Here is a 132,477-nt window from a genome sequence, read left to right as displayed (position 1 = left end):
CCTCAGAGGTTTCTGCAATCCATGCACCACAAATGACTCTTCAGCTAATTGAGGGGAAGCATAACGATCCTCTCCCGGGGAACTCATTCCAAGGATTAATTTTTTTTTTTTCTTACTTGCTTCTGAGGCTTCTCTACCTAGCTCAGTGGCCTTTCCTGGTTTTCTTTTGTATTCTAAATTTAGGTCAGTACAAATTATTCTCCCCCTATCTTCCCTTCTAGTTTTAAAAAATGTTGATACAAAGACCTTAAAATAAGATATGTTGATCTTCTTCATCATGACTTCTGTTATAATATCTACGAGATAATTCACTTCATTTTCACTTCAGTGTAAGGTGTGTGATAAACGTGTACAACTTAGTTCTAATGTATTTCCGAGGTGTGCTTAGTGTTTGAAGGATTCTAATCAGAAATTGACACTCTGGGGGTGGTTACTTAGCCCTTCAAATATCATTATCAAAATCCACATCGGAACTACATTCACCATCCTATGATAAACCGTAATGGAAAAGAATATTTAAAAAGAATGTAGGGCTTCCCTGGTGGCGCAGTGGTTGAGAATCCGCCTGCCGATGCAGGGGACACGGGTTCGTGCCCCGGTCCGGGAAGATCCCACATGCCGCGGAGCAGCTGGGCCCGTGAGCCATGGCCGCTGAGCCCGCGCGTCCGGAGCCTGTGCTCCGCAACGGGAGAGGCCACAACAGTGAAAGGCCCGTGTACCACAAAAATAAAATAAAATAAAAAGAATGTATACATATCTATGACTCAATCACTTTGCTGTACAGCAGTAATTAACACAACACTGTGACTCAAGTATACTTCAATTATAAAATATATTTTAAAAAATCCACATCGGAAGATTTGCTAACTAGCATAAGGGATAGAAGTTTGTTAATTGGCGAAATGAGTGGTTTTGAGACTGGCGATCGTTGAGGCATTGGGTACACCCCCCCCCAACATGCAGATCCATGAATGAGGCATGAAAATATGGGGGTCCCAAGAGTCGGATGGCTCCACTGAAGCACTGGAGTCTCACCAGTCCTGTGTCCTTCCACTCCCAGGAGATTCCTGCCATCTGGCCAACCATAATGCTGTCTCGTCCTGTCATCTGAACACGATTCCATCTACCTTTCATCAACTGCTAGTCAGAAGGGACTAGGGCAGAGTAGAAATGCCGTGAGTTACAAAATCAAGTTGTATGACTTTCTTGACCTGTCTGCTAATAAATATTTTTACATTTTGTAGACTTAGTTTAATGTTTGTTTTGTAATAAACCATTGGTACAGCCCCCTTACTATCTCCAACTAGCAGAAATTATCAATATTTTAAATCTTAAGAAGTTGTCATTTGCTAACCAGAATGTCCACTTAATTTATTTTCTTAGAAGATGTACTGCCTGGGTTCAACCCCTTCTTTCTGTCACTCCAATTTTCTCACTTTTAAAGTGTTATTTTACCAAAACGTTTTCTTGTATTATGGGTACTTTGTTGGGGGAAAAAAAGGCAAAACGCAGATTAAAGAAGAAAAAGAAACTATTTTGTGTATATTAATCTTGTGGGTTTTTCTTTTTTTTTGCAGTACACGGGCCTCTCACTGTCACGGCCTCTCCCGTTGCGGAGCACAGGCTCCGGACGCGCAGGCTCAGCGGCCACGGCTCACAGGCCCAGCCGCTCTGCGGCGTGTGGGATCTTCCCAGACCAGGGCACGAACCCGTGTCCCCTGCATCGGCAGGCGGATTCTCAACCACTGCGCCACCAGGGAAGCCCTAATCTTGTTTCTAATCCCCAACCTCACTAGGAATCGAGATCACTGAAGGCAGGAATCTGTCTGCTCATGATACCCTCAAACAGGACAATTGTGAATTTTGAAAATCCAACAAAATTTTCAAAGTAGATTTACTAAACCTACGCGTGATCTATGATGTGTCTCATCTGTCCATCCTTCATTTAACTTGCAACCTCCAACTTGCTGCATCCCAAGCCCAAGTTTGTTCTCATTGTAAAGTCTTATCAATCAACTCTGAGAATATAAAGAGAACTAGGAAGGTTTTAGTGCAGAATGGGAATTATTTGCAATGACTCAACATATGTGTTTATTTCAGAGTTCCTGTCTATATTCTGGTTGCTTAGATTGTCAAGACATTCTACTCACTGTATTAAAGACTTGTTTTATTGTTCTGTCCTTTTACTCAAGGCTGACATTGGGATGGAACCCAGATGTCCTACTTTCCCTCATCTACTGCTCACAGCTTCTTCCAGCGGAAAGTTTGGTTTCACAACACTGTTGAGTTGGACCCTGCAGGAGTAATCTCGAGCTTTGTCATTCCCAACCCCTCTAAGGACCACGCATCGCCCCAGTTTTACACGGGCTCTTTATCAGAGGAAAAATGCTGGGGTGAGGAGGGAGAAACAGCCCTTGGAGTACTACTATGAAAAAAAGAAGAAAACGCACAAAATACAAACATCATAATTGCTTCTAAATATACTCTTGGTAGATGAAGCCCAAGCTGAGTTGGCTTAGCAGTGAATTATGTGTACTTTCACCTAGCAGTAATTCACATGATTCTCCATTTGGAGATCCTCTAGACCACAGAAATAGATGTAATAACACATTAGCACAATGACCTAAGCAAGTACATGCTCAAAAACCACTGCCACGTACCATTGGAGTTAGTGAGTGTTATATGTATTGTGGCCACAAGATGGCACTATGCATTCAGCAAAGGAATCAAAGTCAATCAGTATCAAAACTACGAGGGAAAAAATTAAGCAATTTAATAAATTCATTAGCAATGCAAACTCACAAAGGCCAATACCTGCCTTTGCTAACTGTGCTCCTCCCAGATAAAGTGTGATCTGTTTCAGGATTACCTGGGAAACGAGGTCCAGATTATGGAAGTCTGATGAAACCCGTAGGCTCCTTTGGTGGCGAAATACGCAGTCTTTTCCAAAGATAAGTCAGGAGGCTTCGGTCCTATTAAAAATGCTGCACTGGGCTTCCCTGGTGGCGCAGTGGTTGAGAGTTCGCCTGCCGATGCAGGGGACGCGGGTTCCTGCCCCGGTCCGGGAAGATCTCACATGCCGCGGAGCGGCTGGGCCCGTGAGCCATGGCCGCTGGGCCTGCGCATCCGGAGCCTGTGCTCCGCAGCGGGAGAGGCCACAACAGTGAGAGGCCAAAAATGCTTCACTTTGGAGGATGGATTGGCCTATGGATTTACAAATAATGGACTCAGCCCGATGTGGGCTAATTTTAAGAAGAGATGACTTTTTCTGCAAAACGAGATTTAATTAAACCAACATTTGTTGTCTTCTCACTGTGGGCAGAGCACTGTTTAGTGCCTTAAAGTTTATTCAAAGGTGAGTAAGACCCAGCCTTTGCCCTTCAGGGGCCCACACAGTAGTGCAGGTGGTAGTCACAAACACCTTATTCCTAAAACCAAGACGGCTTGTAATAAACGAGACATTAAAGATAGAAAACGCCGAGGCTGCTGGGCGAGATAAATTCCCCTTCGAAAGTTGTGGAGATGGGAATACCTAAGGAGACTTCTTAGAGAGCAGGGCTTTTCATGAAAAGTGAAGATTAAGTAAACAGGGATCAGCTGGATCAGAGGCTCACCTCACAGGGCTGCTGGTAGCTAGTGTTTGGGAAATGACATGCAGAGGACGTAGCAGAAGGTATGGGTGGAGGGGTACGTACAGATCGAAGGTGAAGGCCGTGGGACCACACTCTATGCAGCCGAGAGTCACGTGACATTTCTGAGCGGGACGGTCTTATGATCAGGGTTTAGAAAGAGCCCCCAGGTTGTAGTGGGGGATGGTCTGCGGGTGGGAAATACTAAAGCAAGAGGGCGGGGGGGGGGGGGGGGGGGGGCAGTTAAAAATAACTCCGGCCCATGGGAACCTTAAACAGTAACCTTTTCATCTCTGATGTTCATTGATTTTTCCATGTATTCCGGTGCCTCTTTCCTTGGGGTAAAGTAAATTTTAAATATTATGTCAACAAGGCCACTGAACCAGATGTAATTATAGAAAAAAATGTTTTCCTAAACAAAATCGGGAGATTGCACTTAACAAAAGATTTTCTTTCCTGATTTGTGAATATATTCATATACAAAGTCTTACAAAGTTAAGCAATCAAAATAACACTGAGTTATTTACTTAATGAATCCGTTAACGTTTAAAAATAATGAAAGTACTTGCAGTTAGATTCCAGAAAATCATTGACCTGTGTTTGTCCCCATGACAGTTTGGGTTTACTTTGGTCTCCCTTATGAAACTGTAAGCTTCCTGAGCCAAGTACTTTGTTTATTCTTGTATCCTTAGTACATAACACACTGCTTTATAGATTACAGGTACTCAATTATTTTTTGTTGTTGTTGCATTGACCTTAAATTAAACTGAGTAATGGAAATTAATTGAATGGCATTCCTTGCCTCACCAGGTATTTAGCCAACATTCTATCGGGAAACTTCAAACATGCAGCGAATTTGAAAGAATTTTCAGAGAATACCCATATTCCCATCACCAAATTCCACCATTAATATTTTACTAATTCTTTCTTTATCACATATCTATCTACCTACCCAGTTCTCTATCCATCCATCAATCCATCTTATTTTTTAATCAATTTCAAAGTTAATTATAGACATAAGTACACTTCCCCCTAAATTTGGCAGCATGCATATCTTTAACTAGAGTTCAAGATTTGTTTACATTTTTTTCCGAGTTAAAATTACAGACAATGTAATGTACCAATTTTAAGTGTGCATTTGCTAAGTTTTGACAAATGCCTACACCTGTGCAACTCAAACCCCTTTCAAGATGTAGAAATTATCACAACAAAAATACTAATGCCTCTCCCTACTGAGGCCCCACTCCCAACCCCAGAGGCAACAACTTTTTTTATTATTTTTAAAATTTTTTTAGTTTTGCCTCTTTATAACTTCATGTAAATGGGAGTCGTATGTTATGTACTTTGGGGGATAAGTCTTTTTTCATTCAGAATAATGTTTTGGGGATTCCCCTGTGTTGTGTGTATCAGTAATACATTTCTTTTTGTTGACAGTAGTAGTCTATCACATAATCATGTCAAAGTTGGTTATCCATTCTCATTTTGATGGACATCTGGGCTGTTTTCCAATTTTGTGTTAGGAATAAAGTTACTATGAACATTCTTGTTCAGGTGTTTGCAGCCATACGTTTTCCTTTCTCTTGGGCAAATAACTATGATTGCAATTGCCAGTCATGGGGTAAATGTTTAGATATTTTCAGGAGCTCCTTCTTACAAAATGCTTGGCAATTCTCCCCCCTGCTTTGACAACCTAAGAGAAACCTTGAGTAAGAGCACCCATAAAAGCTCACTGACTGCTATACACCTCACTCAAAACCCCAGAACATCAGAGGGGTCTTTCCACTCCATGTGATACACACCAGCTATAGACCAAATGTTTGTGCCCCCCCCAAATTCAAACTAACTCCCAATGTAATGGTTTTAGGAGGTGGGGGCTTTGGGAAGTGAATAGGTCATGAGGACGAAGCCCTCATGAATGGGATTAGTGCCCTTGAGACCCCAGAGAGCTCCCTCAACGCTTCCACCATGTGAAGACTCAGTCTGTGAACCAGGAAGGGGGCTCTCACCAGACACTGAATATGCTGGCGCCTTGATCTTGGACTTCCAAGCCTCCAGATCTGTGAGAAATTAATTTGTTCTTATAATTTGTTTATAAGCCTCCCAGTCTATGGTGTTCTGTTATAGCAGCTCAAATAGACTATCAATACACACACACACACACACACACACACACACACACACACACACACACACACACACACAGAACTGAAAGCTGATTGATGACAGAGGGATGCTTAGCCCGAGAGAAGCCATCTATAGGGTGTCTAGAAACCGAAAAGATAAGACTGATTCAAAGACCTGCTCACGGGCTTCCCTGGTGGCGCAGTGGTTGGGAGTCCGCCTGCCGATGCAGGGGACACGGGTTCGTGCCCCAGTCCGGGAGGATCCCGCGTGCCGCAGAGCGGCTGGGGCCGTGAGTCATGGCCGCTGAGCCTGTGCGTCCGGAGCCTGTGCTCCGCGGCGGGAGAGGCCACAGCAGTGAGAGGCCCGCGTACCACACACACACACACACACACACACACACACACACACACAAAAAGATCTGCTCGCAAAGCGATGATGGTGAGTAACTGGTCCAGTTAATTCCTTTCTCTGCGAATTTGAAATGGAGACACTGGAAAGGAGCATTTAGTTAAAAGTGGACACAGAAGGAAAAAGAGACAAACAAAGCAAGCACTCTTCCAATTTCTTTGAAAGCAGCTAAATCGGTGGTTAAAGAGATAAATGGGGATTCTTGCTTTTCTACGATACGAACTTTTTCATCCAGGAGTTTCCCTTGCAAATGAAGAGGAATAATCTAGAGAATTCTCAGAAAAGGTAGTATTGATATAATCCACCTCATTATTGCTAAAGCAGGATTTAAATTCTTAAAAATTAGAAAAACTGGCTTAGGGATCCACCTACCCTAGCCACAGACAATAGCTCGGTTGGGAAGGAAATAAAGGCAATGATCAAGAGGAATATTCTCTCTCTCTCACTTCTGTCTCTCTGTCTCTGTCTCTGTCTCTGTCTCTCTCTCTCTTTCTCTCTCTCTCTGTCTCCAGTAATGTTTGGTCATAAGTACAAATCAGGGGGTTAGAAAAAAGCAGCAGAGAAATATAAAAGAAGTAAAAGGAACGCAGAGGGAAACAAATTCTCCAGGTCTTCCCCCCCTCCAGCTCTGACACCCTGGTAATGGGGATGAGTAACCTCTGCTACCAGGCGCTTCCTGTGACACTGCCAGTGACCCATCAAAAGGTCATCGGATTCAGCAGCTAAGCTTCTGAGATTTCACCTCAGGAGATAATCTTACAATGAGGCCCAGAGGTGTGTAGAAGGATGTTCATCACAGTGTTGTTTATCATGCAAACATTATAAATTAAAAGTCAGCTCTGGGCTTCCCTGGTGGCGCAGTGGTTGAGAGTCCGCCTGCCGATGCAGGAGACACGGGTTCGTGCCCTGGTCCGGGAAGATCCCACAAGCCGCGGAGCAACTAAGCCCGTGAGCCATGGCCACTGGGCCTGCGCGTCCGGAGCCTGTGCTCCGCAACGGGAGAGGCCACAACAGTGAGAGGCCCGCATACCGAAAAAAAAAAAAAAAAAAAAAAGTCAGCTCTGTGCAGTGCCAATTGTAGATTAATGAGATGCTTTAAAGTTACAAAATGGTGATATTTCTAAATTACTTTCAGTAATTGCAAGAATACAAGGGAACATGGAATCAGTATTTCCAAGGCTCCATCCAAACTTCGTGACAGTGTGTGTCAGCTACAGCTGGCTTAATGGCCCACTTTTCAGATGAGTAAACCAAAGGGTGTGGCCCCGTGTACAGGCTGCTGGGCAAAGCTTTCACATGCGGTGACCTTCGCCCCTGGGTGGTCCTCAACTCTGATCAAAGCTTGTAACTGCAGTCAGTCTTTAAGAGAAGAAAATAAATGCTCATTTCACTTTGGAATTATAGTACTCTGGAGCCACGGAGAGACACTGATACATGACAATGGCGGTGGTAGTAATAACAGTATCCAGTATTTACTGGGTACTTTCTTTGGGCAGACACGATGTTAATTAAGCATTTCTCATACTAATAATCTATTTTTATCCTCTCAACAATCCTAGAGATACATCCTATTTTTTCTCCCATTTTATGGATGAGTAAGCTGATGGTTAGTGCAGTTACACAATATGTAAAGCTAGATGATCCATCTCATGCCTTCTGCATCATCAGAGGTTTAGCCCAAGCTAAAGAAATGATGACAGGAAGAAAAGAAAGTCAAGTGTAAGGGGCACTTCAGGACGGCAGAAATCTGTTTATTGCACCTTCCCATCTTCGGGTTTTTTGGGACAGAGAGGGGCTCTTTAAAAACAATTCAAGAGCCAAAGACGCAGGAAAGAGTTTTTTTCCCTCAAATACTCTATTTTTCATCATTACAAACAAAAGCACAAGGCAGAAATTTGTTGTGCACACATGCACCTGTGATCTATGAGGGTTAATCCTTGTTAGCTGTCACTTAGCAACAGGGGAACAAATGGAGGTTGGCATCCCCAGGCTGATTAACATTTTTTTTTTTTGAGTCAAAAGACCAGTTATTACAAAATATAGCCAACAACCCTGAGGCTTACAGGAGTTTTAAAGGTCAGGCAAAATTGTTGTCGGTTTGCTCTGAGTTTTTTTCCTTCACCGCAAAATAAGTCTTCATTGTTTGTTTGGCTTATAAAATGCATATAGTCTTTGAAAGAGACCAGAGTCTGGGCTGTGGGGAGGGTCCCCAGCTCGCTTGGTCTCTGAACCCCTGGGAGGTCTTGTGCCCATTACTCAGCCTCTGCAACGTCTCAGCTTTCTACATCCACAGAAATCCCCACCAGCCCATGATCGTTAAGATCAGGGGTGAAATGCTCTGAAGCCTCCAAAAAAATTGTCAAAACTAGATTTCAGCAGAGAAGAAAACAGCCATGATTTGCAATAAGTGAGGAAAACACATTCACAGTCTCAGGGCTGAAATGAACTTGGAAGGTCAGCTAGACCTAGCCTCCCATTCAGAGGCACCTCCTGACCAATGAAAGTAGGAAAGTGGGGTGTGGATGGGCTCCATTGTTCTTTGTTATCCACTCCCATTCACAGCTTCTGTATCAGGAAGTTCTTCCCTAAGTCTCACTGGAATCCCTCATGGTACTGTTTCAAGCTAATCCCTTCTTATACTCTTTATAACGGAAGCATCTATTTTTCTTATGATTTTCCTTAGTCTTTTATTAATTTGACAGGCATCATGAATTCACATGGACCTTTCTCTTCTCCAGGTTCAATTTTTCAATCATTCATTAGAAAGACACTTACCGGACCTGGCACTAGACTAAGTCCTGGACATACAAAGATCCTTACAGGGCTTCCCTGGTGGCGCAGTGGTTGAGAATCCGCCTGCCGATGCAGGGGACGCGGGTTCGTGCCCCGGTCCGGGAAGGTCCCACATGCCGCGGAGCGGCTGGGCCCGTGAGCCATGGCCGCTGAGCCTGCGCGTCCGGAGCCTGTGCTCCGCAACGGGAGAGGCCACAGCAGTGAGAGGCCAGCGTGCCACACACACACACACACACACACAAAAAAAAAAAAAAAAAAAAAAAAGAAAGAATCTACCTCGACCTTAGACCCAAGATTTAAACTCAGGAGGTTGACTTACAAAGTCCACGATTATTCCACTCTCCTGAACTTCTTTCTGCTCTCCCCCCAAATCCTGGGGCTTCCTGGCTGCTCTCCTTGAAGTGTCTCCCCAACATGAGCACGAGGTAAGTTTCCGGTGCGCTCCGTTTCAGGGTCATTTCACTGCATCCCCACTCCTGGGGAATGTCCTCGAGTCTGTCAGCTCCAGGAACCTCCATCTCGAGTCCCCGCTTTCCCAGGCATGTCTCCATTCCCACTGCACCTACTCTTCAACATTCTGGAGACTGGAAGCCTCCTCCCTGCTAGTGGATTCTCCCCAAACTTCTAGACACTCCCTAAATGGTTCTGATAGTGTCCTGATTCCCGCACAGCCTGGGCGTGGAATTCAGGAAACCAGGAGTGTCCAAATGGGGCCATGTGGACATGCTAAGAGCATGGGTGAGCCAGTGGAGAGCTGGGGTCAGGAGACAAGGACAGAGAGGCCAGGCAAATGTCAGGGGCCTTCCCTGGCCGTCCAGCGGTTAAGACTCCACGCTTCCAATGCAGGGGGGCGTGGGTTCGATCCCTGGGTGGGGAACTAGCATCCCACAGGCCGCATGTTGCAGCCAAAAAAAAAAACCACACAATGTCAGGGGCCTTGGAATCCAGCAGAAGATCCCAGCATATTGGCCCAAAGGACCATATGGAATTAGCCACACCTCAAGGGAGAGAAGTATGGGGCCTCCAGAGACAGCCTGGCTATTCCACCATGGAGATCAACATGCCGGGAGAGGGCATGTTGTTTTAAACAACATGTTTAAAACATGTAGCATGTAGTTTAAAATGTAGCATGTTAACATTGCTACGTTTAAGTAGCATCCCACATCCCCTTATCCTGGGGAGAGATGGGGGCACCAAACATGGCTTAGAGAAAAATAAATGAAGGCCAGCTTTGTGCACGTTTGAGTAGCATGTGTCTCATCCAGGCTGCGTTATGAGAGGAGAGTTGCCATGGGTGCTGTGCCTAGGGAGTGGACCTGACCCTACTGTGGGAGGAGCTCAGAAAGCAAGAAACTGGAAAGAAAAGTGAGACAATCAGAGAAAACGCCCTGTCCAGGCCTCGTGAAGCGCTGGCTGGGTGGGCTGACCAGAGCTGGCCAAGTGCTGGTCAGTCACTGAGGAGAACGGCAGTAGGGTTGCTTGTGTGGTGAGGAGGGGCACTGCAGATCCCCAGCCACGTGGCTGGTGCTAGATTATCGTTCAGCTGCAACAACAATCAGGAAAAAGAGCTGCTCACCGGAGGGATGCAGCAAGGACAGGCTGAAGCCACTGGACACCACGCATCCGGCTGCCACCATATCAGCCTGCCAAGAGCCTCAGAGCAAACCAGCCGCTACTCCCCGGCTGCCTCTCAAATCTCATGCAGGTGTCTCTGTTGGCCAACTCTCGCTCAGACCCTAGAGGGAAGGGGACGCTGGAACACATAGGGGATTCTGTCCCTCAAGCAAAAACGTGGCCATTGAACAATCCAGTACACTGTGTCTACATTTCCATCCTGCTACGGAATAGCTTGAAGCTTACTAGACACATGCACACAGAGCAGTGTCAAATGTCAAATCGGTGGAATTCAGAGAAAGCCAGGACAAAAGCTGACACTGAGGGCGGATCTGAGAACTAAAAATCATGTTGTAGATGGAATATCTGTCACGTGGTAGCTGGCGTGTGACAGATTCTCTGACGAGCAATATAGTTCATGACCCACACATGTTCCATTCCTGATACCAACACTTCCGCAAAAACCTTCACTCTTCCTTAGCAGAGAGTTCTCGACCTGGTCCTGCTGTCTCCAAGTACTCCACAAACAGCAGCAGGATATGGGAAACAAGAGGATAGGAAATACCGGCTTCCTGTTTGGCTCACATTTAAGCTTCTCAAGAATAGTTTGGGTGCATCTATAACTCCTCTCTCAACCAGGGTGGAGCACAATCAAATGGGTTGGCGGAGATGTGAATTAGCAATGCGGTTGAACTCTATACCTTCTGAACGAGACCTAAAAGACCCCAGGGCGTGCAAACGCTGCAGCCGGCACTGTCTGCAGAATTACAATTGCCACTCCTTGGACCGTCTTCTTTCCTGGCTGATAAAAGCCGAAAATGCCAGACACCAGCTTTACTGCCCTGCCTTGTGGCCAGGTCCTGAGCTTGTGGCTCCGTCCTGGCCAACAGGCTCAGCAGAGGGAAAGTCATGGGAAGGCTTTTCCTCCCAATCGGCAGAAACGCCCTTCTTCTGCTCAGGTTTCTGTTGTCTGAAGACACGACGGGGACAGCCAGTGGGTGGGTGACAGCCCTCGGGGAAAGCCAAGCAAGTGGCAGAGAGGCTGGGCCCAGAGCAGTGTTGAGACAACCTGCATTCACCTACGTCTGACCCCTTGTAGGTGAGCGGAGAAGCATGTGTGTTCCGGCCACCCTTGCTCAGGTGTCCCATTCCACACAGACTCACCCCCGAGCTTGACACCTTCTTAACATTCCCAGTTTTTCAAGGAATCCACTGCCCTTCACACACTGAACTAGGACATCCGAGCAAGCCTAGGAGGGGCCGCTCACAAAGACCCCAGTGGCCTGCTCTGGGCCTCCAGGCTTTCCTCTCATTCTTCCGGACAGATTCTGCTGACTCCTGGCTTTGCTGCTTTCTCTTGCCAAAGATTTGCTGGCCAGCTAGTCTTTTACATTGGTCATAGGCCTTATGGGTGTTAACACATGTTGACCTTTGTTCTCCTTCTGAATGTGACTTCCAGCTCTTGCCCAGAGCATCCTTGCACCCCAGGTAACCTCATGCCCTGGACCTGATACTTCCAGGCTGGGCCACCACCCCACGGCCACTGAACCTGTCCCACTCCTCCACCCACAGGCGGCAAAAGGGTAAATGGAGACCATGGGGTTTGGCCCAGAGGATTGTGTGTGGGAAAGCCTCGTGGGATTTTTCTAGATTTACAATATACTTTCCCCTATGTGATTCCTTAGAGTTGAATGTATATCCACCAGAAAAGAAGGAACTTTGAAGATAGAGTACCAAGAAGAAATCAATGCCCCGAGAGGAATAATATCAAACTCAGAGTCTTAGACTTTCTTCTGTATCAACTCTAATCAAGTATTTGTTTGCATGGCGGTCTTCTGCAGTAATTATTGCAGCAATACTAATACCTATCAGTGGATACTGCATCCAATAAATAATTCTTATCCTACTTCGTTCTAGAGGCTGTCATTATCAATATAGAGAATGTAATCAAATTTTCACTGTAGGCACAGGTGAGAATTTCACCGCCACCTATTTCAAAGCTAAACACTAATTTCAGCCATTGTTTATAAATTATAAGTAAGGCATCCGATTGGCCTTGAGTTTGTGCATACATGTACTTCACAATACAAAGTAAACAGGATCTTGAGGCATGAATTTTGTTAGTCACCCTTCTTGGTTGAGGACCTCAGTCTCGGCTTCAGCTCTGACATTAAATACATTTGGACACTCACTATTCTGACGTCCTTATCTATGCAGAGAACAGGCCGAGGCCATCAAGCATTTTCCTGTCACCTGTATTGAACCTGTTCCTGACATAGGGTGGCAGCTTAGGCAGGTAGGTTTGCCAAGGGTTATATGCGACCTCTCGGCCTCAGGAATCAGTATCAGGCTGTTCTGAGTGCTGCCCCTTCACCTAGGCCCACTTCCCACTGGCCACAACCCCATCCCCTCCCTCTAATTGGGGTCCTTTATGTATTTATTTCCAAGTGTTAAGCTGTACCTGGACACCCAGGCTTATAAATGTGGACACATATATGAGTGCACTTTCACATGTGGTTTATTAGAATATGCATGTCCCCAGGGCTCTTTCATCAGTAACACTAGAAAGAGTCTGCCTCAGCGCTGTTTACAACAGCCAAGACACGGAAGCAACCTAAATGTCCATCAACAGAGGAATGGATAAAGAAGATGTGGTACATACATACAATGGAATATTACTCAACCATGAAAAAGAATGAGATAATGCCATTTGCAGCAACAGTGATGGACCTAGACATTATCCTACTAAGTGAAGTAAGTCAGACAGAGAAAGACAAATATCATATTATATCACTTATATGTGGAATCTTTTTTTTTTTTTTCTGTAGTACGCGGGCCTCTCACTGTTGTGGCCTCTCCCGTTGCGGAGCACAGGCTCCGGACACGCAGGCTCAGCGGCCATGGCTCACAGGCCCAGCCGCTCAGCGGCATGTGGGATCTTCCCGGACCGGGGCACGAACCCGTGTCCCCTGCATCGGCAGGCGGACTCTCAACCACTGCGCCACCAGGGAAGCCCTATATGTGGACTCTTTAAAAAAATGATACAAATGAACTTATTTATGAAACAGAAACAGTCTCACAGATCTTGAAACTTTGGTAACTTACAGTTACCAAAGGAGAAACGTGGGGGAAATGATAAATTAGGAGACTGGGATTAACATATACACACTACTATACATAAAATAGATTACTAATAAGGACCTACTGTAGAGCACAGGGAATGTTACCCAATATTCTGTGATAACCTATATGGGAAAAGAATCTGAAAAAGAATGGATATATATATATATGTATAACTGATTCACTCTGCTGTACACCTGAAACTAACACAACATTGTAAGTCAACTAAACTCCAATAAAAATTTTAAAAAAGAAAAATAAAGGCATCTTTGATATGAAAAAACAGTCTACCTCATTTTATTTTTCCCTCCTTTCACCTGAATCCCTTCCTTATTTCCAATGTTAACAACTAAAGAAAGGGGTATTTTAATTCCATCACCCAAAAAATTCATTCCCAATGACTGCAGGAACATATTTTTATTTTCATTTAAAGTCTTGACTAAGGTTACCAAAAAGAATGGAAAGTAATAATAAAATGAAAAGACTAATGGCTTCCAACAAAACGTAGTGCCATCATCACTGGCATGGCTATCCAGAGGATTTTCTACAGGGTTCTTTTATATGGAAGCAAATAAAGGTGAGAGGAAAAGAAATGGGTGTGTAAAAATAGAAGCAAACAGAACATGAGAATTTTGCAAGTCTCAGTCCACAAGTAAAAGGAAGGGATGGGGCTGAGTCAGCAAGGTGATTGGGAAACGTGTGGCCGTCTCCACAGCCCCTTTGCCTAAATAGTAACAGGACAACATTAAAATTCGGGTATTTCCCCCTTGGTCTACGTGTGGTCGAATGGTTCTCACATCTGCTCTCCTAAACCTGAGTTATACTCCGGAGAGCATTAGCTGTTGAGAAACTGTCCTTTCCTGAGCCAACTTTAGAAGAAGGAACAATGGGATTGTAAGTCACGAAGAATCATGCCAGTGACCAAGGTGTCATGAATTGCCTGTAACATTCCAGAATCCTCTGTGTGAACCTTGTATTGGTTAAGACTCCATGGTTGCTGATTGATTCTGAGAGTGATAAGTTCCCCTAAGTCTAATCGAATCTGGGGGCCCTGGGGACATTGTGTGAACTTAGGGTGTGAGAGGTTCCCAGGCTTCAGAGTTCTGTTAGTTATGTGATATGGATTGTTCCCTTTAAATAAGAAAACATGTGATTGGGGAACCGAGGAATCCCTGTGTGTATTAGATGAAGTAAACCAGATTAAAATAAATAATTGTAATTGGAGAAGTTGAGATTATTCTTAAAGCTCAGCCAATCATTCTAGCTGCCAATCAAAAACCATTTTTACCACACAAAAGCCTGCACACGGATGTGTATAGCAGCTTTACTCATAATTGCCAAAATGCGGAAGCAACCAAGATGTCCTTCAGTGAACGGATAAACGAACTGTGGTACATCCAGACAAAGGAACGTCATTCAGCCATAAAGCGAAATGAACTATCAAGTCGTGAAAAGACATGGAGGAACTTTAAACACATATTACTAAGTGAAAGAAGCCAATCTGAAAGGCTATGTATCGTATGGTTCCCGCTATACGGCATTCGGGAGAAGGCAAAACTATGGAGACAGTTAAAAGATCAGGGGTCGCGCAGGACTGGGGGAAAAGGGGTAAATAGAGCTCAGAGGATTTTTAGGGCAGTGAAGCTATTCTGTGTGACACTACAGTGGTGGATACATGTCACTGCATTTGTCAAAAGCATAGAATGTACAACACAAAGAGTGACTCCTAATGTAAACAATTAGTTCATAATAATGTATCAGATTTTACCCAGCAATTGTAACAAATGTGCCCCGCTAATGCAAGATGTTATTAATAGGGGAAATTGTGGGGTGGGAAGTTTGAGGGGCATGTGTGGGATTCTCTGTACTCATTTTTTTGTAAACCTAAAACTGCTCTATTTTTAAAAAAAAAAAACATTTAAAAAACATTCCTAGGTGTTTCCCTATAGATAATTCTCTTGTGGATTTAGTTAAAAGCCTTTCTGGATCTCAGAGAACACATCGTAACTTGAGGTAGACCGTCCCATTCAGGGTGTTGGAAAGGCATCCTTGCGCAGGAAAAAGGTGGAGCCTATTTTAGTATCAGCTCTAGTTTCCTCACTAAAGATTTGTATGGCCTTGAGTGATCTGGTATAGGTCAACTGCCCCAATTTTTCTCCACTTCTCATCTATAAAATGTGGATTTAAAAAAGTAACTCTCTCACAAGGCTGTCATAAGGATTCGCTGCACATTGCCTAGCTCACCACAAGCCCTCCGTAGACGCCTGCTGGATGTTACTCTATGCACCCTGCCCCACGCATCTCACTGAACCTCCATTGTTTAATCTGTAAGGTGGGAATTTGTACTGTACTTCCTTCCAGGCCAGGAAGTCTAGGTTTCTACAATTAAGGTCTGCCTGAAGGAAGACAATACAGTGAAACTAGGTGTGACGAGAAGCCGTTCAAGAGGAAAAAAGGAAAACAACAGACATGTACTGAGAGCAGGTTCTTGGTTAAGCCAGTGCTTTCCATACCTAGTTTCCTTCGATCCTCCCCAAACCCCTTCAATCCCCTCCGCTCACCCAGAGGGTGGTAAAGGCAGGATTTGAACACAGGTCTGTCTGACCCACAGCCCGTGTTCTTTCCTCGACTGCATGCTGCCCTTATGTAAATACTTCCACGCCTCATCTTCTCCTTGGGACAGAAGGAGACATAAACATGCTGAGAACAACTTAACAATACAGTGTGATTGCCTAAGGAGATTTTCTCTGCAAGAACAGAGCATAATGACTCCTGCTAACAAATGAGAGAAATCCCAGAGGGAAGTAGAGAAATGAATATCTAAGAAGGTTCACAGCCACAATGTCTCCCCCGCAAGACAGCACTGAATGAGAGTCTGTCCTGTCTTTTTTGAGAAGAGGAGTATGTTCTGAGTGCCTCTCAGCCCTGATTTCCTGTTGATCCAGCGGCTCCAGCCCTAGAGCTGAGGAAACAGTGATGAGAAGACCAATTTTCCTGAGTTCTAATGGCGAGACATGTCTCCCTTGTGTAGACATCATTTCTCTCGTATTTACTGGCTTTCACTGGCCCAGTTTGGCCCCCGCAGCCTATGTAAGCCCTGAAATTGCAACCCTTATACATTCAAGTCCAGATTATCCTTCTTAAAGGGAATCAACCATTGTTGAAATCCCCAGGTAATCCCCCAACCTCATTTGCACCATTTTTTTTATACTGCTTTCCCAGAAAGCCCAAGCTCTAAATTGAAAGAACAAGCAAAGAGAGGTTGATGGCTTTGAATGTCAAGTCTAAGCCAAGAATCCAACCAAACATGGTACCAGGGCCCCAAGGAGTGCCCATATTCCCCAAGAGCTCCCAACTCGCAAGCCCATTCCTCTTCAGAAAGTCACAGACCTGTGCTTACAGCCCCAGAAGAAGCAAGGAGGCCCAGCTGGAGGAAGCGGGGGCAGTGCAGCCCCTCCCACGAGTCCAGGTCGGAGCACATCTGGCAGCCTCCGAGGTTTGGATCTTAATCTCTGATTTAAAAGCATCCAGTGCAATAACTATAGGGCAAAACCAGGAAGTAACTAACAAGAGCCAGAGTGGTTTCCAGAGCAATTATGCCTGAGGGTCCTAAACACTGAGCAGAGAGCCTGGGGACTTTGGGCCAGGATGGTCCCCATGTCCCTCTCCGATCCCACCTTAATCTGGCCCCCAGCTAAAGCCAGAAGCACGTGGCGGCTGACTCCATATACCCTTGTGTGGAGAGTTATCTGCCCTGACTCTCTGCTAGAGGTAGTAGCCAGCCACAAAACAGACACTGAGCTAGCAGGATGGACAAGAGGTGGGTGTGAGAGAGGAGGGGAAAGTGAGGAGGGAGAGGAAGGAAAGTTGGGACAGTGAAGATGGGGTCTAGATCGGCAAAGATTCATGGAAACGTCAGGATCTTCCCAGACCGGGGCACGAACCCGCGTCCCCTGCATCGGCAGGCGGACTCGCAACCACTGCGCCACCAGGGAAGCCCGAAAGCCTGTCTTTCTTGTCTCTCTGCCCACCCCCCCAAAAAAAACTCTCCTCCACAGTCTTTGTCACAGCCACAACCCCACAATGGCACCTGTCTTTCCCCCAAGCTTATGGCCAATTTCAGTCTGCACTGCCAGCCAAGCCCTTGATTACATGATTTCAAGCATATAAACCTGTTTTCTCTCTCTCCTAGCAAGAGGTTTCAGTTGCATGAGGACAAGATTATGCTTGAAACGTCCCTTGCAGCTAAGAGCTAGTACTGCAGGTAAAGACCCTCTCTGCAAGACGTGTGTTGGCTCACTAATTGCACTGGCTCCTGGCCAGCACCTGTCCTAGATGAAGGCTTTGGCAGGAGGATGCTCGAGAGTTCCCCCTGCAGGACCATCTGCAGATTCAGGGGCCTCATAGATAATGACACTAGATAGGGCCTGCCAGCCCAACCATTAAAGGGGATTGACGTTGATAGTTCATCCAGAAATAGATGACTATTTTTCAAACACACGCACGCGCGCACACACACACACACACACACACACTTGATTTATAAAATACAAAGTCATTTCAAGGTACTGCTGACCTCTTATTAACTTTATGTCATAGGGTTTTTTCCTTAAATAGGTAGATATTAGAAGTTCAGGTCCAAGACATTTTTTTTACCTTAGAAAAAGAATTTCTACATCATATTAGAAGGGGTTGGAACACCTGAACCACACACCGAACCCTGAGGCCTCCCCCAGTTCATTCAGGCAAAATGCTGCTCACCGGAGCCCAGGGTCCCGAGTCCCCATTTATGATCTCAACCTGCTGCAGAGTTAGTGCCTCTGAATGAATATTTTTTGAACCTGCCAAAGAAGCACTTCTGAATGCACAGAAGCCCAAAGCTCAGGACAAAATTTAAATATTACTGGTGCAACTGTCACCCTTGACCTGTTTGCCGGGAACTGCAATCATACACAATCTAGAAACGTGATTGAAACAGTTCTATTTTAGCTGACAATCAACAACAAGGTCCAGCTCTAACCCATCCCCCTCCCCAGTGCAGATTATTTAGAGCCCCATCCTGGAATACCCTGGTGGTCCAGCGGCTGGGACTCTGTGCTTCCACTGCAGAGGACACAGGTTCAATCCCTGATTGGGGAACTAAGGTCCCACATGCCGCTCGGCCAAAAAATTAAAAGTTTAAAAATTAAAAAAATATATAAAAGAACAGAGCCCCATCCTTGCATGGCCAGGAGGAGGGGACCACGATGCTTCCTCATATTTCCGAGCAACCACCAAGGCAACAAAGCTTGTCCCGCTCCTTGACCCAATTTACGACCTTGATTTTTGCAAACTATCTGGCGTGATATCCATCTCGCACAGTGAATCCCACTGAAATAAATGGACATCACTCGAATGTCCTGATTATTACTTACATTTCTACATGACTCTTAATCCAAGAGGCAACTACTAAGTTAATAAATATCCAAATTCTGACAGGACTTCCATATTTTATGATGTCAACGTTTGCACTTGGGCAAAAAGGCAACAGGTCTTCAATTGAGGTATGATATAGTGATTCCTAGCCTAAAAGCTGGGAACGGGAAACGGACAGCCGTGGACTTGCAACAAACGGAGCCAAAGTTTAAATTGCTTAAACAAGATCAAGGCAGGCCAGCCAACCCCAGACCCCATCCACCTCTACCGACTAGACCAGCATTTATGAATTACTATGTGCCAGTCACCATGCTGTGCTTCTTATCCATTATTGCATTCAACCCTCCCTAACAGGCAGATTATGCTATTCTTATCACTGTTTAGCAGATAAAGACATTAAGCCTCAAGGGTAAGAAAACCCGGGTAAATCACCTAGTATGCAGCAAAGTTGGACTCAAACCAAGATTTTCTGACTCCAAAGTTCATGCATTGTCTACTATGCTACATTGCCTCTCAAATAAAATAGTATTTATTTGCTGAGCAGCCCTCACAGCCAGGGTAGGTGTGGGCAGATTTGGAGATGGCCCCAATATAAGAAAGTGGGGGAGATGCTTAGAAGGCTTTTAAAAAGTGGTGGCACAAAAATTCAAACTGTCTCCTTCACACATGCCCCAGCCAGGTGTTTAAATCCGTATGCCCTCAACTGGCCCTGATAACAAAGAGATTTCCAAAACCAAATATGAGCAGACGTGTCCCACTTACTCATATTTGTGGCCTTCTTAAAAAACGGACAGTGAGTCCCCCGTTTGGGGTTCTAAGTGCAGGTGCCATGTCTATAGCCCTTGAGGTCTCTAGGTGGAGGCCAAGTCAGAGAAGGACTCCGGGGATGGATGGGCATGGGGCCAGGCAGGGCGCTTACCTGTCTCAGGAGCTGCCTTGAGCCCCACAGTGCCCCAAGGAATGGGGATAAGAGATTGGGAACGCTGTGAGCTGACTGCAACTGTGTGACTAGGAACACTGCTCTATACAAATCAGCCAGCAGCAGCCCTTGTCTTCAAGATGACTTTGGAGCAGTTCTCAGAACTAAGCAGTGGCTTAAGAGAAGGCTCAGTGGGGTTAAACATGACTCAAGGGCTTCCCTGGTGGCGCAGTGGTTGAGAGTCCGCCTGCCGTTGTAGGGGACACGGGTGCGTGCCCCGGTCCGGGAAGATCCCACATGCCGCGGAGCGGCTGGGCCCGTGAGCCGTGGCCGCTGAGCCTGCGCGTCCGGAGCCTGTGCTCCGCAACGGGAGAGGCCACAACAGTGAGAGGCCCGCGTACCGCAAAAAAAAAAAAAAAAAAAAGACTCAAATAAAGCTATGGATAAATTTATTTTGTCTTTTATGAGAACATTTGTCCCAACTGAAGAATTACAGTGTTGGCATGAATATGCATTAAAAGAATAGAAGCTGAGTGTGTTCCAAGGGAGGTGTATTGACTATACAGGTAGCTAATGACATGGGTTCCTTCTCTAGAAGAATCAGCTCATTTTCAGAGTGACCTTGTAGTTTAAACTCTTGAAATGGAGAACACGGTGAGCAAGCTCCTCCGCTAAATAACACACAGCAGCACTGAACCACTATCTGGGTAACCCTTTTGCCTGTCAAAATCTGGGTTGATCATTGTTCATGCATCAGCCCTCCCAAGCTACTAATAACTGCAAATAGTTCTTTTTTTACAGGTTAAAGACTCCCTAATTCAATAGTAGCCACATGTCATAGATTTGCTTAGCCACTCTCAACAGAGAACTTGGGTATGGAGGCAAGGAAGTCCTTATTTGTTTCATAGACACCTGGTCAAATGGATTTGTTTCTGAGCAAGGTTAGGGGAAGGTAGCCATGTACCTGGTCACTAGCCAGCCTAGCCCTTTTAACGTGTCTAGCCAGCCCTGAATTCTGGTTAACTGAACCCACTGAGGATTTGTATTGTCTTTGTAGGTGTTCACAGAGCCCGAGAATACTATGACTCAAATTTGTAACCAACTGACCCCCAAATTTGAATCTTATTAAAAATAAAACTAAGGATCCAGGAGGTTAAGTATTGGCCAAGGTTACCCAGCTAGGAGGTGCTGGAGCTGTTAAAGAAACCAGACTCTGGACTCCATGGCCCAACCTCTCTCCTGCACATGAGTTGATCCAAGACAATGGTTTTCAGACTTTCCAGCACATCAGAATCCCCTGGAGGCCTTGTTAAAACACAGATTGTTGGGCCCCACCCCCAGAGTTTCAGATTCAGTATTTCTGGGGTGGAACTCTAGAATTTTAACTTCCTAATAAGTTCTTAGGGAATGCTGATACTGTTGGTCTGGAGCCAACACTTTAAGAACCACTGATCTAAGATGTGTGATAAGGAAGGAGAAATTGCTCCTTGGACCCCAAAGACACAACAGATTCATTCAAAAACTCAGAATAAAGCAGTTTGTTCCAGTTTCCAAATCTGTTCTGGGCTAAGTAAGTTAGGTGAAATTGTCTTCTAGAATGCACATTTTGGGAGTAATGAAATGTCAGGGAAAAAGGTTTCTGCCCAGCCTGCTGAACCATAGTAAAGGAGTTTGGGATTTGAGTCTGGAATCAATGAATGAAGAAATGAATCCTCAGACAAATGCAGAAGACAGATAGAGGCCCGTGGAAAATAATCAGGGTGAAGACAGCAGGTGAGCACAGGTGAGTGGGCAGCAAAACAAAGGTACTGGTCAGGGGCTAAAACAAGAAGCACTGGAGCTCAGACTCAGTCTGGCTCCATCTGGCATGTGCAGTCAAGAACATGGAACAATGTTGGTGCAGCCCCTGTGGAAAACAGTATAGAGGTTTCTCCAAACACTGAAAAGAGAACTACCACATGACCCAGCAATTCCACTCCTGGGTATTTATCTGAAAAAAACCTAAAAACATTCATTCAAAAAGATACATGGGGCTTCCCTGGTGGCGCAGTGGTTGAGAATCCGCCTGCCGATGCAGGGGATACGGGTTCGTGCCCCGGTCCGGGAAGATCCCACATGCCGCGGAGCGGCTGGGCCCGTGAGCCATGGCCGCTGAGCCTGTGCGTCTGGAGCCTGTGCTCTGCAACGGGAAAGGCCACAACAGTGAGAGGCCCGCGTACCACAAAAAAAAAAAAAGATACATGCACCTCAATGTTCATAGCAGCATTATTTACAATCACCAAGTATAGAAGTAACCTAAGTGTCCATCAACAGAGGAAGAAGATGTGATACATACATACAATGGAATATTACTCAGCCTTAAAAAGGAACAAAATTTTGCCATTTGCAGCAACATGGATGGACTTGGAAGGTATTATGCTAAGTGAAATAAGTCAGACAGAGAAAGACAATTACTGTATGATATCATTTATAAGTGGAATCGAAAAAAATACAACAAACTAGTGAATATAACAAAAAAGAAGCAGACTCACAGATACAGAGAACAGACTAGTGGTTACCAATGGGGAGAGGGAAAGGGAGAGGGGTAATACAGGGGAACGGGATTAAGTGGTACAAACTATGAGGTATAAAATAGGCTACGAGGATATATTGTACAATATGGGGAATATAGCCAATGTTTTCAATAACTATAAATGGAGTCTAACCTTTAAAAATTGTGTTTTCACCTGTAACATATTATATAGCTGTAACATATAATATTGTACAGCAAGTATACTTCAATTTAAAACATGCTTTTAAAAAAGAACATAGGAAAATGACGGTTAGATTGTTGATCTGCCATCAGAAATGCCAAAAGTTGGGTGTGAAGGGCAATGCAAGTTTTGGCTCACTGAGAGAGAGAGCAAAACCTACCTGCAACTGGAGGTGACTCTTCCTTCATTTATTGAATTATTTGGTCAGCATTTTGGGGGTTTCCTGTGTACCAGGCCCTGCAGTAACTAAAGACTAGGACACATACAAAAAAAATCAGAAGGCATTGCCTCTGTTCTCAAGGCACTAACGCTCCAGGAAAGAGAAGTTGTGAATACACAGCTCTGACAAATGGCATAAATGTTTGAGGGAGTAACAGAAAGAAGAGAGGTAACTTCTCCCTAGGAAAAATCTAGCTTTCAGGCTTCTCTTGTTCTTATCATCAAAAAATGTTACTTTACCCCAGAGTTCTATCCTCAGACTTCTTACTGTTAAAGTCTATTGGTGACTTCCAAATTCTGGATCCACCCCTCAGGCTCATGACCCTGAATCTCCATCTCCAACCTGATTTCTCCCAAGCTCCATCTCCCAGGCTATCATTTCCAACTGTTATCAGGGCTTGGATGCCTGGATATCAACCCTTCAACCTCAACATGTCCAAAGCTAGATTCACTTTCTTTCATATTTCTAACTGAATAAGCCAATGACTATCTTCTAAACAGCTTCTCAAGCTCAAATACTTGAGTAGACCTTGGCTCTTCCCTCTCACCCATTTTCCATTCATGATGTCACCAGAATCTCTTATTTCTACCCCCATCACTGTTGCTCACCTGGCCTTTTCTCTCCATTACCATTATCTTCATCATCACTTCCCTGGGTTACTGAGACCACCTCCTCTCTGAAACCTCTGCCTCAAGTCTCACCCCTCCCTAGCGGGTTGCCTTTCACATACTAAGAAGCCTCTGGGCAGCTCTGCTTGCTCCTTTGGGCAGTTAACAGGATGAGAAAGGGGTGAGGGCCCAGGGGTAGTATGTCACATGATCTGTCCAAGGTCCAGCTAGTGTTTGAAGGACCATTGGTGTCAACAGAGATGGGGTAGAACCAAGTCTTGGCCATCTCTGAATGTCAGGCAAAGGACATTCGACTTTATTTAGCTGGCCATGAGGAGTGAGAGAAAGCTTTTGAAGAGAGATGTGATGTAATCAGAGGTATGCATTAAGAAGATTAATTTGGCAGTAGCTTATAGAAAAGATTATATGGAAAATAGATGAGCAGGAAGGAGACCAATTAAGACATACTTGCAAAAGACTATGTGATGAGCAATGAAGGTTTGAATTCAGTTGGCAGCTGTGGAAACAGAAAGTAAGAAATGGAGGAAATATTTTGGACATAGAAGTGCTATTACTTTTTGAAGTTTGGTGCCAAAAACAGGGAGAATTCAAAAGTAACTCCTGAGGTTTTAGCCCTGACCAAACGAGCAGAGTAATGTCACTTGGAGAGAGAGTGATGGGGGAGGGGAGAAAGAGGGAGGTGATAGGGGATATGGGGCTCACATTTAGTCATGTTGTTGGAGGCCTTATTGGGATGCCCAGAGAGGCAGGAGATCAGGGGACAGATGAGTCAGGCCAGAAAATGGAGTTGGATGTTCTGACTCAGAGGATATAGAGCAGCTGTGGAGGAAAGGAACAAGATGGAAGGCTGCTAGGATACCTCTGGGTTTAGAGATGACAAGAACCTTTGGAGTAAAAACTATCTTGTAAGAGGGAAGTGGCAGGGAAACCAGACTGTCATCACTGCCGTGCGTGATAAGAAGGGAGAAGTGACTACTCTTTAGTGGTGATGGGAATGAAAAGATGGGAGGGAGGCGTCACATTGGGTGATGTGAGTTAATTTTCAGGCATAAAGGAAGGAAAGATGTGGGGAGAAGAGTAGGTAATGGATAATCTTAGAAGAAGACAAATTGATAAGATCAAGGTCAAAGTGGGAACATTAGTCTAGAAAGGTGAAAAATGGGGGGGGGGTGATTTAGAAAAAATCATGAACTCTCTCCTGAATGGGGGGATGAAAGCAGGAGGGTCAAGGAATAGCTCATAGTAGAAATGAAGGTGAAAAGTTTAACACTAAATTTAAAAATACCTAGAAATGGCAACAAGGAATCAGTAAGATCTGGATATGGATATAAGAATAATAGAGCTGAAATGAGGGTTACACAAGAATTAAATGAATTTTTTTGAGGACATGATCAAGATAATTCTGTCACTTTTCACTGAAGCAAGCTTAGCACATTGCCACCTTCCATAGGTGTCCTCTAATCAGATGGTGAGGGGACACGCGAATGGAGAAATGGCAGAAGATTAAGGAGAAGAGGTATCTAGGGTGCCTGGTGAGAGAGACACTGAAGACTGACCACAGGACACAGGCTGGGAGGGAAGGCAACACATCCCCAATGGGAGTGATGAGGGCTCCAGGGTTTCTTGGTCAGATGGAAAATTTGGTATCACTAACGAAAGCTCAAGGGAAATGCAGTCACTGGAGAGACCAGATTTCAGTTAAGATGAAGAGGTAGACAGAGCACTTGGGACACCAGCTAAGGGGAGTTTGGGCACAGGAGGATTGAAGTTTTCTGGAGCTCAGTGGAAGGAATGGGCAGGGGTGTGACCTAAGTGGCAGTGAGCACGAGTGAACAGAAAAGCTGAAAAGGAAGAGAAGAGAGAGGAGTTTGCACCTGTGGGGATGCAGGAGAGCAAGACGATTTGTAGGTTAACCCCTTTTGCTCATGTAGTAGGTCTCGAGGTCAAGTCAACTGGAAAAATCAATCATACTTCTGCATCTTTAAGTGATGAAGCAGATGGACCTAAGAATTCCCCCATTGTTACATTCTCACGGCCCAGTGGTCCAGGATGGCCTCTTCCAGGATACTAAGGACCTTGTTTTGGGAAAACATGGCTGCTGCTAGGACATCTGACTTGTGTTAAACTTGCATTTCTCCCTGTCCTCTGCCTTTAAATATTCAAATGACTGCTCTTTCCATAAATGAGACGTTCAGTTTACTCAGCTGTTGTTTTAGTTCACTGCCTTCTGTCTTTCTGTTGAGAAGCACCTGTCTAATCTTCTCACATTCTAAATACTGGAGAATCATCTACCACTACATCTTCAACACCCTGTCCCTCTGGTCTCTACCTGCTTAGCACTGTCTGTTGTATCCGTCCCTTCCTTCTAGGCGACACCACACCAGCCTGACTACTATTGTTGACATTGTAAGAGGGGCTTTTGCTAAGATCGGTGTCTCCTAGCGGACCCCAGCTGGCCATCTCCCTAGGGGGCATTTCCTGGGTGAATTCACCAATTCACATGGGCTGACCAATGTCCAAAGTCAACTGTGCAGGCTCAGAACCACCGTTTCATCTGAAATCTCAGAGATGGACTCTCGCGACCAAGCTCACAAACACTGAAATATAAATAAGAATTCAGTGTAGTGACATCCCATAAAAAAACCTATCAGCCCCACAGGCCAGAATGACAGATAATTTCTCTACTTCTGTGGGAAGTCTTTGTGACACTCTTCCCTACACCAGGGAAAATCTTGTTTGTAAAACTATAAATCTTCATGCCAAACAATAAATATTACAAGTTCCTTTTTATTTCCTTCCACTGCTAACCAATCTCAGGGATAACTCCCATTTTCTCACTTTGTATATGCTAGTAGATTCCATTCGATTACAGCCATGCCATGCTGGCCTGGGGTCCATTCCATCTCCTCAGAGTTCTTAACCTCATTGTGTGTAAAATTAAATACAGTACAAAGGAATTCAATGACACTGAAATGACACTTTAAAATATTTTTCAAATTGTGATATAATGTGTGTGCATCTTTATTAATTACAAAATCTAGCATTGGGTCTAATAACTACCATAACTTCAAAGTAGTGATGAGCATAAATAATATTTTAAAAGATATCCACCCAGTAGATGTATATGAAAATATCTGTGATTTCTACTGGTGACAAAGTCACAGGTACTACTAATAATTACTTTTGGTTTGTTGTCTACATTTATAATTTAAGGAAATGCTGAATTTCAGTCAGGAATTTGTATAAATAAAAATGTAATTTTTTCTCATGCAATATCACAGGTTTTCCGAATTTTACCCTCAGACACCAACAGTTTGTGGACCCCAGGTTAAGAATCCCTATTAAGATGACTTGCCATGTCTCTGCTTTTTTCCATTACATGCTGATTTTATAATGTGTTTCTCACATCACAGTTTCTAAGTTCTTCAGGCAATTCATTCCAGTCTATATGTACTACCTACAGTTCTCAGATACATTCTCCATCTTTTTTTTTTTTTTTTTTTTTTTGCGGTACGTGGGCGTCTCACTGTTGTGGCCTCTCCCGTTGCGGAGCACAGGCTCCGGACGTGCAGGCTCAGTGGCCATGGCTCATGGGCCTAGCTGCTCTGCGGGCATGTGGGATCTTCCCGGACCGGGGCACGAACCCTGCAGGGGACACGGGTTCATGCCCCGGTCCGGGAAGATCCCACATGCCGCGGAGCAGCTAGGCCCATTGTTTCTTACATGTAAAAAGTATGAGATAATCATCAAAAAGTGGAAACAACTTAAGTATCCACCAAATTCTGAATGGATAATCACATTGTGGTATATCCATTCAAATGAGTACCACTCATAAATTAACAGGAAAATTAATGAAACATGCAACAACATGGATGAAGATCAAAAGAATTATATTAACACAAAGAAGGCTACAAAAGGCTAATCAAAAGGCTACATATTGTATGATTCCATTTATATGGTTGCCTGCATGGGCAATGAAAGAATGGGAAACAAAGGAAAAGGCTTTTTCCGTATTTATTCAGCCATCACCAGAGGAAAGACACACTAGATAAGACAGAACCAAGCATTCCGAGCACAAGAAAAGTGTAGTCTGTTGTGAAGTAAGGAAATTTTCTAGGCTCTCCCGTAGGCTGGATAAAATAGTCTCAAAAAATTAGTCAAGTCCCTTTGCTCTAATTCCTTGCTTACTCAGCAACCATCTGACTATTAATTAAATTGGTATTATGGTTTTAAAATGAATCTTTTATGATGATCTTACTATTAATGGAATCCCCAGTGCTTAGTCACCTCAAGGGGAGCTGACAAAATTGAATTCTTTAGCCTGCAAAGATCCAGGGCCCCAAAACACTGTCTTCCCCCACTACCTGCCCCCTCCTTCATGAGACCCAGTCCAAACTCCTGGTCAACCAACTCTCCACTCTGGCTAATCAGCTTACTCACAATAATATTAGTGGGCATTTCAGGGTCAACAGATCACTGGCTAGCAGTTGACATGCACCCTCAGAAAATAAATTAAGAAGAAAGAATTTATCTATGATATTTTTTAAAATTGATAAACTTGTCCATTAGAAGGGAGATGGCAGAGAGCAGTCCTGAGCTGTTCATTACCACATATTTCTGTAGTAAAAGGAGGAATAGCATCATCAAATTAGCTTTTTTACCTCAGCTAAACATGTAGGCTTCAGCCCCCTGATCAGAATGTGAAGAAAAACAGTACATGGCTAAGAAAAGACATACATTTATAGCAGAAATGTTTCACTACTGCACCTTTGTTTTCTGGCACTCCATCCTACTGCTGTTGACATTCGCTCTACAGAACACTGTTTCTACAGCAACCACTTAAGGCTTCAGGAATGTGGTGACCCTTGACCTTAATTCATCCCTCTTGGTGGACCCCATGTAACCATCTTTCTAAAAGAGCTTTCACAAACTCAGATAAACACGGAAAGCCAGGCCCTCTTATCTTTGGGAGTTTATGTTTATCCTTATAACCCTCTTTCATCACAAATTGCCTGTCAGGCAAGAAACATTGGACTTTTCTTGTATTTGTCATTGCCACTTGTTCCATACCAGCATTCCTTTGACCAAGAATGCATTCCCACTCTCTTCATTTCTTCCTTCCTCCTCAGCTTTGCTTTTCTCTCACCTAAAACACCATAAGCTTCTTCTCCTGAGGCTCTCTAACTTTTACTTCACATTTATCTACATTTGCTTTTTAGGTCCCTGGCAGAATTTTCTCTTCTTTATATATTAAAAATCATCTCTATCTCTGTAAGTTATTGATGATTCCATAATCAGATTCAGGATGTTCCCTGTACTCTCACTTTTCCTCTATCTCCTTATCTTGTTCAAATTCAAATTCTACTAATGATTTCCAGGTCAATGATAGTTCAGAAGGCAAGCAAGTCAAAGCGGCCAAGGGCATGAGGCTTGGAGGGTGTGCTACTGCAGTGAATAACAGAATCTACTATTCGGTGATGGAAATGGATGGAGTGGGGGTGTAACTAACATGAGGAGATAGATCAGGCATAAATATAAGTTCCTGTATTTAGGTGAAAATTCATAAATGGTAACCGCAGGAAGATATCACCTCACACCTGTTAGAATGGCTATCATAAAGAAGAAAAGAGATAATAAATGCTTGCAAGGATGTAAAGAAAAGGGAATCTTTGTGCACTGTTGCACTGCTGATGGAATGTAAATTGGTACAGCAACTATGGAAACAGTATGGAGTTTCCTCAAAAACTTTTAAAAAATAAATAAATTAAAATAGACCTAGCATACAATCCAGCAATCCCACTTCTGGCTATATATCCAAAGGACATGAAAAATGGATCTCGAAGAGATATCTGCACTCCCGTGTTCAGCATTATTCACAACAGCCTAGATATGGAAACAATCTCAGTCTCTGTGTAGGGATGAATGGATAAAGAAGCTGTGGTATGTATGTACACAATGGAATATTATTCAGCCATGAGAAAGAAAGGAATCCTGCCATTTACAACAACATGGATGGACCTCAAGGGCATGATGTTAAGTGAGATAAGCCAGACAGAGAAAGACAAATATTGTATGACCTCACTCATATGTAGAATCTAAAAAAGTTGAACTCATAGAAACAGAGAATAGAAAAGTGGTTGCCAGGGGCTGAGGGGTGGAAGAAATAGGAGAGTTTGGTAAAAGAGTACAAACTCACAGCTATAAGATAAATAAGGTCTGAAGACCTAACTTAAAACAGTTGATAACACTGTATTATGTAATTGAAATCTGCCACGAGAGTAGAACTTAAATGTTCTCACTAAAAAAAAAAAAAAAAAAGATAAATATGTGAAGTGATGGGTGTGTTCATTAACTAGATGGTGGGAATCCTTTCACAATGTATACATATATCAAATCACCACTTTAAATATCTTAAAATTTCATTTGTCAATTATATCTCAATAAAGTTGAAAATAAGATTCATAAATGAAAAAAGCAGAGATGATGGATAATACATGGTGATTTTTGATCATTGCAACCAAGAGGTCACGATGGGTAGTGTTATGTTGCGGGGAATGTGGTCACAGCTATTACAGTTACGAATGCGTTCAGGATGCATCATTTGCAGTAGAGCATCTTCCAAAGAAGATTACCGTCTCAAAGTCCTGTGTACTGGCCTGATTCTACCTGGAGCACGTATCCAGTTCAGAGCATCACATTTGAAAAGAAGCACTGACCACTGATGGGAGTGTATCAGAGGAGGAAGTTCTGGATGATAAGGATTCTGGGAAATGTGTCTGAAAAGGAATCATTCAAAGAAGTTGGAATGTCTATTTGGCAAATAGAAAATAAGCTGTCACTCACCACTCAAATGGCTGTCAGGAGACCAGCAATTTCAAACTCAAATTTCCAGGAGTCCAGGCAGGAACATAGATGAGAGAAACAGGACATGTGTAAGGAGAGAAAAAAGCTCAAGCGTGAGAGTGCCACTAGAGATGCTACCTAGCCTCAGAGTCGAAGGAGAGGCCTGGTCGTTGTAATGTCTGAGAATGACAGCCCGAAGATTATCATCACATGTGAGAATAGGCCTAATGCTACATTCTTTTCTGATTTCTCAAGAGAAGCCAGAAATCCACATTTTCATGCAATATGTCTCAATTTTTAATTTTAACAACTATTTCAAAAAATTTTTAAAGACGGATTCCTCAGGCCAAACATGACATGTCTATGGGCTGGTGGCAGCCCAGTGTTGCCCGGTCATGATGTCTATGGGACACATTTCTTGGTTTTAAAAGAAAGTGGCGCAAAGATGCATAGATGGAACATGAGAGCACATTCGAATGTTTAGAATTCACAGTCAGAAAACAGACTCTCCACCCAAGCTCTGAGCATTCGGAAATAGTCCAGAGAATATTAGATGACAATATATGAAAGATATAAGAGAAAAGATTTTCTCCTTAGCAGAGATGTTGAACTAAATTATAATTATACTTTATACCAGAATAGTGGCTTACAGGTTATCAAGTGCTTTTGTATTATCTCATGTAAAAAGTTATTAGAATAGTTCTTTGAAGTAGAAAAGTATGTATTTCTGTTTTACAAATGCATGAGCTGAGCATCTGAGATATTACATAATTCACAGGTCATCCTGGAAACTAGCCAAGAGAATTAGGACTCAGGTCATCAAACTTCAAATTCAAAACTCTTTCCAGTGCTACTTCAGAAACAGACTCTAAGGCTATGAGATTCCATTCCTAGCTATGCTCTGAACTGGATTTGCTCCTTTGTTGCTTTTCTGTGGTCAGTTTCCTCCCCTTCACATTTCCATATTCCTGGAATGCCTTCCTGTCCCTTCCCCTACTCTCTGAAAGCCCTTATCCTTCACCACCTCTGGTCCAGTTTCTTCCAAGCTGTCACCTAAAGGAATGCTCTCCCAACTCTCTGTGCTCCAAACTGGACTAACCCTTGACACGTGATGGTCCAAATTTTTTGTCTATCTTCTTTGCATCTTCTACATATACGTCTTTATCAGGACAAAATCTGTCTTAACCCATAACAAAGCCACATGCACTTATGTGCACACACATACACACAAGAGCTGGTACTTGATCAATGAATCATCAAATGATTATAATTGCTGGACTTGTAAACTGGTCAGGAGAGAGAGAATCTTTTGTCAACCATGGCTTCTAATTCTCACAGCCATTTCTACTTCCTTCCAGAAACTGATTCTGACAAAAGCCAGCTGGGTAGCCTTGTTTCTGCACATTCAGTGCAGAAGAGGCCATAAAAAATATCTGGTTCTTTGTATTTCAGGCTCGTGGATACCAGTTTGGAATGTGTCATTATTCCTCGGGTCGAGAACCTTGTCTCAGAAGAACACAAAAATCATGGAGAAATTGCTGACTAAGTTAAGCTTCCAAATGACCTAGTTTGGCTGAAACATAGGTTTTTCAAACGTAAGCACTGCCAAAGGTTTTTCCTCGTTGACTCATGGATACAACTCGAGTGCAACGATGCTTTCTGATGCACTATATTTAAGCCTGTGTAGCCAAATGTCATTCCATGTGAAATAAGTTATTACAATTTGCACTATCATTTAAAATGAGTGATAAAATGTACAGAAAATGGACAACATGCATAGAAATCATAGGTAGGGAAGAATAAAATCTCCAAGAATGTTGCTGCATCCAGCCACGCATGGAGAAGAGTATTTTTGTTTGTTTTGATTGTTTTGTTTTGGTGATCTAGCTGGTCAAATGACCTGTTAAGAATATTTCATAGAGCTAATGCTCTGACGCTCTCATCTGTCTAGGCAAGTTTCATATTTGTGTGGGTTACTTACTCTCCCTTTGTTGACTAAGTCAGTAATCAGAATCAGCAGGTTTGGAGTCAGGCTGGCAGGGCTCAGGAGGCTGGCTGCGGAGAAGTGAGTATAAAAGCCCGAAGCTGGGAGCAGCCCTTCTCGGAGACCCACCAGTCCTTGGCAGAATGGCTTCTTCCCGTCTGTTCCTCCTTTGCCTCGCCGGACTGGTATTTGTGTCTGAGGCTAGCCCTGTGGTGAGTGTTCAACTCTTTGAAATCCTTTCATATGTCTCCTTGGACGAAGTAGAAGGGACTCCTTCCTGCTTTGCCAACCAGCTTTTGTTAGTAGGGCCAGGGCACCCAGCATCTATTTTTTATTTACTTTTTTTTTTTTTTTTTTTTTTTTTTGCGGTACGCGGGCCTCTCACTGTTGTGGCCTCTCCCGTTGTGGAGCACAGGCTCCGGAGGCGCAGGCTCAGCGGCTATGGCTCACGGGCCCAGCCGCTCTGCGGCACGTCGGATCTTCCCGGACCGGGGCGCGAACCCGCGTCCCCTGCATCGGCAGGCGGACTCTCAACCACTGCGCCACCGGGGAAGCCCCCAGCATCTATTTTTAAACATCATTGATTCAAACTTCAAAAAGAATGAAATTCTGCAGAGCTCATTGAACTGGGGCTTGGATCCTGGGCGCTCTCCTCTATGGCTTTGCAATGGTGCCTCAATTTCCTCAGATAAATGGTAGAAATAAAGATCCGATATTCTAGAAGTTGTTACTATTGAGTTTTCAGAAACTTGACATTTGATAAAGTTGATTTCCCTTTAGCTAATCAAAAAGTATGTAGTGATTAACCTCTGAAAGGCTTGGCAGACAACCTTCTAGTCAGATATCTAACTCTGAAATCCTGAGAATTCCCTGGTGGTCCAGTGGTTAGGCCCCGGGCCCTTTCACTGCTGCTGGGCCCCGGTTTGACCCCTGGTTAGGGAACTAAGATCCCGCAAGCTATGCAGGACGGCCAAGAAGGAAAAAAAAAAAAAATTCTTAAATCCCCTAGGAGAATTAACTAAAACTATAAAAAGGGTCATGAAATCATCTGACATTATTTTACAGCAACTAGTAAGAGGGAATCACTACAGCAACAACTGAGTAAAATGCTCTCAGGAAAAACTATTTAGTCCTATGGCACAGTACATCTTTGCAGCAATTCCACTCAAATGAGGAGGCTTACTGAAGCAACTGTTCTCAGAGGGCCTATTTTCTCCCTTCAAGTTCATTATACACGCCCCCGCTGGAGCGCAGCATGTCCAGAGGCAGAAACCATTCCTTCTTTGGAGACAATCATGTCTGTGTTACACTGAGTGAGGGAAGCTCATTAACCATCAGCACTTCCGTAGCTAGAAATGGGACTCGCGTGTCCTTTCTGCCTCGCTCCAAATCGAAGACCACAAAGGACGCATCCTGTCACTCTGACCAACTTCGTGGACTTGTCACTTGTCTTCTCTCTGCCCAGGGCTCTGGTGAATCCAAGTGCCCTCTGATGGTCAAAGTCCTAGATGTGGTCCAGGGCAGTCCTGCTGTGAACGTGGGCGTGAAAGTGTTCAAAAAGGCTGCTGACGACACCTGGGAGCCGTTTGCCTCGGGGTGAGCTGCCCGGGGAACCCAGACAGAGGACTTGGTTATACCTTCCCGTTCCCCCACCACTTGTTAGAGAGAGGGGCTCACATTGTTACCAGAAGGGGGGCCCCTTCCAGGGCCCGAGAGTGGGCTCTCGTCTAACACTCGGAAATGAATTGTCCGAGGAGACGCACGTGCTGACAAAGCAAGAGACTTTACTGGGAAGGGGCGCCCGGGTGGAGAGCAGGAGGGTAAGAGAACCCAGGAGGACTGCTCTGCCACGTGGCTCACAGTCTCAGGGCTTATGGTAATGGGGTTAGTTTCCGGGTTGTCTCTGGCCAATCATCTTGCTTGTGCCCATATTTGGTCTGACTCAGGATCCCTCTTGGTGGCGCGCACATCTCTCTGCCAAGATGGATTCTAGCTCGAGGGTTTCTGGGAGTTCGGCAGGACCTTTGGGCTGGCGTCTCCTCCCTCCTTTTGGCCCCTCTCGGGTTCTCCCGATTCGTTTTCTGAGGCAGTGCCGTGTTCCTTATCGGGAGCTCCTGTTGTGAGACAACTCATGCAAGCAGTTGTTGTCATACCTGGCCAAGGCGGGCGGTTTCTGTCAAAGAGTCCCTAATAACATAATTCACTAAAGGTCCACCAAGTAACCTGAAAATGTGGGCAGAGAGAAAGTGGATTCTGAGAAGGATGCCCTCTTGCCTTGCTCAGCTGCAAGTGACCAGGATCCTGAACAGCATTCCGGGCAGCTTCCTACCCCCCACTACACTTCACCACATTTTGGGGTCATGAACCACATGAAAAGGGTGATGAAAATTATGAACTCCATGCCCAGAAAAATACACATATACACACATAGAAAAATGTGTATATAAGTTCAGGAATTCCAGATTCCTTGATGCCCTTGCATAACACTCCTTGTCTTGGGATGTTAGGAAAGATGTAGAATTTGTGTTGATTTATTAATGAAAGGAATGGAATCGAGGGGCTGCATGGAGGAGGTGACTGTCTGTAGTGTATCTGGATCATCCAGAGTCCAGGGCTGTTGTCTAGCAAACTCTGGTGGAGCATCTACTCTGTGAGGCTGGGGCTATCAAGCTCCATAAGAAAAAACACAGAAGAGAAAGACACATGATAGCAAGCACAGCCACAGACCAGCCTCACCATCTCCCACCACTGGGAGCCCAAATGACTTCTCACCTTCACCAGATGCTCTATAACTTTCACAGAGTTCTTCCACCTCCATTAGCAAGAGTTTCAAAGAAAATACACATTAGTAAAATCTAAACCAACCAACTAAAAGAATGAACAATGAAGAAACGCTCAGTACCAAGGAATCCTGCTAAGTGTTTCTGTCCCCTGAGAAGAGAGTTTCTGTGGGTTTTCATTGAATCCCAAGAATCACATGATGATTCTTGAAATAGAATTTTTTTTTTTTTTTACACATGATGAGTCTTCATCCATCATTGGAAAGGTCAGTTTCTTTAGTGTGGTTTCAACTGAGTTTTTATTTGTTAGTTCACTTATGTTTCTATAAAATGCCAAGAACACTGTGGAAATGCCAAGTTAAGAGAATATTCTAAGCACGATACAGAACAGATGCCAAAAACATTCAGATGAATATAAATAAATAAAATAAAAAGGAAAAAAAATTCAGATGTTTGTGGGATTTTTTTTCTGATGATAAGACATAAAAAGGGAAATCCAATATTTTCTTCCTGGCAAGGAAGAAAGGTGGGAGGTTAATGAACAGAGTCAGTAAAGACAACTTCCTTTTTTACCTGTCTTAGTTTTTGCTATCTAGTGGAGAGTGATTTCTAACACCAGCCATTGAGCAGGTACTTACATGGAAACAGAAATTGCCTAGTTTAAAAACAAAAAGGTGTTGCCTAGTATTTGTTGATGGCAAAGAGTTACCAAGGAGCTTAATCATATAAACAATGAAAAAGTCAGATATGGGTTTCTCCTCGTATTTTGGGGTTCCCATTATGTGTACAAATGATACCGCCTCTGGAAGACCCTCACAGAACAGGGGAGAGAAGTGAGGCCCCAGGGTCAAGGGAACCACAGTCAGAGAAGCTCGTGGCCACTTCCAGGGGCAGTTACGAACCTTCACCCAAACACCAACCCTGAATCGTAATGACTCCTTTTTTTTTTTTTTTTTTTTTTAATGGTAACTCTCTGGTAATTAGTTTGCTAAAACCTAAATTGGAACATGTAGACACAGAAGTATGTTGAAAAGATTTTTAGCTTTCAGGAAAGGAAACCCATTGCAATAAAATGTCAAACAGTCTTTTCAACTGACAGCAAGAACTCCTCTCAGTTTTCTACGTATGAACAAAATCCTGTCACATCAAATTATCCAAGTTAATAAAAACAAATTTTCCTGAAACTGCACATCATTTAAGTCCTCCAAATTAGCGGCAGTCAGCTCAAACTGCACTTGGTGGTTCCCGGGGAGTATGGACCCATCGGTCAGGCTGGCTCTGCTGCAGGCTACCTGGGTGCCAGGTGGGCCCCAGGGAGGTCACAGCTTCAGTAACTGCCTTCCTGAGTGGCCTGGGTTGTCCCTCCTCCCCCACCAGGATGGTTAGAGTTTCTTTGACCTTCCCACGCCTCACCCACAAGCCCCAAGTTAGCCCAGTTCAAGTGCTTCCCTGAGTTTCTAGATGTTCCTCTATCTCCTGCCATTGGCCTGGAACCAGGGTTTTCATCTACAATTTCCCCCTCAAAACACCGAGGGGACAAGGCCCCTTGCTGGGGAAGCCGTTTACTTTCCTCCTTACTTTGTACTGTATGGGGAAGCGGCCCAAAATGTGTTTTTTGTTTATTAGTAATGGGTCCTGTTGGATTGAATGACTTAAGAATGTGTCTATTGCAATTAAAAGAGGTATCGTGTTTATATTAATGCTTTAAAGTTTGGTTACTCTGGGAGCATCAGTTTACAGGAGTGTAAATAGGTGATAATGAATGCAGTGAAGGATCCCACGTTAAACGTGTACCTCTCTAGAAAACGTCAGTGTGGGTTTTTTTTCTTTTTTTTTTATTGCAGTAAAATTGGTTTACAACGTTGTGTTAGTTTCTGCTGTACAGTGAATCAGCTATATGTATACATATATCCCCTCCCTCTTGGACCTCCCTCCCACCCTCTCCCCTTCCCACTCCTCTAGGTCACCACAGAGCACCCAGCTGAGCTCCGTGTGCTATACAGCAGGTTCCCCCCAGCTAGCTATTTTACACATGGTAGTGTATTTACGTCACATGGTAGTGTATTTATGCGTAATGACTTTTTTGAAGTGAAACCTCATAGGAGAAAATATCTACAATGAGCGTTTTGAAATATTCCTGACAAATTTCCTGTCAGTTAATTTTAGACAGTTACTAGAATTTTCCCTGTCCTGACCTAGTTGAGAAAAAAAAAAAAAAAAAATATATATATATATATATATATAAAATCACAAACTGCACTTCTGTGCGTGTGTGTGCGTGTGTGTGTCACTTCAAAATGGCATTTATTCCCTCAATACCTAACTTAACGTGGACTTTTGCACCTTCTAGGCAAACCACTGAATTTGGGGAGCTCCATGGGCTCACAACAGATGAAAAACTTGTAGAAGGAATATACAAAGTAGAATTAGACACCAAATCCTACTGGAAGTCACTTGGCTTTTCCCCTTTCCATGAATATGCAGAGGTGAGTGTATGGATGCTTGTGTTGTTTTTTATTTTTTGTTTGTCTTCAATCGCAGAAAATGCACTGTTTGCACTTTGCACACCTTGGAAAAGTCAGAAGGAACGTACTGGACTAGCACAGCTTCCCTTTCCCATTTCTACAATCAGAAATCCATAAAACTCTGAAAAGCAAACTTTTTCTCTGTTTGATGATAACTCATTTAGTAACATGACCTGAACTTACAAGATGCTCTTTAGAGACTTCATTCCTTCCACGGAATCCTATTGTTTGTCTGCTGAAGAAATATTAATATGTTGGATTATTAGGCAACCCTCCAGACCCCACTTAGGGTGTTATACAGCAAAATATAAGTGCATCATTTTACTTCTCTAAAATCTGACCATTTTTTCATTCCAAAACACATCTGGCTTCCAGAGGTTTGGATAAGTGATCTCGGACAATGCATACAGAGACAGTAAATTCATAATAATAATAGCAACACAATAGATAACACTTTTCAAGCATATACTACCACTGTTTTCTATATTTAACCTATTTAATCTTTGTAAACAACCCATTGGAGCCATTCCTATTATTATCCTTATTTTACATGTGAAGAAAGTAAGGCACAGGGAAGTTAAATAACTTGTCAAGATCACGGGGCCAGTAAGGGGAGGAGCAGCGATATTTACCACCAGGGCCCAGGCTGGGTTTAGCCTCAAGGTGTGCCTCAGCTTTCTTCCTGTGAGAAGTCACGCTAAAAAAAATAATAAAAATAAAGCCACATTTGTAACCCTTGGTTCACACTCTATTCCTCTGCTTATGAGGCAGTGGGAACCTCCAGGTTATCCATGGGTCCAATCTCCTTGCGTCTTCCTTGTCTGTAATAATCCCTTAAGTCATGTAAAACAGATGGCTGCCGTGGAAATAGAATCCAGACATGTCGGTCAGCGTTAAAGATCAACTAATTGCATGAGCAATTAGGAGCTCTGTGATTTCCCTCAGTCAGGTTAGGGCCACCCTGATTTTTAGTGTGAATTTGCCAAAAAAAAAAAGAGAGAGACCTGATTATACAGGCGGGAGTGAAAAATCTGGTTGAAAGAGCTGCGCAAGGCTCCAGCGGCTTAGCTGGCCAGCATATTCGGAGTTTTACCTTTTGTTCACACTGTTCCAGAAAACAAAATAAGAAAGTAAAAATAATTCCTTTGGACTTGGAGTGGTCTCTCTGTCTGTGACTCACATTTGGAGGCTCTGCTGAAAAGCAATCCTGTCTGTGTTCCCTCCTAGGTGGTGTTCACAGCCAACGAGTCTGGCCACCGCCACTATACCATCATGGCCCTGCTCAGCCCCTACACCTACTCCACCACAGCCCTCATCAGTGGCCCCAAGAAGTGAGGGGCACCTGCTTCGGTGGACTTGCAGGATGAGGGACAGGACTTCGTGTAACCAACAACATTCCATTTTTACTAAAGCAGTGCTTTCACTTTATAGGCTATGTTAGAAACTCGGGCAGAGACAATAAAACATTCCTATTAAAGCACTTCCCATTTCACCATTTGAACCTGCTTTTTTTTATTCCCCTGTTGTCCTCCCGAAAAAAAAAAAAAAGAATCCAGGGCTTCCCTGGTGGCGCAGTGGTTGAGAATCCGCCTGCCGATGCAGGGGACACGGGTTCGTGCCCCGGTCCGGGAAGATCCCACATGCCACGGAGCGGCTGGGCCCGTGAGCCATGGCCGCTGAGCCTGCACGTCCGGAGCCGCCTGTGCTCCGCAATGGGAGAGGCCACAACAGTGAGAGGCCCGCGTACCACAAAAAAAAAAAAAAAAAAAAAAAAAAAAGAATCCAAATTTGACAGAAATGCAAAGGAACTCAGAGAACATCTCTGGCTGAACTCTGGGGGAAATCCAAATTTCCAGTGTTTTCCAAGCTAAGCACAAATCCGACCTCGTCCGCAGCTATTAAAAACACACATTCTGAAAATGAGAGAGCTTTCTTTTCCTCTCACCTTTGGTGAATAGCAAAAGGCAAATTCTAAGGGTCCTCCTCTTTATTATGTGCATTTCCTTTAAGTGCTTCGCTGATTTCAAGAGGAGCCCAGCTCCACCGGGACAGACTTACAGTGACTCAAGCCCTCTAATCCGGTTCAGAATGACCACAGCCCACAGGCAGCTGACTAGGGGATGTGATCAGAGAACCCTCACACCCCCAACTCACTTGGACTAACCCGAAATTCATGTACTGAGAGACTGCTGTATGACAAGCATTCCTTTAGATGCTTTGAACCTAAAGAATAAGATCCAGTGCCTGCGCATAAAGAGCTCACATTCTTTTAAGAAGATAATTATGTCAACGAGATTTGACAAGGCCTATGGCCCAAGGCACCATAACCTGGTGGGAGGGTGGGAAAGAGGGAGTAGCAAACAGCCTGGAGAACTCAGAATAAATTTGCACTTGTTTGAAATTTGACTCTTAGCCATTTATCGGGTAGAAAAGGAGGAGGTATTTTAAGTAAGGAGAGCAGAGATTGCAAGAGCAGGCCAAGGGAAAGAGCTTGATAAATTGAGAGAACAGATGGGGGGTTAGAATATTGGATCGTAGGGGGTATTGAGGTGCACTAGGTTGTGCTGCTGTAACAAACAACCCCAAATCTCCGTGGCTGAACACAAAGTTTATTTCTCAGGAGTGCTAAGTCCAATGCAGAAGTTCATTTCTGGTGACCCTCAAGGTGGCTTTCCTCCATATGGTGACTCAGGGCCCCAGTTTGATTTATTTTGTGGCTTCAAGGGACACCTAGTCAGCAGACTGGAGGAAGAAATTATGGTATTAGCTGCCTCTGCACTGAAGTGTGACCCATGATTCTCCCCGACATTTCACGGGCCAGAACTAGTTACACGGTCCCATTCAGATGCACTGAGAAATATGGCCCCCGGCTGAGAGTCATTTCCCAGGACAACTCTACAGTCTGGAAAAAAGCACTAATCTGTGGTGGTCAACAACCATCTCTGTCACAGTAGGGTTGGGAGTGGTGGAAAATGAGGCTGGAGTGGCGGCTGATGGCCCTGATGTCACCTTGATTTGGGGCTTCTACCCTCCAGAACTGAGAGAGAGAATCATGTGTCTCTGCCTTCATACGGCTGCCTTCTTACTGGATTATCATCTCATCTTTATTTTTTAAATATACATTTTATTGTGGTAAAAAAACACATAAAGTTTATCATCTTAACCATTTTTAAGTGTTCAGTTTGTAGTGCTAAGTATTTTCACATTATTGTGAAACAGAGCTCCAGAACTTTTTCATCTTGCAAATCTGAAACTCTATACCCATTAAATAACAACTCCCCTTTGCCCCCTCCACATGGCCCCTGGGTTCTACCATTCTGTCTTCTGTGTCTATGAATTTGACTACTTTAGATCCTCATAGAAGTAGAATCAAACAGTATTTGTCTTTTTGTGACAAGTGTGACCTCATCTTAACCAATTACATATCCCATGACCCCATTTCAAAATAAAATCACATTCTGAGGTACTGGAGGTTAGGACTTAAACATATATTTTGAGGGGGACACAATTTAACTCATAACACTTGTCTTTCATGACACTGACACTTTTGAACGGTACTAATATCCGTCATTTTGGAGAAGCACCCTCAGTCTGGACTCACCTGGCATTTTTTCAGGATTGGACTGAAATTATTGTTTTTGGTAAGAATACCACAGAAGTGATATCAGTGTCCATCTGAGTGCGTTATAGTTAGGAGTTGATGTTGTCAATACATCATATTCTATGCCCCGTATTTGATCAACAGAAAGTCTCATGTATTGTGCTGGTGTGGGTGGGAAGGAAATCTCATGGCAGCGAGAAAGAGGAGACAGAGAGGAAGAACCCTGGAACCTGGAAACACAGCCATGATGCTGTTGTTGTAGCTTTATAGGCTGGTGATGAAAACAAGATTCAACAAATGGAGAGAGGACGGTGTGTCAGTACTCTCTAGCCCAAATCCACCAGGAACACGTGTGTAGCTGAACCAGTTGGACTTACTACTCATCCCGGCAAGAGAGAACACACAACACTCTCACTAAGACAGTATTAGACAGACCCTATCACAGGGCTTGGGCTTTACTTGGGTGACTTGGGGGAGAGTCTAAGAAAGTGGGACTCCACTTTCTAGACTGGACGCCATCAGAAAGTGGGGACAATTCTATGACTGAGATCTCAACAGTTCATCTGTAGGGAAGGCAGACCAGAGCAGACACAAAGCTGTGACTGGTAAAGCAGAAATAGTTACTCCTTTTAGTGAAAAGGGAGGTTTGGGATTTTGTGGGTTTCAGCGATTTCTTTTTTTTCTTGCTTTGTCGTGGTCTTAGACCGATATTGTTTGATTGATGTTCTGTGAGGTTGTTGTATCCAACAGAGCAATAATGGCCCAAACTAGCTTGTAATAAACTTGAGGTCAGTTCCCAAATGCCAGCAGCTGCTTTCCCACCCTCTTCCTCAATGTCTATAGAGCTGTTGAGAACAAAAAATCAGAACATAGTGGTGATAGCTTTGCTGTGAAAGGGGAGAGAATTAGAGGAGTCCATGAAGTTTTAGGCATCAATCGGTCCCGACCAGCAGATTGAACAGACCACCCAGTCACTGAGCTCGGGAATGAGGGCAGATTTGTAGTCAGCGATGGGCGAGTTCAGTTTTAGCCACGGTGAGCTTGAAGTCATCAAGCCAGTTTTCAATCTCATACCTTGGAAGTCAGCATTGTGTGTACACATACAGGCAGAAAACAAAACTAATATTAAAATACCTCCTGAAACGTTTGGAAAGCACCTGCCAAACAAGGAAATTTAGGGTGTTTATGCCTTAACCTGTATTTTGTTCACAAAGGTGACACTTCTAAGAACTTTTATTTCTCACCGAAACCCTCAGTCTTATGACCATTCCTTCCTTTTACTTCTCATTTCAGAGAACACAACACTCCCGCCCCTGCTTCAGCCCCATGACTTCTTCTTCCTGCCTTTCAAAATGGAAATAAGCTCAGAATCAATTCCATTTTCCTAGCTTCCCATTCTCTGTGGGTTAGAACTGCCCCAGTTAATTTAAAGCCAAGGCAGATGGTAATTCATCTTTGGCAATCCGTGAAAATGCTGAAGGTCTGTTCTGGAATCACTGTCAGCCAGCAAGGAGAGAGGGCATACCTGCAGCTGCTTAAACAAACACTGAGATGTGGAGCTTCTCCAGGGGCTCAGCAGTCACCCACCCACTGCCGCTGCCACTAATGTCACTCCCCAGGAGGCTGAAGGTTGGGAAACTGCGTATAAGGCAGGAATGCAACGGTGGGCTTGGGAGAGAACACTGGGGCTGGCACACAAGCCCTGGCAGCTGCCCAAATGAGGACTCACACTGAGCTGAGTGGACACGACTCGACAGCCTTTCTCTGGAGAGTGATTTGGAAAATACCCTGGGATATATTTCCAAGTATGTGGAGGACAGTCCCTAGCACAGTCAGTGCTCAGTAAATATTTGCCAAAGGAATGAATGGAAAGGGTGGATCCAGGTAGGCAAATAGTTCTCATCTGACCCCTTAAAGTCCCTTGGGTTTTACCAGGGTGTTTTTCCCTCTCATATACACGTGTGAGAAATGGCACCATGGAATGGACCAGTTTGTTGGGAAACACTAAAAGACTACCAGCTCCTGGGAGTAACCTCGTTCAAATATTCAATGTCAGGACCTGCATCCTTGGATTGATTTCAAGAACTCAGTCACTGAGAATGTCTACCATAAAATCAGTCGATTTAAAATGTCCCGTTGGGTGCCTGGCTAGCTCAGTTGGTATAGTGTGAGACTCTTAAAGTTGCCACTGCCTAGGCCCAGGACCAAAAGAAAAAAGGGTTCCTTTACTCAAACCTACAACTAGGGCTTCCCTGGTGGCGCAGTGGTTGAGAGTCCGCCTGCCGATGCAGGGGACACGTGTTCGTGCCCCGGTCCGGGAAGATCCCACGTGCCGCGAAGCGGCTGAACCTGCGCGTCCGGAGCCTGTGCTGCGCAACGGGAGAGGCCACAGCAGTGAGAGGCCCGCGAACCGAGAAAAAAAAAAAAAAAAAGAAAACTACAACTAAAGCCTACTGAGTGGATTTTGCCTCATTGTCTTGAAAGGCAGAGAAGCTCTGCTATTCCAGGCCTCCCCACAGAGAAGCAGCATGGGATGGGGGTCCTGCCTGGGGCCGGCACTGCAGGGGGGTCGGAGCCCTGCATGGAAGTTGGGGCCTTGCCAGGAGTCAAGACCCTTCCTGTCTGGACTTCCTCTGTGCAGATGCAAATACGCAGCAAAATCCATGAATGCTCTATAATGAATATTCCAGCCACATTGCCAGCAACCATTCCATCCATCCGTCTTCCATTGTGTAGCAATGGAAAAGCTCTCACCCTCCGTTCCTGGAGGAGTGGGAGCTTCTCCACCTAAATCAATCAGTGAAATCTCATCATTTTTGCCCTGGTGTTTAGCCAGGGCCACTCGGGACCTAAAGTGGCCCAATCAGAGGGAAACCCAGGACTTCTCTTTTATGGTGAGATCAAATGAGGTGCCTCCCTGGAAGAATGCAGCCCTGGGAGGTGCTGGCAGCCATCTATGACCACGAGGGGAGCGATACTCAGGAGAGAGCCAGTTCCAGAAATGTGGCAGGTCAGTCTTGGTGACAAGGCAGAGCAGCTGCAGCATTTAATGTTTCTCAAATGTTCACGGCATTAACCAGTAGTTTCCTTATTTTTCAACAGAGTTTGATTCAGTTTCTATAAATCAATTTTTATTTAGAACAATGACTTTTTAATATGATATATACTTTTTTAAAACAAACTTCTTTAAAACTGTTTTTTTAAAACAAACTTTAATTTTAGGACAATTTTAGATTTACTAATGCAGCTATTTTGTTACTTGTGACCAAGAATGTCTCAGTTGATACAGCTGTAGAAATATTCACCTTCCCTTGATAAAAGAGTACAAAAAAGTCAGGAATGGTTCTAAAATACGCTTTCTCACATACAACATTAAATTGAAAGAATTCATCCTATGGTTTGTTAAGAATAAAATTGGCAGTTTTTCCGAAGATATTGTAATAATGTCCAAGAAAGTAAAATTATAGAAACCCCTAGTTGTACAATATAATTTATTAATAGAATATGATAAACATATTTAAAGTTGCAACCATAATGTGAAATTATTTTCATGCTCTAATTATTTTCCCATGAACATTTTCATTTCTGTGATCTTTATAATTTTTATTTTTTGAAAAATTTATCACCTTATGTACTACAGTTTAATTACACCACGCTTGTAATGTGATTATCCTTAGTCTCAATTTTTGCACTTGTAGCTAGTGCTGTAATGAACATCTTTATGAAGCATACAGATTTTTGCTCTTGTTCAATTAAGTGAATGACCTAACATTTCTAGGCATTTATAACTCTTAGGCTGAGTGGGGCCTTGGGCATCAAACCTCCTGGGAAAGAGTCCTGGCTCCACCATTCCAAGCTGTTTGATCTTGGACAGATTACATAAACTTTGCCTTGGTGTTTTTCTTTTTTTTGTAAAATGGGAATAATCATAGCACCGCCTCCAGAGAGTTATTTTAGAGACTAATTGTCATAAGACGTGTAAAGGGGCTTAAAACAATGCACAGTACATATTAAGTTCTCAAGAGCTGTAACTGCAGATATTATTTGGAATAGTAAGAGTATGAACACATTAATGTCATAAATTCTATCTCACCAAAGCCTTACTAGTTCTGCTTATTAAAAATGTTTCGCCACTTTAATATATATAATTATCTCATGATTACTTTACTTTTTATTTCTTTGATTACTAAGGATGAACATTTCTCCTGTATTTATGTGTATTGTCTATTCCCTTTAATAGATAAGTTTTTAAAACTTATTTTATTCAAGTATAGTTGATTTACAATGTTGTGTTAATTTCTGGTGTACAGCAAAGTGACTCAGTTATACATATATATATACATTCTTTTTCATATTCATTTCCATTATGGTTTATCACAGGATATTGAATATAGTTCCTTGTGCTATACAGTAGGACTCTGCTGTTTATCCATTCTATATATAATAGTTTGCATCTACTAATCCCATACTCCCAGTCCATCCCTCCCTCCTCACCTTGGCAACCACAAGTCTGTTCTCTATGTCTGAGTCTGTTTCTGTTTTGTAGGTAGGTTCATTTGTGCCATATATTTGATTCCATATACAAGTGATATCATATGGTATTTGTCTTTCTCCTTCTGATCTACTTCACTTAGTATAATAATCTCTAGGTCCAACCATGTTGCTGCAAATGGCATTATTTCATTCTTTTTTATGGCTGAGTAATATTCCACTATATATAATGGAATATTATGTATATAATATATATGTATGTGTATATGTATATATATACACATATATACATATATATATATATATACCATATCATCTTTATCCATTCATCTGTTGATGGACATTTAGGTTGCATCCATGAACAAACAAGTTTTAAAAGTATGTCTAATAGTCTAAAATGTCTGTGACTTATTAATTCATATCGGCACATGTATTACTTTCCCCTTGCCACTGCAATGAATACCACAAATTCAGCAGCTTAAAACAACCCAGATTTATTCTCTTACACTTCTGGAGGCCAGAAGTCCAAAATCAAGGTGTTGGCAGAGGTGTGCTGCTTCTGGGTACTGGGCATCAAGAAGTGGCTCTGGTTCCCTTCTTAAACTTCTGGAGGCCACTTGCCTCCTTGGCTCCTCACCCCTTCTGACAAGGCTGCTTTTGATTACATTGGGTCACTCAAATAATCCAGGAAAATGCATCCATCTCAAGAGCCTTAATTTAATCACACCTGCAAAATTCCTTGCACAGGTTCCGGGAATTAGCATGTGGACATCATTGGGTGGCCATTATTCAATCTGTGACACCATATGGGTATTGATGTACCCAACACACATTGATTGAGACCTGGTGCTAGAGCTATAAGGATGCATTAAGACACAGGGTTTGCCTGCAAGGAACTCACATTGTTAGCAATGCAGACAGGCATGAAAGAGACAGACAGAGAAGGAAGGAGGGAAGGAAGGGATGGAGGGAAGGAGGGAAGGAAGGAGGGAGGAAAGGAGGAAGGGAGGGAGGGAGGGAAAGAGGAAGGGAGGGAGGATGGGTGGGAAAGTAAGGAGGGAGGGAGGGAAGGGAGGGAGGGAAGGAAGTGAGGGAGGGAGAGAGGGAGGGACGGAGGAAGGGAAGGAGGGAGGGAAGGAAAGGAGGGAGGGAAGGAAAGGAGGGAGGGAAGGAAGAGAGAGAGGGAAGGAAGAGAGGGAGGGAGGGAGGGAAGGAAAGGAGGGAGGGAGGAATGTCAGTATTGCCATAAAAATATTAAAACGCTATGGTAGCATAATAGAAGAAAAACTTGTTCTGATTCCTGAGGGCCTGGAGGCCTCACAGAGGAGAGGACAGATGAGCTACTCCTTAGAAGCTAAGTAGCAGGCACCAGGCAAATAAGGAGGAAAAAGCCATTTCTGGAGAGAAGACTGAATTGCAGAGGGACAAAGATTTGAGAGTGCATTAAACATGCAGAGAAAGGCAAGCAATTTGGTTTAGTTAGAGGCTAGGAGGTTTCATATCAAAGTAGCAAAAGGCTGACGGGCTTGCTAAAAAGTTAAAGACCAGTAGGCAATGGGGAAGCTAGTGAAGGTAAATGATCTGCTCTGACCCAGCTTTTTCAGAGCCCAGTCTTGTGTCTGGGGTGGACTGATTGCAGGGAGCCTGAAGGCTGTCACAATTGTCCAGTGGAGGGGTGGTAAATACCATTTATATTTCTTTTTTAAAAATTGATAGCTAGTAAAAGAAATGGAAAGAAAAGAGCTAGATGATTTTCGTTTATTTTTGGCTGTGTTGGGTCTTCATTGCTGCACGCGGGCTTTCTCTAGTTGTGGCGAGCGGGGGCTACTCTTCGTTGCGGTGCGTGGGTTTCTCATTGCGGTGGCTTCTCTTGTTGCAGAGCACAGGCTCTAGGTGCACGGGCTTCAGTAGTTGTGGCACATGGGCTCAGTAGTTGTGGCACATGGGCTTAGGAGCTCCGCAGCATGTGGGATCTTCCTGGACCAGGGCTCAAACCCGTGTCGCCTGCATTGGCAGGTGGATTCTTTTTTTTTTCTTTTAAAAATTTTTATTTTTTAATATTAGTTTTTATTGGAGTATAGTTGATTTACAATGTTGTGTTAGTTTCTACTCTACAGCAAAGTGACTCATATAATATACATATATGTTATACCTATCTCCACTCTTTTTTACATGCTTTTCCCATTACAGTCCTTTTAAGTGATAGGCAGGTGACATTACACAAACAGCTGTCCATCCTTCTCAGCCATGGCCCAAGTCAATCCTTATCCAGCTCAAGTCTTCCAAGGCTTGGGATGCTAAATCACTGAAGGATTCTCTTCTCAAAGCAGATGGAAAGGGAGTCTACTGCTGCCCCTTAATGCAACTTGTTCCTTGATTCAATCCTAGTCCTTCCCTGGAAATGCCAGGTGGGCCAGGAGATGAGTCTGATTATGATTTTACCAGATCACATGACACAAAAGAATGTCATTAGATGGACTAACTCCCAATTAACAAGGGCAGATACTTGGGCTAGACCGTGTGGCCTCTTTGAAGGTCCACCACAGAACTCTGATTTCAGGGGTACACAGCCCGAAGAGGAGTCCTGACTTAACAAGAAGCCAAGTAAAAAAATTTATGGGACAAGGGACTCTTCTGAGGAAAGCCAATAACAGATTAAACGGAACGCCATTTGAAAAGCAGTGAAAAAGTAAAAAGAAAAAAGACATTACCTACTGTGTCCACACCCTCTGAGGATGGGGTATAAATGCTCCCCAGAGGCAGGAGACTCACTAGCTCCTTGAAGACCTTGGACTCTGTCTTCAGCCGGGCACCTCACTCCCTTCTACATCATGCCTTACAACTTCTGTGGCAGGCAGATTCTTAACCACTGCGCCACCAGGGAAGCCCAGAACTAGATGATTTTAAAGTTCCCTTCCTGATCTAAAGTTCTGTGGTATCATGATTCCTATTCAATTTGTTCTCCCAGTGGGATTGGCAATTATAATACTTCAGCTACTAGGCTTAGAAGAAAAAAATCTATTTGCTGTACTCCCAGTAAATGACTCATAAAAGGCTGTACTCCCAGTAAATGACTCATAAAAGAAGTTGTCAGATAAATAGCTACTAACATTTTTTATTAAACAATTACTCAATTATTTCCTCTGATGTATACGAACAAGCCTTTGAATAGTTTTTTCCCTTACGAAAGCACACTCTAAAAGCAATGCCGTATTTTTCTAACTTCGAAGCAGCAAAACCCCTCAGACTGCAGATTTGGAAGAATAATGTTTGCTGGTTTTGTTTTTTAACTTTAATAAGTTGTTGGACTTTGAAGTTAAAGTCTAGAGTCAGGAATTAGTTTCCAGAAAGGTTTTTATAAGACCTTAACAATACAAACTAAACTGTGTACAAAAAAAAAAGAGAAACACTCAGTAAAAATGGGAAGAAAACAAGACCCTGCAAACATGCATTAGTGACATTTATATAACGCAGCAAGAACAATGATTGAGTAGGAATCTTTCTACTTGCTAAGGTCGATCATTAGCGAATGAAGGATAAACTCATTTGTTCTGCTCTGCTCAAATAATTTTTAAAATTTGTTTCTGTTTAAGATCGATTTTAGGGTTTGCTTTTTAAATTGTTTTTTGATTATATAAAAACATTGACATGGTTCCAGTTCCTAACTATGTAAAAATCATAAAGAATCAGTCTCACTGCCAGCCCTGTGCCCTCCACCCGTTGCCAGCCTCTCTCTCCCCAGGCCATTTTATTAGTGTCTGGTTTTTCCTGCTAGTCACTGCTTTGTTTTAAAAAACAAACATTTATTTTTACTTCCCTTTCTTTCATTCACAAAAGGTAGTATTTTAGATATGTGTGAACCTTATTATTTTTCCCCACAGGATACTATTAGTCTGGAAATCAGTAGATATCAGAACACAGAATTTGTGCCTCCTCTCTCATGTCTGTGCAGGGTCCCAGGGCATGGTGACCAGGGCCAATTCAACCAGCTGTCCCTCTGCAGGCATTCAGGTGCTCCCAAACTTTTGCTACTCTCATGCCTCAATGAATAAACTTGTACGTATGTTGTTTTCATAGCTGTAGAGATGTGTCTTTAGTGTAGATGCCTAAAAAAGGATTTCTGGGACAAAGTGTAAATTCTTTAGTCATTTTGCTAGATACTGCTCAATTCCCCTCCACAGAGGTTGTGACCTTTTGCATCCTATGTATGAAAGTGCCTGATTCTCCACTGTCTCACCAATAGTGTTGGTGAAACCTTTGGATTTTTGCCAATCTGATAGGTCAGAACTGGTACTTTGATGTAATTTGAATCTGCATCTCTCTTATTGTAAGTGGAGTTGATTATCTTTCATATAGGACCTTTGACCTTTTTAAATTAATTTTTAAATTTTAAAGTCACTGTAGACGCTCATGCAGTTGTAAGAAATAATAGAGAGAGATCCCTGGACCCTTTACCCAGCCTCCTCCCTGTGGTCACATGGTACAAAGTTATAGTGCAATGTCACAACCACTAAATTGACATCCACACAGTCAAGTACAGAACAGTTCCTTATCTTTCTATGTGACATTTTTATGTGAGTTGCACATGACCAGGTAAACGCATTCCATTCACTTCTCCCACTAATTACCAAACAACAACAACAAATGAAGCCTACCAGAAGATTCCGAAAGGTGGGGTAAGAAAGACCAACTGCCCAGGGACACAGAGACTCGAGGAACAACCCAGCCATGAGTCCCGGGAGTTCTTTTCTTGCCTCTTTGATATCCCAGCCTGGGTGCTAGAGAGGTCAGCAACCAGAAATGCCCATAACCGACCCAAAGAGAAAAAGCCCCTCAAGAAATGCCTGCTCTCCACATCTTGAGAACCTAGAAGGGCACAGACCAGCAGGCACCGTTCAAACATACTGTCTATTCTCCAGAAGGGCACCCTAAGAATAGCCAGGGCCTTTCCCATCCCCACTGAGAAGCAGTGGTGGCCAAACCCTATCGCCCCACCCACTCCCCGCCCCCATCTCCTGTGGGTGGAACTCTGAGCCTGTGGGTGGAACTCTGGGAACTCCCCTCTTTTATCTGGCCTGAGACTTTTGCCCCTTTTTCTATTGGGTTTCCAAGTAGTTTATAAGATAGACAGAAGAAAAGAGGTTGGCTCCCATGAGAAGCCCTTGGCGAGCATCTCCCTTACTTGGCTGTAGCCTCCTTGGGGGAAGGAACCGGGTCTTAAGTCACTCTCATGCCACCAGAAGAGCCCAGTGCCTGAGACACAGCAGGTGCTTAATAAATGCCCTAAGATATTGGGGTTGGAGAGACTGGAGACCAGCCTGCCAGAAGCTGCTAGACAGGCTGAAAGACTGCATAATTATCCTATACAAAATAACATTTATACAAGGTCAGGGGAAAATGGAATAATGTGGGGCAAATCTGGTTACCCATAGTGACCCTGTTCTGCCTGAACAAAAGCACTCATGGGATTTCATTAAGACTCCAGGGAAACTAACAGCCACCATGATGCTTCCTGATTCTAACAATGGTGGTGGTAGAAGAAGAAAGGAGAAGGAAGAGCAGGTGAAGGAATGGAAGAAGGGGAGGAAGGACTGTGTAAAAGAAGTTGGAAATTTACTAAAAATGCTTTAATAACTACCTCAGATGGAAATGATGTCCCAGAGGTAAATTAACACCTTCTCCTTGATAAATCAAGCAGGTGTTTTCAGGATCTGCTCTCAAACTCTTTCATCACAGTATCTGTGCCTTGTGACAACATTTATTCTGTGGTATCATTCTTAAAATATGACCCAAGACAATTTGCATGAAAGAAAAACTTGTCACTCTAAAGCTGAAAACTGACTTAATATAAGCCAAGCTTCTGCTCAGAGCCCAGCACTGTGCTAATAAGTGCTCTAGTAGAATTAGTTGCTTTAATCATTTGAACAATCCTCAGGTAGTTCCTATCATCCTCCATTGAGAGACCAAGAAATTGAGGACCACAGAGGTTTAAAATTTTGCTATAATTTCACAGCCAATAATAGGGAATCTGTGAATTCAAAGTCAGGTCAGTCTGACTCCAATCTTTGCTTAAAACTACCACCTTCCACACAGTTCTACTAAGAGTTAACCGCAAATACTCAAGGTCTGTTGCAGAAAAGCACTGACCTCAACTATTCTTCTGAGGTGTAGTGTTTCCAGCTGAGAAATATCTGCACGTGGAGAAAAGCTGCTCCTTCAAGATGCTCTGTTGGCTCTTTAATACTGCATAAGTGAAATATAAAACTGAGTTTGCAGAGGGCACAAAGAAGCACCTCATTTGATAGGCTGTGGGTTTTCAGGTGTTTCCACTCTAAGTTTTACACACAGAGGACAGTAAACTCCTTGAGGGTAGGTAATGTCTGATGCGTCTTGGAGATCCTCCAGAGCACAGACTTCAACTAATGGAGCTGGGGAGATTAAATTAGCAGTGGAATTCAGGCCCACCAAAATACGTTGTAGGAATGTGCTGAGAAAAATTCAAGTTTTATTTTTCAACCCTTATATTTTTCTTTTAATTGTAGTATTATTTTGAGTGATACAGCACTATCTTTTCTGAAGTCACTTAAATCAATAGCAATAGAGTACTCCTTAAGAAACGCCTTTTCTAAATAAAACAATTTTGGTCGAGGATATCTCCACAGCCTTAAATCCATACAAGGAAAAACTTTTTTTTTCTTTTGCATCTTTATGAAATGATGGGTGTTTAATCATATCATTATGCTGTACACCTTAAACTCAGACAGTGCTGTATGTCAATTATATCTCAATAAAACTGGAAGAAAAAAATAAAGACAACAAAAAAATTATAAAACCATTAAATTAACCTGGCATGATTCATCAGAAGATACATTAATACCATAGGTAGGAACCTGGGGCAGACTAAGCGAACTCCATTTTATGGCTTTGCATGATTTGAATGACTACATGATTATGACTTAATGATTGGCTTTATTTGTGATATATAGTGGACAATATTCTGGTAGCTCGTACTATGCATACAAATTAATAATACTGAGAATTCATTACACAAATAATTAAAGTTGATAAAAGATCTCACCATCTAGTCTCAAATGCAAATCTAAGTCTTGAGGTATTTCTGAGATGTGACTGTTTGCCTTAAAGATCTTCAGACTCCTAATACCTGAAAAACAAGAAGGGAATTGCCCACAACACACCAGCTTAGTTTACTGAAGTTGTGCAGGGAGAAGAAAGTTATGCTAAAAATGACTTCTTAAATATTCATTTTGATACAGTAGATTACTAACTGCATTGATGAAAAATATTTAAATGTCACGGTGTCTATTCTGAGGTCCAAGCTCTGAGGTGATCTCTAAATGTATTTAACAGACACTGTTGCAAAGGCATATGTGATCACCTTATACTCAGGGTGTAATCCTAGTGCAACCAAGGTATTCACCAGCAATTCACCTGGAATTCAGGAACACAAACACAACAAAACCCCAGATAACCCAAAAAAAGTTCCCGAGAGAAAATAATTACATCATCACACCAGGTCTTTAGAACATTATATTTCATAAAAGACAATGATAAAAAAGTACAAACATTTCCATGAGAAGCAAAAAAAAAAAAAAAAAAAAATGAGAGTACAAGAAATTACTAGCATTTATTTCAGTGCATTTATATAGAAGCCTTTCAGATCTTAATAAATAAAATAATCTTAAGTACACTTCCTCTTTCTGATTAACACTATGACCATTTTAGTTCTCTCATTGGCAAATTTGCAGATAAAAGATAATAAATCTAGAGTACCAGTATTTGTCTGAAAAGTACACAACGACATACAACAGAGATAAGCAAAGGCCAAATAAAATGACACAAAGTCTGCTTTCATGTGTACAGAGCCTCCAAAAGAAGGAGAATATTGTATTGGATATTTTCCCATTTTGTTTTAAAATGGATATCAACATCTTGGCTGGGAAAGGAGAATAAGCAAGCTTTAATACATCCTTTTGTATTTACTAATATTGCAAATAAGGTTTTCTTACTGAACACCTTTTCACAAAATACAAACAGAAATTTATAATTAGACTTAAAAAAAATTCATTAAACCCCAGTTTTGGCAAAGACTTAAATGACCATCTCCACTGTGAATGAGACATAATGTTACAGCAAATGTGTACATTTTTTCCTTTTCTTTTCTACAAACAGACCCATTAATCATTACTACTTTCTCTAGTTGAAAGGCACTATATAAGTTTCCCAGTAGGTCCATAAGGAGCTCATAACTATGTCCACATATATATGTTTCTTGACTTTGAGACTAAGAAATACAACACATAAGTTATCAGATGATGTTTTCATACTTTTAGAAAGGTTTCAACTTGCTTGATTTGATTTGTTTAGAAATATTTTTTCTGTAGACATACCTAGCATTGCACCTGATAGAGTAGGTAATCAATACATGTTCACTAATAAATCAACCAAACTATATAGATAGTTTGCATTTGCAATGTATTTGTTAATTTTTATGGAATACAGTTATTTTTATACAATGAAGATAACTGGGCAAAGCTATGTCACTTATATGCAAACATATAAAATTACTATTTATAGGCAACAATCAATTTGAGGTCTGCACTTAAAAATAAAAACAAACAAAAGACAAAAAGCAAACTACTGAGATGGCTTTCACAGGATGACACACCGTATTCAAAACTGAAAAAAGCAGAATAGTCATGGCCCACTCCTAAAACAAAAATTACTACTAGACTTAATCCAATAAAATAAGACAAATACTAGTAGAACAGAGTTCTCTTGAAACTATAAAAATGTGTATCAAAATGAGAAGATTCCAGAATGTGGGCAGCTCCATATTAAAGAGAAAAATATGTTTTCCTGATAAGACTCAGAAACAGCCTTAATTTCCCCCATGACTAAAATATTTAAGTATTATTGGGTTAATTATGCTCCTATGCCCCTACTATCTTGTTAGTGATCAACAAATGTTAACTTTCCCAACCTACTTTCTTTCATTTCATCAAATTAAAAAACTACATTGGCTATGAGAGACAGAAAGTGAATAGATACACAATTTAAGAACAAATACCTTGCTTTTAAGAAGGTTTGATTTTTCATTATTCTGAGTACCAGCAAAAAAATGAAAAACAAATATTTTGGAAATATTTCTAAGAAATAAATGTAGAAAAATTCTGTTTGGTATCATAACAGAGAGCTATCAGTTTTCTCAAAGTGTACGAATTTCAGTTATTTTATGATTTGGTTTGTGGTCATTTGTGTTACCAATATTTCCCATAGAAAATGACACCTTCAAAATTAAATTTACAACCTGAGAGATAAATAACCATATTTCTGTGTTAGATGAATAATCCATTTCTATTGTTATTCATGTTGTTGAAGATTCACTTTATAGATATATAGTTTTTTGTTTTAAATTTGTGAAAATATCTTAAGATATTGTAAAGAATCTTTGGTTAACCAATTGATAATTTTCAAAGTAAGGATACTGTTTGGTTTTACTATGAAAATGCCATCCAAATTTAAGATTAAGTAATATGCTTGATGTCAGGTAGAGAAACCTGTTTTTAGAGAAGTGTCTTAATAACACCAATGCATTTAAATAACTGATAATGTATTTTAATATAATTCTATTAATGTATGCTTTTGTAAGGAAATTAACATCGGAGATGTGATATCTTAAAAGTGAAAAAAAAACACATATAGTTTGAATGAAACTGGCCAACATTAAAAAGGATCCCTTCCAAACTTCAAATCCTATGACTCTAATAATCAAACTTAAAATTTGTTTTTATCTACTAAGCATTTATCTTCATAAAAATAGAACATTTAATTTCTTACCTAATAGTATAATTCATTTGTATATTTTAAGTACTACTGGGTTTTCCATAACTCAATCTTTTAAAAAATTGTTTTGCTTTTTTAAAATGAAGATTTTTTTTTTGGCTCTTCTGAATTGGAAATAATAAAAGCGCTGCTCACTATGAATTAAAAAAATACAGTGTACAACCACACGCAACCTTGGGAACATTTTTTGAGGCACAAAATCCCTGACACTTACACCAGAGGTACATGAGAGATGTTTAACATAAAGAGGTCCTTTATATCATGTCACATCATAACTTTTAAGATTTTCTTGGTAATACTCATGCAATATACACAAACAATATGGTTGTGATTTAGCAAAATCCAATGAGATTGCAAGCAAGGGAAAAAAAGAGGTAATCCTCCATAGGAAGAAAAGCTAAGTCCTTTCTTCTTACCCTTTAAAACCCTAAGGAAGCTGTGACTTCTTCCACACAAAAAGCTGAAGGTATAAAGCTCAAAACTAGTATAACAGTGTACTGTATTAGTTGGCTGTCAATTATTGACAGTTCCTTCATTTCACACAAGGTTAACCTTTGTTTAGTGACATAAATTTACATTGTTTTATTCCATGCAGATAAAAAAATGTTTATAAAAAGTCCCATAAAGGCATAACCCATTACATGCAAAACTGCAACACATCTTGTTTCTCAACCATTTGAACACATTAATTTATATCACATATGTACAAAATATGTTTAAATGGAAATAAAGCATTCTCTTGAATTAAATTATAGATTTTAGTATAAAAATTTTCTCTTTGTAGGGAGCTCTCTTGACTGCCAGACTTAAGCAACAGCATCTGGTCTCTGCAGTGCTTGCCATGGGGTGTGTCTCAGGATAGAGGATGGGTGGGTGGAAGAAGGCTAACTGTATACAATCCCACAAGTAAATACTGAGAATACAGGCTCTTCTCACCACCCAGGGCACTGTGACACATCCATTCACTGACCTCCATTAAGAGTGCACTCCAAGTTCCCGATCCAGCATCATGGTCTATCTTGCCATGAGAGCTACTTCTTTTAATAGTCTTCAATTGGAGCTAACTCTGGCATGAGGTTTACAGATATATTTGTATACAACCTATCAACCAGTATTTTTGGCGTATATACTAAATTGTTCAACCCATCGATGTACTGGCGCTCTTTTGAGTATCTTAGTAATTTATACCTATAGCATTAGAGAAGAAAAATAAAAGTAACAGAAACATGTTTGAAAACAAAAATTGATGAGGAATACGCTCAAGGTCATTCTTATCATTAAAGCACTTAAAGCTCTTTACAATTTTTGGTTCTTATGCATAATTAAAAATCTTTCTAGACCATTATTCTAAATTAACATTTTTACCAATCTTAAAATGCTACCTGAAAAAAGTTATTTTGCACTCTTACACATTAGATATCCCTAAGAAATAAAATGCATTATGCTTTATGTTAAGGAAACATTTTTTACATAAATAATTAACTGGGCTCTTTAATATAACATGAATACATATATGTGTGTGTGTATGTAGGTATATGTATATGTATATCTCTTCAAAACAAGCACAAAATGCTTTACTTTTATAAACAAAAATGATATCGACAGAAAATTCCCTTCAGAAGTTTTTTGTGGGGCGTGCAATGCATTTTAAAAAAAATCTTTCATAATTAAATAATTTTGAAACCTTGATATCTAAAGATGATATTAAACTTACCGTCCTAAGAACTGGACTTCGCCTCGATGGTGATGAGGAATAGACTTGTATTTTCCCAGGTCCCCCTCTGGTCTTGTTACATTATATCCAGCATAGTGAACCCTACAATACAACATACAGAAATGAAAATACATTAAGAAATAAAATCTAACATAAAAATATGTGAGTTCAACTTAAAACACAAAAGAATGCTCTAATGTATGCGCTGTCAGTAATTTCAAAAGGGTACTACTCTCAATAAAAAAGGGAGAAACACAACATAGGATTTAGGAACCTCAAAAATTTTCCACCCCAAAGAATCCTTTCCTGGAATAGAAAAGTATAGTTTACTTAATAGAAAGGAAATTTATAGAAATTCCATTATTAAGCAATTTGTACCTCAACATACCTATTCCAAAGGTCATCGTCTTCTCCTCCCCATCCCCAGAAGGCATTAGGAAAACCATTGATCTTTCTGAACTGTTCCACTGTCAGTCCACTTACACCACCAAAAAACTCTTTATAAGGAAGACTAAAAAAGAAAGCAGAATATAGCATTCTAAAAATGAAATCAAAACTGTTTGCCATGTGAAATCGAGTTTTCAGTCTTTTACATGCTTTGCAAAATATACTCCTACTTCCATATAAACAATTATGTTGATTAAATCATATTCTCGGAAATGTAAAGTACATCAAGAAACAAAACATCTTTACATTCTAGTGAAACAAGTACATCTAACTGTGTTATGCAAAACACTTGTGGTAACTGAAATTTAACATTTAGTATTGTTACATTATTAAGACTCAAAACCTAGTGTTCAAAAATGGTCTACTTTCACACGAAAAGTAGACTTGATCAATAGCTAAGGCGATGTTAGATGTTACTAAGCTAATTTCCTAAATTAATTGATCTTAATTTATTAAATACATTATTTATCATATAGACTAGGATAAATATAAATTAGTAAAAACAAGTCTAGCATTTAATTTTGAAAAAACTAGCTGCCTATTCCTGTAATGATCTTCTCTGTTTGGACTACACTCTCAAAATATTCATGGATATTTACAAATATATTTATTTTTAATGCACTAATATTTAGAAGAATGACAATTTTTTGAGGTGTAATTGACCCTTATTAGTTTCAGGTGTACAACATAATGATTTGATATATGTATATACTGCAAAACGATTACCACAATATGTCTGGTTAACCTCCGTCACCATGCATAGCTACTTTTTTCTCGTGATGAGAGCTTTCAAGAGCAACTCTCTTAGCAACTCTCAAGTATACAGCACAGTATTTGTTAACTAGTCACCTTGTTATACATTACATCCCCAGGACTTGTCTTATAACTAGAATTTTATACCTGTTGATCCCCTTCACCCACTCCCAACCCCTGCCTCTGGCAACCAAAATCTGTTCTTTATCTACAAGTTCGGGTTTTTTTTTTTTTTTTTTTCGATTCTGCATATAAGTGAGATCATACAGTACTTGCCTTTCTCTGAGAAATGACTATATTTTTAAATCTGAATTTTATTTTCCTTACCTTTCTCTAACTCATCCTCCATGGAATTTGTCAAAGTTGTTGGTTTAGAAACAGACAGGTTTTCTGATGCTGAGGCAGCATCCCTAGACTTGCAGTCCTGAATAAATTGCTGTGGCCCCAAATGTGCTACTGGGGAGCCACGTGCCAGAGCCCCTGAGTGGACAAAGCCAATGTGGAGGAAGAGCAGAGAACACATGACCACACGCAGCCTCTGAAAATCACACTGAGGAAAGTCTGGCCAGGACTAAAGCGAAGCTGCCTCAGAGGAAGAGAGGGGGCAGATTTCACTTTTTTGTTGGAAGGACTCTGGATTCACTCTCTGCAGGGAGGAAGTGCTGTGTGCCAGGTGGGACCTTGTGTGGCCACAGAAGATGAGAGAGGCAGCTCCCACAGAGAACTCTAGGCTGCAGGACAAAGCAATCCTGGTCCCACACTGGGCCAGAGGCACCCCAAGACAGTTAACAGCAATACTGACCCCAAAGTCTACCACGGTGTCCCAGGGTACCTCACGAGGCTTGCACTGGGGAAGTTAGATTCTAGTTACGATACCAGCTGGGGTCCAATAGGGCCAGTAAGTGCTCATGGCACCATTGTGTTTCACACACCAGTTGCATTATGCTTGCCCAGGCTAGTGGTTTGGGAGAAAGCTGACATCAGTAGATAGGTAAAAATGGATAGATAAGTGTGTATGTGTTCAATGACGTGTATAAATTGCCAAGCGCGTTAATTCCACTTAGTGTTCTGCTTAAAAGCAGAAACAATCAACTGCACTACACCCAGAATAGAAAAAGATTAGATAAAATGAAGGTGTACTAGATAAAGAACAGACAACGGAAGCTTGACAAACACGAATCTAGTAGTGTTTACTGACACTGTCCAAAGGGAGAGAGACATTGCTCTGGGGACCTGAGCTTTCTGGTCAGCAGCCTTCATGGCGTGGGCACCACCCCACCCACGGCGTGGGCAGGGACGCTTCATCACACTTCAGCCCATGCACTGTCCGGCCCGTTCCCTGCTCTGCTGCCATCCTCTCTCATTTCTAGTCCAACTTCCAAGATACCCTATGCACCCTGGGATTAGTCTAGGTAGATACGAATATTTTACTGATAAGAAATTAATATTTTCAAATAAAAAATTAATTTAGAATTCCTAGTTTATATGAAACTTATGATCATCTTTTAGTAAAAATCAATTATGCTAAATTTAATTTGACTCTAGTGGGCTGACTAAAATTCAGTTTCTAGAAGTGCTAAGAATCAGATCCTAAACCTGGATGACCTTCCCAAGGTAACACCAAACTTGGATTTCAGATACCATGGTAATAAGGAAAAGGTTTTCTAATGATGACAACAACCAGTCTAAAAAAATTTTAAAAACAAAAAAAAAGGCACTCTTCCTGTTTCGGCACTAATTCACCTGGTCTCATCACTGAGACTTTTTGCTTCTCTAACTCAGGGGAGGCAGCAGGCATAACAGTGATGAAGGCAACACCTCCCCTTCCTCCAGGCTATTTTCTCTCCTCTCCACTTCCATGAGTCAATGAAAACTGTGATCTCTTTCCCAAATTAGACCTTTAATGTCAATTTAAGTCACTGTCACAGCTCCGATGACAGTATCATTTCAAGGCATCTCCAGTCAGAGAACGAAAAAAATGTTTCTTATTATTCAAGGCAGGTCAAGAATCCATAGTTTAGGAAGAAGAAAATATACTGCACAAGAGCGGGCCTTCACTGCACGGGAACAACCCTGGGGGAGGGGAAGAGAGGGGAGCCAACCTGTGCTGTGTTCTACCTGGGGCAGCCCAGCGCCTGGGATCTGGTAGAACCTGTGGATGGGCTCTAGTCCTTCCTGAACAAGGAAACCAATGTTCAGAGATTCAAGTCCTGAGATGCAAATCCAAGCCCTCTAACTGCTAAGCGTGAAAATCAGAAGTTAGGTCCACATTTCCTTGACCGTAGAAACCAGGCTCTATTTCCCACCACCCCACGCTGAAACCTGTGTGTGAGGAAGCGATTGGATGGACCACAAGCGACCCTACATCCTGGCTCCCTGCGAGGATGGGCTGGAGTTAAAGATACTCTCTAGGCTCTTGAGCCCTCTCAGATGCAGGCACATAACGCTGCTACCATTTCAATGATATGATTTTGCAGGGGTGTTGCAAAAGAAGAGTGTACGTTACTTACATATACATGTATTTATCCAGCTTGGCTGCAAAGTGACGTGGCATTTCTCCACATCCGTAATAATTTCGGTCATTTTCAGGTAGATGATCCACATCGTGGAAGACTACACAGTCCCAGACACTGTCTTTCATGGCCTCTTTGAAGCCCACATTGAAGAGCATTGCACGGTTAAAAGGCTGCGTGCCAGTCTTCACAAACAGAAAAACAGAAATGTACTCAGGCTTTGCCGTGACTTTTTTCTATACCTTTATAACTTGTTGAATCATGGTCAAATACTAATGATAAATACATACAAACCAAATTGATAAAATAATAAACATGTTTCAGGATTTTCAAATATACTATTTAATATACTAAATAATATAATATAATATACATTATAATATATAATATAATAATATAATATATACTAATATACTAAATAATACTATTTAAATTATTACATAATTTTATACTTTGGTAACACATAAAAAAACACTGTTATTATCAGGGCCACTGGTAGATCATCAAATTTATATAATGATATAATTCATGTTTCTGTTTTTCTTCAAATGTATCAGGATATAGATTATTTATGACCAGGAAAAAAAATAAAGCCATTGAAAATAATATAGGTTGTATTTTTTAGCAAAGCTTTCCATATGGTGTCCAGAGTAAAAGAAGCAGGAAACAAAGTGACTCAAGAAGCAGTAACCCTTCTCTTACATAACAAGGCCAGGGAGGGCTAACTTTGTATTACTAATGCTTATAATAGAGACAAAGGCATTTTCAGGGACAAAAACAATTGGGACTTATTACACAAAACCCAATTTCCTTTATCATAACCATTCTCCTTTATTACTAGGGAAAATAAAGTGTCCAGACAACAGTTTCTATTTTTATTATTCTTGTTTATGATAAAGACCAAGAGCATCTGAAGGGACAAAAAAAGTGGGAACTTATTACACAGAACCCATCTTCCTATATAATGACCACTTCCCTTTACTTATGAGGAAAATTATATTAAGGTGCATTGGAAATAAAAGGTTTCATGCTACAGCTAAAGAAAATTAAAGAGCAATTTACCTATGCCTTGGCAATATTTCTCAAAATCATTTCCAAAACATAAAACAAAAAAGGATTACGACAGAAGTGAATGAGATGCACAATGCAGTCATCACCAGAGTGCTCCCTCAAAAGTGAAAAATAACTAATTTTTAGTCCTGGGTTCTGCACTAACTTGAGATAATAGAAATCACTTTATTTTTTACACCTTTTCCTCACCAATGAAATGGAGAGAATAAAAAGGAAAGGCAGTTAAATTATAATATTATTACTGGTACATCATCAGTTTGAACAAATGACTTTAAGATTTAAAAAACTGTTTTCATTAAATGTGGACAAAATACTTAACAGCTTATAATAAAAATAAGAAGTTTTATGTCTAACCCACCTTCGTCTTCCAAAAGCAATACATTTACACACCTCTAGTGGTTTATTCTGGTACTTATCTCCTCATTTCAAGGTAATGAGAGTTTTGATATCCCCTTGCCTCATTAACTTTTTAGACACTGTTGATTTCTTACCATGGTCATTGAGGATTTATACCCCCCCATTCACTGGCCCTCCATCCATTCTCCAACAGAGTTATGTCATAATCTTTTGTTAAGTCAACGGTATTTGCATTATTATGACTGTATATATACGATTGTTGAGTAAATTATGATTCTGTTTTCTTTCTCAAACTGAGATTCATAACTGTCTTCTGTTTTCTTACTTTTCTATATTACTATTATTACTATGTACAAAAGCCCCAGCAGGCATGCCCTGTATTTTTTAATAACTGATGCAATCATTGAAACACATCAAACCATTTATCTCTTCCTCCTCCACCTGCCCCCCAAGCCCAACTCCAGCTGCCACTGCCCTCGCCTCTTGCTCCAGTCTTGACTGGTCGGTCGGACCATGTGCAACTATCATCCTGGGCCTCCTCTTTCATTCCCTACATCATCTGTGTCCTTTACTTGGCTCTCTCAGTTTGCTGAGGAACACCCTTCAGCAGCTTCCTATCTCAGGATCCACGGGAGAAAAAATATATATATGTATCTATATATCTATATATAGATACACACATAGATATTATACATATATATGTATTTTTTTAGCCAATGAATGACTGAAAATACCATCGATCTACGCAAGAATTACTTTCCCCTAGAATTTTAAAGGCATGTGGCTCCACAATCTTCTAGGTATCAGCACTGCTGAGAAGGTTCATATGATTCTGATACATAATCACTGGTAATGTTTCCTACAGAAACTTTTTGATACCTTCCCTATTTAATTTGCATTCTGAAGTTTCAAAATTATATGCTTTAAAGCTCTATATTTTATTCATGTGTACATGCGGACCCCTTTAATCTGAAGACTCATGTCTTTGCTTCTGGGAAATATTCTTATATTATCTTTGGTCATTTTACTCCACCCCAACCCCGTTTTTTTCCTGCTATATTTTTTCAGAACTCTGATTAGTAAGTGTATTTGTTATCTACTGATGTGTAACAAATCACAGCAAAACTAGTGGCTAATAAAACCATAGTCATTTATTATGCTCAAAGCACCTGTGATAGGAAATTCTGACAGCACGGCAAAGATCCCTGATCACTGCTCCATGATGTCCGGCCATCAGCTGGCAGATCCACTTCCAAGAGGACTCAGTCACACAGCCAGCAAGATGACGCTGGCAAGTCAGTTCTTCTCCACGGGGTTGCTTGAGCGCCCTCATGACATGGCAGCTGGCTTCCCCAAGAGCACGTGATCCAACAGACCAAAGCAGAAGCGGCAATGTCTTTTATGACCTAGCTTCAAAAATCACACACTGTCACTCTACAGTGTGGCTGTCCACACAAGTCAGCCCTTATTCATTGTGGCAGGAGACCATACAAGGAGGCAAGGATCCTTGGGGACCACCTTGGAGGTGGTTACCCCTGTGAGGCATTGATACTTGTTAATTTCTCCTGCGTTGGTTCTAGTTTAAGAGTTATCTTCTTAAGTTTATCTTCCAGCCATTCTATTGAAAGTTTTGCTTTACTTATCACATTTTCTTTTATGATAACTTTCTTATTCTGATTGTTCTTTATGGTGTTTTCATTTCACAGATGCATTATCTTTCCTTCACTCTCTGTGGACAGTGATTATGAGTTTTTATTACTGTTCATTTCATTTTTTTAAAAAATGTTCTCTGTTCCCTCCACTGTCTATATTTTCTATAATCCCTTTTGTTGGATTGGTTTTGTCTCCTTTGGTGAGAATCCTTCGCCACCCATTCACAGTTGAGAACAAGGCACTAAAAAGCTGAGGGGAACCTCCACATACGTATGTGAGGTTGTGGCACAGCACTCTTGGCTCCACACACACCACACACGCGCACGAGCAAATCCCTAAGCCAAACTGAAACAGAAGCCCCAACCCTCCTCGCCAGCGCTCTGTGTGCCATAGCTCAGAAAACGGCAACACCCTCCTTCAAGACAAAAACCCTGCGTCCTAGTTGACCATTCTCTGTTGCTCACAATGTACGTCCACTTCAACAGCAAATAATCTGACTTCTAAAGCCAATGTAGCCCAAACCCAGCCACTGCTCACCTCCTCCCTCCAACACCACCGCAGCCACTGCTGCCTGGCCCACGGCAGAAGCTTCCAGTCAGTCTATTCTCCGCACAGTCATCTTCTGCAAAGACCATTAGATCACGCCACTCCTCTACTCAAAAGCCTCCAGCACCTTCTCACCTCACGCAGGACAACCCAAGTTCTCCCCCAGGTTCTTCATTACCTGCGTCTCTCCAGCCTATGATTTCCTCCCTCACGTCTTTCTTCGCTTGTCGCTCCAGCAACACTGACCACTTTGCACAAACACACCATGCGCTCTCCTGCCCTTCCTGGAACACACATCCCCAAACGTCAGCATGGGCTGCTCCTTTGCTCAGGGCCGCTCCCACCGAGAGCCTTCCGTAAACGCTCTGAAGGAAAGAGCACATCTCCCTGCCCCTACCGCTCTCTCTGCCCCGACTCTTAGCTCCGGGCACCACCTGACATACCACACCACTATTTACTGCCCTCCTTCCCTCACGAGAAAAAGAGGCCTCACCTGGCTTGTCCCCTGCTGTCTCCCCTTTGTTGAGTGCATGAAAGCGGGCTTCACGGAGGTGATAAAGGGAGGAACTGGCCTCTTCCTCTGGAGATTTCCCAACATTAGACCAGGCATCGTCTCCCTGGGGCTAAGCTACTTCTCTAGTGAAGAGGCCGCTTACGCCCTGCCTCAGTTGAAGGGGTTGGGGGGATTCACGCCGAACGACTGGCTTCAAACAGCCAGACAAGGAGAAGGACAGAGGGCGCTTGGGGTCCGCAGGCAACCCGACTCAAGCCTCTGCTCTGCGGTGCCAGAGTTCGGCTGCATCAGCACCGGCAGGACCCACGCTGCTTTCTCCGAGGAGAAACTTTTCATTTTCTACAAGATACAACAGAGTAATCACCTGGCAGCACAAAGCCAACTGAAGAAACTAGGGATCTATCTGACTGTTCTGTAATCAAACTTTTAAACAATCCCTTGGTTTAGCCCAGTGCTTCAGTTCGTCTTTCAAGGGCTGAGATGTGCAGGGGGGCTTTGTCCAGCAGACCGACTCAATCCTTGTCACCAGCCCCCTGACAGCACGTGGGTCTGAGCCCCTGTGCTGGGCTAAGGCAGGGAGTGCCAGTGTTGCACCTGCCTCTTGACTCGCAGAGATGGGCTGAAATCGCTCCACTACTTCCATCTCTTTGTCTTTATAGTTTAATAACTCATTAAAAGTTTTTTTTCTTTCATTCATTTTAGGAGTCTGGAAAGGAAAAGAGGGAAAAATGTTGTACCCCCTTCTATATTTAACTGGAAGTTCTGAGCTGCTCGTCAAAGGCTTAGCCCTTCTGGCACCAGTCCAGCAGGAAAATGACTCTTCTATTTCATATGTGGTAAAGATGGTACTAGCTCAAAACCACAACACACTATCAAACATACAGGCCTGAATTAATATTCATCAAGGCTAAGATTCAGACTTAAGACATTTATAAAATATGGACCTTAGCTGCTCTGCAGACCTCTTCATCACATACACAAAATAATTCAGTGGTGTGGACTCGCAGGAGAAAATGCCTTTAAAAACAGAGGCAGATATCTCATCCCCCAACACATGATGAAGACTGAAGTTTCAAAAAAGGAAACTAGCAGTTGGTAAAACAGATCTAGAAGTTTATAACTATGGCTATCATGAAAGTAGTTAAAATTTTTATTTACTATCAGGTTAAAAAAAGTTAATTTTCATAATATAGGTGACTGCATTAAAAAGCACATATGCCCTATATACATCATTATATGAACAGGAAACAGACCTTAAAAGGGTGATTTACACACAGAGAACTATAAGTTACATTAAATACCCAGTACTTCCAGAGAGAAAAATAGAGGCAAAAAAGCTAAGAGTGAGAAAATTTTAAAAAAAAACAAGTAGAATCAGCCACAAAGGACTTGGGAAAACATACTAACTGTTAACAATCGTAGGAAGAGAATTTGAGTATTTTCTAATATTTCAAAAACAAACAAAAAAAGTCCCAGAGGCATCTAATAAAAGCTAGGTCACTTTCTGCCTACTGATAAATAAAGAAATACATTTTTAGTCAGATTTAGTAAAAAAAAAGGACCGATCAGGATTAGGTCATCAATGTCAAAACCAAAAGTATCCAAATTACAATGTATTCTAAACATGAACAAAATGCACTTTAGAAATACTATACAGCAATCAGTGACAAAATTCAGCAAGGACCCTAGGGTTTGGGAAGTGGGGTTGGGGAGAGACCAAGGAAGAAATCCAAGATGACACCTTAAGTACAAAAGCAGGTGATGACAGAAGTAGAAAAACATAGAAGTACAGAAAATATATCCAAAGGGTTTTAATAAGTCTGAAAGAAACTGTACATATGGAATACTGATATTAAAGTACTTACAGAGAAAAAATTAGCTGATAATATGATATATATTTCACTTTAATAGGTAAGATTTTAAATGACAGGAACACATCAACTGATAAAAGGATTAACAAAATGTGGTATACACAATTAACAGGTTCAATCCAAAATGGAATTTTACCCAAATATAAAACCAAGGATTAACCTTAAGCTACACATTTTTAATCACACAGTATCTAAGAGTTTACTACGTTCTAGTATACCTAGTTACCATTTTGAAAATTATTCTCACCTGTTCAATGACATAAAAGGCAAATTCCAGCCGCTGTTTTTGGAGCATTGGAATCAGATGCAAGAAAAAAATTGGAAGATGTTCGTGGCGATTACGGAAAGGAATGAGAACTGCCACCTTTAAAACAAAAGAGTCACATATGTAAATAAATACAGCAGCAAGTCCTAGAGGTTAAAGATAAAAACTGACCCTTGAGGTTCTCTTACTCATGAATTTTCTCACCAGAGATCCAACAGTGGGCAAAAACAGACAAGGCCCTTGCCTTTGTGCCATTTAAGCTCTTGTGAACCTGGAGAGGTATAAATGGGCTCTGAAGGCCATTCTAGGGATTGTGGTCCTTATCCTATGAAAACCATGAAAGTCGTGGAAAGATTTTAAAAGAGTGATAAAATCAGCTTTGGTGATGGCAAACACTCTATGAAGAGCAGTGTAAAGCAGGTTGGAGAAAACCAAAAGTGGGCTCAGGGAGCTGGTCAGAGATTAATGCAAAGTCAAGACAAGAGGTAATGGTAGCTTGAACAGAGGCGGGGTGGAGGACAAGAAGAGAAGTACATGAATTTTTGAAACACTGCAGAGGTAAATGAACAGGATTTGTTCCTGGAATGGATATAAGGAGTGAGGGAGAGGGATGTGTCGAGACTGATTTCTAGGTTTTAAAGTAGATAATAAATAATAAGTTTATGGGTTTTAAATTGAATTTTAAAGAGATTCCACCTGAATATCTAGTATCTAACATGGCTCACCTGGTCTAGAGATATTTTTGAAAAATATAACAGATATATCATGGAATATAAATGAAGTTTGATAATTATATTAATATAATATTTTTCATCTAATCAAAATGCACAATTAAATTTTTGATACACTGCATGTTTATTTCAGTGGTAGGATAATATTCCGTTTAAAATTGATAATAAAATTATGTTAAAATGTTAAGCTCAACAAAAGAGATAAGGTAAACAAGCACAAGCATAAGAGAAATTCACCCCTTAAATAAACCAAAGAAATGTGTTTCTTATGTAATAAAAAAAAAAAACCAAACACATTTACGGGACTTAAAATGGTTTCTCAGTAGATCAATCCTTCTTCTAATAAGAAAAAAAATGATCGAGACTCTCAAAATCAAGACTAAAAATCACTGTTTACAAAGTGTGTTACTATAATATGGGAATAAATGAATAATGATCAATCATCACTTACTCAAGTCCTCTTTCCTGGATCCAAACTTCATCATACAAGTCAAGTGACCCTACAGTTCAGATTTTGCCCTTGAAAAAGCTAAAATGTTTTCTAACCATTGCTTTTCTTAGCAATGTCTGAGCTAAGCTAGCCTTTATTATAATTGTGAATTTTCTAAAAACTGAAATTAAAACAAGTAAGTTTTCTACAGATTATAAATTCCAAAATCAGAAGACCTAAATAGGCATAAAGAAGACATACAGATGGCCAACAGGCACATAAAAAGATGCTCAACATCGCTAATTATTAGAGAAATGCACATCAAAACTATAATGAGGTTATCACCTCACACCAGTCAGAAGAGCCATGATCAAAAAGCTTACAAATAACAAATGCTTGAGAGGGTGTGGAGAAAAGGGACCCCTCCTACACTGTTGATGGGAATGGAAATTGGTGCAGCCACTATGGAAAACAGTATGGAGGTTCCTTAAAACACTAAAAATAGAGCTACCACATGATCCTGCAATCCTGGGCATATATCTGGAAAAGATGAAAACTCTAATTCAAAAAGATACATGCATCCCAATGTTCATAGCAGCACTATTTACAATAACCAAGAAACGGAAGCAACCTAAGTGTTCATCAACAGATGAATGGATAAAGAAGATGTGGCATATATACACAATTGAATATTAGCCATAGAAAAGAATGAAATATTTGCCATTTGCAGCAACATGGATGGACCTAGAGATTATCATACTACGTGAAGTAAATCAGACAGACAAAAACAGATATTATATTGTATTACTTATATGTAGAATCTAAAAAAATGATACAAATTGAATCTATATACAAAATAGAAACAGGTTCACAGATGTAGAAAAGAAACTTATGGTTACCAAAGGGAAAATGGGAGGAGAGGGATAAATTAGGAGTATGGGATTAACAGATTCACACTACTATATATAAAATAGACAAGCAACAAGGATTTATTGTATAGCGCAGGGAACTATATTCAGTATCTTTTAATAACCTATAATGCAAAAGAATCTGAAAAGGAATATATATATATATATATATATATATTCACTTTGCTGTACAACTGAATGAGTCACTTTGCTGTATACCTGAAACTAACATAATGTTGTAAATCAACTATAGTTCAATTAAAAAATGCCAAAAAAATAATAAATTCCAAAATCATTAGATTTTCAAAGAACATAAGAATTAAAATATGTCTAATAACAACGTCTATGTGTCATTCTATATTTTGGATTTTTAAATACAGCCTAATAAACTGGTTAAACAGAAAATTATGTAACAACATTAAACACGGGACTTATTAAAATTTCAACTATACCAAATAAATTTTACTAATGAATGAATAAATGCATATAATTGACAATGCATAGGTTTAGGATCTGATCCTACTTGTAAAATCAGGACATGACATTAGATGTAGTCAATAGAAAATAGTAACATTTACCTGTGTATTTTACATTACCAGGATCATACGAGAGAAAATTTTAAATTATTAAAATAGTTTTATTTTAAAAGAGAACAATACATGGTTTCATAAAATTGAGGATGTCTAAACTAAAAACTCCACCACTAATTTTCCCTTAATGATGATGAGATAGTGGAAAAGAGAAAGAGACAATGGCTGTTATGAAGCTGATATTTTCATGTCTACATTGATTCACATTTGGTTAAGTGGTAGGAACCAAAGAGGCTCTGGTGCCTCTGCCAGCCCCACTCTGGGTCCCATTCTTCTTTGGTTTGCTCCATAAGGTGCCTCTTGGCTTATGAGCCTGAGGACCATGAGGCTACAGAACAATAAGGAACCCACACCTAAGAGTCCCTCCTGTACCCCACACAATGGCCACGGTTGGTGCTGAGCGCTCCCTTCTGACTGAGGAGACTTGCTGACAGGCCTCAGTATCCATTGTTGGCATCTCCACAGAATTCCCAAATCTATACAACTCCCAAAGCTGTTCAGGAACCCCTAAGTTTACTCTTAGGATAGGAAACTGCTATGAAAGTGAACGGAGAAAAAGGAGTTAGATGGCAAGTACAAATCCCTACCACTGACCTTATCTGAAGTATATAAGTGTGATAGCTTCTAGCAAAATTAGGGTCGAGCTTGCCCTTCTTGGTTTTGAATTGGGCCACAAGTTGGCTGCCTATGATGTAAATGGGCTATAAAAGCAGTTAAGACGCATTATAGATATTTAAGGAAAGAAGCTATTGAAAAGCTGCAGAGTCCATATTAAAGACAGTCCATATTAATTAAATACAATGAGGCTGAGTAATCAGTTGAACATATAATAATAAACAAAGGTTGTCATGACCCCTAATACAGTAATTTCTTCAGTAAAACATTTAAAATATTGAGTTGATTTTTCCTTAATATTATACGGAAACTGAGAGTATTATAAGAGAAAGAAAATGACCAGTGTCATGGCAAGTTCAAAGAAGCTAAACTGTCATTTTTACAACAAATGCATGTCCACATATTAATGAGACAGTTATCAAAGGTTTTGAATATGCCTAAAGTAGAGTTTTTATTAAAACAAAGCTAAATAGCATCTAAAAATTCATTTGGCACGTCCCTTCCTTTGGCTGTGGAATGTCACTGTCAACAGTTTATCATTTATTGTCTAGGAAGAGAAGATCTTGGTATTCTGTGGTAATTTATCTCAACGTTTAATATAGCCTTTGTTTCAGGACGTTCTTTCTTCCGTGTGCCCCAATTTGCTGTTGGAGCCACTCTCCTGTTGAAGCATCTCCACTGGAGATAGAACTAAACATCTGGTCATTACCTTCGGAAAAACAAGAGTCATCTTCATGAATCTCTCCTCACCACCTCTTGTTCAAGCAAAATTATCCACACGCACTTTGCTCCCACTTTAAAACCACTAATCTTACTGACTTTATGCACCTATTTTTCATCCTTGCTCATTTTCTCCTACACTAACCATGAAGAGATTAGCAAGAAAAATGTTGACTACATAAATTTTCCCCACCAAGATTTTGTCCTAGTTTCAAACTTCAAGCACATTACCACTACGATGTCCCTAAATGACATGGCTTCAGACTTGCCTACCTTTAAGGGTGCACGAGCCGTCTGCCACTGACTAAAACAGAACAGAGCAGAAGCTGCCAAGCCTTCATTCTCCTGCCATTTTTCAGGTCCCTCCTCCTCCTCCTCACTTCCAGTGCGGACAGGAGCTTTTTAAACAGGAGGCACGCGATAAAAATTGCAGGTTCGCGTCCCTTTCCACCAACAGAATCAGACTGTCTGAGGACTGAGTTCAAGAATCTTTTTTTTTTTTTACCAAACACCCAGGTAGCTCTGAAACACATGGCGAGGACTCATCTTTGAGGAACCTTGGACTAGAAACAGAATTCCAGGCCTCCGAGCAGATAACCCCATCAAGCAGTTGCCTGATTCTTTAAAGCCCTAGGTTTTAGACCAAAGTGGTTCAGGCCTCCACCTGAACGCTGAATGGAACATAGGCAACATCACAGGTAAACACTTCACTTTAATGACCTGAAAAGCATCACATTCCTCCTCTTCCAACCTCCCTTTTAGAAATAATCTTGCCTCTACAAGGCATCCGACCTGTGCTCAATCTTCCACTGTGACCTGCGATGTTCAAAATACCTAGGAATTGGTGAAATCACTGATTTTAGAAGATTAATTCCACTTAATTGGTCTTTGATGAACTTAGTTGGTATTTTTTTAAAAGAAAAAGATCCTCAAATATTAAGAATCAAGTTGATAGCAGATGTTTCACATAAATCTAGTTACTTCTTGTTTCCTTCTCTCTCAACTCAGTTCCAAGATTAGAATGGAGCATTATTAGAATGTAAACAGGTGGCAGGGGTGAGGATTATTTGATTAAGTATAGCAGGTATAGGTCACCTCTGAACGATCTCCAAATTCCCTCTCTTACCTTGAGCTGCATAGCTCAGAACTAGAGACTATATTCTGAGAAGAGTTTGTGCATAACTGAAATAAGAGCAACAGTACCATATAGTTCCTAAATAAAATAAGCCAATTTTTGGATCCCTGAATTAGCTGGCTCCTGAAACTTCACTTTCAATACTGTTACCTACTGATTCACTGGAGTTTACAGTCTACTAAAATCTGTAAGTAGAAACTACTTATGTGTGATATACCTCTCCCCTAGAAAATGAGACGAAACAAACATAAAAATTTAAAATCCAACATCTGATATAGACCACTGGAGAAAGGACAAGAAGACTTAATTTTCCTAATCCCAACTTATCCTACTGCTATACCACACAGTGCACACGTAAGAGGTATACATCACGTGTATTAATATTCATCTGAGAACCAACCTCCATTCTACCCCACAGCCTTTGTGATTAATTGAGTATGCTTTTTCTTCTGTTAGCGTTCAACGTACATACTCATCACTCAAGTTAAGAAAAAGAATTTATTTTGCCCAGGACATTTTTAAAAGTAACATTATGTAAATTGGGCCATATTTTATATACAAATGTGAGGAAACTCAATCATGGAATAGGAAAAGATTCATTTATTATCCGAATCTGATCTGGGAAATAGTTTTAAACAACTTCAATATAGAATGTGTTGACAAAATCTGTACTGGAATCCATTTCAGCAGCTTTACAACTTGTTTGAGGGAAAAAAAACCTCAAACATTTATTTAATAATTTGTAACAAGACATGTATCTGTCTCATAAACTCAACTCAACAAAACTGGGTTTAGTGCTTCCCTTTTATACGAGAGGATAAGCTCTACGTTAGGGATGCAGACATAAATAATACACATCCACAACATCCCCAAACACAAAGAGTTCAAGGCCATTTAAGTCAGAGGGGCTTTTATCATAAGCTTAACAGCATACAATTCTCCTTCCCAGGAGTGACATTTTTGGTACCAAAAGACAAACATTTTAGCAAAATACTGATATTTAAAAGAGGAACTGAAAACTGTTTCCAGATTCAGGCTACAGCACAATCCTTCAGGACGTAATATCTGATTTAATCATATGCAGTTTTCACTTGAATTACATAAATGCTGTTTCCCATTCAAACATAACATTACATGAACACGTGCTTATTAACCAATTTCACAGTACTGAGAACAACTTTGATTTAAACCATGGTTTTCAATTTTTTTTAAGCAGCAGGGGCAGGCCCACTTCCTTATAGTTTTTCAAACAAAACATTAAAAGTAGGATTCTGATATATCAAAAAGATTCAAAGCCTGTGCTCTGCCTTCTGAAACAGAGGCAAAGAAGAGCCCGAAGTTCTTCTTTTTGTGTCCTGCAGTGACCGCCGAGCAGCATCTTTAGAATGCTGGGGCCAACTGGAAACCACTGTTTCCAGGCCTTGGTGGGGTTATGCCTGTAGGTGTCAGTAACCACTAGGGACAGCAGCAGGAAGCAAAGAAATCACAGCCTCTCTTCCAAACAGAAGAGGAAAAATCATCTGTTTTCCAAGCCAATCTCAAGCGAGGTACTTATCAACAGGATCTCCAAGAGACTGAACACAGGAGCATGCATCTGTATACGCACAGGTGCCGTTCATCTTCACAGGTAACACGATTAACTCACATTTGGACTCTGAATACTTACACATTAAACACAAACATTTTGATGTCTTAAATTTATCAAGACAAAGGGATATGACTATATATTCTGAATCAAACACACTTTTCCTCAAATGCATAGTAACAATCACACTACTTATGAAAAAATGGACCTCACCTTCCACCTGGGTTTACAGTCTTTAGGCCTCCAGTGACCTCCTGGCTCAATATCTAAATCCTTGGAGAAGAGATGATGAATTTCATCAAAACTGACTTCACTTACATTGACATTGAGGAATCCCCCTAAAAGGTCAAAAATGTGAAGAATTGTTTTAATACGAAGTCAGACAAACAACAATCAGTAGGGTGATGGCATAATGTAGTTGCTGGGACAGTACCATTTATTCCTGTTATCACCATATAAATGTTAACATCACCTTTCAGTTTTAGTTTGGATGATAAATTATATGGTCATCCTACTATCTTTGGTAAATCAGCCAAAGAAAATCAAAGCACTTAAACTTTTTGCTTTTGAGTAATATGGTGAATATTATAATATTCCTTGGGAAATGTTTGCATGTCATTACAATGTAGCTTATCATTCCAATTTATTCAAGTATTTAAAAACTATTTTTTAATTTCAACATAATCAACACAGAAGACAATGAACACACAGTACGTAAGAGTTTATTAAGCAGTTAAGTTTGACGGGGAGCTGAATCTTAGCTTCTATGTACTGGGGAAATTATCTAACTTCTCTGTGCCTCAGTTTACTTATCTGTAAAAAGAGATGGTAATACCTGCCTCCCGCTGTGGTTGTATCCATTAGATGAAACAATGCCAGGCACAAAGGTACACATTCAGTAAATTTAGCTACTATTACTGTCATCTACTTTACTGACATTTCTTCAGAGAGAGAATTCACAAACACAATTCAACAAATTTATTCTGAGCACCTACCACGCATCTCCTTGACATGCAAAACTGAAAAACTATAAACTTCTAAGATAAACTTCCTGGTCTACTAAGCAGTCACTCTCCAAATTAACAAATACATGATATTCCTAGAAATGTTTTTACTAACAGTTTTTCTAACGTATACCATGCAAACAGGAATGACTCTTCTAACTATAAACTTCTAAGATAAACTTACTGGTCTACTAAGCAGTCACTCTCCAAATTAACAAATACATGATATTCCTAGAAATGTTTTTACTAACAGTTTTTCTAACATATACCATGGAAACAGGAATGACTCTTGGATGGAAAACTACTTCCATTACCTCAATCAAAACCAACTAAGAATTAAGAGAACTAAGGACTAACAGAACTAAGTTCTTTCACCTCCTTGCCTTGTCTCATGAAATACAAAACAACAACTATTGAGGTTTCCCATTTCAAGTCTTCTGAGCTCAGTGGCCATGATTCCACACATACAGTCAGCCCTCCATATCCACAAGGTTGGTTGAAATCTGTGGATGCAGAGCCCACATATGGAGGGGCTGACTGAAAGGGACTTGAGCATCCTCAGATTTTGGTACCCTGGGGTCCTTGAACCAATCCCCCTTGGATACTGAGGGATGACTGTAAAACACTCAGTTCCTCTTCAAGGAAGCCTCCTTCCTTTCCTCTCTCCCTGCTATTCTATATATTCTATAAGGTTTCACAGCCACTCGTCTACCCATCCCCACTCTTCATCCTAAGTAGGAAGGAACGCCCATCAGGGGTTTCCACTAAGCACTTAGGCATACTAGACAGAAGTATTTCAAAATGTAAATGCCTAGGGCTTCCCTGGTGGCGCAGTGGTTGAGAGTCTGCCTGCTGATGCAGGGGACGCGGGTCCGTGCCCCGGTCGGGGAAGATCCCACATGCCACGGAGCGGCTGGGCCTGTGAGCCATGGCCGCTGAGCCTGCGCGTCCAGAGCCTGTGCTCCGCAACGGGAGAGACCACAACAGTCAGGGGCCTGCGTATCGCAAAAAAAAAAAAAAAAAAAAAAAAAAAAGTAAATGCCTAGGTTTCACAGAGTAAGCTAGGAAAAAATATGCGATCTTCTAATGTCTGCCTGTTCTCCTGACAACATTTGCTGTCTTTTATAACCAAATACCCATCCTTTAGTGTGACCAGATACGCAAAGTAGCTAATCTTAGAAAGGTCAGATTTACCTAAAGGGTAACCTAGGAACTTACACAGAAAGGACAGATCAAATGTACGATCCATCGGTCAATGTGAGCACAGACTACCATGACTCAGCTGACAAAACAGACTCTAGCACTGTGATAAGACAAAATTCACACAAATAAATCTGATGCATTTAATGGTATGCATAATTCCTAAAATGATAGTAATTAGGCTAAATAATAAGCCGTTCATATAAGGAACTGAAGTTGGTATTCCTTATGCACTTTCAAACCAATTTTTTTGCCTTTTTCCAGCTTTATAGCTTCAACAGCTGTAACCAACATTATTGTCAGCAGTTTTCTCCAGTATCATTTGCAGTTTAATTTTCATCTTGAACACACATGTGCCAGCAAATTAAGAGGCAGGCCTTATATCTTTCTCCTCAGTAGACAGAGCCTCTGGCCATCACTTACAATCCCTAATGCCCAAAGCACCTGAAGTTCACCTCCCTCTCCATCGGCCCCCCCATTCACATTCCTCAGAGACCCTTAGCAGCTTTTCTATGTGCTTATTGCTCTTTGATCTGAAATCTTAATATCTTACTGGCTGAAGGCAAAAGATGACCCAGTGGCATGAAGCTGTCATGCCAGGAGTAATAGCAACATCACTATTGGGGGTGGGTATGAAAGGATGGGGGACAGGCTCCAGGACAGGCAGCGCCACCACTGGAAACAGCAAGTGTGTGATCAGAAAGAGAGAGAAAGAAAAATAAACACTAATTAGTGGACGTGGTGGTGGGGGGTGAGAAAAACAACTTTTGTTTCTCTGAAAAAAAACAACCGCTTATTTCTGAGTTGCTGCCTGTGCATTTCACAGTGTGATACCCCTGCTCACACCCAGGGTCTGGATATTTAGATAAGAACTTGAGTTTAGGGACTTCCCCGGTGGCGCAGTGGTTGGGAGTCTGCCTGCCAATACAGGGGACGCAGGTTCGAGCCCTGGTCCGAGAAGATCCCACATGCCGTGGAGCAACTAAGCCCACGTGCCACAACTACTGAGCCTGCACTCTGGAGCCCACGAGCCACAACTACTGAGCCTGCACTCTGGAGCCCGCGAGCCACAGCTACTGAGCCCGCGCACAGCAACAAAGACCCAAAGCAGCCAAAAATAAATAAATACATAAATTTATTTTTTAAAAAAAGAAAGAACTTGAGTTTAGGATTCCCACCATTTAAGTGCCTGCTCTGCTTCTCCCGGGAAACCTTTTAAAATAAACACTCAGAGTTAAGCCCGCAAAAAGTTAGTGACCTCCATCCCAGCAACCTTGTAAGTCCTAGGTGCTTGCTTCCCTGCTCTCCATCTCCTGCTGGCTGGTGACCTGGGATGGAGGACGGCACTCCCCCGCTCACTGTGCCCTGGCCCCCTCTGGGATCCATGAGTAAACCCTGAGACTCTACTTCCTTTGTGTGGGTGGACTGAAACTGCACCTTGCATCAGAATGACCCCCTGGGCTCCACTTTCCCAAAGTGGCAGCTCGGATGCCCGGGGAGCTACCTGCCAACCAGTAAGGGTGGCTAGTGCCCCCTCACATGGCAGGTCATAATCCTCATGTTCTTATTCAGTGCACCAGCTCCAGATGCTCAATACAGCTGAAGAGAAGGATGGGATCGTGGGCGCAGTCTGTACGCCCATCCGATGCCTTGGAGCCGCGGGTGGCTCTCTTCCCCCTCCAGACCGCTGAGTCTCCCTGGGAGGATCCACTGCTGGCTGGCAGTCAGTGCCGCTGCGCTGCACTGTTGTGTGTTGTGCCACCAGGCTGTGCTGAGAATTCCCAGCCTAAAGTGTTGGTGCTGTAAAAGGTCAGACTCCACTGCAGAGACGAGCCAGCAGGCCCCAGTCTGAAGCAGCTCTGTCTCCCATTATTCTCCAAAGGAGACCCCACTCGGTGTCACGCGTGGAGGTGATTGGCGACCATCACATATGCAAGTCTGGGCACTGGGCCAAGGCGAGCTAACCTGGACGGTCAGGCTCTGCCTCTTTCCCCCACGCAGGGACAGGGCTGGGGGGCAGGCTTTGACGTACTAGGAGCCAAGGAGAGCTCCCCAGGGCCCTGGAGCCGGAGGGGCAGGCCGGCTGCTGGGCCCACTGTGTCGGGTCAGGACTGGGTGCTGAACCTGGCTAGCCGGCCTAACCCCTGAGGAGACAGCGCTAGCAGGGCCATTGTGGCACCCGGGAGGCAAAACGCTGCAAGGCAAGCACACCACATGCTGCTAAAAGTGGGGCCCCAAGCACTTGGTACCGGCTCCTCCCACATCTCCAGAGGAGGTTAAAAAACTACTAGAAGGGCTTCCCTGGTGGCACAGTGGTTGAGAGTCCGCCTGCCGATGCAGGGGACACGGGTTCGTGCCCCGGTCCGGGAAGATCCCACATGCCGCGAGCGGCTGGGCCCGCGAGCCATGGCTGCTGAGCCTGCGCGTCCGGAGCCTGTGCTCCGCAACGGAAGAGGCCACAACAGTGAGAGGCCCGTGTACAACAACAACAAGAAACTACTAGAAGCCTGTGAGACCCCCATGGCTTGGGCATTATGGAGCACAGTGGCATATCTACATGCCAAGTTGTGAAGGCTACGTTCTTGGGGCCTGGAGCTTGCCCAAATACATCTGCTAATGTTGCATTGGTGGAGGTGGAGGTGGACCCTGACCCTCAGCAGTTGACTGGGACCCCCTAGAATGGGAGGTGGCAGCATAGGAGTTATGAAAGAGGCGACCTCTGTCCCAGGCATTCCCTGTTACAATCCATCATACCTAAACATCCAACGATGTCCAGTGTGAATGAGGAACAGAGACACCTAACTATACCATTATAGAAATGCAAGATTTTTTAGAAAAATTCGTTCAAAAGAAGAGGGAGAAGGGCACTGATTGGCTCTTAGGGGTCTTTGGAACTGGTTCCGAGCTTTGTTTACAGAGAAAGAGACCCCTCCAAGCCTCTGAGCCCACAGAGACAGAAGGAAGAAGCTCGGCCTCCCTCACAAGATGAGCAACAAGCTCTCCATACAGGCAGCTCCAGAGATCAGGGTCCCTGATGACTTAATCTCAGGACAGCTGAATGCAAATTAGAAGTCCTTGTTCAGGTGCTGCAGGCTCTTCAGGAGACTGTGGTCCCATCCCAAAGGATGATGCTGTCACCTCTCAGAATGTTCCCACCCCAGCAGCAGAACCCAGGATCCCACACCCTGATCTGTGAGAGTGACAGCCACCAAGGCCCCTGTCCTAGGGACCCTGCAGTTCCCTGAGCTTGTCCCTCCTCTTGGGGACAATCACCTGTTCACTTCTCTAATTACCCACTGGGATGCCCTCATTGACACTGGAGTCCAAATTACGTTGCTTCCCTGAACCCCTCCAAACATAAATGAAGGGCACCCTGTAAATTACAAGGCATAGCAAGTAGGATAGCAGAAGTCACTACTGGAACAACCTTTTTTAAAAATATTTTAGTGGTGGCCCCTTAACCCTACCTTTTCCTGACATAGGTATGGATGCCCTGACCACATACATGGAGGAACAGGACCCACACCTGGTCCCAAGGAGTATAATCCCCACCATCTTGGGCCTTGCGGCTCTGCCACCCGGCGGGGAACCCTGACTCCTCTGGCTTCCCTGATCCCACAGCCTGTGCCCACCGTGGGTCCCAGGTCCCGGTGTCATCACACTCGTGGTTCTCCATGCGTTTCTCCTTCCCTCCACCTCCCCGCACCCCGGAGTCCTGTCTGCTCACTCCGGGGCACTTCAGTCTCCCTGAGAATACTCACATCACTGAACAGACACCCCCCAATTCAGCTCTCTGCCCCCTCATGTCAAAGCCTGCCATATTCACCCCCATTATACCGGGAGTAGGTCTGCTACTACCCTCAACAGAACTGAGGCGCCTCAAGGTGACCCTGCACTGGGCATAAAACAACCCGTCATTACAGCAAACCCCAACCTGGGAGCCAAGCCGGCGGAGCACTCTGGGCGGTTAGACCAAAGGCCAGCCTTAGCGCAGCAGCAGCAATGTGATTCTTTAGCACAGACAGCTTGGGTAACCGTTTAGCTCTAGGTTACTCACTGGCCCAGGAAGGAGGTGCATGCACTGTAAGGGGCACCACCTGCTGTGTGTATATTAATAATTCTGGACAAACTCAGACAAATTTACAAAAGATGGCCCGAGATGTGGTACTAGTATTCCACAATCTCACCTAAGTTTTAAATCAAATACCTATCTTAATCTTATCCAAGGGCTTTGATTTATCTTCTTGGCTAGACCCCAACTAATGGCGGGGGGAGTGGTTACAGACAGGATTTCAAATTGTCATTTGTCTAGTGATGTTGCCGATGGCAATTTTGCTTTGCTCAAATGTTTCATGTGCTGGGTGATCAAAACCCTGCCAGGGGCTTTTACTATCTCCACCGTCCAGAGAGTGCCTATGATTTTCCCTAAAGATTAACGGTGAGGCATCACGGGATCAATTGTGATGAGAAAAACAACCCTGCTCACACCCAGTGTCTGGACGTTTAGATAAGGGCTTGAGCTGAGGATTCCCGTCATAAGTTCCCACTTTGCTTTTCCAGAGGCACCTTTTAAAACAACCACTTAGAATGAAGGCCAAGAAAACTTTGTGACCTCTGCCCCAACCACCTTATAAGAAACACGTGCTTGGTACCCTGCTCTCATCTTCTGGGACGGCAGACTGCCCTTCCCACCAGCTCTTTGCACCCTCCTCCCCAGCTCCCAGGATCCGTAAGTAAGAAAGCTTATGACTCTACTTCCTTGGTGTGGGTGTACTGAAACTGCACCTTCCATCAAAACAACCCTGTGGGTTCCACTTCCCCAAAGCGGGAGCTCAGATGTTGAGGTAGTGACCTGCCAACCACGTGGGGGGGGGGGGGCCTCGTGCCCCTTTATTCAAACAGGTCATAATCTGCATATTCTTAATTTAATATACCAGCTCCAGCTAGTCAACACATGGTATTAGAAAGAATACTTATTTCCTGTGCATAGAAAGTGAAGGTAAAGGGGCCTATTATAGAGAGTGGCCAGGAAGAGGCACAGAAAAGATGAACTAGTGGTGACACGGTTTCCAAACTACCCTCAGTGGAAAGAACCTCTCGAGGTGAGCCTGTGGCCAGGACCTCAAGTCCTTCCTCCCTACTACAGACCCACTAAGGCTACTCTCATCTCCTTTAGCTACCAGATGTCCCCTCCAGATTTCACTCAAGAAAGTGTTTCACCTTCCCACACTGTTGGTGGGAATGTAAACAACCATTATGGAGGACAGTATGGAGGTTCCTTAAAAAACTAAACATAGAGCTATCATATGATCCAGCAATCCCACTCCCGGGCATGTATCCAGAGAAAAACATAATTTGAAAAGATACTTATGCACCCCAGTGTTTACTGCAGTACTATTTACAACAGCCAAGACATGGAAACGATCTGATTGCCCATCGACAGAGGAATGGATAAAGAAGATCTGGTATATATACACAATGGAATACTACTCAGCCATAAAAAAGAATGAAATAATTCCATTTGCAGCAACATGGATGGACCTAGAGATTATCATACTAAGTAAAGTAAGTCAGACAGAGAAAGACAACTATCATATGATATCACTTATATGTGAAATCTTAAAAAAAAAAAAGATACAAATGAACTTATTTACAAAACAGAAACAGATTCACAGACTTAGAAAACAAACTTATGGTTACCAAAGGGGAAAGGTGGGGGAAGGATAAATGAGAAGTTTGGGATTAATATTTACACACTACTATATATAAAACAGAAAATCAACAAGGACCCACTGTATAGCACAGGGAACTCTGCTCAATATTCTGTAATAACATACATGGGAAAAGAATCTGAAAAATAATGGATATATGTATATTTATAACTGAATCACTTTGCTGTACACGTGAAACTAACACAACATTGTAAATCAACTCTACTCCAATAAAAAATAAAAATTAAAGAAAGAAAACAAAAAAACAGGAAGCATTCCAGCGCTCTAAAGCCAGGAGAGGAGGCATCCTGCTTTACTTGCAAAGAAGTAAGCAATCAGCCTGGCCAGCCCCCTTTACTTCACCTGCTGAGATTTCAAGGGCAACTGAAGAGGAAGGACCCAGTGAGCTCCAGGGACAGATCCCCGCCCCCCTCCACTCTGTGCTGCACCTGAGGTTTTCCAGTGGGGACACACACTCTCTCTCCCCAGTTAGAAATTAAAAGGTCAAAAAACATATCTGTTGGCTGAAATCTATTTACCCAGCAGTGCAATCATTCAGCACACAAATATAAACAATGTAAATAGTGATTTTTCACTCTTTGGAAGGTGGGACCAGGGTTAGAAAGGAAAGAGCAGGAAAATTGAACGCCTAAGAGAGGAGAGGCTGCCACTTACCGAGAAGGGAAGTGGAAGGAAACAGTCAGTGGTGAGCTACCTCTCAGGCTTCGCAACAAAGCCTAGGTGCCAACCCCTTCTGTGTTGTGTGGGAGGGAATAACGTGGTTGTACCACTGGTTACACGGCACATTCACTCTAATGCCAATTCAGCACGTACTGGCAAGACGTGCAAGGACGCCTCCTGCTTTGGAAAGTGGGACCTGAGTGGCCTGGGATCCGTCTGGAACAGCACAGGCCCAAACCAAAGGTTCATGGTTGTGCAGATTACAACGTATCACATGACATAGTTTAGGATATTATTTTTTCTATTAAAGTATAATTCTTAAAATAGCAAATATTCAATACATACGAATTACACCTGCATTTAAAGTTTACATGAAATGTAAGAAAAAAATGTAAGGCATATCATCCCTAGCCAAAGAGCTGTTTTCTCCATAAATCAACAAGTTTCAGTGACAACTTCACTCAGTTTGGGGCCTACCTGTATTTCTTGGTATCTCAAGTCTAATTCTGGATGCTCTGGCTCTTGTCAATATTTTACCCTCAGGGTTCCCAGTGTGCACCCGCCCAAAGACCTGATGACAGTTGTCAGAGAAACCCCTGAATTTCCTCTAGAAATAGCCCTTCAGGTGAATTCTTTTCCAGAGTCAGAAAACGATTTTTACGATAAGGTGGCACATCCCTTCCCCCACCCTCTGGGCGGCTGACCGAGGTCAGCTCAGAGGCTGACAGGTTCCATGAGTCATCTTGCCCCCAGTCACACACAGCCGCCTTTGAAGCCACCACTGGAAACTGCCCACGTTCAATGCTTTCCTTTGGCTTCTCGACCTCTCGAATTGTATAACGTCTACCTACACAAACAACTTCTTAATTATTCTTGAAGTGACCAAATCCTAGTATTCTAAACAGAGTGGTTTTTCAGTCACACATCTCCAGTATCAAGGGCAATGCCTGGACACAGGATGGGTGAATGAATAAATGGGGGGTGGATGGATGAACGAATGGACACATGAATAGATGAGTAGGGGCGGCAGAGCTGGCCATGTCGAATCCCGTCTCACCTCCCTCTGCTTCCCTCCTCCCTGCATTCCCAAACCTTGGCTCCATCAGGTGCTAAAATGGGCCTTTAAGACATTCGTACAAAAGATGTCCCACATGTAGATGACCCAGCCTCCTGGACAGTCCAAGTTCTCATCGCCTAGTCTTGGCCACAACACACAGTTCTAACACCCAGTTTCCTCCCTGGCTCACTGTTTTCTCCTGCTTTACTCCGAATGACTATCTGTAACCTCTAGCTAACAGTCTTTGCTATCTGCTCCCAGCTTTGCCTTGTAATCCCTCCAATGAACCTCTGGTCCACACCTGGAGGTCTCATACCCTTTATTACATTCTTCCAAATTGTTCTCTAGTCCCTGACTATTGAAAAAATGACAATCTCCTTTAATGTCATAACCCACCACCACTCTTACTATATTTCCTCAGTTCTGAGACACATGTCATTCATGTTTTAGCATTCTGACCTAGGGACACACCCTACAGTGTGTGCATTTAATGCACTGCTTCTTTCTTGTTTCCAAGAAGCCATTATGAAATTAATGATGTGGCTTGTCAAGAAAATAAAATATGGTATATCACATACCCCTCTGGCCTTTTCAAATGTGTTTTCTTGAACCATTCAGCTGCCAAGAAGTTTCCATATACTGTATCTCAATGTCTTTTCTAGAATACCACCTCCACTCCTCATCTTAAGTGAAACACTATTCTTCCTTTCAAACTGTGCTCAGTGCTTACTTTCTGAGGTCCACAATCTTGGAGGTGAGGCATATAAGAAGATACTCTGCAGACTTATACCTACACCTCACAAAAAATAATTACTTCCTTCTTTCATAAATTTACCTCCTTTGAAGTTTACGACTTTCAGCCGAACCACCTTCCAATATGCAGCCACATTCACCGAGAGGTGTCCTCCTCTCCCTGGACATCCTCCATGTAACACCCAGCTCCATATTCACACCCTGAGCACCACTGTCACCTAGAATAACTGGCAGTGCCAGAGTTGAAAGCCAGTCAGTTCTGGCTTCAGCTTCTCTCTGCTGTCTCCACATTTTTTCTTGTCTCTATGGCCTCCTAATAAAGCAGCTGATTAATTTTGGTGGAATGGCTAAGAATCATCGGGCCTGCCTGTTGAGAATGGAAGGCCCGGGCCCATTCTCAAAGCCCCTGTGTCGGTAGACATGCGTGGGTCATGTTTGTGGGCACCCAGCTTTACCTGAACACATTTCAGGGGCTTGAACTGCCCACCACTGAGTCCTGTCTCCCAGAGGAAGAAGCTACCTCTCCACTCTCCCAACCTCTCCAGCAAAGAGAAGCAGTCAAGTGACAAGATGCACCCAAAAGTGACTCTGAAACAGAAGTGAACATGAGGACGTGGGCACTCTGCAAAACTTTCAGTAAAAGTGCTGGCAGGGCTTCCCTGGTGGCGCAGTGGTTGAGGGTCCGCCTGCCGATGCAGGGGACATGGGTTCGTGCCCTGGTCCAGGAAGATCCCACATGCCACGGAGCGGCTGGGCCCGTGAGCCATGGCCGCTGAGCCTGTGCGTCTGGAGCCTGTGCTCCGCGACGGGAGAGGCCACAGCAGTGAGAGGCCCAAGTACCGCAAAAAAAAAAAACCCACCATAGCTTCATTCTCTATTACAGGACAGCAAGGAGATAACAATATTAGAATCAGCTGATAATTTTTTTTAAATACTCAGGCCCTGCATCCAATTAATAAAATCAGAAACTTAGGGGTTGGGTCCAAGAATTATGAAAGCTATGGTGCAGCCAGGATCAATTCTAGATCAGTGAGTCTGTGGCCCAAGGGTCACCAACATCAGCATGACCTGGGAACTTGTCAGAAATGAAAATTCTGAGACCCCACTCCACATCTACTGACTCTGAAACTCTGAAGGTGGGTCCAGCAATGTGTGTTTTATAAGGCTGTCCAGTGATTCCGATGTACCCTAAAGCGTGAGAACCATGGCCTTAGATGATAATAAAAGGTGAATCATACTTTTTATTACCGATATATCTATCAACAACATACTGAAAAAAATCCTACAAACATGACAGGCAAAGACTAACTTCCTCAATAAAGAAAAGTTACATAAAGACATAAAAAACACACCTTAGATACTGAGGACATTAAGATACGTGGATAAGTAAGCAGTTCAAAATAACATTTATTTGAATTTTAATTACATAAAATCAAGATACTAACTTATATGTACAAAGTATGCTTAAAATCAGAGACACAAACAATAAAAAAATTGAAAAATAACAGCCATGTGGCTTCTGAGTGATTATAGAGGTTTTTTTAAACGATAATGTATTATCTTCATAATTTTGAAAAAAATATGTTTAAAATACAGTATCTTGATCCCTACCTCATATTATACACAAAAATTCAAAACAAAATTGTAAAATTATTGGAAGGAAATAAAAGAGTATTCGTATGGCTTTCGGGTAATAAGGAAAGCTTTCTTAAGACCAAAACAAGCAAAAACCTTAAATAATATGATTGATACACTTAAAAACATAATTTTAAACATCTATAAAATAAAAGACTCCATAAACAAAATGAAAAGACAAGCCAATTGCAACACATATAGCAGACAATAGGTCACTGCTGGAATATATATAAGGAACTCCCACTGATCAATGCAAAAATCTAATTAACCAATAACAGTAACTGAGTCACAGGAGAGAAAACTCAAAACTACTCAAACACAGGAAAAGTCACTCAAACCCACCAGTAATGAAGAAAGTAAGAATTGAAACAAGATACCTTTTTTGATTTGTCATAATAGCAAAAAGTATTTTATCTGTAAGAATAGCAAAATTTTTAAAGTCCATCAATATCTCAGTGGTGCATTCATGCTTTGCCCCTGGGGATATAAACTGGTACCAGTGCTGTGGAGTGTAACCATGCCAGCCTACCTAGCAATTCCACTTTTAGGCATGAACCCTCAAGCACACATGCACAGGGAAATCTGTATGATGTTGTTCCTTAGAGCACTGCTTTGTGGTAGCAAAATACTGGAAACAACCTAAATTTCCATCAGCAGAGAAAAAGGTATATGAAATGTGGTACATTTATTCAATTATTCAAAGATACCCTATAGAACACTTAAGGGAAGTAAACTGATCTCCATGTATCAGCATGGACAGTTCTCAAAAAATAATTAAGAAAGCAAGTTACAGAATGAAATGTAATTTTCAAATCATTTATGTAATTTCTTAAAACCTTTGAAACGTTCTAATTTCCTGTCTATGTAAAAGATAATGTTAAAATCATTTTAAGGATAATTTTAAGAATACACGTCAAACTCACAATAGAGGTGAGGTTACTTCTGGGTAAGGCATAAACTTTTTCTTTAGCTTTTCAATCCTCCTCCTCCCCCTCCCAAAAAAATTGCTTTGCACTCCTCTCAAAAAAAAAAGTCAAATAACATGCTACGTGATATGAATATGAGCACCCCCGATAATGGCCTGAGGGTGGTGTGCTCAAACCATGCGATTTTATTTTATTATAATACAAGCAAATAGTTAAGTCAAAAGTAGATGAAACTTACGCATGTAAGGCAGCTTTTCTGGGCAGGGGAGGTATGGCGAATATGTGAAGTTTCCCGGAAGATACGTTGTTGCTTGAACAAGATAATCACTTGAATTACTGCCTTCAGGATAATCTGAGAGAGAGAGAGAAAAGTTACAACCAAAAAATTGTCTTTTGCTTTGCTCTTAGTATGAAATGTGTCACCGTCACTGTGTAAAAACTACAATCTGCAATCTGCAGCAGTACTTAAAAGCAATTATCTATAAAGAACTAGAGAAAAGCAAAACACAGCTGCCGTGACTACTCTCCCATTCACCCTTCTCCGCTGCCAGACGGGACCTCTCAGCATGGTTTCGCCGGGGGAACCTGGGACAAGTTTGGGGGACAGCAAGGCCTGATCCGTGTGTACACACAGAGCAGGCCCATTTATGACTGTAAGAGAACAGGTACTCCCACCCTTCCCCCAGCTGAGCCACTTCGAAAGAGGGAGTGACAAAGTGAGAGAGTGGCATGGACACATATACACCACCAAACGTAGAATAGATAGCCAGTGGGAAGCAGCCGCATAGCACAGGGAGATCAGCTCGGTGCTTTGTGACCACCTAGAGGGGGGGGATAGGGAGGGTGGGAGGTAGACGCAAGAGGGAGGGGATATGGGGATATATGTATACCTATAGCTGATTCACTTTGTCATAAAGCAGAAACTAACACACCATTGTAAAGCAATTATACTCCAATAAAGATGTTAAAAAAAAAAAAAAAAGAGGGAGTGAAAGTGCACCCGGGGATCCTCTCCAGTATCAAACAGCCCAGGGTGTTTTGAACAGCCACACAGCCACAGCACACTGCTTCCACATCCACAGAGCAGAGGGTGGGAGTAATGTTTTCTCACCACCTCACACTTGAGAAACTGCGATTTACCCACTCAACTGACTTTTGTAATACAGCCCATTTAAAACCCTTAAATTAGTCATTCCCAACCCGTGGGCTGCAGTTTCTAGAGAGCCCCGGAGCTGTTATTACATTAGGTCCATTATCTTTAGAGTCAGCAAATTATGGAACACCGAGGGTACGGTTTAGAGCACCAAAGTCAAGTGCCGAGTTCAAAGCCTGCCCCAACATGCGCTAGCTTTGTGGTACAAAGCAAGAGAACAAAGTTTCTCATCTGTGCCTACCTCATGCTGTCGTTTTCAGATTTCAGAAAGGTAAGTGTACAAAGTGCTCAGAACAATCCCTAGCCCGTATGCATATTCAGGAACTTCAGCTATGAGTGACTGATTTAGAAATGAGCCCCTGACTCAACCTGGAACAGTCAGAGCCTTGGGAATTTTAAACTTGGAACCAAGGAGTTCACATTTCAGTCCCCTTCTGGAACAAAGTTCTGAGATGCAAATCTGGGAATCATGACCTGCCAGCTTCCTGCTATGTAAGAGGAAGCTGGTCTGAGAGAGAATGAGACCAACACGTGGTGAGTAAGAGATGAGAAATGGAAACCGCTGATTAAACTACCGTCTGTCTTCTGGATCACAAACCCTGTACCCACAGGAAATGAAGTTCTAGCGGACACTTTAGGAAAATGTGAAGACTTTCAGCCTTCAGTAATCTGCTCTGATAAGAGAGGTATTCCTATAAGAACTGGCCTGCATGCAGAGATAGAAAAGGGGAGAACGGGCATATGACTTAAAAGAGAGGCCTGTCAGCCAGAGACCAGCAAGCAAAAGGCTGAAGGTCAAAATCACAGCCTTACTGAACTGTAAAAGCAAAACCTCTCACTCTAGAATCCTGGAGATTGAATATGAAGCATGTGAGAAGAGTCAAAGAAAACTAAACACCTCCCGTCCATGGCTTGGCCTAACATAAATATTCACTCATCATCAAAATACAGTAGATGACAGGAATTTCCTAGCAGTCCAGTGATTAGGTCTCCACACTTTCACTGCCAAGGGCCTGGGTTCAGTCCCTGGTAGGGGAACTAAGATCCTGCAAGCCACGTGGTGTGACAAATAAATAAATAAATAATAAAGTAAACTGAAGAAATTCTTAAAAAAAAAAAATACAGTAGATGGGGATGCAGCCTGGGAGCCAGGATGGCATTTTGGAGCAAAGAGACACACCCCACCTTCAGGTCCACCTTCTGGAAGGGGCCTTGCAGAGCGGAACCCCTTATGAATAACTGGAAACACCTTACGAATTTGGAAAGGCATCAGTAAGGCTTTAAGGTAAGTGTGTTACCAGAAAAACCCAACATGATAAATAGGGACCAATGATGGTACAACGGCTAAGGCCTATTCCACCAGGAAGTGAGAAAGCCCCAGTAACAGAATCCTCCCCAATGCCTTTCTCCAGAGGAGCCCTGGAAAGCATTTGATAAGGAAAACCCTCTAAGACAAAGAAGGGGGAGGGATTCAGTGGACATTAGCTGTTTTGTATGCCAAGACACACAGGGATGGACTAACACCACAGAAACCCCTCTAGGAGCCCATACTCTGTATCTCACCCATAGATATCTGAAAGATTTAAAGATACTAAACATAAAATAAGTGTAAGGAAGTCCAATAAAGTTCTGGTTCTTTTTTTAAAAATCCCTTTAAAAATATATATCTAGATATATATCATATTTCAAGTTATAGTAAAAAAAAGTTCTGCTTTTATGGAGACTCCCACTATGTTAGCCAAGCATCTACTCTACACAATGCATTCGTAGGAGCTGAAAACAGAAGATGAATAAGCTTGTCCCAGGGAGTGCACTGCCTTTATGTGTTCCAAAGGCAGTGTGTGTGCTCATTTTCATATAATCCTGAAGAAGATAAACATTAACACTCACTCATTACTAATTTCTTAATGTCACATAGTTAAATTTAAATAAGGGTATTTTCTTACTGTAAATAATTTATTAATTCCTGTCATTAAAGCTTGGGCCCCTTCTCCTAGCCACACACTATGACTCTATAAATCCACACCTAACTCACAGAGATTTTAAGCTCTCCAGACATTTCTGCAACACAAACTGTTAACAGCAGCTCCCTTTGGGGAGTCTCATGGCAATAGGAGGGCTGGAGGACTGTTTCACTTTTTATTCTCATGCTAAAATGATTGAATTTTTTTTTTTTTTTTACAAAAGAACCATGGATCACTTTCATCAGTTTTCAAAGAATATTAAAAAAAACAACAACTTAAAGACATGCAGTAACAGTATATTCATGTCCTTTAAATACGAAGTTTTGGAGCTAAACATGTTATTCTTGGCTACATCATTTCAAATGATCATAAGGATCTCAACTTATTGCCAGACTAATAAAAACATCTGTATCCCTTAAGTACTGTGTCGGTAGTTACATCATCCCAAAGTATTATGTATATAAGGCTATCCACCCCCTTGCCATTAGTCTATAAACCTCTTTTAATTGAAATCAAATTGCCTTTGATTTCTAGCATCTAATAAAGGACCTACAACATAGCAGAAACTTACTGCAAATAAACACTTCACAACTGATAATATAGCCAACAATGATTTAAACTTTTGGAGACTCTGATGTAATAAACCCACAAAACCGTTATTCCTACAAAAGTGGTGAGGCCCATGGAGTATAACCCACTGCTTTCAAAATCAAGAGTTTTAAAAGGTGATGCATGACAGATGCACTGAAGGCTGATCCACCACAACTGCTATAAAATGTAGACACTATTTCATCTAATGAATGGATGAAAACACAGTCAGACCTGGCCCGCCTTCTTCCTTTCAGAGCCACACCAAATGAAAAGGAAACAGAATGAAAACTACTGGACAAGTCCCCTCTTCAGCTCTCACTGGACCTTAGGAGAACATGACCAAAGGAGATCTCTCCAGGGCTTTGGTTTCCCTGCAAAAGGCAGCTTAAAGCAGGTAATAGAAACTCAATGAGCATTCCAGTCTATTTACTGCTAGCCTGTCGTGTCAGTCTGGCGATGTCTGAGGGCCTCCGACCATGCATCCACCAAATGAGGAAGTGTGATGGGTTATTTCTAACAAACCTACCAGCTCTAACACTGTGTGACCCTTGTCATCTGTTTTGATAACTGCTCACTGAATACATTTTGTTTTCTTAATTTGACTGACTCCATGGGCTACAAGGCAAGGCACCATTTGATTATAAAAGAACATGGTTTCTTTACAAAAATTTTACATACATCTCTTTACACTTGGTGTTTCAGAACGTTCAGGCACAGGGTTAAAAACTTCTTTTTGGAATCAAATGTACTTAGAAATATCACAATTTGCCACTAAGCGTTAAATATTATGTTTTTTGCAAACTATTTTCATTGGCATATAACACTGTATTAGTTTAAGGTGTAAACATAATGATTTGATACATGTATATATTGTGAAATGATTACCACAAGGCTAATTAACTTCACATGGTTACAGTATTTTTTCTTGTGATGAGAATTTTTAAGATCTAATCTAAGTGATAGTTTTCTCTTTTTTTTTGGCCAAGCCGAGTGGCACCTGGAATCCTAGTTCCCCGACAAGGGATCAAACCCATGCCCCCTGCACTGGAAGTACAGAGTCTCAACCACTGGACCACCAGGGAAGTCCAGGTGATAAATTTTAAATGAGTCAATACATGTTCATCAACTCTCCCTCGGAGCTCAATTAGCTCTTTGTAAACCTTAGTGTCCATTATCTCCTTTTTGGCAGACTTCATCTATACAAGTCTGTGTAGAAATAAATCACTGCATTACAAGTAGCTATTTACATTTCCATCTCTCTCAGAGACCTAGAGATCTTCATGTAAAGGGAGGATTTTTTTTTTCTTTTGGTCGGAATGCTTTATTTTTGAATAGTACTATTTGCCTGTTACAATGAATGCTAAATGCCAGATCTTCATTTTATTCTAATAATTCTATGAAACAGAGTAGATGAAAAAGCTGGTCATAAAGAGCTTGCTGAAACTTTTAAATATACAATAGCTAGTTGGTATAAGAACAAGTACTAGATCCAGAGTCTTCTGATCCCTAAACCAGAGAACATCACAAGTCTGAAAGACAAGCTCTAGTCCTGGCTGACTAGTTACTAGCTGTGCAGCTGTGGGTCAATCACTTCGTCTGGGCCCTCAGTTTTCCCAGCTGTATAATAATGGGGTTGAAGTTGGTGATCTCTAATGGTCCTTCTAGTTCTAAAGTTCCAAGATTATTTTCCCTAAAAAAGGTAATGTGACAACGTAGAAGACTATGCTGTTTAAAGGCACAGTTTCAGGAGGATGTTTTTCTTCATCTTGTATCTCTAACATCTAGCTAAGTATACCTACACTAACTACTCAAGATAAATGAACACGGCAGAACCTCACAGTTGCCTATTCAAACTCCATTTTCCCTTTCTTCCTAGGTAACAGAACCCCAATTTCATTCAGGGCAGCAGGGAGCCCAGCTCAAAGACTATCATTCCAGGTGCCCTTACAACTAAGTCCTGGCTAGTGAGACGTAAGCAGAACTACTACGTGGGACTTCCGGGAAGGGTCCTTACAAAGGGGGCACTCTATTTCTTCTTCTTCCTTCCCTTCCATCGCTCCTTCTAATGACCCAAAGGCAAACATAGAGACTGGAGACACACAGCCATCTTAGCCCGTGAAGCTACATGACAGAACAGAAGTGGGAAAGCGTGTGAAGACTTTCTCCACAACAGAAACAGTCCTCCATCCAGACTTCTTTTGTACAAGAAGCCTCATGGGTTTAAACCACTGCAGGCAGGTTTCTCTTACAACCAAACCTAATTCCTAACTGATAAAATAACTGACAGTCTCCTGAGAAGAGTTGCACCATCAGTAAAGGAACCATGTGAAAAATTCCCAAAGGTTCATAAAAAGCAAACTTTCATCAAAGGATGCACTGGTTGTTGGGTCTTCACTGAAACTATGACTTGGTGAGGGGAAGAGAGGATTTCTTTTTTTTCAGCTGTGGGATGCTGCAGTGGGGTTGAGGGCGGGGTTGTCTCGCCCAAGTAACCAGTTCTCCTCATGAAAAATGCAACATTCACGCATATAACTTATTCATACTCCAGGAAAAGAACCTGATTAGGCACAGATTTTATTAGCACTCACTTATACAAATACAGTAACTTAAAGATGCTTAATACTTCAGGTGAATGAACTTTTAGTGAATACCTTCACATCAACTTATTCAACCAGGACAAGTCCTAGTGAAGCTTTTAAAATGTTTAAACTTCTCCTAAAATTGACATACTGTTCAGAAGACCAATTAATGCAGAAGACCAGTTCATGAGACTTTTACCATACTATTAAAATATCAGCTCAGATGAGACAGTCTTTCTAAAGGAAATTTCATTAAAGTTAAAAGGAAGAAGAGGGGGCTTCCCTGGTGGCACAGTAGTTGAAAGCCCGCCTGCCAATGCAGGCGACACGTGTTCGTGCCCTGGTCCGGGAATATCCCACATGTCGCGGAGCGGTTGGGCCCCTGAGCCATGGCCGTTGAGCCTGCGCGTCCAGAGCCTGTGCTCCGCAACGGGAGAGGCCACAACAGTGAAAGGCCCGCGTACCGCAAAAAAAAAAAAAAAAAGGAAGAAGAAAATTAAGAGTGTTTGATTGGCGGCATCATAATACAAATTAGGCAAATGACTAGGACAGATTTTGCAGAAGCATGTGTGACATTAAATTAAGAATCAATGTCACAGTCTTGAATTTTTAGAAGGGTCTAAAAGTATTACCCATCTTAACATCCATTTTAAGAAAATATACCTATGGCTGGGAGATAGGGACTTCCTATTAGGGTGTGGGGATATGTGTGTGTGATTTACAGTGGCACAATGAATGAAGAACTGTTGACATAAGTCTTTCATTTTAACTGTTTAAAATGAGAATACAGTGGATGCAGCAACTGATAATCAGCCCCTGAACCCTTTAAAATAACACCCAATTCTACTTCAGGAAGACAATGTGGAAACACTGAGAGGAACGCAAGCATCCTCCCACAGCAGTTGAATCTATTTACATCATTAAATCATTAGTTTGGCCTATTACATAGGTTTTAACCTCATGTGATTCTGATGGAGATTCTTCTTCCAGATTATATTTTAAAAAGACAAGAGCAGCTACTGATTTCCAATTTTATATGATTTCTCCCATTAGCCCTTAAAAAGGCCATACAATTATTAAGACTCTTCTATAACTAAAAACAAGTATATTCTAGACATAGCTGGAAAACCATCTTAGAAACCAGAATGGGCATAAAGAAGATGGCAGTACAGCTAAGATGAATAAATTACTCTCTTTGTGGTTAATTTCTTTTCAACACAGTAGGCAAATTGAAAAAGTACAAGCTGTTTTTCATATTTTGTTTAAGTTATGTTTGCAAGAATTAACTTAAGTATCTTTATACAAAACCCTCATCACCTTGGTGATCATACCCTTATATATCCTAGAATACATGACAGTCCCAACGCAAGCAGTGAAAGACCCTCCAAGTGCACTTAGTAGGAGACCTTCATCTTTAACAGGAAGTTACTTGGAGGCAGAACCAGAGCTGAAGAGATTTGGTTTACTGACTTATGATTCTAAGGGTAAGAAGTGGAAGCAAAGCAAAATTAAGCAGGAAGCAGTCTTACCTGTACCATTGAGTGTAGTGTTTTTATTTGTGTACAGCCTGATCATATGTCCTATTGTTTTTACATTCTCTCTCAACATTATTCCTCGAGCTTGTACCATAAAGAGATATGTGTTGGCTATAAAAGAAAAAAAAAAAGAGAGAATGTCATGACTCAATAAGCTTTTTTAAAATTTAAAAAAATAATATTCAGAATTGAGGAACTGCCCAACAGACCCAAACTGACTCAATTAGTACGTCCAAAGGGAAAACAGAAATATAAAATGACTATTTCCCATTATCAAAAACTTACAAAAACAAACTCTTTTAAAAAAACAATAAAATGAAAAAATTGAAGTAGTAACATCCATCCATCAAACAGAATGAGACGAAATGAACAAACTGAAATGTCGTAATTCCTTTATCCATAGATGATTTTCTACTATAAAATATACTTAGAAATTTCGAAGAGGCATTTTTTTATAAGTATTCAACCATATACTCCTAAAATTCACTTCCTCTAATTCTATATTAATTCCCTCAAACCAAAGACTCCACAAAGGTGAGGATTCCTTCTTGAATCATAAATATATCATAAATCAACATATCTAGTATGGGTATGGATCTTGCAAATTCTCAAGGCGTTGGTGGGGCATAGTGTAGAATGATCTAGAATCAGTATCACTTTTTGTAATTTCTCTTAAATACTTGAACTTTTACACTCCCTTTCAATCACAAATCCACCTAACCAGGACTATAACAGCAGATAAAATCAAAATCAATGTGGCATTTTCAAGCTGTTAATTTAATTCTCCAGAGTAAGTGCTTCAAAAATAATTTCTAATCTCCTCCTTTGGGAGAAACTGGTAATTTGACAAAGATTACAAAAATCCCTGACTTTTGAGATGGCAAGCCTCCTCAGACAGGCACAGAAGTCAAGTCAAAAGACCTTTTCTTTTTTGGTCCTGATTCTGCTACCATGGGCAGCTCCCTGGATCTCAGTTTCTTCACCTAAAACTGACAATACTGCACTGTTTCTCTAAAGCCCCTTCTACTCTGACTTCTCCAAGCATGAAGCTAAAAATCATAAACTCCATTCAGACAAGAGGAAGAAGCTCATTTTCATGGCAAAACCAAGAAACTGCAAGGCTCGGTTAATGGCTCTTTCAATTTTAAGATAAGCTGCTCCCAACACAGTAATGACACTCTCGAAAAATGAATGCCGAATGAAAAAATCAAAAATGCCAACTCATTTTCTGGGCCCAGTTCTGCTTCTTCGACATTGTACAGGGAGATGAGCAAAGCGTTTGCTACCTCCTTTCCCATTTTTTTTGAAATTTGAACTTGCTCAAAGTACAAATGAACAGAAAATAGATAACGAGAGTAGAGAAGCAGAGTGAAATAACACTCTTTCTCTCACCTTCAAGCCATAAAACAGAGAGAAACAGAAATCCAGGTTTCACATAAGCTTTACCTCAATCATTTTTAGGAGACTGTCCACATCCTCTCTAGAAAGCAGTCCTATAATTAGATTTAACTTGTTTAGGTTTGAATTTATTATACCAGGGTTACAAGCCCCACAAGTTTTTATTACATTTTTGCTTTCTCATGGACTTGAAAAGACAAACGAGACAAAGTGAAGAATGAAAACAAAGAGAACAGCCATCCAAAAATGTGGGAAAATGTTCAAGAAAAGCCAGAGTAACATTAGCAACTCTACCTAACACCGAGATCTCAAGTTCACCTGAAATGATGCAGGAAAAAAAAATGAAATAGATTATGAATGCCAACTGATTTACAATCTCTCGGATCATTTAGTCCTAAAGTTATACATGAAATCTGTTATCAGTGGTGTAAATACCCTAAATATTTGTTATGCACCAAACTGAAAAAAAAAAAAAAAAAAAAAAAAAAAAAAGACCTGTCATGGAGAAGCAGGACTGAGCCAAGGGTTATTAACTATTAAGCCAAGACCAGTACTGATTCCCAGACTTGGAAGAAACAGTACTGGCCTAAGCAAGGATATACTAGGTGAGAACACATGTGCCTCACTGTCTTGTCCTGGAAACAGAACTTTTAAAAACTATATAGCTTTTACTTTTAATTAACACACCTACTCTTATAATAAAGAAAATGGTTTGAATCTTGAAACCAAGTCAAATTTAAGAAACAAGGAAAATATCCAGTATAGAAAAGGATAATCAAAGACAAATTTTCCTATAAACTTTCAAAATATCAGGTAACAAAACTTAACAAAATTTATTACTGATGGCACCTGTGACAAAGGTGAATCATCTACCAAAAGACTGCATTTACTATTCATTAGATGGATGGAGAAAAAATAAAGGAAAATGAGACACCAAGCTCTCCAAATGGAAATCTATTAGTTTATTTTAAATCATTCACAGCTAACTGAGTTACATTCCTTAGGTTAATAGTCCTCACGAGTTTAATCCCTAAAGATCAAAACCCAGAGGCATTGTTAACAGGAGGAAGGCCATGTGTCAGTGTTTCAAGGCACAAGAAACCAGCACTGAATGGTCCAGACTGTCTGATTACCAAACACCATAAAAGTACAGTAACCCACACTCAAATAACTATACCTGCCTGCTAATTATCATTACTATAAAATATAATATCTTACTGGCAAGCCAGGAAATCCTCGTCTAAAATTTCTATTCCAACTTACAAGAGACTACATTTCAGAAAACAAATAGGGAAATCTTTCCCATCCTTGCCCTTTGGTCTCAAGACAACTCAGAAACACACTAAAAACTACCACTGGTTAATTAAAATGATGGCATGTTCTCTAATTTAGTTAATTTGCTATTTGCCTCTGCATTGTTGAGACATAAATTTAACTTCTTTACCTAGTCTGTTTCCCCAAGGGGAAAAACTACAACTTAAGGGAAAAAAACTTCAAAAATCAACAGTTTACAACAGCTTCTAGGCATCCTACCCTGGGTTTGTGAGGGAAGATTTATGAACATGCCTCATTCTCAACTTAATAAAACTAAGGAGTACATTTGCCATAAAGCTGTGTCTCTCTACCTCTTTCCACACGCAGCTTTGCTCATTGAAAGCACGCTATGTATTCAACCCGAGGAGACTGTGCAGGCTGCAGTGATCTGGAAAGGCTTCCTGAAGGACTCAAATACAACAGCCCTCTGATCCCAGCATTCATGTTTCTAATCGTCACAATCTCCAGGTCCTTTAACAAAACCAGAAGTCAACTACAGAGCTGACTGTGAGGGAGACTGTGTTGGTTAGGCATTCTCACACACAGCTATAAACGCAGTGCTGGAGCTAAGAAAGACAAGGTACAAATACAATTTGGGGAGACACTCACACAAAAGTAAAAGTAGGAACCATGGTGGTGAATTACCACAGGAAAAATTATCTAGGAAGGAGATAAGAAGGTGAAGTTCAGACCACAAATAGGAGACACAAAGATAAAAAGATCCTGAGATGAATTCATCTGAGCTTGAACATGGTGAAGAAGTCACCGGACAAAAGAAAAGGGAATGGTCAACCATGTCAAATGTCACCACAGAGGCTAACAAGAAAGACTAAAACACAATAGCTTAGAAAATAAAAAAAAACTAATACCTAGTGCATACTCTACTGGGCATCCTTAGAAGTTCTTTACATAAACTAATCTATTTAATCCTTACAAGCAACCCTATAAGGGAGGTACTAATATTCCCATTTTACAGATAAGGAAATTGAAGTATGGAGTTAAGGGACTTGCTCAAGGTCACACAGTTACTGGCAAGTAGTGGAGCTAGAATTCAACCCCTGCAGTCAGCTCCAGCAACCCAGCTCTTTACCACCATCCCAGTTAGCCTTTAGAAAAGCTATTAGAGGGCTTCCCTGGTGGCGCAGTGGTTGATAATCCGTCTGCCGATGCAGGGGACACGGGTTCGTGCCCCAGTCTGGGAGGATCCCACATGCCGTGGAGCGGCTGGGCCCATGAGCCGTGGCCGCTGAGCCTGCGCTCCGCAACAGGAGAGACCACAACAGTGAGAGGCCCGCGTACCACACACACACACACACACACACACACACACACACAAAATGCTATCAGATCATGGTCAACCTTCAAGAGAGCAGTTTCACCCAAATAATGGAAACAAAAGGAAACTAGTAAGGAGTTGAGTGGATAAAGTGGAAGCAGTCCAGTTTTAGAACAGGTAAGTGAGAGCAAGGTCAAGGGAAGTTTTCTTGTAACAGGAGGGACCTGAGCATGACTGTGGCCTTGAGTGGAAGGAGGAAAGATGAAATTTAAAGTGAAGCACTAAGAGAAGTAAGAGGAAGGAGGGAGAAGAACATTTCCATCGATAGGACAGTATAAGCAAAGGCTCTGAGGTGCACAGCTGCAAAGGATATACAGGGATAAGTGATCCAACTTGAATAGTGTTGGCAGCAATGGAAAATAAGTTGTAAAGGTCCAAATGGACGAATGGGGTGAAAAAACAGAAAGGAGCAGACGGGACTAGAGCTCACTGTGCAGATGAGAAGTAACATTAATGAAGATGAGGAAGTGCCAGATGTGGAAGGTTAAAAAGACTGGGGCCGGGAGAGAGAGCACACCACAGACATGAGGACACCAGGCACGGCCAAGCAAGGAAAGATGGAAGACGAGGAGATTTCCTGATGGTCACCACAGGACGTCAGTGGGGCAGAATGTTGGAGAGCGCAGATTTCTAAAGGGAAGGGAAATGAATTAACATTGATGAACTACATTCGTCAGGCACCGAGCTAGATGCCATATATAAATATACTTAAACACACACATAATTACATTTCATTTAATTCTATGTAGCAGGTTGAATGGAGGCCCCCAAAAGATGTGTGCACAACCTAATTCCCAGAACCTGTCAATGTTATCTTATTTGGAAAAGGAGTCTTTGCAGAGGTAAATAAGTTAAGGATCTCGAGATGAGGAGATCACCCTGGATTATCTGGGTTGGCCCTAAATCCAACGGCAAGTGCACATACAAGAGTAAGGCAGAGGGAGGTTTTACACACACACACACACACACACACACACACACACGAGAAAGCAATGTGAGGATGGAGGCAGAGACTGGAGTGATCTGGCCACCAGCCTAGGAAGCCAAGGAATGCCAACAGGCACCCAAAGCTGGAGACAAGGAAGGATTCTCCCCTAGAGCCTCCAGAGGACGCACAGCCCTGCCCACTCCTTGATTTCAAATTTCCGGTCAACTGAACTGTGAGGTGATAAATTTCTGCTTTAAGCCACTCAGAGTGTGGTAATGTGTAAGCAGCCCTGGGAAACGAATACACCACCCCAGGATACAGGTACAACTTTCCCCATTATGAGATCAGAAAACAAACTCAGAAGTTACACAGCTGGAATTTTTAAAAATCAAGATTCAAGCACTGGTCTGAATGACCCTGAGGGGCAGCTATTTGGACGAAGCAATGGCTGAAATCTCCTGCTAGAGGAGAGAGAGGGGCTAAGAAAAAGAAAAATCTTTGGTGTAAAAAGTTATGAGGGAAGTGACAACAGGAGGTTTAAACAGATTTCAACTAATGCAAGGAGGAAGTCAGAAGGGGTACTTCAAAGTCACAGGAGAGAAAACGGTTTCCCATATAATCTACAAAACATGTAAGGAAATAAACAGTATGGAAAAAGGCAAAACACTGCATATAGACATCCCTTGACAGTAACCATAGATATCTGAATCAGGTATTCTCTGAATTTCTAAGAACTCACAATAATCTATTTCACATGCTTGTAAGTTTTCTTCTTTCCATATCTAGCCCCTTGTGCAACAAAGTTTCTAGACATTACTCATGCAAGTTTGTAAAAGCTAAATATATTATCTCTAATAATAATGCTGTAAACCCCAGGATGAGGCCACACGACATGTGAAATATAGTTCATACTTTGCCTAGGACCAAAGTACTGTTTGAGTTAAAAACAAAAAAAAACAGACTTCTAGGCTGTGCCAGGCTGTAAAACAAATGATTCCCTTTATGTCAAAGCACTATTTAGGGCTTCCCTGGTGGCGCAGTGGTTGAGAGTCCGCCTGCCGATGCAGGAGACACGGGTTCGTGCCCTGGACCGGGAAGATCCCACATGCCGCGGAGCAACTAAGCCCGTGAGCCATGGCCGCTGGGCCTGCGCGTCCGGAGCCTGTGCTCCGCAACGGGAGAGGCCACAACAGTGAGAGGCCCACATACCGCAAAAAAAAAAAAAAAAAAAAAAAAAAAGCACTATTTAAACAGAGTATCTTACCATGGTGATAATAATTCAAAGTCAGGTATGGGCTCAAGAAAATCTGCAGAGCAAATAATTACTAGCCTATAATATCCACCTCCCTATCTTTCCAGTAAGTCACAGGCTGACTAATAAATAGAATGAAAGAATTCTGTGGTCAGAATCCCATTTTATCAAGCAATAATGAATACAATGATCACATCAGTACAGATCTATTTCAGATCTTAGCCAACAGCTAAAGCTTTGCTGATGTAGACACCAAAAATTAACAAAAAATTCTTTCCAACAGGTACTTTTACCACTTCCACTCTGCAGTTCAACAGTTTTAAGTTATTTGAGGGTATTACTTGTGTTTGAATACTGACCAAAGTTAAATATTTTTGAATAAAATTTGACTTTTCCAACAGTCTTATTAAAGATGTTCAGGGTAGAAACGTGTTTATTCAATAAATATTCGTTGAATAACTACCAACTACCAAGCAGTACCAGAAACTAAGAAGCCATGGGGGTTCCTCTGTAAAAACCAAAATCCTGAAAAAGAATAAACTGCCTAAAACATCGGAATTACTTCTACAACAACCAGATCATCAGTTCAGCCTAGTTTAAACTAAGCTGAAAATTCAAAAACTAGACTCTGAACACATGATCTAACACACGATAGCTCTCAGTACTGTCATTTGTTAATTCACTGTTATTCACTTAAACACAAAAGCCTCTTTAAAGCATGACAGGAGCCTGAAGAGTTGAGCTATAAACCACATTAGAGCAAAGTAGAATCAAGAGGAAATGAGGGAATCAAGGAAGGAAAAATGCAGACAATTACATATTTAATCTAATCAGTAAGGAAACTTACCTAATGAAATTACAGACTAAAAGATGAAACCATAAATAAACACATCCAGGAAACATTATAAATCTGCTGAAAATGAATGATTTCAGAATACATTTAAAGTGAATGCGAAATGAACCTCTACCCACTTAAGAATGCTATCTTGAGAAAAAATAAAAGGGAGACCTCTTTGAACTATGTCTTACAACCATCCCCAATTTCCCTGTGTTTTCACAATTAAAATACCTTTCATAATTTCAACTTATGTAATCATGAAAGTAAGTATTACAGGCAGGAGAAAGGGGACACAGCATGGGAAATGAATTTCAAAGATTTCCAAAGCTAGAGCATATTTTTAAATCAAAAAACAAGGCATCTTCTCATTCTCTACCATTGGTCTCTTTTTAAAGATTTATTTTTATTTATTTATTTATTTTATCTTTTGGCTGCACCGGGTCTTAGCTGCAGCACGTGGGATCTTTTAGTCACTGCATGCAGACTTCTTAGTTGTGGCATTCAGGATCTAGCTCCCCGACCAGGGATCGAACCCAGGCCCCCTGCGTTGGGAGTGCACAGTCTTACCCACTGGACTGCCAGGGAAGTCCCTACCACTGGTCTCTTGACTCAAATGAAAATAAAGCCCAAGTTCTCTTCCTCCAAGTCAAACTGGAAATTGCACTATAATTAGAAGTCATAATATCTGAGCGATTAACTTAATTACCAAGAAGGCAATATATATAACATGATTTCAGTAAAGAATTATTAACACTAGCAAGCTCCAAATATTTAAAAAGAAAGAAAGAGATAATATTTCAATTAAGATATCATGGTATAGTAACAAACCTCATAGAGCTGCTTAGCTATGAAAATATTATAGGCTTTTATAAGTCTTTTGTTTTGAAATTACTTCCATTGGCTAACATGTAAGGCCACACGCTTAAATAACTTTTACTGACCTTGTTAAGTGAATTACAGTGTATCTTTCTAATAATTAAAATTACTAAATAACAAATTTAGGATCAACCTATATAACTCAATCACATAGTCAGTGCAGACTCATAAAGAAACATATGATCCTGGTTGTCTTAAACAACCTGTCTGTCCATTCTGCCCATTTCCATTCTGGAGGAAAAAAATTCTTCACTGTGATAGCCATTTCTGTCTCCAGTAAAACATGCTGCTATAAACAAATTAATCCATTTTTTAACAGGTAAGATTAGTTCTATGAAAGATCAAATGATATGAGATAACCAGTCTAAAAAGTAAGACTATTTAGCGCTAAATTATTTCCCAACCATTTGGGGTGTTTGTCAGAAATAAGTTCCCAGGGGCTTCCCTGGTGGCGCTGTGGTTGAGAATTCGCCTGCCAATGCAGGGCACACGGCTTCCAGCCCTGGTCCAGAAAGATCCCACATGCTGCGGAGCAACTAAGCCCGTGCACCACAGCTACTGAGCCCACGTGCCACAACTACTGAAGCCCACGTGCCTAGAGCCCGTGCTCCGCAACAAGAGAAGCCACTGCAACGAGAAGCCCGTGCACGGCAAGGAAAAGTAGCCCCCACTCACTGCAACTAGAGAAAGCCCACGTGCAGCAATGAAGACCCAATGTAGCCAAAACTAAAATAAATCAATAAATTTTAAAAGAAAAGAAATAAGTTCCCAGGGTCCAGAATTACCTGAAGTATTAATTTTAAATCAACCAGGATCACAATCAGAATCTCTGGTGATAAGACCTGGGTTGCCTTAGATAAGGCTTAAGCACCTTCATGTTTGAAAATTGAAAAACCATTCTCTAAACATCATTAACATTTATAACAAGCAAGAAAGTCGAAGCTTCCTTTCGTAATTAGTTTAACTTATACCAAATACATCCTCTTTTATACAGCTTTCTAATTTATGAACAATTCATTCAGACAATGAAGAATCTATGTTTCATCCCTAACGAACATACAACACAAAGACCTCACAGGGCCAAAGACTTTTACTAACTCGAGAAAATTAATCATGAAAACAAAGATGCGAACAGGAAGTCATACTTATTACGCCTCTGGAGAAAAAAGGTTAATTACAAATTTGAGATTTAAAATCACTAAGTTATGTTTTCCTAAACATTTTGCCGTGCCACATAGCCAAAAATAAAACTGACAAACATCCTTTAAGCTATCTTTCCTATTTTAACTGAGGAGGGTTTTTGCTGTGGTTTAAACTGAACTCTTGTCAAGTTCTGCTATGACGGAAAACAAGTATGCCCATGAAACAGAAAAAATTAAGTTGACCCAGTATAGGATATACATGCTAGAGAGAAATAAAATTGGGGTGCTACCTGAAACTCTCCAGTGGGCCCAAGACATGAGTAAAAATACCTAGTAATAACTAGAGTAAACAATTTTCCATGGCATTGTAGGTATCCTCAGAAAACCTTTTAACCTTCAATGGACCCAATCTTCAACTCCAATCACAATATTACTTGTGTATTATTCTCTTTGTTATTATCCTGACAAAAGGCAGAAGTGGAAAGAAAAGACTTTATAAATATTCAATCACTGGAGCCTCTAGGAATCAAAAAAAGAAAAAGAAAGAGATTCAGACGGAAAAACAGAAAAAAGAGAAGACAAGGGAGAAAGAGCTGGGGGCAGGCTGCTGTGATTAAACTGGTAAAAAAAAAAAAAAAAAAGTGCAGTCCAAGCAGTGGTGACAAGGGCTAGCATGGTCTGAGGCGGCCAGGAAAATGGACCGGAAGGAGATAACTGTAAACACACAAAGCCGGAGGGGCTCTCCATTCGCCAGAACTACCAAATAGGACCTAGGAAATCCAAGTTCTAGAAAATCTCTCCACAACGCACCTCCTTCTCACCACCTCCACATTTTCACTCAGGTTAAGACAAACATGCGGCGCAGGCTTGAAAGGGAAGAGGAGTCACAAAGGCAGGTGGGTAGAAGTGGGCACAGGTGGAAGAGCGAGAGGGCTGCAGAGATGAACACAGCACCGAGGAACGAGTGCAAGGGGCTGAGAAGTCTGTCCAGTCCCCCAAAAAAGCACCTTCTCTCCAGCCTTAATCTGTGGTCTCGGCTGGAGAACAGGTAATGGAAGGAACACTTAGCAGGCCGCTTATTTCGTTGTTTACAGCTCAGTTAGAATGGTCTGGTTTGGCTTCTTTACAGTGGAAAACCTGCCCTGTAATTATGCTCACTGCTCTCACACTATCCAGAAGAGTCTCCTCTCTTCTCTGTGGGGTATTCCTTAAAGCTGAAGAAGATAGAGGTCATATGTCCCCCAAATCTTCAATATTCCAGGGCAACTCAGGCACAGAAATCCCAAGGGGCACAGTTCAGCTTTTCCAAAAATCATCCACTTCAGTTCTTCCAACAACAATGCGTGAGACTCTGGGCAAGTGGTGATCTTTAGGAGCCTTTCCTTCTCTTCCTTTACAAGGCCATTCTCCTAGCATGGGGCGGGGGGTGTGGAGCTCCAATAGCAGACCTCTGGGATCTTGCTCCTGGGGCTGCTCTGCACACAGCTCTGGCTCCAGAGCCAAGACCTCTGTGTCCAAAGTTCCCATGGCCTGGGGCCCTCAGACAGAGGGGCTCCGGTGGCAAGAGGCTTAGCCACAGCTGCAACCACCAGAGCCTAATGCCATGCGCACAAGCATATGTGTCCTGAGAAGCTTCGCAGTACATCCTGTGATAAACAGGCTGGTCACAAGATGGGTAAGGAAATTACTCACCCTCTATACATGTAACACTGCCCTGAGAGGAAAATGCATTCTGTTCCCAACAAAATTCCAAAAAGTATTTGGAATACCTACCAATACAGAGACGACAAACCTAGATTAGGCATTTCTCTTTTTAAGGTATCCACAGACACGGCTATTTTTACCTTTAATAAACATTAAAAAGTAGTAATGAAACACTGCTGCAGAATAAATGCGTCACTACCTCATTCTGCCACGTTGTTTAATAGACGTCAATTTACTTATAAAACAGTAACATGGAGAATGGTATTTAGCATTGTCAGATTTCAATGAATCAATATCCCCTTCAAAAATACCTAATTTCCCACAAGGTCATAGGATTTAGATTCACTCATGCTGAAACAATATAGCTGAGTTAACATATACGCTCAAGAATGGCAACCAGAGAATAAAATAATAAAAATAAAAGAATGGCAACCTGATGGTGGTAAGCAGTCTCTGAGAAGGCTCCCCTGCCCCTTGAGTGTGCACTGGACCTAGAGACTCTTTTCTGACAAAGAAAATATGGCGAAAGCAATGGGGCTGGGAGCTGCCCAATGGAGAGGTGCCACGACAAGGAACTGAGTGAGGCCTCCAGCCAATAACCTGCGAAGAAGCAAAGTCTTCAGTCCAACAACCCTCAGGGAACAGGATCCTGCCCAGATGCAAGTGGGTGAACTTGGGAGCAGATCCTCCCCCAGTGGAGCCTCCAACCACAGCCCTGACCTACACTCTGTAACCAAGTAAGAGACCTTGAACCAGAGGCATCCAGCCAAACCGTGTCCAAATTCCTGGCCACAGAAACTATGAGATAATACATGTTTGTTGGTTTAAGCCCCTAAATTTGGAGGTAATTTGTTACAAAGTAATAGATAACTAATATACTGACCAATCCTGGCATTTTCTCCACTGTTCCTCACCCCCTGCCAGCCCCACCGTATTCTTCCAAGGTGTCTAACATCCAACACTAGAATGGTATTCATGAGTGGGCAGGGAAGAGAATGAACTGGAGCTGCCATACCAAAAGAAGTGATTTAATCGGAAACAGTCGCTCAACAACTCTTCACTAAGCCTCTAGTACGTGCCAAGGTAGAAACCAAATCTCTTAACCTAGTCTAGGAAACAGTTCATACTAACATTTGTTCACATAAACAGAGCTGCTCACTCTAAGAGCTCAGTCACCCACCTTATTAGATACGCATGTCCTCAACCTCCCTCAACATATGCATCTAATTTTTGCTATCATGAATGTCTTTATCTCCTCTCCCATCTCCAAAATTAATCTACCCATATACTTGATCCCACTCCCTCTACCTGGTCTCTCTGATTCCAGAATTGCTGACTTTAATCCATCCACACCAGTACAGCCTAAGTACTTCTAAAATGCAAACCTGATCATGTCACTCTCCTACTGAATTTTTTTTTTCTTTTTTTTTTTTTTGCGGTATGCGGGCCTCTCACTGCTATGGCCTCTCTCGTTGCGGAGCACAGGCTCCGGACGCGCAGGCGGCGCAGCCATGGTTCACGGGCCCAGCCGCTCTGCGGCATGTGGGATCTTCCCGGACTGGGGCATGAACCCGCGTCCCCTGCATCGGCAGGCGGACTCTCAGCCACCAGGGAAGCCCTCTCCTACTTAAAATTTAAGCTCAGTGGTCTGACACTGTCCTCAGGCTGAAGTCCAAGTTCTCAAACCCAGCTTACAAGGTTCTCTATGACTGGACCCATATTCCTCTCTCTGGCTTCGGCCCACACGTCTCTCTGATTTCTATGCTTTAGCCCCCTACCCTTTTTCTTTTTCTTTAAACTTTCCATTTCTCTCTCATCTCTTAGCCTTCAAATATCCCATTCCTACCTGAAGTACTTTTCCCCAGGCCCACCCTTTAATCACCTAACTTAAGCTTCTGGCCTCAGCTTAATCTCCCTCTTCTTCCTGACGCCTAGTCTAGTGCCCCCATCCACCCATCCGGCTCCCCATAGCAAACTGCACTCCACACTCTTTTCCAGAATAGTTGCTCTGCAACTATGCGAATTTCCCACTGGCCATGAGCTCTATAAAGGCAGGGACCATGTGGGTCCTGCTCAGTGCAGAACCACAGACAAACATGTATGAATAGGTAAATGAAGTAAGTCTTCCTAGATCATACGTTGTAATTTGTCCCCTTCCTCAAATCTTCAAACCGTGTCCTCACTCCCTAAGCATCCACATAAGCTCAGGTCTTCCCATCTTATAAAGCTCCTTTGATCCACTTTCATCTAGCCTCTGATTTACAATCCAACCCAAGGCAATCCAATCCAAGGCTAGGCAATCTGGCTGGTGCCCTATGACACCACAAAAACAGCTCTTGTAGTGGCTGTCACAGAGCTCCTACTTACCAAATCCATTATTCTCCTTCCAGACTTTACCCCACTGAACTATATATCCCACTGCAATGCTTGTTTTGCTGATTGTCATTTTTATTTACTTATTTATTTTTGCGAAGGTCTCTCTTCACTTTCATGGTCTCTCTCTTCCTTCATTTTCCTATTCCTATTTCTCCACTTGCCCTAGGCTAATGGATTTCACCTGCGGCTACCTTGTCTTCCGCCTCCACCAGCTCTCCTTGGGTAGCCATCTAAACTTTCCACAGTGTCAATCACACTGCTTCCCATTTAGGGCTGGGGAGTGAAAAAGGTAACAGAGGCTCATGGGAAACCCTTCAAACTGCACTTGGGCTTCCTTCATATTCCAATTTAACCCCTATCATTCCAACATTTAAGAGTAACTAACTTAGTGAGTCACTTCTGCTTGCACAAGTTAGTTTTATTAACTCAGGTGTGTCAGGGGAAAAATAGATATGTATCATTCACCTATATGCCAAAGACACCCAAATCTCTCTCCAGTTAGACATTTCTCCTGGGCTCTAAGCCCTTATGTCCACCTGCCTACCTACTGACAAGTTCTTCCTGGCTATACTATAAGCATCCCAACTCTATATCTCTAACCAAAATCACCCCCTCAAGGCACTTGCCTTTCTATAGTCCCTAAGACCCACAACCTGGTTGTCTAAGCCAGAATACAAGCATTTTCTTCAAGCTTCTCCCTTTCCTTCAATCCCACTATTCACATCCTCTCCACTCTGCCCTGATCCAACTACAACCTTGATCAGGTTCGAATCTTCTATCACCTGAGCTACTGAAAAAACTTCCCACCTGGTCTCCCAGCCACTGGCTCTGCCCTCTGTAACCCACACTCCATGCAGAAGAACTGCTCTAAAACAAAGGATTCCAGCATCCCCCTTTTCAGAACTTCTGATGTTTCCTGCTACTTACAAGACAAAAATATTAGCATGGGAAGCCTGACCAGTAAGAGAGGCCCAGAAAAAAAGAAATACCCGACACGGTGGCCCAAACCAAAAGAACCCCCCAAAAGAGCCATGGTGACCAGAAAACTTGGTGAGGAAAGAAACCAGAAGGACCTTTGAAACACAGAGCAAACTGTAACAGCTCAGAAGAGCACAACCAGACAGACTCACCCAGCCAGGAGGCTAAAGGGCTGTGGTAAGAAAGCTGCAGGCAGGGGCTTCCCTGGTGGCACAGCGGCTGCGGGTCCGCCTGCTGATGCAGGGGACACAGGTTCATGCCCTGGTCCGGGAAGATCCCACATGCCGCGGAGCGGCTGGGCCCGTGAGCCATGGCCGCTGAGCCTGTGTGTCCGGAGCCTGTGCTCCACAACGGGAGAGGCCACAACAGTGAGAGGCCCTCCTACTGCAAAAAAAAAAAGAAAGCTGCAGACAACTAACAAGCTACTCTCTGAGCAAAGAGAGAAACCCAGCCAAAACGTCGGGGGGACCTTGAGCAAGGACCTACTAAGCCACACGCTCCCACAACACACCCCCACACCCTGCCCACCTATATCCCCAGCTCCACCTGACCCAGCAGGGCACCAACCTCCTTGAGACCCAAAAAAGCAAAGCACATGGCCAGGTGATTCCTCAACGGGCCCACAGGAATTCACACCAAAGTGGCCCAACCGGACTCCACCTCTACACAAAGAAGAAAACAGCCTGAAAGCGAGTCTAGCAAAGGTCAGGACCATCGGTGAGTCAAATGGACATTGAAATCTCCCACTCCCAGGGGAGCTGTGCAATCTCCCCCACAATACTGCCCGGCTGATTAAAGGCTCATCAACTTCTTTCTTAACCACAGACAGCTTTAATAAAGCTGTGTGAACCAAGGCCAGTTTCTCTCAGCCAGGAAGTTCAGGGACCCCAAGTGCCAGAACAGGAGGCTGGGCAGGGGAGACCCAAGACTCTTCCCAATGTGGCCCATCTACCAACCCACGCCCTAGATGGTAGCCAGATGGAAATACTCCTATTTTCTGGAACCTACCTTTGCACATGCTATTCCCTCTGACTAGAGTCCCTTTGCTCAGTCCAGATAAACCCTATCCATCACCTCTGGAAATTCTTAACCAGACCACACTCCCCAAGGCATGCTTTCTGAGGACCCGAGGCAGCCCTTTCACGGCGCTCATCCCATTGTGTGAGGGAAGGAACTCTGTCTTGGACATCTATTTTCCTCAAACAATGTCTAGTCTATCTGAGATGCTCTATTCATGTTTGCTGAATGAATCTATAAGTCAGTTCACCTACTCCTTTGATACAACAGCAGGTAAATGACTATGTTGTGTTATACTGAAAACAGTTTCACACTAAATGGAACTCCATTTTCAATTCAGCCAAGGCAAGACCTTAGGGGAAGACTGCACTCACCTTTTCGCAATCATGCACAAAAGGAGAACGAGAATGAGAAAAGATTCAGGGCACCAGCCTCTACCGGGTGGGCTAAGCAATGTGTCCATGGATTTCCAGGGTGGAGGGTGGTCTGCAGACCAATTTCCCTTAGTACTAAAGTTCCTAATATAAAGAAAGTTCCTGTGTTTCTTGCATGAATTAGAAATTTCAAGGAAAGTGTTTCAAATTATTCTTTTTTTTTTTGCGGTACGCAGGCCTCTCACTGTTGTGGCCTCTCTCGTTGCGGAGCACAGGCTCCGTACGCGCAGGCTCAGCGGCCATGGCTCACGGGCCCAGCCGGTCCGCGGCATGTGGAATCCTCCCGGACCGGGGCACGAACCCGTGTCCCCTGCATCGGCAGGCGGACTCTCAACCACTGTGCCACCAGGGAAGCCCTCAAATTATTCTTAAAATAATGAGTTTTGAGTTTGCTGGAATTCATTGCAGATTAAAATCCAAGGAGTCAAAAAGTTGTTGAGCCACATGAGAAAACATTGGAAACTAAACATATTCTGCTGTCTACAACTGTGTGGTACTATCGTCTCCGAAGGAAGAGAGGGAGAGGAGAACACTGAGGAAGGAGACTAACAAGAGTAACTAAAATGATAGGACTGACTGCCTGGGGAAGACATACGACAAAAATAGGTCTCTGGGCAAAAAATGTAGGAAAATACAATTGATGTCTACTAAACAGGTTGATGTGGATAGGATCAATATGGATTTTTTAACAGAAGAGATCTGAAACATTGATTTAAGATCAATTAAAAAATGCTCTCTTACATAACATGTATTTTAGTCATAAGAAAATTCTGCCCCAAGATGTAATTCAGGCTAAAATATGAATTATTTCAAAAAGATTCTATGTATATCTAACGTAAACTAGTTATAAGAACCTAATTAGTTTGGGGTATGTCTCATTAATAAGAAATCTGTGATGCAGAGGTAGAAAACAAAACATGGTTACCAAGCGGGAAGCAGGGGGAGGGATAAACTGGAAGACTGGGATGGACACATACATGCTACTATATATAAAACAGATAATAAGAGCCTACTGTACAGCACAGGGAACTCTACTCAATACTCTGTTATGACCTATATGGGAAAAGAATCTAAAAAAGAGTGGATAAATGTATATGTAATAACTGAGAAGTAAAACAACATTGTAAATCAACTATACTCCAATAAAAATTAATTTAAAAAAGAAAAAAGAAATGTGATGAAACGAGAAGTACGCATAAGGCATTTCTGCAGCATACCAAACTACTGTGGTTATCTTGAAAATCAAATTGTGCAATAGATCATTGCATTGTGAGCTGAAGTAGCTACATTTTTTTCACGGGAACATCATTTTTACTTAAAGGTACAACTGAAAAACTATGGTCATTTAGACTTCTGTATTTGACCTACATTTCCCCCAAAAAGAGCAAAACAAGCCTGACGCTTCAAGAAAAACTGACAGTATGTGTTACCAATGACAAAATTCAAGCTTTCAAGCAAAAATTTGACTTTTGGAAAACTGCTTCTCAATAATTAAAAGTAAGGAGGGTTTTTTGCTGCTAAATAATGCTAGTTTGAGAAACAGATTCAGTTTAACAAATTGTGAACACTTCACAAGTTTTGGTTTTCATTCTTCTTACTGGCTTCAATCAATTTTTTTAAGTTATAAATTAGGAGACCCAAAAGAACAGAGTAGTTTAAATCATGTCAACCTAATTGCCTAGAAGACAACTGCCAAAATTTTTATGCCGTGTCAGTGATTTTTCTATGGCAAACATTAAGTATAGAAATAAGAAAGATATATTACTATCTCACATCAATTGAATTTTAAGAATCTATAGATAATATATTAATGTAATAACATAAATGGCTATCAAGTGAAAGCTGGAATTCTGATTTCCTTTGGTTAGCTTCTGGAGTAACGTAATTTTAATATGTTACTCAAAATACCAAGAAAGTAAGAAAATTGTTATCTAAGTGCAAAAAAAAACTTCTCCAGAATCTCTCAAAGTTAAAATATCTGATAAAATAACATCCCCCAAAGATGTCCAACCTTTAAAGAGCTACGTAAGAAAGTAAAAACTGCTGTAGAATGAGAAGTTAATTGATAAGACTTCCAAAATGGCAGAGAAGTTTAAGAAAAAGCTTGCTGAATATTTTGGCTAACTACTCTCAAATCCACTGAGCTATCACTGTCATTTCTACTACAGGCGTCAAGAGGTATCCAATTTAGCCTAAAGAAAAAAACTGCATTAAAAGAAAATAATGTTAAAATATTCATATTTTTTTCAAACTTTAACCCCAAACTTCTATTTCAGGATATCAAGGTTTCGACAATTTATGCCTTCTCAAGCATCATTCTGAGCTTATACATCCTACTTGAACCTGAAAATTTAATCAAGAAAAGTCACATAATTTTTAGGAAACACAACAGTCTTGATGAGGTTTGGTGAGGTCTGTTTCTTCCCTCCCCCCTGCAATCCACTGAAATAATCTACTACCATGGGAGACAATGCCCTGATAATAATTCCATCTTAAAATTCTGCAGGTGTTTTCACTCTGTAAGAGTCCACACATACATTTTTAGCTCACTCAGGGGAGAAATGGTACTGGTTCAAAAAAGTACTAATGTCTAAAAAGAAATTATAGGAGATGCACAATGTTATTAACTAATTTAACATTAAATACATAATAACCTGGAAGAACTCAGAAAAGTTCTGGAAATACAATGTTTTAATATCCATATGAAGTTCAGATTTTTGGGTCATGAGAACGCCACACTGGCACCTTTTCAACCAGAGGGGCTGAGAAACCAGGATGTTTACTAAAGAGGCTAATTCAAAGAGGATTATACAAAAGTGTATTTTGGACTAGAAACCAAAAGAAAAACTGGTAAATAGGTTAAAATTGTAAACTACCTTGCATAATTGTTAATTTAATCATTTTATCTCAGAATTCATCCTAACACCTACCCTTGAAAAGCAGACCCAAGCACACTAAACAATGGAGCATTGTTTTTACTAGACAACTCATCGCCTAAAAATTCCTGAAGTGTGGCACAAATGTTCATTGACCCCATTCTAAAAAAGCGACCTAGAACACTAGAACAGTAGTCTTGAACTCAATCACATTCCCTACTGTGGATTTCTCCATCGTATTTTTACAACTAGTTAATATAACTGAGTGTCTGAATAAAATTACGATTACTAAGTTTAAGCTTAAAAACTTAATATTAAATGGATAAAGCTGTCATGAATACTCAAGAAAGAGAACAGGGCATCTCGGGCCATCACACCTTATTTTGCTCTGTCCATGTAACGCAGTCTTTAAGTTGTTTAAACGTGCACTGACAAAACTCACACGCCAAAGCCATGCCCCGAAGCAGTTTATGTGACAGGTCTGAAATCGCATTTCAAATAAAATGCTTTCTGCCGGGCCCCTGTTTATACAGCTCCCAAATCCCGTAAGTAACATGCTGCGTTTCCTTCACTGTGACCGTGGGAAATGAGGGTGTGTCTCGGTGCTTACCGATGCCCGGAGCCACATAGATGAAGTAGAGGCAAGACGAGGAGAGGGAGAAGAAGAAGATGAAGACGAGGAGGGAGCGATTGGAGACCCGCATCATCCGCCTGAGCACAGACATCTTCCTCTTCCCGGCCGGCAGCTCGGGCTGCGCTCTCAAGGCGGACTTGGGGGCACCGTCCAGGCCCTAAACTTCCATGAATGTGCTAAAAACCCCGAGACTGCAGCGGGGTCCGCGCGGGGAGGATCTGGGATACAGGGGCCAGAGCGGGAAGGAGGAGAGAGGAGGGAGCAGACGGAATGAATGAGAGGCGGGGGAGCCGGGGGAGGGGAAGAGTGGGAGGACGCGCGGGAAGGGGGAAGGGGACGCAGGGCGGGGGGCCCCGGGGACCAAATGACCCGAGGAGGCCGTGAAAGGGCGAGGACCCGCGTTCGATACGCCAGGTAGCGGCGGGAGGAGGGGCTTTAAGTGGGGAGAGGTGCGGGCTGCGCGCCGCGGCGCCCCTGCGGAGAGGGCCGGCCGACTGCAGCACGCCGGGCTCCCCTGCGGCTCCGGCTGCCCGCGCCCGCCGGGGTCCAGGTGGCGAAGTCCTTGAGCTCAGGGTCCGGGCAGCCCGCGCTTAGCAGGCCTGCGCCGCCTCCTCCTCGGGGCCGCGGGGTCTCGTGCCTGCACGGGGCTAGCGTGGGCGCCGGGGCCGCAGCCGGCGCGCTCAACGCGCCGGGGCCCGCGGGGTCCCTAGGGGCAGAGGAGCTGGGCGCTCGCTAGCGCTCAGCCTCCTCCTCATGCCGCGCCGGGCCCCGGCGTCCCGCGGTGGCCGCGGGAGCCGAGCGCAGGCGAGGGCGCTCCGGTTTCGGCTCCTGCCTCCGCCAGCTGTCCGCCCGGCCGCAAGGGCGGCAACCGCAGCAGCATTACCGCCGCCGGCCCGGGGTGAGGCGCCCCCGCCGGCGCCGCCCCCGCACGGCCCGCGGACACCAGGCGAAGAGCCGCGGGGCGACTCGCGCGGCGGGCAGAGCCGAGGAGTCCGAAGACGGGGAAGCCAGACGCCGTCGGAGCCGCGTCTGAGTCTCAGAAGAGGCGGGCCTGCGAAGGCGGGGGAGCCGTGGAGGAACACCGGGCACGCGGGCGGTACCGGAGACCCCCGGCGGCCCCACGCGGTAGCTCGGAACTGCAGGCGGCGCTGCGGCAGCCCCGAGGAAGCCTGGAGGCTCCCGCCCACCCTTCCCCTCCCCTCGTCCGAAACACCGCGCCTCCTGATTGGCCTGCGCCGCACCGCGCCGAACAACCTGCCCCCTCCTTCCAGCGCCGGGACCGGCGCCCTGGCCGCCTCCTGCGTCACCGCTGTACCCGCCCGCGCGGGGACTCCGGCGCTCCCAGTGCTGCCGGGGGCTGAGGGGCGCGTCTTGAGCCTTGGTTACGTTCCACTCTGGGGATCGATAATGAAAGATGCGGTGTCTTTATCTCGAGGAGGAAGCTTCTGTGGTGTGGTGTGCGTTCCTCCCAAAATGCACGCTCCGGGAACAAGGTGTTTTCCAGTACTGGAATAATGGAACCTCCCATCCCGCACTTCCTATAGAAACATACTGTCAGGATGTGATGCGGATCTATGTATATCTCTTATAATAGGACTTGCCTTCCCATCTGAAGGTGAGCACTGGGTAGCTCTACTTTAGCTGTATCCGTTTAGACGAGGAGGAAAAGACTTCTGTGCAGCCAATAGGCCCTTGATTGCTGCAGCACCAACCAGCTTCAATGGGCAAATTGCTTTAATGCACCTCCTAGATCGTGGTCTACCCTTTGTTCAAAAGCTGCTTTTTCCTACTAGCTGGTCCTTAGCTATATCGCAGTTTTCCAATGTGTGTTTGCAGTTGTTTCTTTTGCAGCTAATCATGTCGAAAGTGGCTGGATGCCCCCTACTGCCATTATTTGCTCAGTTATTTCCAGATGCATTGGTATTGAACACCACTTGACTGCCAGCAAATACTGGTACCTTCTTAGCAAGAGACCCATGCCTTCCATCGTCTTTGAGATAGTACTATGATTTGTGGAGCCTGTAACACCTGAGTTTATAATTCCACCAAGGGCTTTTGTCAACTGAAACTCATGCCAAGCCACTACCCTCTGCAAGCCTCTCTTCTCAGCCTTCAAATGGTGGGTGTGATACCAGCTTTCAAATCTATGGGATTAAACCGGGTTACTGTGTAAAATGCTAAACATGATGTCTGGCACCTACGAGGTTTCCTTACCTCCCTTTAGACGGTTGACTGGATGGAATCACCAATTCAACTTCATTTCTTTATCATCAGCTAAAGAAGATAACCGTAGTGCCTATTAGGGTTGTTGTGAGAATTAAACAATGAGTTAATTCTTCTAAAAAGCTTGGGAGAGCCTGGTACCTAGTAAGCACTATTTGAATATTTGTTCTTTTTTTTTTTTTAATCTCTCCTTTAGATTACTCTCTGCCAACTAACAAGTTTTGCTGGTCTCTTCCTATTTAAAAACCAAATTTCCTACTGATTCAGCAATGAAGTCTCAGTCTCTAATGGTCTGAAGGATGCCTCAGGGTCTCAGTTCATTTGTAAAGCAAAGGTCAATGAAATACTCAGAGCCAAACCTTTTCAAGCCCAGATTATCACCTGATACTTCCTCAGGAGCCAGGTAAGGCCAACAGCAGAGGAATGACCTTACAAAAATCTACTAAGTTTCATTTTATAACAAAGAGACCTTAAAAAAAAAAGAGACCTTAAACATAAAATCATAAGACATAACTTACAGTAGCAAGACACAGTAAATTTCATTTACCTGCTCTGTTCTACATTTAGTACCACCAAGTATTCCTTTTATTATTTTCTGTCCACTAGAGACCCCGTGCTCTTAAATATTTGAGTATCAAACTGAATAAGTTACAACTAATGGTTTTCTATTTATATTAATCAGAAATATATTACTGAGGGACTTCCCTGGTGGCACAGTGGTTAAGAATCCACCTGTCAATACAGGGGACACAAGTTCGAGCCCTGTTCCAGGAAGATCCCACATGCCATGGAGCATCTAAGCCCGTGTGCCAAACTACTGAGCCTGTGTGCCACAACTACTGAAGCCCACGCGCCTAGAACCCGTGCTCTGCAACAAGAGAAGCCACTGCAATGAGAAGGCCGTGCACCGCAACGAAGAGTGGACCCCGCTCACCACAACTAGAGAAATCCCACGTGCAGCAACAAAGACCCAATGCAGCAAAAAATTTTAAAAATAGATAAATAATATTTTTAAAAAAGAAATACATTACTGAGATTGTAATTACCACAAAAAAGAGAAATGTACTTGTTTAATGAAGTGGATGACATTTTACTTGCTCTGGGCTAGGATAAACAATATCCATTAAGTGTTTGGGACTTGCTCGTAACCTTGGTAAAATAAAAATCAGTAAGTTTTTTTTCCTTGTGAATTGGGGGAAAAAGAGAATGAAAGAGCACGTAGATCTCACTTTTATGATTGCTTAGGGCTCTGACCTCCATATTATAATCACTGATTAAATATAGTAATTTTATATTTTTAAATACATGGTCTCAGCGTCTGAGATTCAGTTAAAGAAAATTGTTAGGTTGAAAGATTGTGCTTAGACAGTTGAATTTTTTTACTTACATAATTGGAACGTAGATTGTATAAGAGACATTGGCATGATTCATAAAATGGAACATGTATTCCAAAATATTGTTGGGGTACAGAAACTTCCCTTAAATAAAGCCCATTTTCCCACTGATTTCCATTATAAATATAGAGTTCTGCTGAGAAAAGAATATTAGTCCCTGTCTCTTATTTAAGTTATATTAAAGAAATCTTAAATTTCTCACATTTGAGATCAAACATAATCACCTTAAAGCTAGATTTTAATAATCTTACATATATGAAATAATCCAGAACTTAATAATACTCTATTATAGTTAAATTTGAAAAAGAAAACCACTGTAGTGCCAACAATCCTCAGTTCAGCAGTTGACCCAAATTTCATACTCATCTTAAATTGCCTTAATCCTTTCATCCTGAATCCAAGATCATTCTTCCACATCATAAGAATGCCCTGTAGCATTTTCAAGTATTCAAACCACTTTCCTATCATTTCATAACATCCCTTTGGGGGAGATATGGCAAGTATTATTATATCATTTGGGCATGAGGAAACTAAAGTGCAGTGAGGTACAATATCTGGCCTCAGGTCACATGGTGATCAGTAACAGAGCTGAGGAGAGAGCCAAGATGTTATCAGCTTCATTCAGTGCCCTTTCCACAAACAACACCAGCTCTCATTTTCACACGGATTCCTTTGCCTATCAGGGCAAATATTTGATTTAGTGTATATTTTAAATATTTCCAGAAATAAATATATGCAATCCATTTTTCAAACTTTCTCTACCAATTTCGTCTCAGACATCTGTATCAGGAACCAAATAAATTGTACTGCATGGTACATAAAGTTAGGACCCAACTGTCTAATTCTTGCTTGTCATCGGTTGTTAAGTCAAAATGAGAAAATGAATAGATTGTGTTTGCTTCATCCATTCTTTTTCTCAGCTTAATGCTCGGTATATTCAACAGATTGCTAGTTTCCCCTTCAAGGGAATCTAAGCTGCCGGGCACTAGCCACTGACTTGCCCCCTGGAAAAAGAAGCCTGCCCAATGGCGATGGAATGAGAATCTATTCGGAAAACTATGAGGTTGGAAGGTAGAGGAAAAGACAATAAAAAGGAGAGATAGGAGGTTGAAAGAGTAGTTGACTCACATACCAGGCAGTGCCCTGTGCCTTACATGGAGAGGATACTATTCAGGCTCCCTCCAGGGTAAACATAGAGGCTGCCTCTTGATTTGCTTGAGGCTTCATCTGTATCCAGCCTGCCTGAAAGCTGAGGGAAATCAAAGTCTCTGCACATATGTAACCCAGATACACAGGCACCTCGGGTGTTGTGCACACCAGCTGGACCATTCAACCCTAGAGAGAAGGCCCATAAACTTGGCTACTGAACAGACAAAACAAATATCCACATTCCTAGAGCAGCCTTGAATTCTAAACAGCAGTTAGCCCTAGGTAACTCTGAGAGAGATCTTTCCTATTAATACACATATCCATAATAAAAAGAAGGGAAAAAAACTCCTGTTGCTTGATGCAGTTAAAAGAATCCGCTTGTTATAGTCAAAATAGCCTACCCTCAGTCATTGGATTTTTTAAGAAGTCATTTCTTGAACACAATTCTATTTTGATGATATATAGTAGTTTCCCAGAACTTAGTACAAAAGCAGGGCAGTAAATAATTATTGAATGAATTAATTAACAGTCTTAACTTTTACACTATTATGTATATTCTTTTGGGTTTACTGTAACAATGAGTACAAGTTAGTTCACCTTATCTCATCCAGAGCATTTTATCAAGAGAGACATCTTCATAGGTGAATGACTCATAAAAGTAGAGGATAAAATATGTAGGTGAAAGGAGTATCCTATGACAGTGTTCTGTCACATTGAGAATCCTATAGCTGTGGCAGACAAAAGCATTTTAAGAAATGGAATTATGATGTAGAATAGCTTTTAGTGAAGGACATTGGTAGGCCATTTTCTATACATTTATTTTCATATTTAACATAAGTCTCAGAGGATTTTCTCAGTCTGTGACTAAATCACTCTGGGAAAAATACTGGTTTCAGAGCTTAAATGGGTAAATGTTGAAATGAGAAATAGGTTTCAGGTAAATTTGACAAAGGATTTCAATGTTTCTGTGTCTGGAAAGGGAATTTTGGAATACTAAGGTCCTGACTTGCTAAAATCCATAAGTTCATTGTCACAAGCTTGATGTAAGTTATTGTAATGACGTGAAAACATAAGAACTTTAGATACCTCAGAGCTAACTAAAAGAAAGAAAGAAAGAAACCAAAATATTTTCAGCCTGAAAAGTATGAATAATACCAATTCACCATGACCAGTAAGGAATGCCCCAGAAAATGCAAGAACCTGGCAACATTAGGCAAATTATTAGCATAACATATTAGGTCAAAGAAAAAAAACAAGTATCTTTTTTTAAGTAGGTAAATGTATAAATATAGGACAATTTATTTACCTATCTTATTATTTGTTAAAGGACATGGCTTTTCAGTTTGACTCAATTATGAATAAAAATATTATAAACTTATTATGCATTTCATTTTGGTTATATACCTAGCAGTAAAAATTCTCGGTTTTATGATATGTGCATGATCAGATTTCAGAGATAATGGCAGACAATTTCCCAAAATGATTATACCAATTCACAACCTCATCAGCAGCATTTGAGAGTTCAAGCTGCTCACCTCACCAACACTTAGTATAGTCAACCTTACTAATATTAGCATTTCAGGTAGAATATAATGGTGTCTCATTTTGGTTTTAATTTGCACTTACCTGAGGGCTAGTGGGATTGAGCAATTTTTCCTAAATTTATTGGCATACAGTATCTCCTATAGAGGCTGGAAAAGCATTTGATAACAAACAATTTCTGATGTTGAAACTCTTCATAAAATAGGGTTGAGGATATGTTCTATTTTGTAAAGAGCTATCTCAAGCAAATGCATCGGTATGATTAATGTGGAATCACACTCATTAGAATCATGAAAAAGATATGGATTGGACGGAATTAGCCAATGCACTTGGAAAATAAAATTAAAGGGTTAAAAATAGTGGAAAGAAAGTGATAAAAAAATTATTTATAAGTTTATGATTACCATAAAGAGCATTAACTGGAAAACACATTAGATCTAATAGGAGAGATTAATAAAGAGCCACTCAAGGGCTTCCCTGGTGGCGCAGTGGTTGAGGGCTTCCCTGGTGGCGCAGTGGTTGAGAGTCCGTCTGCCGATGCAGGAGACGCGAGTTCATGACCCGGTCCGGGAAGATCCCACATGCCGCCGAGCGGCTGGGCCCGTGAGCCATGGCTGCTGGGCCTGCGCGTCCGGAGCCTGTGCTCCGCAACGGGAGAGGCCACAACAGTGAGAGGCCCGCGTACCGGAAAAAAAAAAAAAAAAAAAAAAAAAGAGCCACTCAAAAATATATATATACACACATAGTTTAGCATGGGGATACATTCCTAAAAATTAGAGCTCTAACTGGACTTAATTATACAGAGTCCTATAGTTCCTATGGAGAAGTATTTTAAGCATTGTACTTAAGCAATTGCCCAATCATCTCAGCTTCTAACAATGTTTAGGATGTCCTTCAAAATGTCAAAAGATTTCTGCCAATCTCCTAATCTTCTTTATCCTCTGCTTCCTAAAGCATTTCCTTAAAAACATCACAAGTTGCCAGAAAATTTGTATTCTAACCTAGTGCCTGGTCCTTCACCCTTTTCCTTTGTAGTAGGTAGAGTGCTATGGTACCATAACTTTGGAAGTCAATTCATGTCAGAATTATTTACCAGAACTCAAAATAAATCCCAGGATGGACTTCCCTGGTGGCACAGTGGTTAAGAATTCGCCTGCCAATGCAGGGGACACGGGTTTGAGACCTGGTCTGGGAAGATCCCACATGCTACAGAGCAACTAAGCCCGTGAGCCACAACTGCTGAGCCCACATGCCACAACTACTGAAGCCCGCACCTAGAGCCCGTGCTCTGCAACAAGAGAAGCCACCACAATGAGAAACGCGCACACCACAATGAAGAGTAGCCCCCACTCGCCACAACTAGAAAAAGCCTGCGCACAGCAACGAAGACCCAACGCAGCCAAAAATAAATAAATAAATAAATAAATTTATAAAATAAATCCCAGGAGAAGCTAGAGCAGAGAAAACAACACACATTATAGAATTACTCATCTCAGGATGGCTAGGACATTACTCACTGTTTATGTTTGGTAGCAGTGTATTTCACTGGTACCTCATGGGTCGAACGTATATATGATGGCACTCAGAGCATAGAGAAAAACCCTAGTAATAGGGTAATATGATAGAATATTCAATATATAAATTCATTGTTAAACATATAGCATATGCTTTCTTTTAAAATATAAAGATAGGGAATTCCTTAGCTATCCAGTGGTTAGGACTTGGCACTATCACTGCCAGGGCCCTGGTTCAATCCCTGGTCAGGGAACTAAGATCTCGCAAGCCGTGGGGTGCAGCCAAAAAAATTAATTAATTAATATAAAATAAAATATAAGACATATAGTAAATGGAAGATAAAAATTACCTGATTATATTACAAAATTGATAAAATTTGATAAAGTTACCTGGCACAAACATTAACCTGTGAGATTATACAATAAACAACCACAACAAAAAGATCACAAGAACAGCAGCAAATATATGTAAATAATACCCATGAATAAACTGAAAAGGAAATGCACAAAACCAATATGAAAGAAAAACAAAACAAAAAAAATTGGAGACAGGACTTCTGGTTTCCAAATAAGGAGCTTAGAAATTTCTACTCTGTCCCAAAGACAAGTAAAACATTGAACAGACTGAAAAAAGTCAAAAACTCTTATTGGATCCTGAAGAGAGATGAAGACACAGGACAAGCTGCTGTCCCCAAGTTTGGAGAAACAGCCACGACTTCCCAGAGCAGAAAGTGGTGAACAGAAACCACCAAGGGAATCAGTGCTGGAGTAGGAAAACCTGAACCATAACTGAAAAATTGCTGGAGGCTCAGTATGAACAAGCCTGAGAGTGAAAAACTTCAGGGGACCCAGTCATGGAGGACCCCACACTTTTGTGAATTTCATCTCCAGGAGCTCAAACGTGTTCTCATAATAAATATCAGAGGAAAATCTCCTCATGATTCCAGGAGACCATTCTGTTCTTAACAAGGCCTGCCTTCAGGAAAAACTAGTTAACCAGAGCCTAAGTGGTTGGGGCGTTATCAGAGCCTAACTGACCTGTAGAAAGGAACTATCCAACTCCAGTCAGCTCTAGTCATCTGGTCCCACCTAAGGGGGAGGAAAAAAACTGAGAAACACTTGTGAAGTTCACAGTCCAGAGGCATAGGCTCACTAAAAGACTGAGAGCTAATCATAGGACTCTAGAACACTTCTCCTTCCCCCACACCTCACCACCACATTACTACAGACCTACTTATAGCAGTTCCTCTTATGCAGTACATCATGTCCAGCTATCAAGAAAAAATTAGTAGGCATATTAAAAGGTAAGAAACACAATTTGAAGAGACAGAGCAAGCGTCAGAGCCAGACATGGCAGGGATGTTGGAATGATCAGACAGGGGATTTAAAACAACTATGATTAATAATGCTAAGGGCTCTATTGAATAAAGTAGACGGTATGCAGGAACAGATGGGCAATGTCAACAGAGAGATGGAAATCCTAAGAAAGAAGCAAAAGGAAATGCTAGAAATAAAAAACACTTTGACAAAAATGAAGAATGCCTTTAATGGGATTATTAGTAGGATGGCCACAGCTGAGGAAAAAATCTCTAGACTTGAAGATATGTCAACAGAAACCCCCCAAACTGAAAAGCAAAGAAAACTAAGACTGAAAAAAAAAACAGAATATCCAAGGACTGTGGGACAACATACACATAATGAGAATACCAGAAGGGAAAGTAAAAGAGAAAGGAGAAGAAGAAATATTTGAAACAATAATGACTGAGAATATCTCCCAAATTAATGTCAGACACCAAACCACAGTTCCAGGAAGCTCAGCGAACACCAAGCAAGATAAATGCCAAAAAAAACTACACCTCGGCATATCATTTTCAAACTACAGCAAACCAAAGATAAAGAAAAAAATCCTGAAAGGAGTCAGAGGAAAAAAAATAACTTTCCTATAGAGGAACAAAGTTAAGAATCACATTTGATTTCTGCTCAGAAACCATGCAAGCAAGAAGTGAGCAGAGTGATATATTTTAAATGTTGAGGAAAAAAACAAAACAAAACACCAACTTAGAATTCTCTACCCTGTGAAATTATCTTTCCAAAGTGAAGAAAAAATAGACTTTCTCAGACAAACAAAAATTGAGGGAATTAGTTTTCAATAGACCCACCTTGCAAGAAATGTTACAAGGAGTTCTTCAGAAAGAAGAAAAATAATAAAGGTCAGAAACCCATACATACATAAAGAAAGGAAGCGCATCAAAGAAGGAATAAGTAAAGGTAAAATAAAAACTTTTGTTTTTCTTATTCTTAATTGACCTAACACATAAAAATTTGTTCAAAATAATAATAGCAACAATGTATTTGGTTACATTGCTCATATATAAGTTAAATGAATGACAACAATGATACAAGGGACAGGAGGGAGAAATTAGGATTATTTTATTATTGTAAGGTACTCACACAACCTGTGAAGTGGTATATTGTTATTTGAAAGTGAACTTGGATTAGTTGTAAATATATATGGTAAATTCTAAGGCGACCATTAAAAAATGTTAACACAGGCTTCCCTGGTGGCGCAGTGGTTGAGAATCCGCCTGCCGATGCAGGGGACGCGGGTTCGTGCCCCGGTCCGGGAAGATCCCACATGCCGCCGAGCAGCTGGGCCCGTGAGCCATGGCCGCTGAGCCTGCGCGTCCAGAGCCTGTGCTCCGCAACGGGAGAGGCCACAACAGTGAGAAGCCCGCGTACCACAAAAAAAAAAAAAAAATGTTAACACAAATTACTAATATCAGAAATGACATGGACATTAAAAGGATAATAGGGCTTCCCTGGTGGCGCGGTGGTTAAGAATCTGCCTGCCAATGCAAGAGACACGGGTTCAAGCCCTGGCCGGGGAAGATCCCACATGCCACAGAGCAACTAAGCCCGTGCACCACAACTACTAAGCCTGCACTCTAGAGCCCGCGACCCACAACTACTGAGCCCACGCGCCACAACTACTGAAGCCTGGGCTCCTAGAGCCCATGCTCCACAACAAGAGAAGCCGCCACAATGAGAAGCCCGTGCACCGCAATGAAGAGTAGCCCCTGCTCGCCGCAACTAGAGAAAGCCTGTGAACAGCAACGAATACCCAACGCAGCCAAAACTAAATAAATAAATTTATATATATTTTTAAAAAGATAATAAAAGAATACTATGAATAACTTTATGCCCACAAATTTGATTACCTAGATTAAAGGGATCATTTTCTTGAAAGATACTTGCTACCAAAACAAACACAAGAAGAAATAGACAATCTGAATAAGCTTATATCTATTAAATAAATTGAATTAATAATTAATAACCTTCCAAAACAAAAAGTACCAGACCCAGATAGGTTCACTGGTGAATTCCACCAAACTTTCAAGGGAGAAATAACACCAATGTTGTACAATTTCTTCCAAGGGGTAGAAGCAGAGGAAATACTTCTTAACTCGTACAATGAGGCCAGCATTATACTAATACCAAAACCAAAGACATTACAAAACAAGAAAATTACACACCAATATCTTTCATGTACATAGATGCAAAAATCCTCAACAAAGTATTAGCAAATCAAATCCAACAATATCTAAAGAGAATTATACACCATGACCAAGAGGGATTTATCCCAGGTATGTAAGGCTGGTTCGATATTTAAAACAAATTAATGTAATACATCACATCAACAGACTAAAAAATAAAAATTACTGATGATATCAACAGATACAGAAAAAGCATTTGACAAAATCCAACACCCATTAATGATAAAAATATAAAACAACCTCATAGTAAACTAAGAATAGAGGAAAACTTCCTCAACTTCATAAAGACTATCTATAAAAATACCTACATCTAGCATCATGCTTAGTGATGAGAAACTCGAAGCTTTCCCACTAAGATGAGGAACAAGGCAAATGTGTTCCCTCTTACCACCCATTTTCAGCATCATACTGGAAGTTCTACCTAGTACAGCAAGGCAAAAAAGGAAACAAAACGTTTACAGATTGGGAAGGCAGAAATATAACTGTTTTTTTACAGATGACATGATCATTGTTATAAAAATATCTGAAAGAATCTACCAAAAAAAAAAAAAGAACTCCTGGAACTAATCAGCAATTATAACAAGTTTGCAGGGTACAAAGTTAATATAAAAAAGTCAATCACTTTACTGTATATCAGCAATGAACAAGTGGAATTTGCAATTAAAAACATAATACTATTTACATTAGCATCTCCAAAAATGGAATACTTGTGTATAAAATCTAACAAAATATGTACAAGATCTGTATGAGGAAAACTACAAAACTCTGATGAATGAAATATAAAAACTAAATAAATGGAGAGATATTTCTTGTTCATGGATTGGAAGACTCAATATTGTTATGATGTCAGTTCTTCCCAACTTCATATATAGATTCAATGCAATGCCAATCAAACTCCCAGCAAGTTATTTTGTGGCTATCAACAAACTGATTCTAATGTTTATATGAAGAGGCAAAAGACCCAGAATGGCCAACACAATATGGAAGGGGAAGAACAAAGTTGGAGAACTGATACTCCCCAACTTCAAGACTTGCTATAAAGCTATGATAATCAAGACAGTTTGAAATTGCCAAAGAATAGGAAAAGAATTGCCAAAGAATAGGCAAACTGACATTTGACAAAGGAGCAAAGACAATAAAATGGAGCAAAAACAGTCTTTTCAACAAATGATGCTGGAATAACTAGACATCCATATGAAAAAAAAAAAATGAAGCTAGACACAGATCTTACACCCTTCACAAAAATTAACTCAAAATGGATCAGAGGCCTAAATGTAAAACACAAAACTATGAAACTCCTAGAAGATAACATAAGGAAAAAAACTAGATGCCCTTGGATTTGGTGATGAGTTTTTAGATACAACACCAAAAGCATGATCCATGAAAGACATAACCCGGACTTCATTAAAGTTAAAAAAAATCTGCTCTGCAAAAGACAGTGTCAAGAGAATGAGAAGACAAACCACAGACTGTGAGAAAATATTTGCCAAAAGTATATCTAATAGAGGACTGTTATCCAAACTATATAAGGAACTCTTAAAACTCAATAATAAGAAAACAAACAACTCAATTAAAAATGGGCCAAAGACCTTAACAGACATCTCTCCAAAGAAGATTACAGATAGCAAATAAGGATATGCAAAGATGCTCCACATCATATGTCATCAGGGAAATGCAAGTTGAAAAACCAATGAGATAATACTACAAACCTATTAGAATGTCCAAAATCCAGAACACTGACAATGCTAAATGCCAATGAGGATGTGGAGCAACAGGAACTCGAATTCATTGCTGGTAGGAATGCAAAATGGTACAGCCACTTTGGAAGACAGTTGGGCAGTTTCTTAAAAAACTAAACACACTTTATCCATTCATCTGTTGATGGACACTTAGGTTGCTTCCATGTCCTGGCTATAGTAAATAGAGCTGCAATGAACATTTGGTACATGACTCTTTGTGAATTATGGTTTTCTCAGGGTATATGCCCAGCAGTGGGATTGCTGGGTCGTATGGTAGTTCTATTTGTAGTTTTTTAAGGAACCTCCATACTGTTCTCCATAGTGGCTGTATCAATTTACATTCCCACCAGCAGTGCAAGAGTGTTCCCTTTTCTCCACACTCTCTCCAGCATTTATTGTTTCTAGATTTTTTGATGATGGCCATTCTGACCGGTGTTAGATGATATCTCATTGTAGTTTTGATTTGTATTTCTCTAATGATTAATGATGTTGAGCATTGTTTCATGTGTTTGTTGGCAATCTGTATATCTTCTTTGGAGAAATTCTATTTAGGTCTTCTGCCCATTTTTGGATTGGGTTGTTTGTTTTTTTGTTATTGAGCTGCATGAGTTGCTTATAAATTTTGGAGATTAATCCTTTGTCAGTTGCTTCATTTGCAACTATTTTCTCCCATTCTGAGGGTTGTCTTTTGTTCTTGTCTATGGTATCCTTTGCTGTGAAAAAGGTTTTAAGTTTCATTAGGTCCCATTTGTTTATTTTTGTTTTTATTTCCATTTCTCTAGGAGGTGCGTCAAAAAGGATCTTGCTGTGATTTATGTCATAGAGTGTTTTGCCTATGTTTTCCTCTAAGAGTTTGATAGTGTCTGGCCTTACATTTAGGTCTTTAACCCATTTTGAGATGTGGCACATATATACAATGGAATATTACTCAGCCATGAAAAGAAACGAAATTGAGTTATTTGTAGTGAGGTGGATGGACCTGGAGTCTGTCATACAGAGTGAAGTAAGTCAAAGGAGAAAAACAAATACCATATGCTAACACATATATATGGAATCTAAGAAAAAAATGTCATGAAGAGACTAGGGGTAGGACGGGAATAAAACACAGACCTACTAGAGCATGGACTTGAGGATATGGGGAGGGGGAAGGGTAAGCTGTGACTAAGTGAGAGAGTGGCATGGACATATATACACTACCAAACGTAGGGTGGATAGCTAGTGGGAAGCAGCCGCATGGCACAGAGAGATCAGCTAGGTGGTTTCTGACCACCTAGAGGGGTGGGATAGGGAGGGTGGGAGGGAGGGAGATGCAAGAGGGAAGAGATATGGGGACATATGTATATGTATAACTGATTCACTTTGTTGTAAAGCAGAAACTAACACACCATTGTAAAGCAATTATACTCCAATAAAGATGTTAAAAAAAAAAAAAAACTCACCAAAAAAAAAAAAAAAAACAACACCTAAACACACTTTTACCATATGATCCAGCAGTCACATTTCTTGGTATTTACCCAAAGAGGTTGAAAACTTATGTCAACACAAAAACCAACACACAGCTGTTTACAGCAGCTTTATTTATAACTGCCAAAACTTAGAAGCAACTAAGATGTCCTTCAATCGGTGAATGGATACATAAACTGTGATCCATCCAGACAGTGGAATATTTTTCTAGGCTGAAAGGAAGTGAGTTACCAAACCATGAAAAGACATGGAGGAAACTTAACTGCATATTACTAGATGAAAGAAGTCAATCTGAAAAGGCTACAAACTGTATGATTACAAAACTATGAAGACAGTGAAAAAACCAGTGCTTGCCAGGGGTGGGGAGAGGCGAAGGAATGCATAGGCAGAGCACAGAGGGTTTTTAGGGCAGTGAAGATACTCTATAAGATACTGTAATGATGGATACATGTCATTATACATTTGTCCAAACCCACAGACTCTACAACACCAAGAGTAAACCCTAATATAAACTATGAACTCTGGGTGATAATGATTGTGTAGGTTCATTCATTGTACCGCTTCTGGTGGAGGATGTTGATGATGGGGGAGGATGTGAACGTGTGGGAGCTGAAAGTACATTGGGGAAATCTCTGTACCTTCATCTCAATGTGTCTGCAAACCTGAAAATTGCTCTTAAAAATATTTTTTTAAAAAGCAAATCTTTTGGGCTTCTCTGGTGGTGCAGTGGTTGAGAGTCCGCCTGCTAATGCAGGGGACACGGGTTCGTGCCCTGGTCCGGGAGGATCCCGCATGTCGCGGAGCGGCTGGGCCTGTGGGCCATGGCCGCTGGGCCTGTGCGTCCAGAGCCTGTGCTCCGCAATGGGAGAGGCCACAGCAGTGGGAGGCCCGCATACCGCCAAAAAAAAAAAAAAAAAAAGCAAATCTTTTAAAATAAGGAGCCAATTTAAAAATAAGTTTAATTCATGTTGAAAATCAGATGTTTTATTAAAATTAATTCATTTGCCAAAATATGGAGATCAAATATAAGGCTTGAAAATGGAAAGGAGGGGAAATTCAATATTATAAAGATATGGATTTTCCCTAAATGTGACCATGAATGTTAGAGAATGACCAAGCTCTTAGAGAGTTACAATCACTTATCCAAGAATAGTTGCTTTAAGACAGGACACACAGGGGCTCCCCAGGGGCTTTAAAAATGCAAAAAAAAAAAAAAAAGAATCCATGAGTCCACAGTCCTATTCATACATACATACATATGAAGAGAAAGTTCTTCCTTACAGTACAAAACCAACTAATGAATATAGAACAAATGATGGACTTGGAAAGTCACCATTAACAGCCATCATTGAAATAATTGATTCAGGCAAGAATCATTAATGGGTACTAAACTAGTATGTATGAATTTGATGAATAACAGAGTATTTACATAGCCTTAAAGTTTCTCCCATAAGATATTTATTAACTACAATGAAAAAAGCAGTAACTTTTCGGTGGAGAAATCTGGCAGACACCTCCTTAACCAAATCATTAAACATTATCAGTAATGGTGCATGTCACTATCACATGCCTCCTGGTATGATACCCTAAGAAAGACACAGCATCACTCCTATGGAATTCCTGCTGAAAATGCCTACCCCGAATCTAATCCTGAGGAAACATCAGACAAATTCAAATTGAGGAACGTGAGGAACAAAATATAATTGGCCACACACTTTAAAATGTCAGTGTCATAAAACACGAATCAAGACTGAAGAACTGTTCTAGGTTAAAGGAGACTAAACTGAATGCAATGTGAGATTCAGCAGAGGGGTTTGTTTGTTTTGCTGCTGTTGTGTTTTTGTTTATTTGTTTTCTATAATGGTAATTACATGGACAATTTGAAAAATCTGACTGTATATTAAATAATAGTTATGTATCAATGTTAACTTCCTGATTTTGATGATTACACTTAATTATGTAAAAAAAAAAAAAAAAATTTCATCCTAAACCACAAATTGGGACAGAACCTGATTTTGAAAAGCATAAGCCCCTAGAAAGTCTTCAGCGGTGTAGGAGGAATGCTGATTTTCGCCATATTTGAGGTCAAAGATTATTCCAGTATTAAGAAAAGAGGGAGTCTAAATAGCTAGAGCTCTGAGGACACCTGGGGAAGCTGTGTGATATAAATATAATTAGACAAGAGCCAAATAAATGTATTTGAGGACAGACCTGACTCAGGTATGTTCTGCAAATGTCTAAAAATCCATATGGAGAAATATGTAAAGCTCTGAGCAACTAATTTGCACTGGCTTTTTTGCCTGTCAGCAGGGTTAAGAGATTTAAATACTATTCTGAGAGTTGAGAATCAGTGCTTTATGATTCAGGACAACTAACTATCAAACTTTTCTGTCATAGTAAATCATGTACCCAGGCCTGGGACTTTAATCCTTCTTTGATTTCTCTATTTTCAACAAAAACAACATTAATGACAACAAAAACTGAATGTAAAAATCTAGTCCTACAAGTTTTGCAGTAAATGGTAAATCAGAACATCAAATACAAATAATAGTCATTATCAATAATAATTTTATAATTAATTAATAATCTGAAGAACACTGAGGACTTTAAGATATACAGGAATCATAGAAGTGGGCAAGCATAACCAAGATCTTTTATAAAGAGACATAAGAGAGTTTTTTCATATCAAAAAAGGCTTGTATCCATCCTTAGTATAGTTTTTGACATGCCTTATCCCAAATATATAAAATCTGATAAAGTCAGGTATCTGGATTTGTTTTTCTAAGAGTGATGATGGGTTGCATCTTTAGAAAACATTATATGTAGGCTTTTGCTCTCTTCTCACCACTAATACAAATTTGTGAATTAACCAATCGGTTTAGGGATGAAGGCAATGGTCATTGAAGAGTTTGTTCATGTTAAAGTCAAGCAATCCATATCAACCTCATTTATACAATACATTAAATAATCAACTGGGCTAAGTGACCCAGGGTTTTGGCGAAGTGAAAAGAGCAACATGATTTGTAATTAATTTACAATTTGAAAGAGATATTTAGAGAAATGTACATAGGCATACAAAGTTAAATCTTTATAGATATAACTCTATACTATATTAATATTCTGTTTACCCACCAAAAGAATTTGGCTTGGCCTGTCATTTAAAAATCACAGACAGGGACTTCCCTGGTGGTCCAGTGGTTAAAACTCCAGGCTTCTGCTGCAGGGAGCACAGGTTCCATCCCTGGTCAAGGAACTAAGATACCTCATGCTGTGCAGTGTGGCAAATAAATAAATAAATGACATTGTTTAATCAATTCTGTTAAAAAATCACAGATACAACAATGTAAAATCAGTCAAATGAGACAAAAACTAAGTAATAAATATAAAACTCTATGACTATAGCTATTCTCAATTTATTGATGGGAATATAGAATAGAATGGACCTGCTCAGACTCAGATTGTGGGCTTCCCTGGTAGCACAGTGGTTAAGAAGCCACCTGCCAATGCAGGGGACACAGTTTGAACCCTGGTCCAGGAATATCTCACATGCTGCAGAGCAACTAAGCACACATGCCACAACTACTGAGCCCATGCGCTACAACTACTGAAGCCCGCGCCTAGAGCCCATGCTCTGCAGCAAAAGAAGCCACTGCAAGAAACCTGCGCACTACAGCAAAGAGTAGCCCCCACTCGCTGCAACTAGAGAATGCCTGCGTGCAGCAGCAAAGACCCAACGCAGTCAAAAAAAAAACAAACAGATTGTTTTACTGCCTTATGAAATAGATGTGATTTAGCATATTTGAATCTGATTTAACTTCTTACCAAATTAATGAGGATAATAAAAGTACTTACACAATGGGTGTGTTAAAAGATATT

General features: G+C 41.6%; 2 protein-coding genes across 3 annotated transcripts; one reads left to right on the top strand and one right to left on the bottom strand.

The window, feature by feature from the left end:
• Window positions 1–32,538: 32,538 nt before the first annotated feature.
• Window positions 32,539–39,134, top strand: TTR (transthyretin). The gene is made up of 4 exons (XM_059040285.2): window positions 32,539–32,663; window positions 33,917–34,047; window positions 37,582–37,717; window positions 38,984–39,134. Exons 1-4 carry the CDS (start codon window positions 32,595–32,597, stop codon window positions 39,089–39,091), a joined length of 444 nt encoding a protein of 147 aa, XP_058896268.1. The 5' UTR covers window positions 32,539–32,594; the 3' UTR covers window positions 39,092–39,134.
• A 14,316-nt stretch (window positions 39,135–53,450) lies between these two features.
• On the bottom strand, window positions 53,451–114,761 carry B4GALT6 (beta-1,4-galactosyltransferase 6). 2 transcript variants are annotated; one of them, XM_059040275.2, is made up of 9 exons: window positions 113,999–114,756; window positions 94,914–95,030; window positions 87,336–87,449; window positions 74,344–74,468; window positions 67,399–67,515; window positions 61,137–61,324; window positions 57,815–57,937; window positions 57,427–57,528; window positions 53,458–56,900 (listed from the first exon to the last, which is right to left on the bottom strand). In XM_059040275.2, exons 1-9 carry the CDS (start codon window positions 114,111–114,113, stop codon window positions 56,753–56,755), a joined length of 1,149 nt encoding a protein of 382 aa, XP_058896258.1. In that variant the 5' UTR covers window positions 114,114–114,756; the 3' UTR covers window positions 53,458–56,752. The 2 variants fall into 2 exon arrangements, with proteins under 2 accessions (XP_066871011.1, XP_058896258.1); XM_067014910.1 differs by lacking the exon at window positions 74,344–74,468 and having other exon boundaries at window positions 53,451–56,900; window positions 113,999–114,761.
• Between the last annotated feature and the right edge of the window lie 17,716 nt (window positions 114,762–132,477).

Source organism: Kogia breviceps, chromosome 15 (genome assembly GCF_026419965.1).
Source record: "Kogia breviceps isolate mKogBre1 chromosome 15, mKogBre1 haplotype 1, whole genome shotgun sequence".
Classification (NCBI taxonomy): domain Eukaryota; kingdom Metazoa; phylum Chordata; class Mammalia; order Artiodactyla; family Physeteridae; genus Kogia; species Kogia breviceps.
This window is presented reverse-complemented; position numbering and strand designations above follow the sequence as displayed.

Coding starts and splice junctions, on each gene's coding strand:
- TTR (XM_059040285.2), top strand. CDS start 32,595: ATGGCTTCTTCCCGTCTGTTCCTCCTTTGCCTCGCCGGACTGGTATTT. Junction 32,664..33,916: donor TGTCTGAGGCTAGCCCTGTG/GTGAGTGTTCAA, acceptor CTCTCTGCCCAG/GGCTCTGGTGAATCCAAGTG. Junction 34,048..37,581: donor TGGGAGCCGTTTGCCTCGGG/GTGAGCTGCCCG, acceptor TGCACCTTCTAG/GCAAACCACTGAATTTGGGG.
- B4GALT6 (XM_059040275.2), bottom strand. CDS start 114,113: ATGTCTGTGCTCAGGCGGATGATGCGGGTCTCCAATCGCTCCCTCCTC. Junction 95,031..113,998: donor CTATGTGGCTCCGGGCATCG/GTAAGCACCGAG, acceptor TTTCTTTTATAG/CCAACACATATCTCTTTATG. Junction 57,938..61,136: donor CTGGATAAATACATGTATAT/GTAAGTAACGTA, acceptor TTTCTTTTTTAG/TCTTCCTTATAAAGAGTTTT.